The 144,179-nt window shown below is 39.4% G+C and overlaps 2 protein-coding genes across 5 annotated transcripts; both read left to right on the top strand.

The window, feature by feature from the left end:
- The first annotated feature begins 45,642 nt into the window (after window positions 1–45,642).
- On the top strand, window positions 45,643–111,275 carry znf618 (zinc finger protein 618). Of its 2 annotated transcripts, XM_088615509.1 has the most exons (13): window positions 45,643–46,443; window positions 80,630–80,882; window positions 82,026–82,103; window positions 83,540–83,596; window positions 84,928–85,017; window positions 88,580–88,660; window positions 90,010–90,099; window positions 93,934–94,026; window positions 94,987–95,064; window positions 97,794–97,838; window positions 99,453–99,530; window positions 100,128–100,235; window positions 101,135–111,275. In XM_088615509.1, the coding sequence occupies exons 2-13, from the start codon at window positions 80,651–80,653 to the stop codon at window positions 102,631–102,633; spliced, it is 2,529 nt and encodes an 842-aa protein (XP_088471635.1). In that variant the 5' UTR covers window positions 45,643–46,443; window positions 80,630–80,650; the 3' UTR covers window positions 102,634–111,275. The 2 variants fall into 2 exon arrangements, with proteins under 2 accessions (XP_088471635.1, XP_088471636.1); XM_088615510.1 differs by lacking the exon at window positions 93,934–94,026 and having other exon boundaries at window positions 45,644–46,443.
- A 1,512-nt stretch (window positions 111,276–112,787) lies between these two features.
- Window positions 112,788–132,501, top strand: LOC148644056 (uncharacterized). Of its 3 annotated transcripts, none has more exons than XM_088615195.1 (10): window positions 112,788–112,902; window positions 115,010–115,191; window positions 115,429–115,479; window positions 116,178–116,261; window positions 118,866–118,937; window positions 126,540–126,689; window positions 127,242–127,355; window positions 127,996–128,064; window positions 128,717–128,779; window positions 131,367–132,501. In XM_088615195.1, the coding sequence occupies exons 2-9, from the start codon at window positions 115,179–115,181 to the stop codon at window positions 128,776–128,778; spliced, it is 615 nt and encodes a 204-aa protein (XP_088471321.1). In that variant the 5' UTR covers window positions 112,788–112,902; window positions 115,010–115,178; the 3' UTR covers window position 128,779; window positions 131,367–132,501. The 3 variants fall into 3 exon arrangements, with proteins under 3 accessions (XP_088471321.1, XP_088471320.1, XP_088471322.1); XM_088615194.1 differs by having other exon boundaries at window positions 115,007–115,191; XM_088615196.1 differs by having other exon boundaries at window positions 112,790–112,902; window positions 115,007–115,191; window positions 127,245–127,355.
- The last annotated feature ends 11,678 nt before the right edge of the window (window positions 132,502–144,179 follow it).

Genomic DNA, 144,179 nt, shown 5'->3' with positions numbered 1-144,179 from the left:
CCTCTGCTCCTTCTTTCTTTTTAATTTTCAGCTTAGAATATAAACTTCTCCTGTTCCCAGTGACTGCTATGTACAGTAGCTTTACAGGAGTAGACAGCATGTAGCAGAGGCTCAAGAGAGGACAAAACAGCAATCAAAGCATAGCCTAGACATGGCTTCACTGAGCCGATGAGCCCTGTAAGGATTTGTTCTGGAACTGCTGAATGTGTTGACTGCCTGTTTACTCAAACCTCTCTCCCACATTTCCATTAGTTTGGACACATCTCACCCTTGCCCATTCTCACATCTTACCCATTCTCACCTGCTCTGCCCTTTATTTGCCTTGGAAGAATACCTGTAAGATGACCTACTAAAATAATAAAGGAGACATGGGGAAAACTAACTGCGAATAGCTGAAGACAGAGGGCTGGGAAACAAACAAAAAAACTGCTGCTGCTGATAAGGGTACAAGCATACACATATTTTATACAGGATAACTTTAAAATTAACATAGAAAATTGATTTTGATATTCACCTGTCTGAAATACATTTTTTAATTTGTTTCCCTTGGTTTATAGGGATAGGCTTGAAAGGAAAACTATTGCCCTTGGCAATGTAAAGTAATTATCCAATAATTTTGTGTTTTTCTGCCCGATCTGCTGTGCAGTGGGGCTGATGGTGCAGACCGACTGCCGGGCACGCTTTATCTTCAGTTTAGACACTGAGCGAAGAGTTAGAGAAATGTCAAAACGAGACTCTGGGAATTGCCACTTTACTACTGTATGGACAGAAAATGAAGAAATGCTCTAATTCAGGCCAGAAAGAAAATGAGAACATTAATAATCAGAAGCTTAGCTAAACAGGAGTGCCTGAAAGGACCACAGAGCTTTTTATGGAAGCATAAGGTACAAACAGGACTTCACCCAGGACAGGATGACAGTCTGTTGCTGGACATACACACAAGAGACACCACTTAATCCAGCCCAGCCCACAGAGCACACAGAGAAAATCTATGCAGACATAAGGAGAGCATGCAAATGCCTTACAAAAGGCTACCCATGCCCGACCTGCAGCAGAATCAACACGCCATGCCACCACACAGTACCACATGTGTCCTAACACAGAAACTGAATAATCACCATATTTAAGATGGGATGCTTTTTTGTTTTTCCATTTAATTTTAATTTTCTGTACATAAAGTATACAGCTCTGGACCCAGGGAAGTAAATGCAGTGCCTGTACTAAGGAACAAGTAAAGGTTTATTCCATGGTAAAAAAAAAAGAGAAGGAGACAGGCGTTTGTATTGTTTGACACTGTGATTTGTTTTAGCACTTCACTTTAAGGTATTAGATAGTACTGGATGACAGTCGTCGTCTGCACATATTTTCACAGGCCTTGCTTTGTGTGCAGCCGAATTTAATCATGACATCACCACAAATGTTTTCAAGTGCATCATTTCCCTTGAGGATTGGAAGAACGTTGATCAGACTGAACAACTATGGAACTTCCAAGGATGAAAACTCCTCCAGCATGCAATAAAATAATAAATCATTTTTTAAGTAGCACTAGTTCACATGCAAATATATTTTTTTCTGCTTAACAAATAGGCCAAGAGTCCCTTTAAAGAACTCATAATGTCTGTTTCCAATTTTTTTTTATCTAAAAGCACATACTGTAAAAAGAGAAACCTTTTGGCTCTGGTCGTATTTCCATGTTTGCATTTTGTATCCACATACATTTACAAGAATGCACATCTTTTTTAAGATCATGAATAAATACCTTTACTGCAGTGCATGTGTTAAAATAGTTCTGGCACAGACAGAATAATAGATAAATATAACTCACTTCTGCAACATATTACAGATGGTACATATGGCATAGCAAGAGCATCGTACTGAATCACTGAATTTCACAGGAAACCATTGAAGCGCTGAGTTATGCTGAACTCTTTGTTGCCCCTGCTAAAGGTAAAACTGGAAAGGAGAAGGACGATAAAAGACAGTGGGATTTAGGCAGTAAATGTTGCACAAGGCGTCTATGCTACAGCATTGTTTAACATGTTACCTATGCCAAAGACAGCAAACCTGAAGCAGACAAAACTATCGGTTTCAAGAATGCAGGAAATTATGTGCAAACAGGAAATGAGCTGCTTTTGTTCAGCTCTGTATTTTCAAGTGTAGCCTTTATGACACCCTTATTTGGAAATATCTGGTTACACATGTACAGGAGTCATTGTTCCTGGCCAAATATTCTGCAAGTAAAGAAGAGGTGTAGTTTGCGGTAGTATTTATTTTCTCTTCTGATCTGTATAATGCCAGGGGATGAACTGAAAAAACACCACTGCCAGCCTGGAACATGTATTATCGAAATTAGAGATTCTTTGGAATCTCTTTTTTTCCCACCGTGCCCACGGATTTCTGTATTTCCTTCACAAACGTTAAAGCGCTGAAGCAGAGACCCCTGCTGAGAAACAAGATTCCTAAAGAATTGCTCCCAGAAAGATGGGGAAAACTGTTTGAACTGGCAGGCTTTCAGGTGGTGAAATTCCTGAAAACTCTTTTCGTGACCTATGCCCAAACGAACCTTATAGTTCGTTTGAGTTGCCAGCAGATATGAGGAATGTTAGCTCAACAAAATCAGGCAATGAGCTCCTAAGGAATGATCATAGTACCGTACTAATTTTAAACATGGAGGAAAGAGCATTTTTTTTAATTTTTGAAGAACTCCTACAAATTATTTCTAAGTTAAATCTCCTCTTTTCATATAGAAAGTTTTCTTCCTATATGTTCCTAAAGATTAAGGGACTTGCCTAAAAAAACCTTAACACATTAAAATCAATATCCCTTTTAAGGGAAAGAACTACTTAAGGGATGCTTATTCAACAAGGACTTGGGTATTAACATGTTTGTTTGTTTTTTAAAAACCCACCATATCTGTTCTGTTTAGATCTCATGTTACGTATGTTTAAAAAATACTTGATTTCCTCCTGCATGCTTTTCAAGACCAATGCAGTCTTGTTTGTTCTGTAAGTCCACAGAAAATAGTCCCACCCCATCATTATAGATAACAGTTTTATCGGTACATAATAAATAACTTCCGTATTACAGAAATAAAACTCTCCTTGAACCTTCAGTTTCTGTTTTCGCACAGCATCTGCTTTGTTGGTCCTCAGAAAGAGCAGAAGAAATACTGGAAAGCAATGAGGGATGCCATTTGCCTCAGATTTCAGCTTGAGCTTATGAAACATTTGCTCAGCTTTTTAAAAAAAAAACTTGGCCCTCTGGGAAATAATGCCTCTGTTTGTGGGAAATGTTTAAGTGAATGGCTGTTACATAAACAGATACATTGATCTGAAGGAACAAGCAGGAGAACAAAAAAAACTCTATTACCAGCGCATGCTTTTACTACTGCAGGAAGCAAGCTGATAAGAAAATTGGTTGGCTTGTTTTCATTCCATTAAGAGCACATCAAAGAAAGTTTTACCTGTCTTCCTTTTCTTTCTCTTCTTTCATTCAAGTAATTCAGTCTGTCACAATGCTTTGACGTGGCTGGGCCAATTAATTATTCTGTCCTGGGTGATAAATCATGGAGCGAAAAAAGAAATGAGAAAAAAAGATTGTGTTGTAACATTTTCTGGATGACAAATGTCCTGATACAATGATAAATCCATTTCTCCTGTTGGTTTTCTGCTTTGAGATTGGCTCCACTCAGAGAGACCTGCACCCCATGTGCTTTTCAGTCTCTTCGCTTGTTGCTCTGTTTTGAGGATTTATAATTGCATTAAGTGTGAGTTTAAAACTCCTTTTAATATCTTAGTATTTTGTAGACTCGTCTTGCAGTGCACCCAGGGCATCCAGAGAAAGAAAATCTTGGAAGCCAATAACTGACAGGGGAATGGTCCTGTATTATTAAAGTGGGAGATCGTATCTGTTAGTTACTGTATCTGAGTAATGGTCACCATCCAAGAATTCACATCTACGTATGATCTGGGTTTCCTATTTGCCTAGTATGCAGCAACCCAAAATATGTGAATGGATCATTTGCTTTTTTTAGGCAAATCTAAGCACAGGGTAGGTTCACTGTAAGCCCAAAATATCATTTATCTGCCCGGGTTCAAGTAGATGCCATGTTATATGAATTTACTCTCCACAACTTGGATTTTAATTCCATATATGTTTTTCATTTATGCTCTCTAGCAAAAATATTAGAAGCCCCCTTCCAATGTGCTGGGCCTTCCAAATGACTTGCAGCCCAGTCATATCCATTCTCTTCCCAAGATCACCTTCGGTTCAGGTTGTGATGCAAGTCGTGGGCGAAATTGAAATGCTCAACCCCCCCCGGTTTGGAACAGGTTTCAGATCTGAAGGTTGTTCTAGCCAGGGAAGGTGAAAGCAGCGCATTTCAGGTTCCTTTTTCCAACTGCACATGGCCTGCCATTGAGATACTGTATTCTCTTAATTTCTGAATATTCCCAACATTCTGACTAGTGAGAGTGGAATCTAGATAATAATCTATTATTGATACCTCTGAAAAGGATTAATAGAGTTCATCCAATGTACAACTTTAGGATCGGCAGTGAAAAATGGACCTAGGCACACAAATGAAATGAAAATGGTATGCTGTGCTTGTTTAGGATTGAGAACAGCAGGCATTTGTTTGTACAAAAGGTGGTGGGTGTCTGGAACAAGGTGTCCCGCCATCTTGTTGAAGATGATTGTAAATGTTTCATGAGATCATCAGTTTCCCGTCATTTGAAACCGCTCTGGTATCATTACGTCCATATTTCATTTTGTTAGATTGTGCCGCAAGTTCTCCTTGCTGAATTATCATCTGCAGAAAGAGGATGATTTGAATTAAACTAGAGATAAGGGGCACACTTTCACCCCTTATGGAAGGGCAGGGGTTAATGAACAGACATTAAGGACTTGGCAGCTAGAAATACAAAAACAATTCCTTTCAGCTCTGTGTTTCTCAAACTGCAGAAATAGCTCGAACACCAGATGTTTTATATTACTTTCAATCGCAGAAGTAGTGATCAAATATTTTCTTCCTTACCTTTTATCGCTCACTGCTGAGTAAAGTCCATATTTTCCAAGCACATTCTCGTAAAATAACTCATCGGGTAAGACTTCATTTATAGACCCTTTGCAAATCTATTACTGAAACAAAATTATTCACTGGTAACTATAAAATGGCAAAGCGCTTGTTAATCATTAATCAGAAGCTACTTGTAAAACTAAAAAAAGTTTAAAAACTACTTGAAACTTTAAACTACAACTGTGCCTTGTATAGACCGTTGCCTTCCTCTTTTTGTCTGTATGCATAATTTAAAAGTTATTTTTGACAACATAATGTATATTTTCGTAATGTCCATTCATATTATTTTAATAGTGTTTTTTTACTTAAAATGAAAATGTTGAGTACGCTCATTAGTCTTTTATGGTGAAATACAGTATGGAGTGTCAGATTCATCTCCCTCCTGCAACATTCATTACACCACCTTAATGTATAGTACAAATAATTCGGGAAGAAAGAAATTTCTCATTTGAATTCAAAGAGTAAAACCCATCGGAACTTGTGTGATCTCCGAATCTGGTTTGATTCATTGCACATTTAACTTTCAGAAGAAAATACTATAAATAAAAAATGAGTACTTGAAGAACTAAAATGCTTTGAACGTCTGTAAACCAGCTTGGATGCAGATATAACACTACAGTATATGGAGTGTGATTAAATTAGAGACAGAAAGCAGACAGCAGAAAGTGAGGGCGGTGTGATTTTTAAATGTATCGTACAGAGTTTATTTCTCTGCTGCAATCTCAAGCCCAGCCAAAGTGCAAGACGTTTTTCAAGAGATCATCAATGCAGTCTGGCACCAAAGGGTGGCTTGTTTTGATTTTGAGGGTGTTTTATGAATTAGGCACCTATCTTTATGCTTGGATTAAGTCAAGGAAACAAAAATAAAAAATAAAAACAGGAGTAAAGTCCTTCACAGTCAAAATATCACCCAATGAATTGGAAAAGGGATAAAAGGGTGTTATCATCTGATGGTTGATAAAGCCAGCAAGAAATTAAACTTTGCATTCAATGTTATTGGTACGTCACAGTCAGGTTTTTCAGTCAAAACCTAATCTCATAATAAAAGCTGACTCAGAAATACAAGTTAGGGGGTACTATTTCAATTAATGAATCTTCTGCAATGTGTCATCATTACTAATACTTTAATTGCAGTGGTACGAAGAAAAACACATGAAAATGTAAAGCCACAGACTTCTTAAGTCTTTAATCGGCCTGACAGCCATTAAAAGCTTGCAGCAAATTCATTCAAGCGAAAACGGATTTTGGTCCTTAAAAACGCTAAGCATGAAACATTTTTAAAATACAATAAATACCATAGAGCAATTTCGATGTGCATTTTAAGGCACAATTGAGCGACTCATTTTCTCTGCTCTTTGCACTGTTTACTGATTTTTAGTTGGGTTTTTTTGTGCTCTTTTCTGATGTTAATTTCTGAAGTACCAAGAGAAAGTGCTGGCTACAGAATTGAATTGAATAATGAATAAAAATTCTAACTTTCTTTTCCATGTCGTCGTATTAGTATTATGATTTTAAAGAAAAATAATGTAACAGGTCTTCATATCATCTAGTTTGGTACAGTTTGGTACATGCTGAGAAACTGGATTCCTCACCAAACAAAACCAAAGAGGAAGCCTATTTGGTGTTTAGTAGCTAAATTTCAGCCAAGCTAAATTTCTTGAAAGAAGCAAGGGTATGAGCTTTAGCAACAAGGCTAGATACTGTAGCTTGTTCTATATTTCCACATCCCATTGTGTAAAAATAGTGTTCTCTAATTTAAATGCACTTCTGCATAGTTAACTCTTGTGTTCCCTAAACACCAGAATTAAATGATGTACAAACTGTAGCCCATACCCTCAAAACAGGAACAGTGAGGTCAATAAAATAATCGCATACTAATTTATGTAATCTTTTTTATGTTTTCAAAAGTTATAGTCTGTCTGTGGCTTGCTCCTGTCTGTTCTTTGTTGAGACAAAGGTTGATAAGGAAAAAACTGGAATCATATTGGCTGTTTTCTGTCAGATTATTTGAAGAAAAGTGCAGCTCCACAAATGGGTAATCTATTTGTTTAATACACGAACTGATTTGATTTTAAGTAAGTTTAAGCAGTTTTACATAATGGCATTACTGTTTAACACATACCATATTTAAGTCCCACAAATAAATATTTATTCCATGTTTTAATTCCAGTCCTGCAGACACAATAGACAAAGGAATAACTGGAACAACTGTTAATCAAATCTGCCATTTCCTTCTCCCCTGTTTGTCTTATTTTTTTCTCAGGACATGTGTTACAAGATACTACAGAATATTTTCTTCTTGCTGCTACCAGATATCCACTGGCTCCCACTACATACACTTATTTGCAAAGAACTCATTTTTATATAGTGAAGGGTCAAGAAAGGTTATTGTAATCCAAAGGTAAATTGAGCATTAGTCCTGCCCAATTAGATCACAATGTAGCTGCCGAAGAGATTGCCTTGTCTGTGTCTGGCAAGCGCTAATAATAATGGAATTATAGTCAGATGGGCCACAAAAACATGTTAGCTTTAGTTCATCCACAGGCTTGTTCTAGCATGATATTAACTTAAACAGTTGGTTCCACTTTCAACATTACTAAACTTTTGGAAGCTCTGTTCAACTGCATTTGTGAAATGCTTTAAGGTGCTAAAAACGTTGCAATGCAAAGGCACAAACGTAAATAGTTGGGGTTTTTTTTCCAAAAAATTGGAGTCATGTTTTTTTATTCAAATAATTGAATAGAATTTTTTTCATGGTGTAATAGATTCTGCCATTTCAGGTATGACAGACTGCAGGCTTTTGTATTTAGGTCAGCACTGGGTATGCTGTGCGTATTACCTTATTAAATTTGCAGATACTAAGATGAGAAAAAAACTACAGTGTGCACGTATGTATTTTCTTTCTGCTTCATCAGCACAATCATGCACAATTATGCACTGGGGATATTATTTAATTCCCTATTTTTTGTATAAAATTCCATCACTGCAATACTGCTTTAGAGTAGCTCTTTACAGAAATCACTAGACATCCTTTCATGGAATCAGATATGACAGTGAGTCCAAACTGTCAGCCTCTGAAAAGGCTCCTTCTATTAAAATATTTTGATATAATCAGTTCCTACTTAAGATTCAATGTTATATGATGTGTGTTGTAAAAGTTCTTTATTTGATACTGTATATACTGTATCTGCATTTTTTTTCTGAGACTTTTGGCTGTTTATATTGTATATTGTAATGATCAGTCATTATATTCCGAAAATGAGTCAGATCAAAAGAAAAAGGGTTCTACCAGGGAAAAACTTTTCCTTTTGTAATTTCATATATAACTACATAAATAAGTGGGGTCAATAGTTGATAGTTCTTGTAACCCACACTCTAAACTGGCCAGAAATGTCAGGAACAGTTCTTTCCGGGCCCTATGCGGACGACACGATCTGGAAGGTGAAGAAACAATAGGGAAAAATATCATGCAGGAGTGGGTCAGGAGACAGGGGGGCGTGTCCGAGGTGAGCAGGTGTCCAGGGGAAGTGAGTCCGGGGCAAACAATCCAAGCATAAATGCAAAAGGGAAATCCAAAATGGGAGGCAGAGTCCAAGACCAGGGAATCCATTCAAAGTAATTAAAAACCAGAACCGGGTTGGGATCGGCGGGACAAGGAATCAGGAACAGGAAACTAAAACCATAACGGAGCCGGACGCGGCAGGACCCCGGGCTCTCACGAATTGGGATTCAATGAGAAGCGCCGGGCAAACGCCTGCGTCTGGCTTTAAAGGTGGAACTAAAGAAGGGCTGGAATAAGAAACAGGTGTGGGGAATGGGACAGAACGAGGAAGGGCTGGAGCACCCTTAAGAGGAGGAGTAACGATCGTGACAGAAATGGACACTTATTTCAATACCATTTTTACATTTTTTACAAATCTGGTGATTTTACAAATCTGGTGATTGGAGGTCTTCAGAGACAAAATGCAGGATGGCTTTTTTGAATCATCAGCTAGGGTTAGGGTTAGCATTCCCACACTACTTAGACATTTTTCACGCTCAGTGCTGGATTTGTGGTCCCAAGGGAATTTTAGGATAAGTGATAATCTGTTCCTATCTGCAACTTTTTTCTGAGACTTTTGGCTGCTTATATTGTATGTACAATATTGTATATTTTAGCCTTCAGTCATTGTATTCCCAATCTGAGTCAGATCAAAAGTTGCAAGAAAACCTGTTCTACTGGGGAGTCTCTCATATTTTTGGCATAGGAAAGGTCCACTGTGCAGAGTGGGGAGTGAATCAGGGAACTGCCAAGATAAACATGGGATGGAGGAAGGATGCAGAAGACGAACTCTAAAGAGAAAAGGCTTCTGTATGGTATTTACATTTTTTTAAAAGAAATAACGTCAGGAATGATTGTGATTTGGGACAGCTGAGGGGAATTTAAATTGGCTGCTGTCATCCCTCCCTAACTTTTATTAGAAACTCCATGAAAACGGGCAGATGTTTTGCTGTGCTGGAAATGGACATTTACAGGGTCGTTTACAAGGTCATTTCATTGAAAACACAGTTTGTAACATTTTGTAATATTGACCACACCATACAGTAGTTTTGCAGCCGCTGAGTGGTTTTGAGAAGAAATTCAGACTGTGGCCTTCACAAGCTACATATTAAAGCTACATTTAAACTCTGTTCACAATGAAAATGTTGTTTTTTCCATTCCTTCTGTTGGGATCGAGGTATACTGTATACTGAATGTTTGTATTTTGCCATGGTAGGTTTCCAGCCTTTGTTAGTTGTGCTAAAGGACAAGTTCAGCTAATATGTCACTATTTTAGTGGTGCTTCTAATCAAATCAGAATGGGAATGTCCATTAAAAAATCTTATAGAATTTTGCATTCATTTTCCTTTTTTCAGAAAACAGCAACCATAAAAACAAAGTTAGATGTTGGCTCAGCTAACTAAGGTCGAAGGGCTGTGCTTTGAAGATGTGTTGAAGTTCCTGGCAGTTTCTCAAAGCCAGTTCATTCTCAAGACAACAGGCTGCCCAGGTGTTGCAGAAATGGAATGTTTTGAAAAAAAAACTGGTTTGTTCAAAGCTAAAAATCGGAGCTTGAAATTAGAGCGCCTCAAAGGGTGTGAATGTTCTAATTAACTGTGTTTGTCTTACCCAACTCATCACTGCCTACTTGTGATCCCCTGATCTGAAAACATACTGTTGCCAAATAACCAAATTACTTTCAATAATTTGCAGCTGCCTATTGTGAACCATGAGCTGCAGCTGTATATGGGTATAGGCTGTCTACATCTTCATACCAAGCTGTTTTCACAATTACATAAAGATTTATTTCAGATGACTGACTGCTCCCCATTTGCAAAGGACTTTAATGCAATAAGGGTCACCTCGCCCACAGGCTTATTACTGCATTAGGTGCATCTTCTCAAATAAGAACCTTTTGTGAATTGATTTTAACCAGAGGGTACAGTTCTTGGCATAAAGGAAACAAGTCTACCAGTGGCTTGAAGGAAGATGTATTGTTTCATTTCCCTGAGTGTTTACGAAAACACTAGACAACATCTATGTCTAAACAAGAGTGCATGTTTGTCTCTGCCAACAATCTGAGTGGGTTTAGAGCTATTGGAGGTATTATAAAATCAAACAGAAAACAAATCATAATGAAGTGTTTATTTATTGCTGCACATACAGTAACAGCCCAAATGCAGACTTGCATCACATTGACGTATACTGAAAGAAACGGTTTCTGCTGCTTAGTTTTTATGCACTGAAGAAATACTGAGAAGCCATAGATTAAAGTAGCTACTATTCAGATGTACAGTGGAGGAATCTGGGGCTCTGGGTTCAATTCCTGGGGAATTCACAGAGGAAGAAAATGGGTGGATGGATGTCATATCTGTTAAAACCACCGGTCCTCTGAGTATTTTTATTTTAATTGGCTTCAGCGGACAGCTATTAACAACAATCACCATCGCAAGAGTTAACTATCAGCCACTGCGGTTCCTCATCAACTCCTATCCAGTACACGCCATACTTAAACCCTCAGTATGCATTGCTCAATGCTCGGTATTAGTTTCTTGTCTAGAGCTTCTGTCTTGCGTTTTCTACTGGCTTCACTGATCGTCTCTTTTGGACTTTTTTGGACCACCCACTGCTCGTTCCTTGACCACGACTTTGCTTTACGATCTGGATTGGATTTCTCTGAAGACTCCTTCAGATCCTGAACCCGTTTCTCGTTTCTGGACCTCGACCCTGTCTTACGATTCGGCTTTGGATACCTATTTGGCTATTGTCTTGACCCTCTCTATCACTCCGCATAGGATCATAAGTTATTTGGCCTTGGTTGCCATAACAATATCAAATGGAAACAATAGAAACAAGCTGGCTGGAAAACCAAAGCAGTCTGACTTCGTACACTAAAAAAGGTACACAAATAGTCTACCAGGGCCTCCCAGCTGTTTCATTCTTAATTTATTCTTTGTTAACCTCATTCTCTGCCTGTAAAACAGCTCCAGGACCTGCCCAGAGGCACCTGAGAGGCAATCTGAGTAAACAGGAACATCTGGCACAGCTGGAACTTGATGAATTTATAAACATTATGGTTTCTGGTCTATAATGGGATGGGGAAGATGTATTATCAATTAATCTTATTGCCAAAGGTTACATCTTCAAAAATAAATACTTTGAAGGGCAGGCTTGAGCAGACGACATCCGAGCCTGAACTCCCAAGTGTTAATGATACTTTAGGAGGACAGTACTGTAGGAGTGATTCTGAGTTTGTGTCCATTTTGTCAGACATTAACATCAATCTCTTCTTTCTTGTTTTAAGATATGAAATACAACCTCCAGAAAAATTGTTGACTTTTTTCATTTCCTTTTATTTTTTCCAATAAAAATATAAATTGCAGTTTGACTGTGTTTTATGTTTCTAACCAGCTTTTCCTGACATCATAAGAAATGCTGCAAAAGACATGAAGCCAAACTGAAGTTTCACCCAGCCACTTTTCGAAGGAGCCAACAATCTGGGTCTCAACCAGCTGGTGGGGAATCCTATTTCAGATTCCCACATCTCTTTGTGAAAATAAGTGTTTCCTATTCTCCAACCTAAATAAATTCTCTTTCCATTTCTCATTGTGACCCCATGTCATCGTTTCACTGAGTAGGATCCAGTATTCAACTCTCCTCTCAATCTCCTTTGTTCAGAGTGAAGAGATGTAGTTTAGTCTGCATTTTACTGACAAAAACTGAACTCACTTTCTTTCCACATACTTCCGGATTATACCGTCTGCATAGGGTCCTGAACTACGCATTGTAACAACCTCAATGCACTATACCCAATCATTCCGTTTGTGTTTGTATAGCTTCCTCTCATAAGAACATAAAGAAATCCAAGCACAGCTTTCTGCAGCAGATACAGTAATTATCCTTCAGAAATGTGTGTCTGAAGATCTTGCACCTGGCAGTGCATTTTGCAAATTCATATTTGCAAGAATATATCCAAAATCCATTAATTTATCAAAACCTTTTTGTAATTCCCTTGGTGCTGTTTCTGTTTACTTTAACTGGTTTGCTTAGTATATCAGATTATAATTGGAAATATATATCAGGGAGAGCAAAGGACCTAAAACTGATTTCTGTAGTACACCACTACTTGCATATTATCTATTAGATGTTATGTCTTTTAAGATGACTCTGTTTCATTCTGTATTCTGCATTGAAAATCAAGACATTACAATGTCAATGCTTGTCGTAGATACAGGAAACAGAGTATGACCGAAAGAAAAAAGTGAGAGAAAAATGTTTTTCATTTGTTTAAACACGAAGGTATTTTTACTAAATAATCCAAGCAATACAACTGTAACATGACCCTCCTTTCTTTGTTACAACTGTCATTTTAAATCATGGCATAACCTCTAAAACTTGGGAAAAGTCCATTGTTAGAGGTTCTTGGATTTATGAACGTTGTTTTATTTAGAAACGAAAATGGTGCTTATTTTCCCTCTAGTCACGTGTAGCCAAATTTCTCCTCTTACTCATTTGCTGTAGAGTCAGCACTTTGCTCGTTCACATTGAAACTGAGGCACATATATTCAGACTTACAGTACTCCTATTGTTTCTAATGTGAGCCTTTTGAGGACGGGTTGAGGGAATTGTGGGAGAAAATTGGATGTAACTATGGTGGCGCAGAAGTTAGCATTACTCCCTTGCATCGCTGGAGCCCTGTGTTCAATTCTAGTCCTGGGGTGCTATCTGAGTGGAATTTTATATGTTCTCCCTGTGTTCACATGGGTTCCCTCCCACAGTCCAAAGACACGCTGGTAGGTTAATTAACGTCTTCAAAAATTGGATCTGATATGAGTGTATGTCTGTTTGTGCCCTGCAATGGACTGGCGTCCCATCCAGGGTGTATCCTGCTTTGTGTCCGTTGCCTGCTGGGATAGGCTCCAGCTCCCCCACGACGCTGTATTGGATAAAGCAGTTAGAAAATGGATAGATGGAAGTATCTTTTGCAAAGTATTGCCTAATCTGGCCTCTTAAATTTTCTGCACTCTGGATCGAAAAGAGTCAGTTGAGGTGGTTGGATTACCTTCCAAGCTTCTCCCACTGGCCTGTGACCACTCTGTTCCTCATTGAGAGGAAGCAGTTAGATAAGGATGGAAGGATATTTGCTTCCTTAGTCACAAGTATGAGTTGGGGAAAATGTGAGAATATAATTGATATGATGGATGCACAAACTGTTGAGAAAGAACAACAGACCCACTGGGCACATCTTCAAAACAGGAAAAAGAATGGTATTTGCCCATTTTGAGCCATTGAAAAAGCATACAAGTACAAAAATGTCCCTTGCAAAGCTTTTATTTTTCCTAACCCCTGACCTTTTCAAAGCTGGCAGTGTCTTCGTGTCAAATATTCTGTGAATTCACAAGAGGAAACTACATGGAAGTACTGCACATTCAAAGGTTAGAACATGAGGGACTTCTTTATTTCTTTACCCAAGAAGCTGGAATGTGGGACACGCTTCTCAACTGTGATGTTGAAGCCAATACCCTGCCTTTTTTTGTAGCTGGATGAGATCCTCGGATTAATTACTACTAACTCTACTAACTAAGTCTAATTCTACTAACTACCAAACAGATTACAACATACGTGTCACGAATTGCACGCAGGCATGCAAGCGCTCCTACATTTCCATGAGCGCTACTCTCCCTAAACGCCCAAGCACCAATTTACGCAGCACTACTTAAACCCTCACTTGTCTTCTTTTCCTCGCTCACGATTGAGGTCTCCTCCCTGAGCTCCGTATTTTTACGTTCCCAGCCCTTCTTTGATGATTACTACTCTCCCAGTATATCGACCCATCGCTCTTCTTCGACTACGACTTCGCCTTCTGATTTGGTACCTTCAAGCTCTGGAACCTTCCGGGCTTGTGACCCAAGCACCCGTCCTCGACTACGACTTTGCCTCCCGTCTTGTGCGTATTGCTCTTGGAACCTTCCAGGCTTTTGACCTCCTAGCTTTTGTCCACGACCGCGTCTTCGCCTCCCCTTTCGGCACTGAACCAACGATACTTGAGGTGCTTCGCATTGGGTCCAACCTCAATACGGGCCAAATTGCCTCCTCTTGTGTTTTTACAGGAAGTTCAGAATGAAGCATGAACCCTTCGCAATACAGTAAATGTTCTCGGAACACTTTGTTCTAGAAGCTGTTGAGGGTCAGTACTTAAACCTTCTGTTTACATGGAGTTTATTTGATGTTTAATTACAAGCTCATCAGGCAGTAGTTGAATCAGCCATGTTCCAGACATTTTTCTTCTTTGATCCCTTATCGGTTTTAGGCATAAGGCTCATTCTGTGAATTCTTTAGTATTATCTTTATAGGCAGAGGAAGTTATGTGGCTCAGTGGTTAAGGTGAAGCACTTGTTACCAGCTGGTTTCTAATGCAACACCTGGCTTTTCCGCTTACAGTACTCATTATTCTGAGTGTTGCTTAGCTTCTTTGTGCTCCATTGTTCAAATGAGACCTTAAAACAAGGTTACATTACAAGAGACTGTGTGGCAGTATTCCCTAAACTTTTAATTTGCTTGGGAAAAAAGGGCTTGCTAGATATTATTATTATTAGTAGTAGGATACATAGGATAAAATAGCTAACAGCAATTCAAGGTCCTCAGACTCGCTCTAAATCAGTGGTTCTTAACCCAGGTAACACTGAGTATGCTGGAATTTCATTCCAACTAGGATTTTAGCCCTTAATCTCCAGTGTTCATTCATGCATTAAAATGATCTATTGTTCTTGCTAGTCCATATTTAAAAATATACTCAACTGTATTTGCTTCAGCTTTTGTAAACAGAATTCTTCTCAATATTATCTAGTTTTGCTAATTAGGGATTCGTTCCAATCTGTCTGACTAAATAAAACCAAGCGATCAATTCATGATGAACAGATTCAGATGAGAGTGATAATGTACCTAAAACTAGTGTTTACTCCTTTTGCTCAAGTCTAATTGGTGAAATTCCCCTGGAATGAGGCCATGTCTAAAATTTGGGAACTGGCACATAATAGCAATTTTAATTCCCATGAAGAGTTTAAAGAGCTCTAGAGAAAAATTAAAAACACACCTAAAATCTCCATCTAAAAATCGCCATCCTTCAGATGAGATGTTAAACTGATGTCCTGACTCTGTGGGCGTTTCTCAAAAAGAGTAGGGGTGTAACCCTGGCATCCTGGCCAAATTTCCCATTGGCCTTTACCAATCATGGCCTCCTAATAAGCCCCATCTATGAACTGGCTTCATCACTCTGCTCTCCTCCCCACTGATAGCTGGTGTGTGGGGAGAGTACTGGTACAGTATGGCTGCTGTCACATAATCCAGGTGGGACTGAACATACAGTAGGTGGTGGTGGAGGAGAGTCCAGAAAAGCTCTATATAAATGTTAGGATTATTATTATTAGCAGCAGTAGTAGTTGTAGCAGTAGCCGTAGTCGTAGTATAACCTAAAATCACTGTGCCTGCAAGAGAAGGGCAAGTTAATAAAGGCAGAGGTTCACCAACTAGGACTGAGAATCATTGTTCTAAATTGACAGAATGGAAACACCGAGTGTTAACAAGATTTTTAACAGGTCTTTTTCAAGAAATGGTGGATGCAGCTTTCTATAAGCTAATACTGGTAGCAACCAAACAATCACATAGTTTATGCTCATTGCAACCAGATGAGCAGAATGATTTTATATCATTTGTAACCCTGTTTATGGAATGTACTACTTTAGATTTCTGAAAACAGAGAAAGAGTTGCAAGCACAGCTCATTTTTGAAAATGTTTCTCAATGTACTTATTACCTGCAAGACTGGACAGTTACCACCAGTTAATGCTATGGTCGGTTCAAGTTATAACTTTTATAAATGACAAGTAAGTATTTTCACAATATTGTTTTGGGAAAAACACTGATTTTAAAGGACATTATCCTGAGTTCCAATTAAAAAACCTTAAATGTAATTTTCCTATGTGTGTTTATTTTGAAAACATTACTTTGCTTTCAGTTAAGCTATTAAACAGAAAGTTATTCTGTAAATTACCAGTGGAATACAGAAGAATCCCAGCTTCCAACTGGAACAAAAATGAAGATAGAAAAATCAAAGCAAACCTTCCATTTAAGATCTTTGACAGCTTCGAGCATCTCATCCTTAATGCTTTTAAAAGGATCAGAACAGTGTACAGGTTGGTTGTGAAGGAGGCTTAGATGCTTCAGGAAGCCTGTGCACCATGAATCAATAAAATCTTTATCTCCTTGAAATCTCCTTGATATGGAGACACGGGGAGTGTTTTTTCTGCTGTCTTATTTGTACCGTATGTGTACCAGAATTCACAGACCTATGGAGATTTCTACAGTTGCTCGAAAATGCCAGCTAACTTTACAAGCAACCTGTAAGCTCACCTTTGCTGTTATATACTGGCAGGTACTGTTACTAATATTTTAGGACAAAATATGCAAGTAAACTGAAGCAAGAATAAATCAATATAAAAACAGATTACAGTAAACCTATAGAATGATGTTCTTATACTTTGTTATTTATATATATTATGCCTTGATAATGGCAGGGTTTTGGTTCTGTAGAAAGAGTAATTAAGCAGTCCTGCCATAATTAAAATGGAATTAGTATTTAACACGATTATCAAGACAAAAGGAACAGTACTTATGTATCTCCCTGCATTTTTTTGTAAAGAATACTTTCAATGGTGTCAAAATCTTTCTGAGCTTCATGTAGCATTTTACCTCCTAAGAGGTTCTGACCTTAGCCACTGTACCATAGGGAGGGTACTGGAGTACTGGAGGCTTTTGAGAAAGTTAAAAACCGTGGAAGCAAGTTCTAACCCAGACAGGTATATTACAAAAACAAACGAGGCAGGATGAAAATAGACAGTCAAGATCCCCAAATATCAGCCAAACTAGCAGTCGGGGGAAATTTTACATCATTGTTTCCCAGCAGTTGTTTATGTTATGGCCTACTACTGTCTGTGCTACATAAAACATTGAGCAGCCTCTTTCTGTACTAGAAAAGCTATCGACACCATATACTGTACAGCCACCAGGCTTACATAATCTCCCTGTTTATGCTATGTTATGCTCTGAATGACAGGCCTGGTTTGCCTCACAATTAATCCTGTGAGAGGTGTCCTGTTTGTGCCATTTTGTTTAAATGACCCATTTCCATGAAGAGAAAAAATAAAACTGCCTTTCATAATTCCAGGTATCACAGAAAAAGGCCCCAAATAGCACTTGAGTAGGAAAACAAGTGTGAACGAATTCCTGTGTGTTCAAATTGCATGTGTCAAAAAATAAGCTTTTTATCAAGAACTATATTTTCAGTGCTTACTGTCCATACTGTCCATGCATTTTGTTGGTGCAAATTTAACATCACACAGCATGACTTCTGAGATGAAATAGGCATTTCTTTCAATTCGGGTGTTAGATTGTAGTGCAAGACCTCAGGAACTGAAATTATGTAAATCCAGACTGAATTACACACACCGAGACAGCAAGAGATAAGCTTCAGAATGTAAATGAACTGCTTGATGCACCCGAACATACTTATGTGAAATTAATTAAAGCTGAATTCAAAGTTATGTTTATCTTAGAGGATCAATCCAGGTTCATCCACTGTTCATAAACAAAGAATTCTTTATTCATGGAATTGAATCGCAAACAGTACCGCATTGCGCAACATCCCGCATTAAGGCATTAAAAACAGCTGCACTTAACCCCTCTTGTTGTGCTGACGCACTTTGCTGCTTCGTTTCTTATCTCTTGGCTGTGAGAAACAGTTTCTGATGCTGTTGTTTGTGCAGAACAGTCAGTGTAGCTAATAGGACCAAAGAAACCACAACAGGGAGCCACAGAGTACAAATAGGAGGGAAAAAATCAAAAAGCATGAATAAAATTGCATTTTGTGTTCATACAATGGTTCAGGTAATTTAATTACAGTAGATATACAGTACTAATTAGACTCTTAGTTAGAGTTCTTAACTGATATTTATAACTTGCAGCAAGCTTGTTTAATTGCTTGAGACCAGAGAACATACAGCATCTGAATTTTTAACGGTTAAACACAATAGGAGGACAGTGACTCCTTCAGACTCATTTGGCTTTTTAGTACCTATTCAATCTTACAGATGTATCTATTTCTTGAAAGAGGCCCAGGCATTCACCTTGACAATATGACTGACTAGTTTGTTCACCACTCCCCCAATCCTCTGTGTAAACGTCACAGCAGTGACGATTAGCAGGCACTGTGTCACGCCCTCTGCAGCCAGAGGGCGCTCCTTCTCTGTCCTGTCCCTAGTTTCCGGTCTGCTGTCCTTCCTGTCCCTCTCTTTCCCTTGGACTATATATTTCCGGGTCTTGCTCTCTGTCCTCGCTCAGCATTGACGTTCGGATGTCCTGAGACCCGCCTAGCACCAGGGCGCCCCACGTCCGCTCCCTGAGGGCATAGGTTTCTATACGGCATTCCTGAACTCTTTGCACTATGAGCCCGGGGCTTTTTCCCGTCTCGCCGCTACGCATATGGGTCTTTTTCCGCTCTCCTGCTCCCCACGGTTAGTCCCTTTGGACGTCCGTGACACACTGGAGCTGACTGTGTCAGCAAGGAGGGGCCCCTCTCCCCAGACTGGCTCTCAAATCCCTCAGAGTCTCGTGATCCCACAGACCAGCACAAGACAGGTAGATTGTAATTGAAATGGTCATAATGGTCATAGGCATAACTCAAATAACACTAGCCTCCAAGTTGCTACCTTTCTGTCAGTCCAGACAAGAAATGTGTCTCTTGTTCCCAATTTGAATGCACCTGTCCTTAGTTATGTCCTGTGGTTCATGTTTCACTGTTCATTTTCAGTTCGTTTATTAATTTATTTATGTATTAGGTTGTCAATGGCTTGGTGGATTCTGAAGACTCAGGTTTGGTTCTTTCAGAATATGCAGGCTTACCAGGTGAAACAGAGGAATTCAGAACAGAGAGTTACCATTCAAAGGAAAAGCTGTTCTCATTGTCATTATCAGATAATAAGATGACAAAGACAGGAAATATCAACACTAGCAGGCCTATTCATGTCCACTAAGAGACACTGGCAGTAGGCTGCAAAATGTGTTATTATCCACTTCAAAGGAGGAAGTCTTAAAGTGATACAAGCAGGTGACAACACCATTACACACACGTGTAAATACATCTGTCTCTGTCCATCCAGTATATCTGCTTCTGCACAAATATGTGGAATACAAATGACTGAAACAAGATCATTCTTACTTCAGTATTGCATATGGTGTTCAGAAGGCATATCGTGAGTTAGACATCAGAGTTGTGTTTTACGTGTTTTAAATAACATGGGACAGCTAGATAACCTCTCAAATGCAAAGTAATAATTCTAAAGTTTAAAAAGGTGCCTGCAGCTCTACTACAACTCTGCAGCTCCTTGCTTGGGAAGAAATTAAAACTCTCCCCTTCTTTTCTCACAAGAATACCATGGATAAAGAACCATGCTCATTTCATGGGATTTTTTATCCAAAAGTTGCTTTGCATGGTTTCAACTGTTGTTTTGGTCGCCAAGCTCAGGATTTTCATTTAGCAAAGAGTCTATTTTGGGTTTTATTCCTGGGCACTCAGCCTTCACTTCTTATTGTCCTCCTGAAATGCTGGCCAAGTTGGCTCAAGAGAGCCTCTGTAATCATGCGTGCACAATCCAACGTTCCACTTTGGCTACTGAAGTATTATGACAAGCATTTTTGTTTCCTAAGAATAGGATTTTAAAACAGACGTTTTTTCCATCGGTTTCTCTCAGTTTTGTGCATAACAAAAATTCAGACCTTTGTATGTAAAATGAAGTTTCTTGTTTAATTAACTCCCACCTTGTCAGGAATGAATGATGTTTTGCATGAACCACACATCTGCTTGCTTGGCCATTTCTTGTTGGCTGAAGTTGAACCTAAATAATTTGGTGTAATGCTCTTGTTTCCAAAGAAGGCACACTGGCCTGGTGTTTAGCACTGCTGTCTCAGTTTGTGTGTTTTATGTTTGATTGCAGAATGGGGGCACTTTCTGTGTGGAGTTTGCATGTTCTGGCAAACTGTGACCTATCCCCAACGTTTAGAGCACAAGGCAGTATGACACAGGAACACTGCAGAGACACAAATTAATCTTGCTATTAACATCAGTGGGACAAAACTGTAGCAAAACGATTCCAAGACTGAAAAACATGATCATTATCTTTTTCACTCCTTTTGGTGTTTGTTGCTAATTTTGTGCCTGAAAATAACCCTGGCAGTTGAGAAAAAGCAAACAATCTGCTGCAGTCTGTCTTTCAGATAAAGATAGCACACCACCATCAATCAATATTCAAATACATGATGCATGGGAAATGCCTGGTTTTCAAATGTAGGAACATAACATATTGAATATCTACTTTATCATATGATCCAAAGATGCTTTTACCACAGTAAAGAGAAGTTTCATGCCTTATGTTTTGCCCACCTGCTCTGCATTTCCCTGGAAACATTTTGGAGTGAGTGATATTTCAGAATTGTTATCTGTAGCTCTGATGCCTTCAGCAAGGCCGACTTGACATTGGCACAGCTGAGGCACTGGAGATTAAAAGCTTATTTTCAAGGAGAAATAAAGGTTTCAGTATGCTATTTTGAGCTCAGTAGTTGTACTTCATAAGAACTCCAAGGAAGTTTGAAAAGTCTGTATACACATGCCTCTATATAATAAATTAACACAATACGAAGAATCCAGAGAAACATTGAGAGTTAGCTGTCCAGAACATTTCAGAGTGTTTTTACTGGGTAACTGAGTTGTGAAAAAAAAAAAGTTTCATGACGTGTTGGTTTCATAAAAACAGTCCATGATTCTGGACTATCTGTGTCCCGTCAAGCTATAAACGTAAACCCTTGTGAATAAATGAGGTGGAAAAAGTTCATCTGTACATTTTATTGTGCCATCTTCACACACCAGGTGGTGTCACAGATGCCTGTAACGAGGCGTTGGTCAGCAGCCTGTGCAGACGGTATATTCCGGAAGTAAGTGGAAATGGACACGGGGAGGAGACGACGAGGAACAGGGCAGGTTGACAAACAGGGGGGCGTGACGAGCGTGCAGTCGTGCTCGGGGGGGGGGCTTGGCCAGGGTGAACTAGTCCAAGAGAATCTGAAGGGAAAATCCAGGGCAACGTCCAAGAGTCCAGAGCCGGGTGATCCATCCAAGACAAAGACAAGACAAGGTTTAAAAACCGGAGTGGGATCCGGTGCAGGGATGGGGAATAAAAACGGGTTAACGAGGCCAGGCGCTCTGAGCCCCGGTCTCAGATGGTCAGGACGCCGTGATAAAGCCTATGCCGTCGGGTCTCTCCTGGACCCGCTGGTAGGTGGGCTTCCAGGGCGTCCATCTTCCAATACTGAGCCCAGAATAGTAAGAGCGTCTGGCTTAAGTAAAGAGGAGCTGGATAGGAGGCAGGTGCACATAATGAACTACAAAGTGAAAGAGCCGGAGCGCCCATAAGAGGAGGGTTTACGATCATGACAATGCCTTTATATTTGGGATTCAGGTAGGTTAATAAAAATCTGTTCCCTTACAAAATGTACAGAATTTGCATTATAATGCTCACCTTACAGTCTTTACTTTTGTTCCTGTGATTTGTTAGTTATACTATACACCTATTGCACAGCTTAAAAGTATCACATTTTTACCTGCTGTTGTTTAAATTGGCTAACTGGCATTATCCATATCTTCCCATCCGTCCTTACCACTTTATCAAGTACAGGGTCACGGGGGAGCTGGCACCTATCCCAACAAGCAACAGGTGCAAGGCAGAATACACCCTGGATGTCCATAGCAGGGCACACACAGACACAAACACACACACACACTCACACCAGGTCCCATTTTCCCAGCAGCCAATTAACCTGCCAGCTTATCTTTAGACTGTGCGAGGAAAGCAGAGCACCCAGAGGAAATCGACATGAGCATGGGGTCACATACCGTACAACCTCCAAGTTGATATCGGGGATGAGGCCTATGCCCTCAGGACATGGACGTGGGGTGACCTGGTGCTAGGCGGGCCTCGTGACATCCGTATCCTAATGCTGAGCCAGGAACACTAGAGACACAGGGACTAAATAGGAAAAGAAAACGAGCCACACTGGAAGGACATGAATAATCACATGGAACTAGGAACAGGAATGAAGTGGAGGACCCTCTAGGGGTAGGATGTCGACGAAGAGAGTACCACACGTAGAATAAGCTGCACGGCACAGGGGGGAGGAAAAACCGTATTTAACTTTCAGGAAACCTCCGGGAGTCCACGACTGAGAGCTACCCCCTCCTCTGGGGAAATACAATAAACTTTATTAACATGTGGTAGAGGGAGCCAGAAGTCTCTCGTGGACCGTGACAAATAGTTCATGGCCTGCTTTATAACAAAGACCTTCAAACATAGAACCGCCAGCCAGGCTTTTTGTAACAAGATCCCTAGAGGGATTTAAAGGAATGGTTTATGACTTATGCAATTTCCTTTCGCTCTTCTTGCATTATTTTTGTTTGTGCTTAGACTGAGATGTTATTGCTTATTTTCCGTCCCATCAAAAGACATCTCAAATGGCTAAATGAGATCAGAAACAATGCAATAGTGGATCAGCAATGCAAAGTACACTGTACAACTGTTCAACCCAGTGTCAAAATTTCACTGCTTGACAGTGACCTTTTTCGGTTTCCGAAATCACCTATGCCATTCACCTCTTCTCTTTATGCAAACATGAGCCTACAGTCTCTGCCAGCCATATCAGGAACACAAGGAATCAATATCACCAACATGTTTTGGCAACATACTCCCACAACCCTTTGTGTAAGAGAATGCACCATAGTTATAGTTCTAAATACACTTCCTTTTAATTCTTGTTTGCTTTGTCCTATTCTGAGATAAACTAGATGATGTCTATTAAGTCTGAGATAGTCAACTGGATTGACTTTCCTTAACCTTCAGGATTTTGAACATGCATACCAGATTTTAACCTTCTCAATTTAACTCTAAAGAGGTTTAGTCCTGAAGGACAGGGAAGGACTCTTTTGACTCTTCTCTGAAATTGTCCCAGGCTCCTCCTTGGTATAAATGTGATCAAAAGCAAACACAGAATTCCAAATGAGATCGTATTAATCAACCATCTAATTTGAAAATTATATTAATTTCATTTCTATGCACTTAATTATATAATCCTGGGTTACTAGGGTTTTGTGCATGAAATAAAAATAAATAAGAAGGACCTTTCTGGGTGCAGACCTTAGAGGACAGAATGTGGGAGGTGAACTTTGAATTTGCTGTGATTTATTGGCTGAGGCAAACATTCACGCCACAGTCCTCATTAATCAATAATTGTATTTTAATTAACCTAGACGTTTTTTTTTCTGTGCTGCCATCAAGGGCAAGTTCTCATTAATCAATTTCAGTGAAGCATTTTTGAATTGGGCTCCCAATAAAAACGTGCTTAGCTAACATTACTAATCGACACAATTGCTGCAATGTTACGTTCCCCCTGATGAGAAATTGATATCTGGTTAACACTTGTTCAGTCAATGCAACTGCCTGGATATTAACTAGTGAGTGTCCAATAATGTGCTTTCTCGGCTGAACGAATGCTGGTACAAGCAAAAACATTCAAATCAAAGAACGGTCTTGGGATACAGACTGTTCTGGTTCTAAGTTTTTGTTTGTTTGTTTTTTCATCTCAATGAAATTACATTCTTTGCAGACCTACAGTGAAGCTGATGAATGACTCTTGAAGAACCTGGTGCACAATTCCTTCTTAGCTTTCTGTGTTATAAGATTACTGCCAGTAAATAACATTAATCACTGTAGACACTGGATCACACCAAACGCGGACAGTTCAATAATTCTCTATCACCACCAGGATACATATGTGGAGACCTACTGGAAGTGAATGCTAGATTGCAATTAGACCTCCTGTTGAAATTAAATTACACTATAATTCTCATTCATATTAGAACTCTGTTTGTTTAGGACTAATGTGTTCTGGCTTGTTGTCAATTTAAATTCAAATGTCATGTAAAGCAGATGTTGCTTGTTTTGACAGCGATTAACGTTTTATACAAGTCTCTTGCTAAATCGCAGTGCTAAATTTCAAACAGTACAGTATATCGAGAGGAACTACAATGATGAGCATGGCAATTTAATAAAAGACAAAGCTGACTGGGAAATTGCATATGCTTATATAGAATAAGATCCTTCTATAGAATGTAAAGGTTAAGCACATACTGTAGATCCTTGTTAAAAACAGCAAGAATGTGCAGACCAAATATGAGTTTGTAAAAATGCACTGGATGCATCTTAAAGCATGTTATTACAGTCCCACCAAATGAATTGTGGTGGTGCATTAGTAATGTGTGCACAGAAATCTGAATAAGAGCTAAATTCCCTGTGTGGAACTGGGACAAGGTCAAGCACACTGTAGCCGTTTTTCTTTATTTGTTTTCCGATTGCCTTTTAGAAGGATACAGGGTGTGAGGAGCTTGCTTTTACTTTCCCCCATTAGATTTTGGCAGAATAACATTCACCTAAAGCAGCTCCAAAAATTCATCTTGCATTAGAAATGCATTATCTTGCATTTACAATGATAACATTAAAAAAATCACCTGTTCATAATTTTGAAAGTTTGCAGTAGAAGTCTAATTTTTGTGGACTCAAATGTCCTTTGTAAATTAAGTGTTTCTCAGCGCCTTTGTTTGTGTTCATTGCAATATACAGTACTGTTCCCTACAAGAGCACATTCTTTTAGAAGCATACAAAGCAGCAACAGACAATGATTAATCCAGAAAGGAATAACCATAGTAAGAAGCCTATAGGGGTTTCTAAAAGTGAATTTGAAACACGGTTTAAAGATATTCTTTGATGTTGCTGTTTGTTTTCCTTTTCTAATGGCCCTTTATACTTTGAACAATATGCAGGCAAATGAAAAAAATGTCAGAAGGAATAAACATTATGAGGGACAAGATAGTACTTCAAAGATGAAGGCCAGTTAATGGGACAGCAGAGTGTGAACCGTTGTTCTGTGCATTTCCATCCACTTCTCACAGTCTGAGAAAAAAAAAGCACATTCAAAGATTAAACAAGCTTCATTTGTTGAAGAAACAGGCAGCCTGGACTATATGACCTTGAGCATTTTTATTTGAATGGAAAATACATGACATGAGCAGTAAATAGGTAAATGATGAATAACTCTGAGCTGGATCTTGGCAGCTGTAAAGGTATTGCTTCAATCAATATGTTTATTTCTAGAAATAAGTTTGAATAAGCTTTCACCAAATCACTGACCCCTATTTGGGTAATACTGCAATAGATATTTATGCCTTAAAGACCCATATATCCATTTTCTAAATGCTTTTTCCTATACGGTGTTGTGGAGGAGCTAGGGCCTATCTCAGAAAGCAATGGGTGCAAGGCAGGGTACACCTTGGATGGGATGCTAGTCCAGCACAGGGCACACCGAGACTCAAGCATCCACACACTCACGCCAATGTCCATTTTCCCAGAAGCCCCTACCACTATGTCTTTAGACTGTGGGAGGAAAGCAGGGCACCTGAAGGAAACCCACCCGAACACAGGGAGAATATGCAAACTCCATGCAGATAGCACCCCAGGAATTGAACCCAGAGCTCCAGTGCTGCAAGGCTACTATGCTAACCAGTGCATCACCACTGCACCATCATGAATATGTGGTGTTTCATGGCCCCATAATCCTTCTGCGTATGACTGTAGCACTTGGCTGTGACAATTGGCAAGGATGAAACCAACTGAAAGGTCTAATTAGCAGATTTGTACTTGAATTAGGAATCCAATTAAGTCATTAACAGTTCAGCTCGAGTGAAAACCAGAAGATATTGTGGTTACAAGGATGTGGGTGAGGAAGATTGCTCTTATGCTGTTCCTTTGGTTGAAGCAGAAGTATGACCTTCATGTGGGCCTGTGATCTGGAATCAGTCACTTGAACCCTAAGTAATGCTTGAATCAGTATATACCACATGAGTCTGGTGTCTCAGTTACGTCACTGTAAGATATTTTGACTGCAGCCCTTTGGAATTGAATCCTAAAAGAGCTAAGTACATTCTGAACTCTGACTGCTTTTGGGAATAAGAGCACTGAAACCTGATTTCTTCCTAAACACTTCCCAAACCCCAGGTGACATGCTGCAAGGGCTTCTATTACACACAGAACAGCGAGTTGCAGTTCTGCAGAGGAAGGCTGAAGATGAAAACAAGAGAGTCTGCAGCTGTAGATAGATTAGCTCATTTCTGTTCCCATCAACACACTTCATATTTTAAAACACAGAGTGAACTCGGTGTTTTCCACACATCTGCACACGCAGCTCTGTAACAAATTCTGGAGTCACAGCAGCAGAGCTGTTTTCAAGTTCCACAACCTGTGTATGCTCCTTAATTTGGTACAGGCATGTGACTATAGAAATCTGGTTGAATAAAAATGGAACTGAGATGTTCTTTCATAATACATATTGCATGACTGTAGATTAAGGGTGCACACCTCAGGAGTATTTATTTAATAGCTGTTGTCAAATATCTGTTATTTGTATAATATTTGATTCACTCAGATTTCTCAGTCTTTGCAGTACTTTATACTGAATATTACCACAACTGTAAATGAAACCCTTTTTTAGAAGAGCTCTGTCAGGGTCTCCAAAAAAGTGTTCATCAGCTAAAAGAAAGAAGAATGAATCATTCAAATTGAAGATTGCTCTGTTTTCTTTCTGGGCACTGCCATTTGACTTCTGTAACAGAGGAATTCCCAGTGGAAATGCATAAAACTGGCTGAGTGCTGCTGGAATTTAGTGGGGTTGAGCTAATGGGGTTATTCTCAAATTTCATTGGTGAAGTGGATACTACCAGTGGGGGTGGTATCCATCTTGGCCCTAGATCTCTGTTGTCTGTGTTCTTGAATTGCAAGGTAAAAAAAACAGCAGAGTCTGGCCTTTGCACACCTGTCTCATTCAGTCACGTGTAATTTATTGCTTGCATTTTTTTTTGGAACACCTTTCATCCACATGGATCCCAGATAGGTTAAAAAATGTAGGAGACACACTTCATCCATCACAGCACAGCAGATTAAGTGGAGAAGTGGGAAATGAACTGAGGGGAAGTTTTAGATGCCCCGAGGAAGTATAATGTTCCCAAGACAAAAGGTTAGAACTTCTGCTCTCACAAATAGCCCTATGGGATCCTTAAAGAAGTAATCAGGACCTTTGTTTCACTCAGATGATGGCATTTCCTACTGTACAGCATCGTCTTTCACTACCCTACTCCACAGAGCAAGGATTCTCCTTAGAGGTCTTTCCAGGATTCACCATGGCAGAGCCTTGCTTACCTTCTGAGATCCATCTTCAAAGTTGTGTAGCTCTCTGTTATCTTTATCTATCTCAGGCTGTTGCGTGGTCAAAGGACAAGCTGTACTAATAACATTTGGAGATTCCAAACTGGGGTTTTATTAGGGTCAATGTTATCTTAACATTATATATCTTAACATTTCAATCACACATTTGGAAAAATAAATAGTACATAATTATAGCTAAATGAATGATTCAAGGTGTATGCAATAAATTATAGATGTTATCTACAGCTTTAGAATGTCTTCTCTTCACTATAATGATTTAAGTTTGTAAACCACTGTAAAAAATACTTCTGTTTCCTTCTGCATACCTGAAAAACAATTGTTTCCATATGTGTCAGTATCTACTGGGTATATTTACTGGAATACCAGAGCATTAGGACAGCAAACCTATTGCAAAACAGGCCACATACTGTACAGTATGTCAGACGTAGGGACTCCACAAAAATGATGATTTATAGTTCCACCAATATTATTGTTATATTCTTCAGCAGAAACACAAAAATTGATCACGTCACAACTAAAGTAAAGCACAAAGCCAAATGATACAAGCTAGATGGTCTGCAAAACCTCTTCTCCATCCATCCAGTTTCTAACCACGTCTTCCTCTTCTGGTTCACAGCAGAGCCAGTGCCTATCCCAGCAAGCAACAGGCACAAGTTCACAGGACACCACTGCATCATGGGGAACACAAAGACCAGAGCCAATTTTCCCAGAAACCAATTAACCTATCAGTATGATTTGAGACTGTGGCAGGAAACCAAAACACCTGAAGGAATTGGCGTTCATGGAACAATAAAGAACAGTGCAAATAGTATTTGAAAACAATAAATACCATTAAACACCATTTCTTACTCAATTCTACCGAGAACATATCTATGAAATTTAGGAAATGTCTGTAATAGGTAAAGAATATTATTGTAGTGTAGTGTAAGACTGACATCTGCTGGATGTCAAGCACCAAGAAAATATTTTTTATTGTATTATCTGTATTTGATCAGAAGATATTTTTGACAGGATTACATTCTTTCTTGCCTGGGGATTATCCCTTACATGACGTAAGAAATTCTTTTGTTTATCTGAATGTCAGACTCTCTTTAAAATGGAATCAGTCCACATGAGTTATTTTATGTGACGCTGCAGTGTTACTATGGGAAGATTTAAGGAGCATTTTGGTGTTCTTAATGGAGTAGAGGTCAAAACGCTGCTTATGAGAGCTCTGAGATATTGGCACTGGCGACAAATGGCAATCACAAAACATTGTCCTTCTAGTCATGAGCCTGATGCCTCACTATGAAGTAAGCCACTATGAATTTTCACTAAGCCAACAGAACATTTATCATTGCTAGGTGAGAGATAATAGTACCAACAGTCACATATCACTGAATACTCTAAAGCTCTTTCAGCTATCCACCTCAAAAACAGCTTTTTCAATACTTCATCGTGAGCCACCATATTGCTTGTGTGCTTTGTCTGGCCTAACAAATCTCTTCCTCTTCATGACACATAGGACAGAACTTGTGAAGTGCACAGAAACTGGGTTATTGTGCTTACTCCCTCTCATTACAGCAAGTGAGAACATAGGAAAGGTAGACTCTTGTATATGCTAACTCTAAATATTAGTTAGATCCTCATTAAAGTCTTCATAAAGCATTCAGATAAGGTCGTGCAAGGGAAAACTGATTGTTCAAAAATGAAAAGCAATACTCATACTACATACAGATCAAAATAAAAGAATAGACAGTGCACATTTAATTATGTATTATAACAGAAGCCCATTATTCCAATATACTGTAATACAATCATGAATGATATAATTCTACAAATGCATCTGTATATGTTTGCAACTGTGTCAATGTTACAATAGGGTCTGCAGAAATTATAATGTGTTACTGATGTCACGGAAACATAGTCTTTTGCTCAAGGTTTAAGTATGTCTGATACACATACTGCTGGAGATAAATATATCCCTTTATTCAGAACAGGGGCAGGAACAGAGAAACACACTACCTACACAAAAATACAAAACATAGTATGGTTTATTTTCTCTTATCACTAAATAGAAGTCATGTGGCGCTCAGTAATAAGCAGTCCTGAAAGGTACAGCACTTATCATAAACAGTAAATCTTAGTATTATAATGGAGAGGGGTTTATTTGAAAGCTTGAATCACTTCTGATTTTGTTCTAGACATTAAGTTCAATGACTTGAAACAGATGTCTACACAAGAATATAAAAAACAGTTACGAACAAAAAGAAGACTAATTACCTCCCTAACCGATTTGGAAGTTGGTAGTAAATTGATACAAGAACATGTTTCTTGAAAGAAACCAGGGTATTTGCTTCACCATTACAGGTTACTTTGTTCTAAACTACCACAACCATATTATAAATTTATATTATACTGTACAAACCCCCTCCTGTGTACCCTTTGTTTTCTATTAACTAAATTATTCTCAATCCAAACACTTGGGTTTCCCTAAATGCCTTCTGCCTGCAATTTGAGGATTAATCTTTTGTGGAGAATTTTATCACAAGACTAAGGAACCCTATCATATGTGTGCCTTTTGCTGTTGTTGCTTTATCAAAGAACTATAAAATGTTAGTCAGGCAAGACCTAACATTTCTAAATACTTACAGATGAGTTCCGAGAATATAATTTCTGTACGCAGAAGGTGACTATCTAGTTTAGTTCTTAAAATTGTTTCCATTTCCGTTCATGTCATAAACGTCAGACATATTTATACAATTCTTTGGTTCAGGTTTTTCACCCTTTTATGGATGGGCACTACATTAACTTCAGAACTGTGGAATTTAAACAATATGGAGTGATACTGCACTCAAATAACATGTAATATTTGTTACTACATAACACAAATTAATAATAAAAAACAAATCTTCTTGGTATCATGCAGAATCATTCAAATCAAGTTAAAGATTCATTTTTATGTTAAACATCATATAAATAACAGCATTTATTTAAACGATTTTGTATCTATATAAGAAATTAAAGTATCATAAACATTCTAGGAAAACAATGCAGAACAAGACAAGTCAGCAATGTTTTAATAATTGTAATTATGCAATGACTGCAAACTTAAAACTCAGCACCATAATGAAGAACTGTTTCTCCACAACTGTTTCTCCATGTCCTGCACCTGTGATCTGAAAGCAGAGGTAAATTTGACAGCTCTTGGATTGCAGAATGGAATTCTACTGTCATTTCAGAATTGCACCACAAGAGGGATTTTTAAAAAATCCACAGCACACAACCATGTGTGAATCCATTTCATTTTAAAGCATTAAATATACAAAACAAGACTAGCAAGAACATTGCTAAAACTGCATTCTTCATTGCACAGATAGAATACTAATTTTATTTTATTTTTTTAAATGCAACCTTACCACAGTAAGCAATAACCAGAATTTGGTGAGAAAATTGTTTTTTTTATTAATTTTGCTGCAGTGTTTGTGATTGTGATTAGTTTAACAGATATACTGCGCATATTTAAATCGAGAATAGAAATAATCACAGTTCTATTATGTATAATATAACAATTCTGAATATAAATATTCACAAAGTAACATACAGAAGTTATACTGTATAATGTATTGTGGTTTAGAGAAGCCAATTTATACCTATGTGTAATTTCAGTATCAGTACAGTGTTTAGAAGTAACACAAGCACAAGCAAAAGAAAACATAGTTGAACAAAAGATATTATAATACACTCTATTTAGTGAGTAAACACATTTTAGATACAGGATGTCAGAATTCACATCAGTTGTTAAGAAAATATTGCAATATTGAAGGAAGCAGCACAGAAATGGCAAGATTTAAACATGTGATAGTGAGCATACAGTAGAACAAAGAGCTTAATAAAAGATATTTTGTGAACGTCTGTAGTGAGACGTGTCAAACAGAGCAATGCTGGCTGTAGTTTATAAGTTTTGTAGGTCAGAGAGATACTTCATCCAGTAGAGTATCTATACAGCTATACAGTACTGCATGTGCAGTCTGCAAAAGTGAGTTTGGAGTTGGTGCCTGAAAGTAATTAAATTTAGTCCGGAGTAGGAGAAGGCAAAACTGGGCATCTTGACCACAAGTGACTGAAGTCAAGCAAGTGCAGGACAGTTTAAACCAAAAAAACAAGAGTAACTTGCATGATAACTTCCATGTTCCTCTTTGTGTAAAGACGTGTTTCCTATGATCCATCCTAATCAACAGCCAGGGTTTAATAGCCTCTGGGTTGATCCTATCCATCCAATATTTTAGGATTTTATACTTTTGGATCAAATCGGTCCTCAATCACTTTACTTATTTTAACATATCCATGACAACACCATGGTACATGAATCTTTTTTTCTCTTCTTTAAACTGTAGCTAAGGTAGTAATATTTTTTTTGCAGTAAGGTTGCCAAGAGGGAACATACACATGACTTTCAAAACACACGCAGAGCCATCAGGTTGGCCAGCTGTCTAGTGAGGAGCAATTCTGCAAATAGTTAAATACACTACAACACCTGTACTTCACTGTGTAATTTCCATTACAGAAGGCTGCATAAGAAAAACTTTAATTTAGTTTATTTTTCTCACTTGTTTTCTCCAAACCTCTGGATCTGTATCTTCACAATTGGAGCCACTTCTCAATCAGTGTAATGACAATGGATAATTTTCATGAAACAGTCTATTAGCAGTGCAAGACAAATGCATGAATTTAAGAATATTGTGTTTTATTCCTAACTGTAAGAACAATAAGGGATTTATACTCCATATTGTATGTGTTTTACACTTTTAGAATAAAATATATATATATACATTTTTATATTTACATTTTAATAAAATATCTTCTCCCTCTCTTGCCTTCTGTCCTCAGCCTTTTCATTTGATTATGTTTGCATTTAGTGTATACTGTATACAAACTGTACACACTGTGTACAAACTGTATTCATATTTAAGCAAAACAATATTATTATTCCTCTTGGTTCCTCTTGGTTATAAACTGCTATGCTTCCGGACACTAACTGGCAAATATCAGTGGAAAACAAAACACAGTAAAAACTCAATAAAAATCCACGGTAAGTCTGTAAACACTACATTGCCAAGCCCAGGCACGTGATTAAATCTATCATCAAACTGCAGAGTGACCTCAATATCCTGGGTGAGTTCAAGACACCCAGCAGTAGCTTTGCTGTGCTGGGACATACACAGAGAGAGGAAATTATATTTTGGATTATATGTGATCATAGTACAGATTTCTAAACAAGGGTAATAATAACTTGTATTTTATAAAGGTTTATAAAGTAACTACAGTGATTGATATTTATCTTTATATCAGTCTGAATTACTATGATTTTCACATCTGTATCACTATGTTTTCAGTGTTTCCAGAGTTCCATTTCAGATATTGTGAGCAAATATGCTCTTTTTCTGTTAGGCACTCTTCAGACCACGTAAAGCAGAGTTCAAAGTCTTGCCTGGTGTATATATACAGTATATTATATATGTATATATTATATATGTTATTATAATACATATCTATATCTGGTATATATTACATTATCAAGTAGGTAGCTGTGTCAGCATGCATGGGCTGCAAAGGAACAAGTAAAGGATGATTCCATGCTGAAAAGAGTAAAAAAGAAACACGTTTCGGCTGTGGAACCTTCTTCAGGTGTTTATTTTCCTCTATTTTCAGCACGGAATTAACCTTTACTTGTTCCTATATTATATTATTACATAGTATATATTTGTATATTTCGCATGTTTGCATTGATTTTCTCTGAGTGCTGAAGTGTCCTCCCATCTATATTTACATCCCAAATATATGACTACTGTATATTAATTAGTGTTTAAAAACAAAAACCCGTGTGCTTGCGTGTGTATGGCGTCCTGTGTCAGACTTGCATCCTGTCCAGTGTGGACTGCTTCCAGGATACTGCATTTTGTCACAACCTTTACTGGGAACGGATGATACCAATACTCTAATAATAATAATTCCTTGCATGTATATTGCATTTTTCATCCCAAAGGGATTGTTATCCAGGATAGATGAAACTCCCAGCTACTTTAATGTTCAGTCATGCCTTTGTTTCCAGTATGTACAACAGATACAACTGGATTTTGAAAAACTAAGTTACCACAGAAAGTCAGATTAAATTACTATGATTTTAATATTCCATGACTCTCACAATGACAAGGGATTGAAAAGGGATATATGGGATTTCCATAAATAAATATTCAATTTCAGAGGTTATTTGAAGTAAGTGGTCGCCAAACTGTAGCTACACACATTCTAATTCAGATGCACTTAGTCGGGTAAGGAGGAGTAAATCTCTTCAGCCTAGAACAATGGAGACTGAGGGAGATTTGATTCAAGTGAAGATTGTAAGGTTTATGGATAAGGTTCACCTTAGAACTTTATGGGAGTATTTCACACTCACTAGCAAAACAAAGACAAAAACATGAATTTAGGATGGAGAGTAGGACCCCCCCCCCACAACACTTTAAAGATGTATTTCAAGCAGACTTCATAGGCAGGTAGTTGAGACCCAAATTCTGGTCACCTTTAGGAAACAGCTGGAATAATTTTTGTTTCAGTTAGCTGCTAAACTACCAAAAAGGCAAGGTGGACTGAAAAGCCATCTGTTCTTTGCAACCTTCCTTATGTTCTAGATGTTTACTGTGGTCTACCATGGTAAAAAAGACTAAAGATACTCAATAAAGCAAAGGAAAGTCATGATAGAAGCATGTTGAAGCACTGGGTATGAAAAAGAATGGTACAAAGCACAGGAACAGCACAGTATAAGTAAAAATCCATTGTACATTAACCATGGTAAAATTCTGTAAATGGAACACAACGTTGTTTCCTGTCTTCTCTTTTCAGCGGGGAATAAACCTTTTCTTGTCTCTATGCAGCCTACGCAGGCTGGCGCAGCTACAGTACCTCTTGAATTCCATAAATGTCAGTTCCATTACTTTTTCTGCTTACAGTATTTTAGTTTGCCTAAACAAAACTGTGCTGGGGAAAAAGGCTGCAAGTACAACAGTGCAAGAGCTTGAATTTAAGGAACCACAAGGTGTCACTGCTCTGTCTAGGTATCAAAATGGAAACTAGGGAACACTCACAATTTGGAAGGTGGAAAATAGTTACCCTCCCATCATTAACTTGCAATGACTTGTGGGACACTTTCAAAAGGATCCTATTCAGAAAGAGATAACTCTAGTCCCTAAAGTCTACCTCTGATGCTGATTGAGATAACTTTGTGATTAAGAAGTCTGGTCTCCCGTATTTTATCACATCTTAATCAGTGATTAATCTGGATTTCCCCTTCCTGTGCTACTGCCACAGCAAATTGAAATGTTTAGAAATATAATCATGTTTCACAATAAATATTGATAATATGAATATAATTTTGCCATTCCTTGTTATCTATGGGAAAAATCAATTATTATTGACTCTGTTTTCCTGATGAGTGACTAACATTACATAGGCAGAAGAAATTGCAAGGAACAGTCAAATTTCAATACAAGGCAATATATATGATGTGGACGGAGCGATAATACACTTTAAATACTACAATTAAAATAGCAAAAGCTGTGACCAATTACCACTATGGTGCCGATGTACAGTAAATTAGAAGCTATAAATGTGGCTTAGTCAGGCATGAGAGAAAACAGGCTTGAGCAGCTACAGTATAGACAATCACAGCAAGACCAGAAAAGCTAGGAAGTCACAGGTAATGTCTGAGCAGCTGTGCCGAAATATAATTAGGACAGGAGCAGTCCTGATTTCCAACTTCATATTAATAATAATAATAATAATAATAATAATAATAATTACTTACACTTATTTAAGCATAACACTTATAAAGCGTAAGCCTTCTCACACCTGAAGAAGGCTCCACGGCCGAAACGTTGTGTTTTCTTTTTTTCCAGCATGGAATAAACCTATTACTTGTTCCTTTGCAGCCTACGCTTGCTGACGCAGCTCCCCACCTGAACTACTTATTTCTATTTAACTGCACTGAATTACGGTGTAGGTATAGGCCACAACTTAGCCGAAACAATTTGTCAAATGAAAAGCTACCAGGTACAACCCTGGGCTTGAAGAATGCTTAAAATATTTAGCTTAAAACATTCTTTAGTGTTAAACAGAGAACACTGTCAAGGAACTTGGTTCATCTGTTTAAAATCCACAAGGGACATTTATCTTAACCAAGTCCACTCATTTGAACAGTAAAAGACAACCAGAGGACACAACCGGAACGTTAAGGAAAATGCAGGAATTGTAGCATTTTGAATTTGAGACCAACATACTTTTCATGCAAAGGGTGGCAGGAATTTGTAATGTTCTTCTGCATAAGTACAATCATGAAATGCATGAAACACTTCATGAGCATCATGACATTTATGAGGTTGAAGAGAATTATACTGTTTAGCCCAAGGAGGATTAAAATGTCTTCCTGCTATAGACATAACTACTAAGCCAAGAGTTTAACTTTACTCCACCTATCTCTTATAGAATATCTCTTATAGAATATCAACTCTGTGCTTATGCATGTGATGCTCTTCAACAGTTATGTATGTTCAGAGAACAAATCTTAAAACCATAAAATTGTAATTACAACAACAACTACAATATTACTAATAATAATGATAACTGGGTTATATTGGTGTGTTATACAATGCTATCCCTGCTTCCCTTGATCAGTATTTAACACTTCATTATCATGTATTTTGCTCATCCCATGTGAAATAGGGCACAAATCAGTTTGTATCATCTCTGAGCTTAGTTTAAAAGTATACCACCCGTTTTGCATTTGATATATTTATATTAAAAATGTAAATCAAGGGGAACTGGAATACTATTTTTATATATCAGGGCTAGAAAGACTCAAGATTGATGAACGCATGTCTAACCACAATTTAGGTAAATTGTACATTGCAACTTGTAAAACCTCCAATACACTGTACATCACAGAATTGACAAAATGTTTTCCAACTATGCACAGTGCCATATTGCCCTCAATGCCTGCGATTTGGAACAAGGCAACAGAACTTCCAGTGACTTGAAGTGACTCTACTGCATTATAAAGACTTGTGAATACATCTTTTTTAATCCAATGGATATAGACTCTCAACTTTAAGACAGTTTTGCCGATAAATGGAACTTACTTGTTAACTGTGCATGCATTCATAATAGTGACTAGTGAGCAGGAAGGGCTGCATCACGTCACAAACCATAATATCACAATAGTCATTACAGTGACTAGTGAGCAGGAAGGGTCGCATCATGTCACAATTTGCGAGAACTCTTACCCACTCTGAGGCCAGGGGTTTTGGACAACAAAACTACGTACAGTACATTCACAAGGTTAACGATTTTGTACTTAATTTGACATTTGTACGCATTTTCTATATTGTTGGTGAATTTATTTTGTTATTGAGATTTAATAAATTGGGTCTGTAGTTCCCCTTTAATTCAGTGAGTATTGAATTGATTTTTTTTAAGACTCCTGCTCTCTGCAGCTGTCCAGCTGCTAAACCCAGGGTGTAGGACTAGTCTTCAGATCTTTCTATAGTAACGGCAGTCAGACTAAGCCTTAATTTAAACCTTCTCACAATGTAAAATTGCAAATGTTTCTTTTCGTAACATTTTTTGTTTGGATATTATTTAAGTAACTAAAAGTAAGTGCTACCTCCCAGTTGTACCAGAATGTCATTTGTTGGTTGGTCATTTACTGTATTGCAATCTATTAAGACGTCATTTAAAAAATAAATCCTTCAATGAGAGGGAAAGACAATTACACAATGTTATTTTTTCTTTCCCTTAAAACCGCATCAAGAAAAGGAGTCCGCGCTATGATGGACAGAATCTCAGAGGGAAATTTCCAGCTCTGGTCTCCCAAGATCACAAGAGGCCCTCCCGCTGCATTCGCAGCTTTGCAACAAATTAAATGCAACTCAAACTCTCAGATAATACTAACTGCGTTTAAATTGATAATTTGTTTTAATTGCTCCCAGAAGTGCTTTCAGCTATTCTAACAGATGAGGGGTGATTTAAGCGGACCCGCAGCAAATTGAAACAAATTTCATTGATTGGAGAGCAGACCGCCCCAGCTGCGCTGCACTGAACTAAAGACGAAATCTTTGCACACTCGTCTTCAAACTCGTTCTGCAGCAGCAAAAGAGAAGGTGGGTGAGGGGGGATAGGTTATTCCCTAACGCACATGGTGAGAGACACCTATTTCTCCCACGCATCCGAAATTGAACCAGAATTTCTCGTCTTTCAATTTCAATTTTTCATTTTTAACGTCGCGAGAAGTTTTAAAATTTACAAACTAGAATTTGTTGGCCAACCATAAAGTTGCACGGCTAATCTTTTCCTCTAGAGAGGTAAATATGTTGGAGGAAATCGTTGCTCCGGTGGCATTGCATTACTCTTCTGTGAACTGCAGGAAGGTTCTGTTACCGCTCTTATCTGAACTGGTAACTAATGACGTGGGTAGTCAATAAGATTACGAATAATTAATACTTCCTCATTTACCAACACGATGCACTGGGGCGCAGCGAGGAATCTTTAGAAATCGAAATGACAGTTTAAAACGCGCGTTTGAAGAACCTCAAAATTAGTTCTGAAACATTTTCTTTTTCATTTTTAGCTCTTCTTGCGTTCTGTTACTTCTAGTTTCTTTCTGAAAATAGTTGTATTTTTTTTCTGTCTGTGCAAACGGATGTTGTACAGTACATTATACTAGGATGCTGACCAACTAACCTCAACGAGCCTCTGATGTGTGACCCAAGTGAAGACAGTGCAGTACTAACTGCATAAAATCTGAAGCGGTTTTGTTGTAACGGGCGTAAGGGACATCTCCCATGGTGCATACCAATTCAATCATTACAGGAAAAAAAATACAGTAATTATTAAAGTCACAATAAAGTAGCTTTGCCGAATTCGGGTCATCATACTGTACGTCTTTATGGTAATACTTGTTGCACCTTAGGAGCAATCGAGACATTTACTCTCCAGTTTCATTACAGGAATGAAATGTATTTATTAACAGTTACAGTTATAGTCCCTGGTAATATAAGTTAACTAATTACAAATAAATATGCACTGTTTCAGCCTCACGGGGCTACAATTAAGGAAATGTGTTTTTTACTGCTTTTAGACTACTTATTTTAAAATGTATTTTAATTTGATTAGATTTTAAGAATCAAAGAATTGTTTTCGCTTGTTGTACTGTAATACAAGTTATGTTTTAAAAGTACTTGAAGGAAATATACAATTAAAATACTAAAATGTTTTAGACTAACTTGCAAGCACTTGGGCTGTTTTTGGTCTTGAAATGGATCACCTCTGCCTCAGTTTTTGGCAGAGGTGAATGACATAACTGACGGGATGGGTTTAACTTGGTGCTTCTAAAGAATGTCCTTGGTTTTTTTCTCTTTTCATTAACTACAGCTTCCTTGGATTACAAGGTCTGAATGGCTAGTCAGCAATTTTGACTTCTGATAGAGTCGGCGTGAATGAGAGAGTTGGGCATCAAGAATCGACAAAAACAACTCGTATTATGTAATTGCAGAATACGATGCTGTCTGCAAGTGGTCAGACACACTCTGCATTCTTTAATTATCTCTGATTTTGACCAATGAAAATCTCGAATACCCTCATCTATGACATTAAAGTTGGATTTTCAAGATCGTAGACATTTCTAAATGTTTATATGATGCCTTCAATAACAAAAGCATAAATGGAGAGAGCCAGTGCTTTTGGTTTGGCTTCTGCGGTCTTGGAGGTCTGCAAACGATAAATGTTAACACCTTTGCCCCTGCTCTGTGGAGAATTTCACTGTGAGGTATTTTAAGATAGCTCTGATATTTTTTGTGATCGTCAGCTGATGTTTTACTGAGTTGATCAATAATTTTACCTGTGTTTTTCCTTTTTCAGCTTATGCCAAAAACTTTATTGGTTATGCCCAGCTTCTGTGCACGGTTTTTGAATGCGTTTTATCATTCTTCTTCCAACTTGCAAATTGCAAGCGTTTCTCCAATGTAAGGCTCTTTTGCTTCTGGTCAATGTGAGGACAAGGTGGGTTGTCTCAGTTCTTTCAAAGTAGAGGTTCGAGGATATTAATTTGTTTGATTGATTGACCGAAAAGGGTACAAATGAACCGAGGTAATTAAATATAACTGAACAGCAGGAGTCGTCGCCGGCAGATCTGGATTTCAGTTGTTCGGGGTGAGTGTTGTCAGTGATGGTAAAATCTGGGCCATCTGCAAAAGTATAAAACATAATTAGGTGGATGATTTATTTTCAGGCCCCAACTGAGGCTGCTGTCCTGGATGACACAGAGGCTTGTCCTTCCTCAGTTTCTAGTACAGGGTGGGAGGCCCACTCAGCTCCAGGTGCTACTTTCCATTTGAGCTTCCATTCAAAACTGAACCCTTGACTGAATGGCCGCTTTCTTGGTTGGAATGTTTACATTTTATTTGAGTGATGAAACGCAATGCTTTAAAAGGCCACATCCAATGTTTAAGAGCCGAAAATGATCAAAATGATCCTATTATCAACTCAATTAAGGGATTCAATTTTTGCAGCTGTGTACGCCTTCAGGACCAAGCCACATTCTGCAGATGTCTATTACTGTATGTTCTGCAAAGTGAGGCACCAAGAGGCTGGTCGTCCTGTCAGTTTAAATCTAGATTTGCCAGTGATGAGCCCTGCTGTTTAGTTCATGGCGAGAGAGAGCTCGTTTCAGATGTCCAGGTTGTGTTGGCGTTTTATGGGCTGTGGCAGGTTGAGTCGATGGAAGATTCGGTAGGGGCAACACAAGGATTACAACAAAACACCAAGGGGCACTGCACTTAAATACCACTGTGGTCTTTCGTGAGAGAATTTGTCCTTGGATGACAAATGGCTGTGGGATTAGCCGCAGGTAACCAAGCAAAAGGTATCGTATGATTAAAGGAAAGAGATGAAATGGCTCCACGCCACAGAATACAAAGCACAGATTAGAGATGGCTGGTGTCCATACCCTGGATCGAATGATGGAGGGTAACCTTGTCTATGAAAAAAGATTGTCCAGATGCTAGACCTGGATGGTGAAGAGAGGTGTAGTGAAAGAAAGGAGCTGCTAGGGTTGTTCCGAAAGGGTGTGGAACCCAGGGCCTGGGACAAAGGAACTTGTGTGGGACCCCCTTAAAAATGAAGACCGGTGATGAACTTCAAGGGTAGCATTGTAGTGAGGCCAGCAGGGGGCGCTCACCTTGCAGTCTATGTGGGTCCTAATGCCCCAGTATAGTGACGGGAACACTATACTGTAAAAAGGCGCCGTCCTTCAGATGAGATGGGAAAAACGGTCCTGACTCTCTGTGGTCATTAAAAATCCCAGGGCATTTCTCAAAAAGGGTAAGGGTGTCACCCTGGTGTCCTGGCCAAATTTCCTATTGGCCCTTACCAATCATGGCCTCCTTACAATCCCCATCTATGAATTGGCTTCATCACTCTGTTTTTCTCCCCATTAATAGCTGATGTGTGCTGAACACTCTGGCGCACTATGGCTGCTGTCGCATCATCCAGGTAGGGCTGCATGTTGGTGGTGGTGGAGGGGAGTCCCCATTACCTGTAAAGCACTGTGAGTGAAGTGTCCAGAAAAAGCTCTATACAGCTATTCTTATTATTAAAGCTCTTATGTTCAACTTTACATCTACTGTATGGTTGTATGCCCCTTCCTATACTAGATTATATACTACAAGACACAACACCACCATCTGTACAAATTACAGTATAATATACAGTAGCTAAAACCAACTTGCCATTTATGGTATCTGTCTGCCTCATCACCACAAACTCTGCTCAGGGTTCGGGTAACTCGGGGTCCAAGTGATATTGTTCTCGAAGGACAGGGTGGCTGCACAGGTTTGTGGTGTACTACTGGTTGTTTCTGAAGTGATGAGTTCTCAGAAGAGTCTAAACTCAGCTCGATCCATGTCATGAGCTCATCGGTGCATTATCCAAATCTAAGTAATGTCCTTTAATGTAATTTTCATTAAATTCACAAGGTTTTGTCTTATTGAAGAGAAAGTTCATGTAGTATGTCTAATATTTGCTGAGTTATACTTCGCTAGGTATTGCACAGCTGCTAGAACTCTGTCAAAACTGAATGCCAGTGCTGCTGCTTATTTCCCAAAGTGTGCATTCATATTGTGTTCATTGCAGAGAAAAGTTGTTATATATTTATTCGTCCATTCAGTTGAGTTTAAGGTGTGCTCATTGGAAACTTCATGAGACTGCAGTCATTCAAATCAATGCTTCTACAGTAAGTCGTTTCAGCCTTTTTTTTTTACTAATTCGATTGTTGCTTTTGAGCTGTGCAGCAGAAACAAAATCGCCATCGTGGATAAAGTCACAAACCACTTTCAACCCTTTCTTCGTTAGTTATTTTGCTACTCTGAATGGTATTGGTTGTTATGGTTCATTGAAATAGAGTGTAGTCGCAGACATATTTTTGTAGCTTTTTGTTCCACTAAAATATGTATTGTCATTATTGGCGGGATGGGAGATATGTCTTTTTCTGTCTCCTCTCTGCTCTTGAACTGTACTTCACTATTTGCTATTCAACTCTGATCCAACGGAGTATGTCCTGCAATTAGTCCGCCCATAGGAATGAGTAAGGTGTGTCCAGATCTGGTACTATTGGAAGGACACATGAGCTAGGATGGAGAGACCCTTTCCTTCTGGTTCTGAACGTGACAAGTACGTTGAGGATGATAGGCCAAGACACACAGACTCCCAGTATAAAGAAGGTATGATTAACCAGGACATGCAATCTCCAAGTATAATGGTGTGATAGGGCCATTGAAGTAATTCAACGACGCACAACAAACAAACAACACAGACATTTCAGGACATGCCAGGAACCAGGTCGAAAGCAGTGTCTTGCCCGTGCATTGACAAGCTGTGACCTTGCTATGATGCATATAGAATCAGGGTCTTCTGGACCTCAAGCCAGCCACTTAAAGTCATATGTTAGCTTTCTGTGCAGAAACTCTAAATAACCTGCTTCATGGTATTGGGTTGGGCGACTGGACAGCACATGGTTGAGTCCATCTTTGTCATTCTATAGACTTTAAAGTAAAATCAACTCTGCCGCGTTTGTGCTGTTGTGACACGATAATGTGCAACAATTTTAGGATTTGGCAGTGTTACGAAGATAGTTATGGCTTTCCCTGGACTCGCGTAACGAGCATTCAAATAAAGATTTAGATTAAATACAGTAGACACAATTGTGAAGTACTTGGCTATTTTTTCTTCAATTCGGAAATTTACATGCGAATAGGGAGAATGGCAGAGAAATTAGTCTCTTGTATAATGTGTCCTATGGCATTCTTCAGTGCCTTATCTGCAGGTGCAGTTATTGATCTGGAAAGAGCCGATTTTCCAATGGCCCAGTCAAATCTTTATTCTCTGAGATGTATTCCTGCTGGAACAAACTCTTTTTCTTCTCAACTAATAATACCGGGGAACAAAACAGTCCTAATATTTTGTATGACTGATTTGGATCATCTAGAAAGGCTCAATGAAGTCCATCCATCTGTTTTCTAACTGCTTGTTCCAGTTCAGGGGTGCTGGGGAGCCAGAGCCTATCCTGGCAAGCAACAGGTGTACACCCTGGAAGCGATATTAATCCCATTTCACAGGGCGCACACACACACACACACTAGTGCCAATTATCCCAGAAGTCGATTAACCTACCAGTATGTCTTTGGACTGGAAACTGGAGTACCCAAAGAGAAACCCTTGTGAACATGCCATTAGCCATTAGCTTTTGTACTTGCAGTGCTCTGTGGACAGCCATTGTACGGAACATTTCAGTTCTCAGTGGCTGCTCCTTAAATAAGCTGAACTCCGGGCTCTGAGGTTGCTCCTGGGGTTGTGGCAGGACAGGGTTATTCAAATGTCGAGCATAATCTATCTCCTGTAAAAAATGCTCGTCAGTAATGCTAATGCTAAATTTTGTCCACATCTAAAACCTGGGTTAAATAATAACGTTGAGCTGGTTAAAATTGATGGATATGGATTAGTAAAAGATTTTTTCATATTTCTTAAAAAAAGAGACACTATAGAAACCTATATATATATAGCTTTATAAATCGTAACTGCAACACACTGAAGTTGCTGACCAGATACACAAAGGCAATGTTACCTGATTAAGTGGTACTTGATGGGCAAAGATGTAGTTAACTGAGGCTTTAACCTGTCCCTCAAAGTCAGTACCTTGGCGATACATACTGTATTTGTGGGATATATATCCACCTAGTAACATTAACTAAAAGTTAGGACCTTGGTTTTACATCACATCCATCACTATACTGGGGCATTAAGACCCACACAGTCCTATTATTATTATTTTATATATTAACATTTATTTATTTAAAAATATGCATTAACATATTATGAACAACAACAAAAAATACAGTGAGAGGAGAAATCAGATTGGGGGGTATGGAATAAAATAGGAAAGTAAAGAGGAAAGCAATTAAATAAAAGCCCTTCTAAAAAAGGTTTGGAGTCCAGATTTCAAAGAGCAGCTCCTGCTGCCTCCTTTCTGTTGGCCTGTTATCCCTCTCGTACAGCTGGAATCGGAGACCTACAGTCTGGAATCGGTGCCACCAGCAACTGGGAGACTGACCACCTCCCACTGCTTCGTGAAAGACACAGCAGCTCAGACTCGAGCAGTTGGAAACCCTGTGTTCCTGTCATCCCTGTCATTTCTGTATTAAATTGCACTGCTGTTGGTTGGCCTAAGCTGCACTTTTCAATTCATCACGGTGTTGCGACGATCTCAGCACCTCACCTTGTTCCACCTGTTGCAGTATTGAATTGGCTGCATTTGTTTCTACGACTCTGAGCTGCACGCTGGTTCTCTGCATTTTCTATGGCTCTGTGGTCTTGAATACAGGTGGTCTTGAACAGAGGCAGTGGCTTAAGGTGTAGTAATAGATGGGAAAAAAGGGTTAAAACGTCTCATTCCTCTGCGTGGCCACTCGCCAGGCATGAACCCCAGAGAGCAGGATATCGGCTGCTCACAACTGAACCCACTTTCTTTGACTCCTCAGTACTGATTTTATAGCAGGAAATAAGAGACATATGTTGGATTTCTGGGGTTTAAAAATCCTTTTGAAGTTTGAAAATAAAGTTTACTCCATAAAATAGTATTAATGGCTTTAGATTTAACTTACTGCAACCATGCTTGACAGCAGCACAATTCTTGTAGAGGATAATGGGAAGAAAACAGAATGTCAGTTTTGCAGGTAATGTAGGTAAGGGGGACTGTATCTGGAGACTCCTCCAAAACAATACATGCTATTCAAAACAATTCGCAAACATAGCGTCATAGTTATAATCAAAGCTGTTTTCTCACATGGCGTGATTAAGCAAGTTTACTTGTTTTAAGTGAAGGCGTTTCCTTGAAGAGGTGTTCTGGTAAGTATGCGGTTTCTTTGCCACTAAAAAATGCCATCGCGAAGGGTTAAGCCCCCCGGCTCTTCACGGAACAGGTGTTTAGTCGACTGTGTTGCGAAGAGGCGCAACAGATACATTTTATCCTTAACTACAGAGGGAGTTCAAGACGCTTAATTTTAACACGCGTGTAATTCAGGAACTGTTGTGAGGGAGGTCGGGAGGAGAGAAAGGGGCGCTTATTCTTAACTCCTCGACACTCCCACTCGGCTATACAGGTGAGACGACGCCGACCCCCCTCGGGAAACCTGTCTTTATAACGTTTGACGCGATATGAGCAGTTTTATTTTTATTTTATTTTTTCCCCCCCAAAAAAATAAACTGTCCGGTTTTATCCGTCAAGTCCATCGCGGTCTTCACCTCCGCTGTCGAACTCCTCGACCGAATAGAAACACAGCCTCCCCGCCGGTTAACGCCACACGAAAGTAACCCGCTTTCAGCGTTGGGATGCATGAGTAGGCGATACTTCCCCGGCTCCTTCCTTCCCCCCTCCTCCTCCTCCTCCCTCTCCCAGCTCCTGTGCAACGTTATGGTCGTTCAGCCTTTTGTCTGGCTCGCCTTGTGCTATTTGATCTGAATAGTGGTGGAGCTGTGCGAGTTGCCCTTGTGTGATGGCGGACTACTGTCTGCACAGGACCCTCCGCAACACGCCGCCGCCCGCCCGCACGCCGCCGCGCAGCGCCCAGCCCGGGGCGCCCAGCCCAGCCGCCCTCCGCCAGCGCGCCCGGATACAGCCGGCACCCTCCCGCACCCTCGCCTGGGCACCAGGACAGCCAGCGGGCATCACCCCCCGGTCCGGGTGTCCTTAGCAAGCGCTCTTCTTCGCTGGTTCCCGTCGGCGAGATTGATCGCGATCCAAAACAACAGTAGCCGCATGCAACTGCATCCTTTGGGGAGGTAACTAGCTCAGCGCATCTAATGTACTTCCATGTTTTTTTTTTGGGGGGGGTTGAAATTTAAGAATTGGGGAAAATGAATTTGCAAGGGCCTCGTTGCTAAATTTGTATCCGTGCGTTTGTAGCTTGTGCGGTTTTTTTTAAATAGTCGATCTTTTATTTGACTTTTTTTTTAATTCCCGTTTTTTAAATTTTTTTTTCCCGAGCGTGCAATCAACTTTTGAACGAGACACCGGTCTGCCGGCATTATTTAAATTCTGTTTTTTTTTTTAATTTAAAAAATAAATAAATTTTGTTTTGCAACTTGTCAAAGATGTTAGAAGATGCGGGAAAAACAACAACAAATATTGTGTGCAGAATGTGAAGGGCACACAGCAGCCCGAGAAAACAAAACAGCTACGCAGCCATATTCAGATTTTGTTTCATTTTTTTTCCCAAAGCAATTATTATTTCTTTAAAATAACTAACAACTATTTGATGGCGACAAACGTTATATTTAGTTTGGACTTATTACTTCATATTGGTTTTAATGCACTAAAAACTTACGGGTTTTCTTTTTAAACAAATTATGAGGATAGTGAGGTTTGTTTTTATTTCGTAAAAAAGGTAATTTCTTTTATTAAATTGGCGCCACCTGTCGGTAGATATTCGATAAAATAAGAAATTGGAAATAATTTCATGAATTGTTTTTTCACTCACACAATTTGAAAACAGTAATGCAAAAAATAGTTAAGCTTTTTGACAAGTTTTCTAATTTTGCTTTTTCAGACGGTGGACGAACGGCAAGTGTCTTAAACGGCCTTAATTGGGGTTTGATTTGAAAAACAAAATCGAATTCATTTTTAACAGTAATTTTCAAATTTAAACAAATATTAATTTTGTAGGGATGAACACTTCGGGCCAAAAATGTAGCTTTCTGCATTGCTCTGATTCTTTTACTTTTTTTAAATTTAATGAGAACATTTCAAATTTCAAAGAGGCAATAGTGAGGTTATGTTTTATATTTAATTCAGTATTAATACATTAACCCTTTCGGTGCGGAAAACGACTGCAATTACGCTTTTGCGTTTATGTGATTTAGGCTTATGTATTTATTAATTTGCATTGTAAAAAAAAAACATTTTTAAGCCAAACTTGCGATTGAGAATGGATAATGTTCAATAACTCAAGAACACAAATCTGTAAACTAGTATAAATCTGCACTGAGCTATGATTTATAGCATTAAAAACAAAACAATTCAAAACATTGTAAAAACTCTGAACAGGTAGTTTATGACGTGAAGAAGATCTTTGCATACAGAACTTAACGTTGTACATTTCTGTTAAAATTTAGTTTTCGTTTTTTTTGGGTAATAACCTTTAAAACAGTAATGAAAGATTAAAAATACTATAAGTATGTAAAACATCACATATTTTTGTGTAAAAATGTATTTTTAAATATTTAGAATATTCAAAACCCGTACCATCTAGCTTTTTTAACCAGATGGAGGGCTGTAAGAATAATGTAACAGTTTCTTGAAAGAACATGCCCTAATTGATGGGCTTAATTTTGAATTCTACCAATAAAGAAGAACATTGTTTTTCTCAAACTGACCACTAATTGCATCGCTAGTAATTAGCTGGGCACCTAGCTTTGTTGCAGTACTGTTAGAAAGTCTGTACTGTTAAATCTGAAAATATTCTACTGTTTTATGCATTTATTATTTCAGTTTGGAGAAAGCCTTTTGAATTAATGCTGTTAAAGAGGCGTGCAGTGAAGTCATTGCAGTTTTTATCCCCTCGGCCAGTCCAAATGAGAAAACCAGCAGTTCACGGCACAATTTTGTTCTGTTGACTGAAGTTTTCTTGAGAGTAGAAAACTTGAGAGCTGGTTTGTAGTTTTGATACGGTTTTGCAGACTCTTAACTAGCTAGGTAGGTTGCTGTTTTGGGGATCCGTCGGGTATTTTTTGGGGATTGCTTGTCCTGTTCAAAGACGATAAAAAATGTGACTAATTACAGAAGAAAATTTCCTTCTGTGGTTGCTGTACCTGGGTTGCTATGTGGGTCTGCCCTTGTTACCATGGTTTTCCTCTGGGTGCTCTGGTTTTGTCCCACGATTCAAAGGCATGTTGGTAGGCTAATTGGCTTCTGGGAAAACTGGCCCAGTGAGTGTCGGTGTGTGCCCTGTCTGTGACAGACTGGTGTCCCACCCGGGGTGTACCCTGCCTTGTACCCATTGCTTGCTGGGATAGGTTCCGGCTCCCCTGCGACCCTGAATTGGTAGGAGCCGTTAGAAAATGAGTGGATGGACTTTTTCATCTGCACCGCAGTTTGAAAGCCACAGATATTGACTCTTGAGTAGCCGCGATAGTTGTTTATGTTTCTTTAGTTCTGAACTTTCAACGTTGGCAGTGTTTTAGTAGGAGGTGCAAAAATTAATCTCACACAGCTGCACAGATGACCCAGGTTCGAGTGCGATGAGCCTTGGAACAGAATGTAGCCTCCCCGCCCACCCCCCACGAAGAGTGGCGATTTAAATGTATTTGAAATGGTGTCCGTTTTGGTTCACGGGGTTAATTAATGGGACATTTGTGGTTGTTTCCCTAATGTCTGTACAATTTAGTGAGAGACACTTGGTGTGCTTAAAGGACTGGTTGACAACTTTTAAAGAGTACACATCAGATTGCAGCCATTGCTAGAATTTGTCATGGCGGTGAAAGATTTATTTTCTTCAACTTCCCCTGTTACAAAAAAGAAGAAGGAAAGACAAATTGATCAGCAGTAGTTCGTTCCTCAGGGCTTCGATAATGAACCGCAAAGGTCTGTTTATTAAAGGAACAGGTCTGACCCAGGCTCTCCCCTCTAGGTGGATCAGTGTTTTTAAGGCAGCCCACTCATATTGCCTTATGTCGAGGAAAGCTTAAAGTCAGTGTTCTTTTTCACCTCTTCATCCGCGTTCATTGCTTGCATCATGTGTACTGTATCTCTTGAGTTTCGTTAAATGGGGCTAAAGTGTTCGATATTGCAGGAATATGTTCAGATTTTTACTTTGTTTTTAATCGAGTGTGGCCCGTGTGTGTATCGAGTCCTGAGTTTTCAATGGCTGTGACTTCTGACAGTGTGTGCGGTCCATCTCTGCATTCCAGAGCTTCTTCGGATGTTTTTGAGCTAATTTCAAGATGCTGGGGAATGAGCTCACGAGATTGGAGGATATAACTGGAGGGAATGCACTGTTCCACTGCTATTCTATTGTTAATGTCTAGGTTTAATGTGCATGTGATTAGCTGCACACAATTAGCTGAGGTGTGGGGAGCGTTCTGGCGCACTATGGCTGCCGTCGCATCATCCAGGTGGGTGCTGCACATTGGTGGTGGTGGAGGGGAGTCCCCATTACCTGTAAAGCGCTTTGAGTGGAGTGTCTAGAAAAGCACTATATAAGTGTAAGCAATTATTATTATTATTATTATTATTATTATTATTATTATTATTATTATTATTATGTGAGCTTTTCAGGTAAAGAAAGGTGACAGACTTTTATGTAAAGTGGTTATGTCTGGCCTCCCTCCCGACAAAGGGTGGAAGCCTCAAATGGGGATGATGATTTCCTTTGTGTTTAGATTTGAAATGACTCTGTTCTGTGTCTTCAGCACTTTAAACTGCTGTCAGTAGAGAGGCTCAGTGTATTTGGCCAGAATAATACCCTCAGCGCTCAAGGCCATGTAGAGAGCTACATGCTTTGAAACTTGAGGTGCATCAGATTTTTGGTTGTTGGCAAAGAAGGGTCCCCTTATCAAGGGGTTCTTGTAGATTATTATTTAGGCTAACTTAAGATTGCGCACATATGACTGCATTTGCTTAAAAATGAAAGACTGTTAGGCTGCCACCTAAAGCATGTTAAAATGTATTTTTAAGGCTTCTGTAGGCAGTTGGGTGTGTTTTGTTGGAACTGGACTGGGCAAAGTTTTGTTAACGACAGTAAAAAAGCTTTCAAATTTCTCCTGTAACATAAAATTAAAAACAAAATACAGCCTCAGGACGTAAAATGTCTCACATACACGGCAGCAATAATGCTTCCTCACCTGACAGCAGTCTTCCATTGCCCTAGTCGAATATCTAGGACAGCACATAGAGAAGAAATTTCCAAACCTTTGCATCATTTTTAGCCATTATCGGTTTTATCCGTTAGAGAAACCGTCTGGCTCGGAGGGGAATTACAAATTTTGTAGAAATCTGCTTGCTAATGGGGAAAAAATCTTGAGGTGTAACACAACCTTCCCACCCATACACTTGGAATTAATCATCCAGAGACGTGAGAAATTTAACAATAAAGGCTTTGTCCATTGTATTTATTTTACTGGGTGGCGATACTCTGGTCAAGCAGGAAAGCCCTGTTATTGGAAAGTAAAAAGCAAAGCTTGAAATATTTTTTAGTACTATTGAGTTTCAATCTTCTTTGGTTTGGAACTCTTACTGTTTTTCATAGGGGTATTTAACCTTTGAGATTAAACATTCAATATTCATTTAACCAGTCGGGAGACTGGTCATGTCAGTGTTTGCCTACAGTGTAAAGGAGGAACACACCAGTATGTAAAGAAATGTAATATAAACTTTCATTATGGCATCTGTTTCATGGATATGACAACTAACGATCGGCAAAGATCGTTTTTTTAAATGCTTATAAATTCAAACCGCATGGTCCCGGTATTGTTTGGAATGATTTTCATGTAGTACACAGGCAGGAACCCTCAAGATGGAAAAATGAGATCTGTAATTGTAAATTTAGTATTCAACTCCCTTAGTCAGTATTGGTGAAACAATTACTGCTGGGAATCTTTCTGATGGGTCTGTACTAGCGTTGCACACTTGGTTCAGTGTTTGCCCATTTTTCCTGACAGAAATGATCTCAAGTTAGTTCGGGATTGAAGACAGACATTAATCTTTAAATTTTCTGTATTTTTTCTTTTAACGGGGGAATGAGGTCAGCACTTTGACTGGCCCACTAGAGGACATTTACACCCACACCCACTTGTTGGACCACTCCAGTGTTGCTTTGGCCTCATGCTTCAACTTCCTGTCCTGTTGAAATGTCAATTTTTTGCCCAGTTTGAGATTTTTGACTGACTCACGCAAGTTTTCCTCTACTATGAGACAACAAGACATTTTGCCACTGCTCCATGGTACCATGTACATGTACAAACCCTTAATAAGATTTAAATGGACTGTTTTTCAGTATTGGCTCCTTTCTTGCCACTGTCCAGTATAGGTCAGCTTTGTACCGGGAGTTGTATATTGTCAGTGTATGACTGACACCCATCTTGGGCGCAAATGTTTTCCAATGTTTTGTTGGCTTTAGAGTGGAATTTCTGATCCTTCTTGCTTTTCTGCTCAGTGTAGAAAAAAAAAGAAAGCGAACCCAAATATCGCAGAGGTCCTGTACAGAGAAAAAGCAGTAGAAATGTATATAAACACTGTACACTCCAAAATATTATTTACTTAACAACTGTCAGTGTTTTGGCACAAAAGCCTTTGTAACGACAGTTGTTAAGATGTATTTTTGAGGAAAAAATGTGGAATGATAACCTGTTTAAGGTAATGTCTGTGTGGTATGACACGTAGTCCTTTCCTTAGTGGGATAATGAGCAACTGAGAAATTTATCAGGTTTCTTTACCACTTTATCCCCAAATTGTTTTGAAAGCTTCTTGGTCTTCATGGTTGGTTTGTTGTATCACTATGCAGGTTGTGGCTTGGAATTCAATATCTAACTGAGGGAACTTGAAGAGACAGATGGTTTTGCACTGAAGTCAGGTTCATTCACTCTGACTAGACCCAAACGGGCCAGACTGGAGCAATCGGAAGTTGTATGCGTTTTTTGAACACTTTAATTGCGTACTCTCTGTAACTCAGTTTCCTTTATATCATGTATGTGTAGAATTATGAAGTCATATTTGAATGTCTGATGGGATGAAGGTGGTCAAGATATCCTGCAATAAATGCTATAGATGACAAAATCTTTAGAGGTTGTACAGATCACCAGAACATTATTGTTGTATCTTTAAGTTTAAATAGGGAATTAGCATTGGGTAATAATAAATAAATAATCCCTAACACTAATATAGCGGTGTTCTGGACACTCCAGTCAAAGCGCTTTACAGGTCATGGGGATCCCCTCCCCCACCACCAGTGTGCAGCCCCACCTGGATGATGCGACAGCAGCCATAGTGCGCCAGTACGCTCCCCAGACACTACATTCAGAGATGGGGATTATTAGGAGGCCATGATTGGTAAGGGCCAATGGGAAATTTGGCCAAGATGCCGGGGTAACACCCCTACTCTTTTCGAGAAACACCCTGCGATTTCTAATGATCACAGAGAGTCAGGACCTCGGTTTTACGTCTCATCTGAAAGATGGTGCTTTTTTACAGTATAGTGTCCCCGTCACTATACTGGGGCATTAGGACCCACACAGACCACAGGGTGAGCGCTCCCTAGTGGCCCCACGAACACCTTTTCCAGCAGCAGGCTTAGATTTTCCCATCCAGGTACTGACCAGGCTCACACCTCTTTAGCTTCAGTGGGGTGCCAATTGTGAGTTGCAGGGTGATAAGGAAGTTCCCTTGAAATTTAAGGTGTGCATTGAGAAAATAGGATTTTGGATTATGGGTGTGAATATGAACTACCTCTTGTCCATTCACAAAAACACAGAATAAAGTCATTAAACAGTTCTGCTTCCTGTAGCACTGTGATCGGACATCTATAAATTCTTTTTTGCGATATTCCCTTCCCATACATTGGAAAATTAGAACTGATTTTTGTTTAAAGTCCCGATCTTTGGTTTTTATTGTTTTGAACTAAGAAAGGGCCTTTGAAAAGGAGACTGGACAGTGGAATTCCACAATAATTTATCTGAGATCAATAATAAATCAAACACAGGAACTGAAATGGGATGGAATTCCAGATAATAAAATCTGCGGAAAACATCAGATCGTAGCCTTTAGTGTAATACGCTAATGCTAAATACAGATATGATTCTTAGAAATTAGTCCATGTGGATCTCGCATTTCTGTTTCGTTCCCCAGCATGCATAATTTAACAGTGATTTTCAGCTCAAGATTTAAAATGAAATGGCTGATTCAGTCAGGCTGACATGACATGGTGTGAGGTAAATGTACTGTAGTTTAACAGTGCCCTGGGATTTAACCTGTTTTCTAATCTTGCAGTTTTAGAAAGAAGCACAGAAGCAGGGTAACAAAGCAGAGAGGGTTTTCTGGTCCACGTTGTTCATCATGTTCCAGTAATGCAAATTGACAAATGGGGCTGAGAGCTTGTTTGCATTTTCGTCGCAGTTATTTTTAGCAGTTGATTTGACGGTTTTGTTGTATGCGTAAGTATTCAGCTACCTTTTGTTCTCTTATTTTTTTGGTGTTGAGTGTGGTGGGGGGGAGAAATGATGGCCTGCCATTACTGGTATTTTACTCATGCGAGAAAATAAAATAGTCTACATTACAGTATGAGGGAAAAAGGGATTGGTTTGAAGTTGGTGGCATGAATTTATCTTTGGGAAATATTGTGTGCCGCAGAAGGGCAAACAGTTTCCATGCCAAGTAAGTTCAGAGGCAAGCAACTAAGACTTTGAGGAAATCATCTTTTGTTTTGCGCAATATCTGTTCCCTCCAGTTGTAACAACTTAACTATGTTTTTCTATAATTACCGTTTCGGTTTTCTGGCATCGGCTGAAGGTAAAAAAGCTTGATTTTTAGAAATCCCAAATAATGCTGAATTTAATTCATTTTTGCTAATATGAGAATGTGCAACTGGGATTTTCCTTTTTCGACAGAGACTTCAAAATCCATTGGTCTCCTATGATATACTATATATTTGGTTTTTGTGCAGTCCGTCTCTGATATCTGAGGCTGTATACAGAACTCTGGACATTGTTAGTCACATTTAAGGGTTTGTGACAAGGCTCAGATTTGTTTGACTGGGTTGTTCTAAAACATATATAAAAATGTCAAAGCCAGACGGTATTACAATATTGGAAACTGTATACGCCAGTGGTAATTGGACAGTAACTATTTTGTTATTTATTATTTATGCAAGTCTTGCATAAAGAGTTTAAACCAGAAAAACTTGAAAGGGGCTTGAGAAAATCTGGTGTTTTTCTTTCATTAAAAAATTCTCTCAGTAAACGGGTTTCAGAAACCCTATAAACACCCCGTAGCGATCTTCAGGCTTCATGTTCTGAGCCCACTGTCAACACAGAATTTACTGGAGATTAAAAAACTATAACAACACTCTTAGTCAGCAATGTCTGGGAAGGCAACTGTCATTTCAGAAATGTTGTTGTTTAGATTAATTTCCGAGCCCAGAAAACAATTTCCCCTTCTAAACAGTTGAAAACTTTGAGAATTTTTTTAAAACTGAGTCAGACTTGGAGGCATTCCAGCGTTTTTTCTTCAGTTTCATTTTGACATTTACATCTTGGCTGAATTTTAATAGGCAGTAAATTCCTTGCCTAGACATTTGAATGTTTGTGATGGCAGGGGAATCATAATACAGTGACCTTTGCTTTAGATCTGAGATCTGAAAAACGTAAGAATGTGCTTTTTATTGTGGATGATGGCATCACATCAACAAACGGTTTTACATATCAAGTTTTCAGGGTGTGCTGTAAACGTTTTTCGAAGATGTGGATGGTGAGAGCTTAATTTGCCATTCCAGCTGGTGTGACTCTCCAGTTTGCTACCAGTGCTGTTTCAGGCATGTATAGGCTATACTGCCAGAGGTAGGCTGCGCTGTTCATGCCTCAGGTATAGCCCATATAGTTTTTTTCTTGTCCAAATACCCAAGGTACATTTCACAAGGATCTTAATAAGAAATCAAGTAGAAATTGCACAGTTCAGTTTTCTGCGCTGCAAGGCCATATTTACTTGAATGGCAATGTTTAGCTATTAAGATGTGGATGTCGGCAGTGATTACTAATTGTGTTTGAAAGCTGTTAACCAATTTGCAAGATAACCTGCCATAGTTGCCTGTAAAGGAGATTGCCGGCTAGAATTTTGTCCTAGATTTTACAGCAGGAAGAAAATTGCGCTACAGAGTGCTGGAGACTTGAAGTTGGATCCCTTCAGCCAGATCCATTGTAAGACTTCAGCACGTTCAACACCTCAATTGATTCATTGATCAGGATGATGATCAATGTATTAAGAGCCGGGGCACTAGATTTAGCTGCTTGCACAATGACCAGACGTAGCTAAACCAGTGAAATCAAAAATGGCCTGGTAGGTCTTATTATTAAAATCAATAGGAAAGTTCATGTGAGTGATGTGTAATAAATCCATATATAATCTAACTTGCATCTCTCAGAGAAATTGCTTCTCTTTAAGCCCCTTCCACACTAGCAATTTGACTAGGGTCACGACCTGCATGTTGGCCACCAAGGTCATTGATTTTGCCGGTGTGTATGTAGGTGCAGCTGTCCCACCCCAGGAGGGTGGTTGGCTCATGGCGACTGAGGCAAAACACTGCTCTTACTAGCATTTGGTAAGATGTATACACAGAGGTAGGTGACCATCATACAGCTCCCAACAACCAAAAAAAAAAACTTTCCTAAGAAAGCAAGTAAAATAATGTTTTGAATACCATTGAGCCACACATTTTTAGAATTATGTTTGGAAAGTACCTGTATTTTCATAGACTGCATTGTACTTTCTTTACTGAAGCAAATTCGTTTTTTTTTTTTGTTCCATTGCTTAAATTTGAGTTGACCCACCAGGCTTCTTTGCTGACTTTAATTTTTTTTTTTTTAAGCGCTGAAAAGCTTGGGGGTGCGCACGTTTTACAATTTTTGAGAGGTTTAGTTTGTTTTTTTTTTCCTTTTCTTTCTCTCACAACAGCTGTTTCAAAAGTGAGTGGGGAGGGAGGTAGCTGGTATCCGACAAAAATGAAGCTGCTGTTTAAAATAGGATTTTATGTGCCCACACTTTCTGAATTGCATTGTGTTCTTCCTTCTCTGGTCCTGACTCGGCCCTGTTTATTAAACTACATTATAATACTGCTCGACAACCTCTCTTGACAGTGTGACACTTGACCTGGTGGAAGAACTAATGATAAAGCAGTGTTAGAGGTTGCCAGACAGCATTTTCATAATAGCGTGTCCCAGAGCTAAGGTATTATTTTCTGACGAAAGTCTTCAGTTGGAGAAGGCCAGTGGAGAAACTTGGCTAAAATTTGAAGGGAAGAAACTTTCGAGGTGGTGTAGCAAACAGTACATTCTCATTTCAGTTTCATTTAAAACATGTCAGCACAGACCTCTTGGCAAATCTGAACATGTTGATGTACGTCTTGTGCAGAAAGGGGCTTCTTAACGTTTAGAAAGATCTCTGCAAGAGAAGATGTAGCATTTGATTGGCCCTTCCAATCAATAGATTTAAACCCAAGAGAAATCTTATGCAAAGAGTGTTGAAAGAAAGTTTTCTGCAAAGTCGCCAGCATAAGATTGACTGAAACAAGTAATTCTTGGAAATGAATATTCGTATGTGATTGTGAGAGAACACACTGAGTTCATATCAGCATGGCTTTGAGAAGCCGTAAAAAATTAAGGAAGCTTAATGTGCTAGCATGGACTAATAGCAAGATGAATGCACCATTGAAGTTTTTTAATCTGTTTATTTTTTTTCTCCTAAATGAAAATATTTATCACAAACTTTTAAACCAGCAGAAATTGTATGATAAGCCAGTTTCAGACAGTAATTGTATTGCTTTTAAAAAGTAAATTTTCTTCTGTGTCTCAAGGGAATTTCCCATAACATTGATAAAAGTGTATGCACAAATATGTTTTTATGTACATAGTTAAAAAAAGGATTTTTAGAACGTGCAAGGAGAGAAAATCATTCACCAGTTCTCCTTGTCTGGATTGCTTATATGCCCTCTGTTGTCTTCTGTACCTTACTCAAATTGACAATTTCTTTAACTGAATTTAAATAAAATGCCAATTTGAGTCAAACAGAATCTGTATTTTTTTTTAAATGGGAAGAAAGGAGAATTTTTTTTAATTGATTCAATGTGTTACGTGTTGGGTTAAAATGTTCAGAAGGATCTGTCAGCACAATTTGATAGCAGCCATCCCAGATAAAAGCTCCTTCATTGGGTTCAGGTGCACATATGAACTGCCTGTCATGTGAAATATCGGTAGCTGGTATTCCAATCACACAAAAGTGACACTGTGAAGAAAGAATTAAAATAAAAGACAGGCTCAGTTAAGAGGCCTTAATTTGGTTCCAATTTAATATGGAATAAAAAAGATTAAATTCAGCATTAAAAGAATAGTATTAAAAGAAGTATTAGTATTAAAATATATCCAGATGGACTTTGGAATCTCATTGGCCAGGTATGAGAATGTCTTGAGGACACTGAAACACTGTCCTTTTTCCTCACATTTCATCTGGTAGTGTCTTTTCAGAATTGATTTTTTGGTGGCACAGTAAAATTCCATTTTTACAAAATGGGTTGTGGCCAGTTTTGTTCTGTAAAGAAGGATTTTCCTTAAGACTTGTGTTGTGTAGTTCACCTTTAGAATTATAATAATAATATATCAATAAAATTGGAAAATAGAACATATAGGTGTTTTCTTTCATTAACAAATATCTAGCCTTCTGTATATGATTCCTGGGAGGGAACACAAAGTCATACAAAGCTCAAGTTAAGCTTTGATCTAAATGGTTACTAGGTTTTATGCAAATTGAAAGTGAAATTCATTGGCAGTGATGACGACGGAAAATATAAAGAACATTTTTTGCGAGATGTGGGATATAGATGTGTTGAGTATTTAAAAAAAGAACTGCAGTCCCAACTTCTCAGACCGGTTCTTACATTTCGGTAACAAAATAAATTAATTGACGGTATCGCAAAATTGTAGAAGTTCCAAATCAAGCATAAGATCGTGAATTTTGTTGACCTGTATAATCTCCATTTGATCGCAAACCCCTGGACTAATGCAACGTAATGTACAAGCAAGTAAGTAAAGGCAGACTAATGTTCCAATGTGATCTAATGGTGCGGCACATAGCTAGGAATTTCAGATATTGTTTGTGTAAGTGGAGGTTTTACACGTTACTGTGAATATTTTACTTTCTTAATAGAATAAATAGTACCGTGTAAATTTGTGATTTTACTGTAGTTCCTACAACTCGACTTACAATGTAAAAATAAATGAACTGCACTGTTCCTTGGTGATTACAATGTGAGGACCCAACTGTTTTTGCAGAGGACTCCCCGTTAACTACATCCTGCTTCTTTACATTTAAAAATGCAACATGTTATTTCTGCCGTTTCGGTCCTATTCTCGGTTATTATTTTTAAAATAATAATCTGGACACTACCAGGATGAATGTTAAGAACAGCACAAAGGAGTTGAAGCAGGAAACCGCCACATGAAAAGCGCGATATTGTGATGAGAAATGAAATGGCAGCAGGGTGCTCGTGATATGAACTGCCCCTTTAACATGCAGTGTGGACCTGGAAATTCCAGTGGAAAGTTTGCAGTTGAGGCAGAGCTGGAACAAAAACTTGACTGAATGTATTGGATCCAGCATTGGTAATTACGGTGTTGGGAAGTGGTCAGGAAATGTCCTCAAGTCCCGAATGCTGTGCTGGTATCTGTATGAAATCAGGCACAGTGTACCATCCTACTGTACTTCATCTAGAACTCATCTGCTCTGAGGCTGAACTCAGCTGAAAGTATTAGAACAAATCCATCTGTGTATTGACTACTTATTGTTAATTTTACATAAGAGATTTACATCTAAAACAAGTAGTAAGAGGGCATTTCATGGTTCAGTGAAAAGTATGTTAAGCTATATGCGAATCATACATCCGCATTATGATAAGAATTTTGTTTTTAAATCCTGGGAATCGTAGATCTGCCTTTTGTGTGGTTTTGTAAGTACTCTGTGGAAGGGTGTTTGTAGATTTTGCAAATACTGTTCATTGGCACGGAAGTGTTATTAGCAGCACTGCCAGAGGTTTTGCAGAAATGTCTGAACAGGACTACTGGGGAAAAAAATAGAGAAATGGCAGTGCTTACAGGAAGACCTAAATTGTGAATTTCAGAATTTCGTACCGGGCTGGAGCAACACAGAACAAGAAGCCTGAACATCTTCATTATCAATAAGTCTTTTGTGCTGCGCATCACACTGCCTGCAAAATATTGAATACGAATTTTAGCATTTTGCAATGTTGCAACTTGAAATTGTAAGTTTAAAATTCATTACAGACTGCCTTTTTATTTGGCAGAAGACTTCGCCTGGATAAATGTGGCATTCAGATTTCGAGTGCTGTGAAAATAATTCCAGTAGACGATATTCATAACAAGAGTTTAGAAGGGGCTTCAATGTGGTTAGATTTTAGCTATTTTTTTCCTGCTTTGGAGCAGAGAAAAATCTATTCAGTGGTGGTATGAATTATGTATAGATTAAAAAAAATGATTTCACAAGTAAAAGCAGCAGCTTATATAAAAAATTCTATTTATTCAGCGTGGATTTTTTTTCTTCAAAATTCTTGATTTGTAGTTTCACTGAGAAGCTTGGCTGCATTTCTAAAAATAAGAATTTGAAATGGGAGTTAAATTTATGAGAGCTTTTGCTGTGAAAGAAAGGCTTTCCCTTAGTTTAATGAAACCATAAATCACAGTGTGGCCGATTTACTGCCTCTTCTTCACAGTGCAGTGCAATTTTGATTTCATCAAAAATTTAATCTTGCACCATACAGCTTAGCTGCAGACTGCGTGCTGCCATGAATTTCTAATTTTAGTCCGTTCTTGCAGGATTTATTTCGTATAATTCAAGCCCGCTTTTCAATATCCGTAGTTATTAAATTTTAATTTGGAGCATTAACATATAAATTGAAAAGGTTTTATGGAATTCGGAGCTTGGCAGATAAAAAAAAAAATCGGAGTTGAGTCAGTGCTGTTTTGTACAAGTTCAATTAGTTAATAAAAAAGGATATTTTACTTTTAACCATTTTCTTGTCTTATTTTTTAAGAACAGTTCCGATGAATTTAAGCCTCCTGTATTGGGATGCAGGAATTGTGGAATGTTTGTTCCTCCATAAGTCATACGGTTATCTGGATGACTCAACCAGTCTAGGTAACGGAATTTAGATAACATTTAGAGAAAAATCAATTTTATAGTTGGAGTTTTTCATTCAAATCCAAAATGAGTTCTGGACTAATTTGTAGACACCTGAAGAAGGCCCCACGGCCGAAACGTTGTGTTTTCTTTTTTTCCGCATGGAATAAACCTATTACTTGTTAATTTCTAGGGAAACTTGTGTTAAATCATGGGCAGATGGTATGCCACCACCTTGATCTGTAAAGGTTTGTAGGTCCTATAGATTTTCAGGTAGACACTTCATACTTTATATCTCAACTGTATTTTGTACAGAGTATTGCCCATCTCAATGGCCATATCGCCTTGCAACTCCTAACTGGTAAACCCACTGAAGCTCAGCAGGTGTGAGCCTGGTCAGTACCTGGATGGAAAAAACTAAGGTTGCTGCTGGAAGAGGTGTTAGTGGGACCAGTAGGGGGCGCTCACCCTTCGGTCTGTGTGGGTCCTAATGCCCCAGTATAGTGATGGGGGCACTATACTGTAAAAAGGCACCGTCCTTCGGATGAGAATTAATACCGAGGTCCTGACTCTCTGTGGTCATTAAACATCCCAGGACGTTTCTCAAAAAGAGTAGGGGTGTCACTCCGGCGTCCTGGCCAAATTTCCCATTGGCCCTTACCAATCATGGCCTCCTAATAATCCCCATCAATGAATTGGCTTCATTACTCTGTTCTCCCTACTAATAGCTGATGTGTGGTGAGTGTTCGGGTGCACTATGGCTGCCATCGCATAATCAAGGTGGGGCTGCACATTGGTGGTGGTGGAGGGGAGTCCACATTACCTGTAAAGCGCTTTGAGTGGAGTGTCCAGAAGAGCGCTGTACAAGTGTAAGCAATTTTATTAATTATTATAATCTTAATCAAATGCATTAATGGTTTCACAGATAAAGGACATGTATTCCAGTTTTAACCATATACAGTAGGTAAATGATTGTAATGATTCTAATTTAGGAAAAATCCTGGGATTGTTGAAGTGATAGATGGTCATTGAATATTCGTGAAACGCATGACTAAAGCAAGGCTTTGTAACTGTTCTGTGAGACCCGTTTATTGTATCTCTTCAAAACTCAAAGCAATGTGTTTTTTTATTGAATTTATCCTATAACATAGTAAAAATTGTATCAAAGTAAGGGATCTCACAAATGCGACACTTTGAAGCCTTGTAGTACAAATTCATGCAATTCTATTCCCACATCATTCATCCTGTCTTATATAGCTTCTCTCTGTCTTTATGCCTAACTGTGGATTTAATCTCCAGATAAGTATCCAGTAGTGTAAATAGCAGTACCTTGCAAAACATTTTCAGACCATTGCAGTTTTCATGGAATAAAATGTAATTTCATAAGTATTCAAACCCTTTGCTGTGACAAACCTAAATAAATTTAGAAGCACAGAATTGCCTTAGTGAGCCTCACAGTTAGTCATCTCTGTCTGTGTGTAGTAATGGTGGTTCTTTTGAATTCAGAATAAAAAACCCTCGTCTTTGTGAGGTTTCTGGGTCAGGCACTGAATTTTAAGAAAATCACGGATAAGGTTATTGAAATGCATGGATGAGGAGAAGGGTACAAATAATATCAGTGTCTCTGAATATCCCTGTGAGTGGAGTCATGTTAAATAATAGTACCACCCAGACAGTGCTGGACAGTGAGGCCAATAACTTTGAAACAGCTGTAGAGTTCAATGGCATACTCTATCAGTATACTCTATCAGTATGCCTCTCACCCCACAAAGCTGGCTGAATGAAAAAGCTCTTATCCTATATGGAGTTTGCAGTAGAGTACCTAAATGATCCCTGTAAAAATGAGGTAAAATGTTTTCTGCTCAGATGAGACCAAATTAGAAATTTGGTTAATTACTAAAATTTAATCTAACAATAGGAAAGGTAAGAATGGCAGCGTAGCATAGTTAGAATTCTAACTGGGAATTCTAGCAGGGACTGGGAAGCTTGTCAAGACTGATGGGAAGATAGATGGATCAGACTTGAAGTTAGGACATAAATTCACATTCAGCAGGAAAATGGCCTAAAGCACATGAACCTAAAACCACACTGGAGTGAGTTAAAAATATGAAAAAAGAATGTCCTTGCGTGACCCATTCGAAGTCCTGACTAGGATCCTGTTGAAAATCTGTGGAGAGACTTGGAAATTGTTATTTATAAGGGATCTCCAAGCATCTTGAGAGAGCTTGAGCAAATCGGCCGAGCACAAATTGCACCAAATCAGTGCGCAAAGGTGGACTTCCCCCAACGATTACCTTCTGTAATTGCTGCCAAAGTGTTCATGACTTCTTTAAAAAAAAAATATATTTTAGAGGACAAAACAAAACCATTTTACATATGAACAACCATTATTCAGCCTTACATCACAGGCACAAATTCCTGTTTGTTCCCCTATTTTTTACAATTATATAACTTTTTAACAAAACTATATACATTCAAAAGAATGATGATATATACATTTATGAATATGAAAAGGGAGGAGACTATATAAATGTATCTTATTAATTTTTTGTTATTTTGTGTCTATAACAAAATCTGACCTTAAAGGTTAAATGTACTGAACCTATCTAGACCAATATTTGACAAATTGTTTCATTTGTAATTTTAGTGAAAATGTGATTTTTTCCATTATATCTATTTCTTTTATTAATTCAATCCAATCATTCGTTGTTGGTAGATCTGTGAGAAGGCACTTTCTTGTTATAGCTTTCTTCCCTGCTGATATAAGGATTCCAAACAAATGTGTTCATGACTTCAATGCAGTCAGCATTCTTCAGATTTTTCTCTTTCGTTTTTGCTGATACATAATTATATCTTATCCCACCCTTAGATGTCTTGAGTTTGAGCATTCAGGTTTTGAACAAAATATTAATTTATCAAAATGGTGTATCCATCATTTTGTATTTTTACATACTATGACACCATAGAAAGGGCCTTAATACTTTTGCAGAGTCTTGTTAGACAAATCAAATGACTCAGCTGCAAATCTGTTTTAACCCAGGTTCCACTTATCTGAATGGTAAAATAGTAATAATAACTGGAAGTTGTCTGGTTTCTGATTGACTTTAATGGTTCTGCATTTTGGAGTACATTTAAAACCAATCCTAGAATTTTTCAGGATTTGTCTTTTTAATGCAAAAGTGGGTTGGAATGTTTGGTTCACAAACAGAACTAAATACTTAGAGTGCTAGAAACCAGTTACTTCAGTTGCAGGCAGTTATATTGTAGTGGGAATCACAAAAAATGGCTAACCAAAAACAATGCAATGTTGCAATTGTCTGTAATGTTTATGTTCTATCTATTATGGAGAGAAAGGCACTATAGGAGGGAGGAAAGTATTACGTATCATCCAGACTCTGAATCTAAAGCTATAATAATCAATATTTTGGGGGTTAGGCTCATTAAAATACATACAGGGCATAGTGCTAGGACTGTGCTGTAGACCACTAAATACAGCTGTTGATTATAATTCATCACTGGAAAAGGAGTAGTAGTTTGTATGGGAGACTTCAACTTTTCCCCTGTAGACTGGGAAAAACCTATAGGAATGACAGCAACAGAAACTGAAATGATAGACCATTTATGATGGATTAGACATCATAAAAACTTCATAACCTGAGGCAGCAGAACGACCAAGTTTGGTATTAAATAGTATTAATGTAGAAGATGCAGGAAATGTTTTGCGTATTAGAAGCATAATCACCAGGGCCTGATAGTTTATCAGTTTAAGGAAACTGTTTTTGTAGTCCCCTTTCAAATGGGTGAGCAAATTATAGACCATAATATAGAATAGTGATATATTTCTATTACATGTAATCTTATTGGAAACAAATATTAGGACTAAATTAGAGGATCAGCTATTCGGAAATCAGATACTAGGGATTACTCAGCATGTATTTAGACATCTTGCATAACCCATGTGTTATTTGTTCTCTGAGCAAGCAACATCAGAAATGGGTACATCCAGAGCACACTTTTTTCAGATTTTTCCAAAGGCTTTTGATAAAGTTCAACATAAAGCATTCTTAAATTACAGACTACAGCCTTCAAGTAAACACGTGACTCTAGATTGAGGTAAGTTAATAAAAAAACAGAGTGCAGATAAGGAGTAAATGCTCAAATTGTAGTGAATTAATGATGTATCATGGTAAGACAATTACTCTTACTAATTTAAACTGTATCAATGACCTGCATTTTGATATAGTTAATAATCAAGCGCAGAAGCAGCAAACAAAACTCTGAAAGACTTGTATAGAATTCAAGGCTCGGAAACGCTGGCAGATGATTTTTAATATAGATAACAGCAGGGTTGCATGCAGGTAGCAAAAACAAAAACTATAATTACAAAATGGGATACATTGTGCTAGAAGAAGCTACTGATGAGAAAGACTTTGGTATTTATGTTGACTCGTGTACTTCATTTAGATCTAGACAATGTGGGGAGTGTTAGGTTAAAAGGTTATAAGCTTAAAATATAAATCAAGGAATGTTGTGTTAATTGTGTAAGACACTAGTGTGTACGGTTTTGGTCACCATATTATAGAAAAGTAATTGCTGGTACATCCTGGTGTATTTCTAATATTGCATTTACTTGAGCATGGTGTCAGTAATTGGGATGCTGTAGCATCCACACAAAACAATGCTAATTTTTGGTAAAAAAGAGAACCGGGCTGTCCAGTGCATCAGGGGATTCATTAACAATTTAGCCAGACTCCACATCTTCGTAAAGTTTTCAACTCATTTTAAATGGGAAGGTTTGTGACATGTTCTTTGACTCTTTTCAGTACAGGAACAGGCTTCAAGGCCGTAGCTTGCCGTAGCTCTCCCGGCAGGATGCATCCTCTTTGCCCTTATGTCGACTCTTTTTGAAAAATTCTGAACATTTTCATGGATATACAGTGGGGTTCCGGCATCTGCCAATTTAAAATTCCCAAATCCGCTTAGTCGTCCTTCTGCCTGATGGAATCTTAGATGGAAAGAGCCCTGAGTGGGATGAAACCGAGCTGAAGGATATTCTGTGCAAGTTTCAGATGAACTACACCACAGACTGGGATTGGGAGATGAATCTAGTGACCCCCCTCCCCCCTCCCCCCGACTGCTTGCCAGGACCCATAACCAGCATCTGCATATCCGCGCGGTCTTGTTTTCGTACTGTAACGAGCGCTTCTGGTTCTGTGTCAGTGGTGTGGGGAATGGCAGGCTGAAGACTGGCAGTGCTGGGACTGTCCGGCTCACCGCCCAGTTTTATTTCCCTTTTCATCAGATTGGACCATACTGTTTACAGAGGCAGAGAAAGAAAGGGCAGGCATCCACTGGATGCAGAAGAGGGATTCATGTTGTTTATTTTAGCTGATTACTGGAATTGTGGTTACTGTTGTTTGTTTTAGTTGATCAATGTTATTTTCATTAAGGTAAAGACAATGCCTTCATATTTTAATTATCAAGGAAGGTTCTTCTGTCTTTTGTTGATACTTCTGTCTTTTAACCATATGTACTATAGACTGTATGTGATGGTTTGGGGCAGACTTGAAAATATGTGAATTAGCCATTTTTTCTGTACTGAACTCTCGTCAATGACCAGACCCTACTGTATTCAGATTTGCACTCCCTTCCCATCTTTTACTGTTCCTCCCAGTATGCTTTTATTCAGATCCACTTTAAGTAGCATCACTTAGTTTTTCCTTATGTGAGCTACTATGATGCCATTTTAACACAATTTAATCTGGCTGGTTCCTAATTGTCTGGAGGGAATTTGGTTTCGAGAACTCCATGCGATTCAGTGCTGGGATGCAACAGCTTATATCTGGATGGCCTTTCTTAAAATCAAATATCTGGGAAAATTTAAATGAAAAACTGTTTTGAATTGGCAAAATAAAATCAGGTAATTGATCTGGTCATTAAGAAGTACTCCCCTAACCATCAAGATCAGTTACACCTATCGAATCAACAGATGCATCTAAGAAAAAACTACAAAAAATGGTTGTCTGTATTGATTAATATAATTTAATGATCATAGCCTGTTATATATCTTTGTGCCAGTACTGAAAAGTGATAGTTGACCAACATTCAACATGTGGAAAAATTGAAAAAACAAGTCTCAGATTTACAGCTGTGACAAACTCAAAAAAGAGGGTCTAGCAGTCTGCTATTATGGTGTCTTTTAATATTGCACAGGAAACACTATACAATATAAATTCCTTAATAAGCACGTACTGAATTGGGGGAGGGGGACTATCCTATCTGCAAGCCACCTGAGACAGGAATATTTCCATGAAACTGCTGATCTGCGCAAGCAGAACTTGTAAGAGCTGATAATGCACTTCAGTTTTGCCCATAGACTGTAAAGATCAATATGTTTTGCACATTTTACTTGCTTTATGGGGCTATCAAGTGAAGAAATATCTGAACACAAACTTGCATTGTTAATTACTCAACAGCTGTTCAAGGAGTTGTAAAATGTGTCATTGCATTTGAGCCGTTTCAACGATATCGCCGAATTTGTGACCAGTGATGTCCTTTATGTGATAGTGGAACCTATTTGTGTCCAGAAAGGTTTGTTAACCAATCCTGTTTGACTTGCAATGTCCACATGTTGATGTGATTACCAGTTATGGTTGAAAGGAGCATTTGTGTATATGGGTAAATTTACCGTGCAGTGTCAATTTGTAACTCTTGTACAAATAATAAACGAAATATTTTTTTACAATGGTTGATTTGGTTGTTGATGTAATCCCATGTATTTTAATAGAACAACTTGGGTTAAGGGCCTCACTCATGGGCACAATAGCAACGTCTCACTTGGGATTTGAACCCACAACCTTCCCTGAAATTAGTAGTTCAAGGGTATTCCTTAATTCAGTAAATGTGAAGCTGAATTCTTAAATTCAGGCTGTGAAAAAAGCAAAGCCCATATTCATTAACCAGTTCTACGGAATGTGATGGTGTTCTTGCTTATTGGGAATTGGCTTAGTCTGTGCAGTGAACTGTTTAATGCTGGTGTCAGGGCAGCCCACTAGTTTAAAGGGAAGGTGTTAGATTTTCAGCAAGTGAAAAACAGGTGTGGTGTGTTGTTCCAGGGTTTAGAATCCTGAGGAGTTCCTGGTTTGTAATCTATCTGGGCTCTCAATTTATTTCCCAAGAAGCTACGATTGCTTAGTCCAAAGGAGTCCACTGCCTGGCCTTTAGGTTTAATGCAGGCCAAGATTAAAAGTTCAGAGTAGCCATGCTATCACAATGATGAAGAAGAAGGGTGTAATTAGTCACACCATAAGATAGGCCCTTGAGATAAAAGTGCTCTAGTAGCTGATCACTTGATAGCCATAGATTTTTAGGGCAACATTACCTGTATATTCTCATACCCCAAGAAGCTAGAGATAACATTTCTTATTTCAGACATCTCTAGGTGAGATGGGCCTTGCCTGTATCACTTTTGTTTCTCCTTGACGTGTTCAAACAGGTACTGTAATTTGACTTGTGTCACCTGGCCTTCAGTAACATCAGAGTGAAAACTGCAGCTGTAAACCCATAAACCATCATTGAATGGAATTTATTGCTTGAGTTTGCTTCAGCACTGCAGTGTTCATCTACTGTTCTATGTATGACATTGAGAACTATCCTTTTAAAAGCATTATTGGAACAGCAAGTGGCTAGACCCAAGTAATACTTCTAACTTACTCTTCGTTTTGGGCGGTAGCGCTACAGAGTGGGAATTTCTATTGTACTGGGTTCCGTAAGACCGATATTTCCATTACATTAGTATTCAGTATGAAAAATTGTCTTCGTTCTGTTTCTGGACTATGTATACAGTAGGCTGGAAATGACATATAAATGTACTGTAGGTCTAAGCATTTTTATATGTATTTAAATGTTTGCATCAAATACTGCAATCATTTTCCACTGGTCACGCAGTCTGCTTATATCCTTGTGACATTTCTGGTGAATATGAAATATTAATTCGTTCTATGGTCCCCTGTTTGTCGGTTGCCATGGAAAGGAAGAGAAAAAACTGTCTCTTGATTCTCGAGGGAACGTATATTCATTATTTTGTGTTGTATTGCTAAATCAGAATTTCTGTTGCCATGAGCAACAGTGCACAATTTACATGATTTTTTTGTTTGATATGTATTAATGTCTTGGCACTAAATGGCTTTATTTTTTTTTCTACTTGTTTGGGCCTAAATTATTCCAACAGCTAATATTCAACAAAATCTGCAGTTAGGCTCAACATTAAAATTATGAAGTGCCACTTGTTTTCTGCCACACAATAATAGTCAAATTTGGAAAAATTAAGGCATGTATTCTCTTCAGAAATTAAAGTAAATAATTATAATGTCATTGGCAAACACTGAATTGTAGTTGTAGCACATTAGCACTTCCAGTAAGTAGCAGCTTTAGTGAAAACACATTAAACATAAGGGATGTGTCTATAGCAGACATGATGTACAACTCGTGTGTGTCCAGGGGTCTCTGCCAGAGTGATTTTTGTCGCTATGTCTTTATTGGCCACTCTTGTGTGATCAGTGTCCTGTTCTCTCTGTTCCTGTAAATTAATATCATCCATCAATCCACTTTCAGTCTGTTTCTCCTGCCACTGAGCTTCATGACACGAGTGCAGTCTTGCTTCGTTTTTTTTTTCAGCACCTTCTGATGGTTTTCGTCAGTATTTTGAGCGGTTCAGTAGTTTGCAGAATAAAAATTACCGTATTCGACAGGTGTTTAGCAGGGAATTGTAGCAGCCGGGACGTTTTGTAGCAGTTAAAAAAAACAACAACCTTTGAATTAATGTCTTAAACAGGTTTTATTTTGGCCAAAAGGTGAAACTTCTAATCTCCATGAACATCCCAAAAGTGCTTCAGTCCCAGAATATCTGCACAGGTAAAGTGGGATTAATTTGAAAAAAATCAGAACAAGTTTTTAAAATTGAGTCTTTTTCCTTCGGAGTCCTGTATATGTGGTTAATCTGTATTTCCATTCCAAAGATACTTTGCCACCACCATCATGCTATCAGGCCAGCACTCACAGAGAGCAGTATGTTAGGAATAGTGCCTTTGCAGAGTTTATTTTTAACAAATAGTAATTCACTAGGACTATTTTGTTTTATCATTGGTTATTGAGTAGGATGCCACATTGCATTTTAATACAAAATGTTGTAATCCACTTTCTTTTAGCCTTTACAGTTTTTCCTCTGTGCTTTCACCAAGATAAAAGCTTGACTTTTTTTCCCTAAAGTTAAGAATCCTTATCTGGGGTATTTGTTTTCTTATATAGTCACATAGTGTCGTTTGTTTTTCACAGGCAAAGCAGTGCAGTTAAAGTAAATAAGTACTATGGGGGCTTGTAGTATCACATGAATCACTTTGGTGGTGTAAAGGGAGGTTTCTGAACAGTCTTATGCGTAACTGCACTGCAGTTCATTTATTACACACATAAATTTGCCCCCCTCACCAAGGATAACTTTAAAATGCCATGGAGGAAACCTGCTTTAGGGAGAACATTCCTCCGTGTACAAATTCAGACCTACTTTAATGCTTAATTTTAAACAGTGCCAGTAAATTAGCATTTAAGTAGCCATGATGGACTGGAAATACATCTATGCCACAGTTATTATTAAGATGCGAATAAAATAAAGTATTGCATTTATGAGATTGGAGTGGGGAATTGCATCGGTATGCTCACTGCAAAGGAGGTTAATTTTACACTGAAAAGTAGAGAGGAAGTTGTCTGTTCAATCTTCAGGTGAGAGGGAGAGAGAGAACAATGTGCAGGGATATAAGACAAGAGCAGGTGACGATGAGCACCGCAGGTGATAAAGAGTGTCCAAGCCAAAACGAGGTTTGGGAGACAAGTGTGAAGAGATGAAATCTGTTAATGGAGAGGTACTAATACGACATTAGTCCATCGTTAAGCGAAAGGGGGAAGTGTGATGCAAGCTTCAGCATAATCTTCGTGGAACAGGACAGGACAGATGTTGTTGGAGGAGCTTTTGGTTGGTTGGTTGGGGCACAAGGAGAATGATATTACATTTATAGGGGTGTGCTTAAAGGTTTGTTTAGAGAGAGATTGATGCAAATGTCTGCTCACAGGTGAAGTGGATATATTTGTATATATGGGAGCAGCAGAGCACACAACACAGAGGGGCCTGCATAGAGACGAGTCGCTGGTTACGTCAATCTCTGGTTAGTTGATAGAAGCTGATAGAGTCTGTTGATCGAAGGTGACCAGCTGTGAGGGTAGGTAGGTTTGGTTAGGTCACGCGGTTGAAGGGAGAAGCATGGTTCTTCCAAGGGAAATACCCAGCTAGAGAGCCTTGGAAAGACCAGCCCACAGGCATATGTGGAGAAGGGTTAGCTCTTCCCTTATGGTTAAGTTCCAGTCTTGCCCTATAGATAATACAGAGGTGTAGCTCTCATGTGAGAGCTGTATCCAACTGTGTTGGGTGATACAGTTTCCTGCTAGTAACAGGACCTGATTGCTGCTGTGTCACAGGCACAGGTCTGGGTTCAAATGAGTGTCACTGGCCAAACAGGATCAGTGGGGAAAGATTAGGCTCCTGCAGCTTAGGGTTATGTTAAGGTTAAGGTTATTAGTGGTTAAAGGTTAGGAGGTTATAGTTATCGGTTACAAATCCTGGAGGGCGTTTGTGTTGTGGGGGCAGATGTTTTCTCCTTTTGATTTCCACATAGGATTTTATGTTTTGCCTTTAAACAAGCAGTGGGCCAAACAGGGCCAAACATGCTCTCTTTGAATGCGGCTGGCAGACAATTCTTCCTGGGACCTGTTTTCTAGCTGATGGTTTAGGCAGACTGAGCTGGAACAGTCAAACCAGGTTACGTTTCCAAAAGCTTGTAGATGTATAACCCAACTCGGCAACCAGCTGATCCTCTAGTTTGTTTTACGAAATTATTTTAAGAATAAGATTAGAGAAGTACTTTGAGACATTCAAAGTTCTTGCAAGTTGCAATGGTAAACTTGAGAAGTATTATAGTAGAAACAGATTTGCAATGATGTGGAAATTAATAAACAATGGTGAAACTTAATGGGTGCACATTTTAGGGCTTTTAGTTAGCCTACCTACTATCTTCTGCTATTAGGCTCATTTATACTGCCATTTGTAATCAGGATTAAAGGCATCGATGGCATTTAATCCTATTCAAAAATAGTAGTATAAACACTACTGGATTGGATCAAGTGTTGCTCCTTGAGAGGTGGTACTAATTGGGATCAAATGGTACTGATGCATGTGATCCCAGCACTGAAATCACTCCCAGGATCACCTAGAGCTGTCAATTTGATGTTTTGGTCAGCAGCAGCAAAAAAAATAAATATTTCAGACTGCAGCATCAGAGGACCAGGTAAGTGTTTTAAATGCACATGTACTGTACGTATTTGGCTAGTTTGCTGAAAAAAATAGCATTCCTCTTTCATGTAGTTTTCAGTCGTAAGTATTCCCCTGAGATTTTGACTCACTGGCTGTGCGTGCTCTTGGGGCATCTGTTTCAAGTGGCCTGTCAATGCAACAGGATCGAGTATTCTGGAGGGTTTGATCCTGATTGGGGAAAGAGGTGTAAATGTGCCTACGGTACATGTATAGTCATTTCTTTCAAGAGCAGCATGCAAGAGGACTGCTTTTACATAATGAGGAAAAGATCACTGTACAAAAAGTATTGTTGTATGTTTTGGGGCCTAGATCTTTTTATCTGATCTCATCTTCCTAATGCACTCTTAGAATATATCCAAGTGTTCCGTGTGAAAGCACAATTATGTTTCATAATAGAACCGAAGGATTCGATTTTAATCTCTGATCTTGTCTGCAGTGCTGGGCAACATGAGATTAAATAAAATAGACGCATTCCATTTCGGTACAGTAGGTGTGTATACCTGTCTTATAATAAATAAAATGCGCACTTAAAAAGTGCAAATAACGAGTTGAGGTTTTAAAAATTCAAGTGTTCCATAAAACACTCTTATTTTAATACAATCTACATACTTTAGCCATTTGCTAGATTTAACCCGTGTTTATGAATACATAGGTTTTACCCTCCAATCCTAGGGAGAATTCATCATGATGTTCTGTAATTATTTAGTTCAGGACTGATATAATCCATTTTAATCAAGTGCAACAAATTAAAAGCGATTCCTTTCAGCAAATTTTAATTGCAGTTGTGTTGATCAAAAAATCTAATTATAGCCTTTTTGCTCTGTGAATAGACCACCCTGTAAGATTAACTCTGATAGTGTGGTTAGAAACTGACTTCTGTTCCAAGACCGGTTGAGCTGTTGTGAAATCCACCCCTGAAAACTGAGCATTGCCTACACTTGACTTCTTCGATAAAATTAATTTCAAAAACAGATTTTTCTTCCTGCCTAGGTGTACGCTGTTATCCCTGCTATGTAATAGCATATTTGAAACTATTGCACTTATTATGAGTGATGTTTTGTAGATTTTTTTTAAAATGACAGTTTCCCTTTGATGCAGTTCTTACAGTATATTCTGGAATATGTCCTCCTGTCTCCTAATGGTTATTTTTCTTCTAACATGAATTTATTGTAATTTAAAATTTAAATGCGTCTGTGTGGTGTGGGTGCCTTTAAATGCGTATTTTAATGATCACAGAAGAACACAGGAAATAATTGATTATTTTTGCATGAATCTCCTAAATACTCATTTTGAATAAATACGAACCAGGCCTTCACTCTGGTAAAGTCAGGGAAATCAGCTTGATTTTTCTGGATATTTGGATCAGCATCGGAAAATGAGGGTGCCTGTTGAACTGTTCGTCTTCCTTTGTGTTTTGTCGAGGAATTTAAGACAGTGTGGTGTGAAAGATAAACGGAACAAGACTGCATTGCAACACGCATGACTTGTAGCACATTATTTCTAACCTTAAGGTTTTGCAGTACTAAAAGACAATATAAAAAATGGTGCAACTAAAAGTAATAAATGTTGCAATTTTAGAGTCCATCAGTAAAAAAAAAATAATCTAATTTCCCTTTGTATGTTTTGAACTGGAATTGTTATTCTTTGTGGAGAGGACAACAGAAAGGCGGAGAAGATAAAATGAAAGATGTTTAGTACTGAGCTTATGTTTAACAAAGAATGCATTTGTTTGTGTTTAATTTTTTTCCTGAGTTCTTTAGTCCTGCTGTAACATAAACAACTCTTTTATAAATAGGCTGTATGGTTTTGAAAAGTTGTGATGGATTATTGTAGAATTTGTAGCTATCTTCTTTGGAAGTGCTGACAGGTTATGCATTGTGTTGATATTAAAAGGGCTCAAATAAGCTCCATGAACTTGTATAAAATATTAACTACTGAGCTGGATGTATTAATATCGTAATGATACCCCTGTTGTGTTTCCTGCAGAGAACTTGTTTTATTTCAGTGTAGGCAAGTATGATGATGATGTTTTACATAGAGATTTTTTAGAATAATTCCTCATTAACAACTGCACTACAGGGTTTTTAACCAAAATTAGGGATTTTTAGACGAGTGAAGATCCTTATTGGTAAGCAACAATGTTTTCTGTATAACATCATGGTGCTTAATTGGCTGTCCTTTGCGGATGATTGTCTTTCATGAATCTGGAGGTTAAGGTTGAGACTAGTTTCTGGATCTCTGGCTGAAAAACTGGCCTTATGAACCATATTAAAGTTTTTAAAATTGTGTTTCCATCTAATGAGGTTTAAGGTATCTAGCATTATTTCTTTGGACATTAGATATGTGTATCAATAAATAGATCTAGATTTGAACCAGGTCATTTACTGGAGTGCGATGGTACTGAAATCAACATGTTTCAGAGTCACTTGGACAATGACATATGCTCTCTGCAGCTTGATGACACAATATTTAAGGTACAGTACTAAAAGTAATTTGATTGCTTAGTATTGTTTTTTGCCTTTGTAGTTTGAGTCCCTAAACATTGACAGAAACACTAGGCCTCTTTACCTTGCTACAAACTGGAAATTGAACTAACACTAAAGATAAATATTTCCATATGTTTAAATATTTACACATAATTTAAATACTACACCTCAAAATCTGTTTTTGGCAAATGTTGAAGTGAATTAATAAAATGTGGAGTCTTTTTTGCTCTTGTCAAAACCGGAAGTCCGAAGGAGATGTGTGAAATACGCGCTGTGCAGTGCTCTCACACGCCGCACTGATACTTCTAAGCAGGACGTTTACAGACAAAAAAGGTGTTTGCTCCAGTGCCAAATCTTAAATAAATATAATAAATTCCAGGATTCAACAGCCAAGAAAATGAATTGTCCAGCAGCATTTCAAAAGGCAGTTTTCTTTTTGAGCCATATTTTTAAGTAATGCATAGATAGATTTTGACATTGAGTCAAAAGTATTTATAAATGTGCTTCTGAATTTTTGAGTACCTAGAATAATAATTGCTCACACTTATATAGCGCTTTTCTGGACACTCCTCTCAAAGCGCTTTACAGGTAATGGGGAATCCCCTCCACCACTCCGATGTGCAGCCCCACCTGGATGATGACCTATATAATGTCTGATGATCAAATGGTGTATGTGGCCTACTTCTTCAGTTCCATTTTTTTCTTCTCTTGAAGGAATTTGATCAGGTGGTGAATTGTCGGCCAGTGTTGTGTACTGTCACGCAGGGATTTGTTGCACATAACCAAAATGAGCGGTTGTTGATAGAAGCTATTTCTCAGTCATTCCCCATGGAGAAGATTTATACTTTCAATTTTTAAAAGCTTCATGTTTTTCCCAATGGCTGTAATATTCCTGTGCGTTGCTCTAGGCCTCTTTCTCCGTTGGGGAATCTGGCTTTGGTGAAACAGAAGATCGACGGGCCCGGGAGCAGTCCTGCAGGTGTGACCCGCGTGATGTTTGGTGGGATTGTGGCTGCAACCGGGAAGTTGCAAGTCTGGGTTGACCCCAGCTATAGCTCAGACAAAGCCGATAGAGGAGGCACCTAGCTGTGGGTTAATTTGGAGAATGCGAAGGGTTTCCTTCTGAAATGAAGCGAACACGTGCATTGAGTATGATAAAATGTGTATGCCCGCAAATCCTTCGGCGAATTAGCTGTTGAACAATTTCAGTGTAATAGGTGGCAGAGAATTCTGGAAGTTGAAATTAGGATGTCTTATTAACAAGGTGATGGAAAATGCATAAGATGTGTAGTGGCAGCAAAATCTAAATTCATTAACTTCAATATCATGCAAAATAGAGTGTTTTACTAAAGGATCAGTGCTCACTTGGCAGCTGCCCGGCTATTCTGGAGGCTGGTGGCCCCTCTTGAGAGACAGAGGCATCGGAAAGAAGTTGCCAGTTTCTGCGAAGGATAGCGTCTGCTGTGCTTGTGTGGCAGCCTCACTGCCAAGTCCAGAGCCGGTTCCTTAGAATTCGGGGTTCAGGGAGGAGTGCAAGCCGTTCACCACGTAGGCTGGATGAAAAGGAGGAGCTGTCTGGCTGAAGGAGCGAAAAGAAAATCCCTGCTCTCTGAGGCAAGGAGATGTGTGAACTGCCCTAATAATTACCGAGTAAATCTCCATAACTAAGCTGCATAACGCCATTGTTTGACCTTACAAGTTAACCATAATTGCATGATTATGTGCTGTTCTGCTGATGGGTAGGAAGAGGTTTTTTTTTGTGTGTGTGTGTGTCTTGGCTTGCGCAGTGACAAAAGGAAGCACTTCTAGCTAATTAGAAGACTTTATAACCCACCTTAATTGAAAATCCTACTCGGCGGCCTTTTCTGATTTTTACTGCAGCCGTTTCTTTCCCTCTGGGACATGAAACTACAGCGCGCCTGTCTGAATCCGGGGGGAAATTTCAGTTCTTGAAATCATTTGGTACTTTTTGTACTTTTTGTTTTCCAAAGCAAAGAATCTATTAGTGATTTGGTTTATAAGTTGTGAAATGATCAAATGCAGCAACTTGTGCCTGGAATAGTGCAGCACTACTTAAAAATATAGTGTCGCCTCATGGATAGACTCACAATGTGAGTGGTGGTCTCAAAACAAGATGGCACCTCTAGAACTTGATTCACTCTGAACCTACTGTCAAGTAGATTTATAAGAATGGCAGTATGTCATTATGGAGACATATCGGTACATATGGTTTTCATGTAGTGACCTAATACAGTTTTGTGTAGATTTATTTTTGTTTTTTATTTTGAACAGTCAAATGTTCAATCTGTTTTTCATTTGCTCAAAGGTAAAAGCCCATGGAACTTAATGAGCACCAACTTTGTGTACAAATGGAACAGGGCCTATGAAGAAAGATAAGACATGTCTCTCTATACTGAGGTCATTGGCAAATGAGGTTTAACTTTAAATATTATTTCATACAAGAAAATTGGTGTTAAATTATGGTTACCACAACAAAATATGATCTCCCACTGGGCAGACTGTAGACAAGGGTAACCAGTTGCAAGAATTATTACAATAACAATTCAATTCTAAACAATACTTTTTTCAAAAGAAATAATCTTAATAAGGTACTTTCTGGCACTGTAATTTCTATGCTTCTAAAAAGTAAAGGTAAAAAGAACACCCCCCACTATATCCCTCTGAAGGAGATTCTGATGTTTGTCAGGAAGAATTTGCAGGGATAGGGAATAGGATTCTTAAAATATCTGCTTATTTTCCATAGCTAAACTTTCCAGCTGTTGTCAAGTTAACACAGCTGCTGGTGTTAACTTTCCAGTTCTATTATGTCAGTTGAGCCCGATCCAAGCTCCATCTTTAACATGACTATTTATCATAAAGCCTGTTAATAGTGTGTCACTCTCTCTGCTCCCCTTGTACTCTGAAGGTGAAATTGTGAAATAAAATTACTTGACAGCATTGTATGATTATTACAGACTCCACACCTTCTGTGGTTTAAGTGGAGCATTGCGATCTTGTCCTTGAGGGATATCCATCAAGTTTGAGTTGTTTTTTTTTCCATTTTTAAAGGGGGTAAGAGCCTAGATTGCAGCTTGATGACAGCTGAGAGATAACATTACAGCATCCTGATTTTGTTCTGCTCAAACATGCAAAACCCACAAATGTACAAAAATTATGCCGACTTAGCAAACGCACATTTTACGCTAATGGTGATAAATACATTTTATTATTTTTGTGTGCAGTGCTAAGGATCTGCACCTGTGGCTAGAAGGTTGCCGGTTCAAATCCCGCAGCCGGCAGAGGAATCCTACTCCGTTGGGCCCCTGAGCAAGGCCCTTAACCCCAACTGCTCCAGGGGTGCCGTACCATGGCAGACCCTGCGCTCTGACCCCAGGCTTCTCTCCCTGTCTGTGTGTCTCGTGGAGAGCAAGCTGGGGTATGCGAAAAGATAATTCCTAATGCAAGAAATTGTAAAGGGTTAATAAAGTGATGTTATTAATTACACAGTTGTACATATTGAAATGAACATAGGTGAAAATGTGTACTGCATGTTGACAGTTGCATTTAACATGTTGTGTAAGACCAGGACCTGTTTAAACATACATTTTCTGTCATTAAATCTGGATTTCTGACGAGGATATATTTGTTTTCGTATTAATTGCTCAGAAACTTAGATTGACAGTCTGAAAATGGCATTGTATTCCATGCAATCGGTTCCCAACCTTATTCGGAATTAGGCTGGGTCTGAAAAACGTGTGCAGTCTTGTGTTTTAGGTCACAGTTAACTATATTTGAGTTTATTTTTTTAAATTGAACTTTCAGAATTTGTTTTCATGTGAAGCGGTAGTTTCCCACGCAACTGTAGAAATTAATCTGGAAAACCATCTTTTTTTTTTGTGAAACGGTCTGTGTAGTTCTTTGTAGTGTGTTCCTATTATTAGTACACACGCACAGCAACATTCTGACGCCCATCCTGCACTGAGGCATGAAAAGTTCCCTCTTCAATTTTGTCTGGTTTTGCATTGGCTCTTACTTTCTATGGACAGAGTGCAACAAGCCGCTTTTAATAATTTAACAACTGGCTCCTTATGCTGTATTCGCTTCTAATGGTATTCCTTTTCAATAAAACAACAGCTGTTCACTTTCTCCATTATTTACATTGTCATGTGTTTTAATATTTATTCAGTTACTGTACACCCTCAGCAAAAAAAACAACAACCAACAAACAGGCTTTGTAACATATAGCTAGGAAGATTCCCACACTTTTTTGCTGAACCTTATCACTCTTTGTTGCTTTTAAAGTGGTTTTCAGGTTTTTTCACTTTTATTTTTCCTGGTGGCTTGGGGCTACAAGCCTTTCTAATTAGAAGATCACAAGTCTGATATGAAATGCAGTCTTTCATTTATTTTAATGTATGTTTCTGTCGGCGTTCTGTGTGGCATTACTGCATATTAGTGCTGCAGTCGTTACTTACACCACTTATGTAATCAATTAAAATTTGACTTTTAAAAAATTCTGGCAGAAAGATAACTCTAATATGGGCAACCGAATTATACCTGTACAATTAGCATTACATCCGTCACTTACCAAATCAAGAATACATATGAAAAATTGGGGGTTTCATGTACAGTATATTATATAAAATGCTTGACTTAAAAGTCCAGAACCCAAAAGTCTCAAAAGATAATTACTGTGTTTTTTTCAGTTTTCTTCATTCAATATATAAATACAATTTAATTCTCAGCAATCGTACCTGTAATGTTAGTGTGATTATTTCTTCATGATCAGATTTGTTTGTTAAATTGGGGGATAGCCAATTTTATTGCATTTGTCCCCCACACTGAGAAGGAATCCAATGTCTAGCTTTTCAAGTTTAGCTGAACTAGGTTACTTTACCTAATGGGATTGTGTACTGATTAAGGTTTGTATAACCCAAATCATTAGCTGAAATTCAACCGTAGCACACTTTTCAAAATTTCTGCGAGCTCAGGGAGCATTTCTCATTCTGTAATCTTGTGCACCAGTGACATAAAATGGGGATTCCTTATTCTGGTTCAGTCCTAAGGGAATAGAGGTAGTGAACAGACAAGTATACTATAATAAGTCTGGCCGTCCTGGTAATCCTTAATGAGCTGATTGGACTCATTAGACATGCTGTAATTTTTTTTTCTAACTTAAAGACATTTAGTTTTTGTAGCTCTTTGTCGTATACTAACCCCTTACTGAGGAAGCACTGAGGTGCAGTCGTTACCGTAATTGAAGGTATTACAAATAAAAGAATTTGGCTTGATCACTTTGTTTTTTTTTCTATTTTCTTTTTTCTTTTTTTCCTCTACACCTAATGAAGCCTGAGGCACTGACAGCTGAGAACATACAAATGACGTGTTTTGGGTTTTTTTTTTCCCCAGTGATTTTTAATTGCAGACTTCTCCGAATGATTAGGATTGTAAGGGTGGCAGATCGAAGTGTTAGTGCTGTACAGCATATAAATATAAATCAAAACCTTTACAGTATATTTGAATAAAATATAGAATAATAGTATATTATTATTTAAAAATGCATTTGAACATGTGATAGGTTTTTCTGCTTGATATTATAAAAAAAACATTTAAGTTGTGATCCATAATGCATTAAAATAATTACTGCAAATAAAAAATAAGGTTATATCCTAATCTTGCAGACGTGCGAACTTATGTATCTACAGTAAGTACTAGTGGCTATCAAAAGTATTCACCCCCCTCCTTCAACTTTTTTACATTTATTTCTGTTACAGTAAGGAATAAAAATGTATCTAATGGGCATGTTTTGCCATTGATCAAGCCAAAACACTGTATAATGAGAAAGCATTGATAGGAAAGCCTCGCTGGTCTCCCCACCGTCTTCTAGTTGCTGATCTGGTTTCATCGGGCTCCTAAGACTTGTCATCTGGGATAGGCTGGGTTTTGGGAATAGCTAGCAAGGGGGGTTGGTCTCAGGGGGGGGGCAGGCATGAAGGTTTTAGTTTTCTTTTTGTTGTTGGCTGAAAGTTCATTGTTTTTTGCTCGCTGTTCAAATAATGCCCATTCACCGAATAAAATACAGCAAACGGGGTCTAAGGCCATAGAAACGCTTAAACAATGGCGGTGCAAGAGCCGAAGGTTTTGTGTCCAGTGATGAAACACTCCTGTGTGCTCCCACAGGCCGAGGGCAGAGCTGTGCGAATGAGTAGCCAGGAGGCCCAGAAGGCGGGGGAGGCTGCCCCTCCAGTCTCCAAGGCCGCCATGTCCTCACCCCAGCCTGTCAAGCCGGAGCGGGGTCAGGACTCCGACCCGCAAGAGGTTCCCTGGCCAGACGATACCAAAGAGACCCAGAACAACGGCAAGGACAGCGACGGCCACCTCCCTGCTGAGATCTGCGTCGTCATTGGCGGTTCCCGAAACTCCCAGACTCTTGGTAAGAGAGCTCTAACTAGCCACCCCATCCATTTTCTAAACGCTTCTTCCAGGTCAGGCTTGCAGGGAAGCTGGAGGCTGTCCCAGCGAGAAATGGGCACAAGGCGGGGTAAACCCTGGAGAGGACGCCAGTTCATCCAAGAGCACACTCGGACGCACGCTCTCACCCCAGGACCAGTTTTCTCAGAAGCCTGTTAATCTACAGTGTTTTGGACTCTGGCAGGAAACTGGAGCACCTGGAGGAGACCCACAGACACAAGGAGAACATACAAACGCCATGCAGACAGCACCCCAGCAATGCCAACCACTGCGCCACCATGCCACCCCAGAGTTCAATATCATAACGCTAAACTAAGGAGAAATCTAATAAAGCTGATTTTAATTTTACTGAGTGTAACTTTGGCCAAAATGCTGAAGTCCACAGAAAGCTGTTTCATTTTACGGAAGAGATTCGCGTGAGATTTTTGTTTTAATCTTCAATTTTTATAATGCTTGGCAGCCTCAGTCCAGATCTTTAATTTACCTTCAAATAATATAACTGGCAGCATGAGCAGGTTATTCCTGGGGAGAGCTGCAGTTAAAAAGTGCGATGCGACACAAAGAAACAGAAAGCGATGGTGCGAGAGGCTCAAAGATCAGAACTACAAGAAAGAAGCAGATTCAAAGCCATGAATATCTATGCAGCATATGTGGTTGCTGCTGTAATTCTGTGCTGGATGTAGCAGGGCAGTCACCCAAATGTTCAACTGTACAGGTTACATCAGCGCAGGTTTTACAGTAGCGTACCTGATATATTGTGATGAAATCTTGTTAGTTGATTATCAAAACGTAACTCTTTAATTCCCAAGAGGCTTTGGCATGACGTTGCTTATTGTTCTGAGAAACAAAGGGTAAAAATCCAAACGCCATTCTTCTTCTTGACCCTTTTATATCACGAGGTAAGCTGTGCTGGGGTCGTTGAACGTTTTACTTCGAGTTTTCAATTGTGTATGTAGCTGTGGTGTTGATTTTTCTTTTCACTTTTGTCCTCCCAACATTTGTGACAGGCCCTCAAATGTTTTACCTGAGCTCTGTGATTTGGAGGAATTCAATTGATAGTTGCGGCATAATTCCTGTGGTCTAAAGCGTTATCCTCTCCTCACAGGGTCCTATGTGTGTGGAATATGTGGAAAAAAATACAAGTATTACAACTGCTTTCAGACACATGTTCGGGCTCACCGAGGTAAGCACTGCCCAGCTTCTCTATTAGAACTTAGTAAAGGCCACAGTGTGCAGCTTTCTACCTGAGTAGGGTGGGTTTAAAACTGGCCAGATCTACTTCTTCCACGTCCTGCACAGGAGAGTCTCTGGTGGCCCTGCTTGGTATCACCTTGTCGTGAGCAGTGGTTCTCAGTCTTGGCCCTAAGGGGTCACTGGATTTTGCTCCAGCAAAAGTTTGTTATTACAGCCTAATTTCTATAACTTTTCTATATGGGGCCTATTTTTGAATGTGCATTAAGCACTTCAAAAGTTGAATGGGATTTGTAACTGATGTCATACCTTGTACCAGTCAGTGAGTTTTAGAACCGTCCTCATTCAGATACGGTGAAATTTTAGAGCAGCTTTAAACAATTGACACCCCCAGATGAAAGTGCACATACTGGGGCCCCATCATCTAGTCTGAAACCCATCCTCTTAGTACAGACATCAAGAAGATCAATGGCATGAATGAAGGTTCTTAGAAGTAGACACCACATTTTCTTTATTGAAATGTTTTAAATTGTTTGACCACCTGAAACAGACACACAGCAAGCCCAAATTCTTACTGGGATAACTGATTTTGTGCAAGGCATCTTCTCCAAAATAAAGCACATGTACCTGAAAAGGTGGCATTCAATTTTGTAGTGCTTAAAATGTGTGTAGTACATTCCACAGTAGTATCAAGCAATTAGTATCGCTTATCAAGTAATAGAAAATGTATGTATAGCAGTATTCTAATTTTATCCAGTAGTTCTTTCTAAAATTCTTTCAGCACTTTAATTTTAAAGACACTTTAAAGACACTTTAAAGTCTTCTGACAGCTACCTGTTCTCTAAGTTCCTTTCCTGAGTGCTTTTAGGTGAGGCTATACAGCTGTTTGCTCCAGAGTTCAGTAGCATTTGTATTTTATAAAGATGAAAAGTGTTGGGAGTTGGGACAGAAAATAATGCTCCTCTTTTATGAAGCTGTAGTTGCATTATGAATTGTAATTGTAATGATCTTTTAAAGCAATAAATACAAATAAATGGCAAAGGTAAATGCAATAGTGTAAGTATGAACTGAATATGCTGTAATAAACTATGTATTGTAATATGTTATGACTATCTTGTAATGAGATATGCATGTGTAATAGGTGTGATGTTTAATGTTTGGCGATGCATTTAGATGTGCAGAAGCTTTGTGTGTATGTGAAAATGTTGCCTTAAGGGCACAATAAAAGTTAATCTTATTGGCAAAAGATCATGGGCACAGACAGTCAGAATGTTCTTTCCTTCATTCTGTATTTTCTTATGTGCTTTTCATTTCATCATTTCATGTTGTCCACGCACATACTGTATACCGGTACCCGGTGGAGTCTCAAACACGACGTTTTCAAAATATCCTTATCGAGTCTTTTCTCTTTCTTTTCCTGATCCTCAGCTCTTTCGGCAGAGACGGAAACAGGATCTGGGGAGGGAGGTTCGCAGGGTCTGAACAGTAAGATTGTGACTTTAAATCTCCCTCAAAAGTACTCATATATCCATTGCTATTCCATCAATAATTATATTGTACCATGTGTTGTCTAACTTTCCTACCAGTATTTAATCTGATTTACTTATTGTTAAACTTCCACTGTATTAATCTGTACACCTAAAGGCAGATATGCAGTCCTTAACACCCAGGGACAGAGGACAGACTGAAACAAAATAAGGTATATTGCCACCTACTGACTTGTCTCTCCTTAGAGTGCAGAAGGACATCACCCTAATGGCATATCAGTACTATGGCCCAATATTTTCTGAGAAGCAGTTTGTCATGTCATTTACCAAACCACTTTATACTTTATACTGGTGTCGCGGGAAGCTGGAGCCTATCCAGCAAGGAATGAGCACAACGCAGGGTACACCCTGGACAGGACGCCAGTCCATCGCAGGGCCAGTGCAAGCCAATCATACATGGGGACAATTTGGAGGCCACAATAAAGGCAGAGGAGGGAAATTTGGCACGGGCACCGGGGTAACTCCCTACTCTTATCGAGAAATGTCCGGGGATCTTTAATGACCACTGAGAGTCAGGACCTCGGTTTAACGTCTCATCCGAAAGACGGAGATGCAGTTTGTCTTCACATTAAATTCACCCTTTAAGTTAAATTTTCACCCTTTGAGTTGAAGGATGCTGCTCATAGCATCTAGACACATTGAAAAGGAATCCTCAGTAAGTGCCTGAGGTGGTTTATCCAATTGAACGCTAACATTGAGGATTAAGAGCATCGCTGAAGCTTAGAAGTCTTGCCTTGTGTGTGTTAACAGCCTTTTCTTGTTGAGTGAAACTTAAGTTCTCTAAAGCCTGAAAAGTCATCTACTTCCCCCTGTCACAGTCTTTTTTTTGTTGCTGTTAATGCTTTAATCGCTCATTCATAAGATGTGTGAAATACTAATTAGAATGCAACACAGTAAAACATGGCAAGACTGAACAAGTTTTGGGATTTTCTTTTAGCATGTGTGACTTTCTGTACAAAATAATAATTACTGGTTTTGAAGGGCTCAAAACTACAGGGCCTATATTGAATGTAACACACTTTCTTTTGTGGCTTCCCTAAAATGATTTGTGTTCTGCAAATTGAACTTCTGGAACAAGAACCATATTTCTTCCATTTGTAGTTTGCTTTGCTTGGGTTTATAAGTGATAATTGTGTCTTAGCAACCCTAAGCAGACTTTCCTTTTGGGAGAAGCGGAGAAAAGTGTAGTAAACCTGAGAGACGCTAAATTCGAAACCGAAAGTAAAAGATAGAAATACGCTTGACTGTGCTGTTCTTTCGTCTTTCCAGGTAATTTCCGGTATGCCTGTGACATCTGTGGAAAGAAGTATAAATACTACAGCTGCTTTCAGGAGCATCGGGACCTGCATGCTGTGGATGGTAACATTTTATCTCCCCTCAGTAATTATATAGCTTTGTCTTTTGCTGTAAAGGAACAGGTAAAGGTATATTCCATGCTGAAAGGAAAAGAAAAGAATCACAACATTTTGGCTGTGGAGCCCCCCAGAGGTGTCACCTGAAGGAGGCTCCACAACCGAAACGTTGTGTCGCCTTTCTTTCCCTTTCAACATGGAATAAACCTTTACCCGTTCCTTTGCAGCCTATGCATGCTGACAGCTCCCAACTTGAACTTTATCTTTTGCTCTGTGGGATTCGTAGGAAGAGAACGTTTTGCGAGACATTCTATGCAACTTGGTCCAGGTTTTTTCGATTCATTTGCAAGTGCAGGGTGCATTTTAAAAGAAAGGACACAATTTAATGTGAAAGTGAAATAAATTCCATTGGTTTGAAATTTTAAAGATGTTAAATATTGGTAAGCAGTAGAATTATTTCACAGTATGGTTTAGATGTTCATGTTGTTTTCTTTCTCTTTGGTGTTGATATGCTTGCTTCACAGTGTATAATTCATACTGTCCCTTGTTTGGTACTAACAGGATAAGCTTACAGTGTGCAGAATCCTCTGCGGGAGACAAATCCTTTTTTGATAAAAGGAGATGCCAAAACACTCTTAGGCTGTGACATAAGGTCTTTACAAGATGAGCATCTTGTAAGACGAGAATCGCATCAGTAAATGGAATAGTCTGGTTCCTGCACAGATCACCACTTGACTCAACTGGGGGAAGCGATAGCTCTGTCTGCCTGAGAGTTTTCATCCAGTTGATTACAGAGAAATGAATATAGCACATCTGTTCAGGGAATTGTTTTACCCCGTAAAAGTTATCCCTTCCTTTTATATCTTGGCATCAGCACCTTACCCTTCAGAAACTATTGCAGTCTCTAGAGGTTCTACCAAATCTGCACCTTATCATAAACACAAAACAGTCTGGCTGCCTTTACATTCTAAAGGTCTGCCAGCTTGGGGTTTACTGAAATGAAGTTACTGATCCCAGTTCATAGGCCTCAACAGTTCAGTCATTAAGGATTCTCTACGATGGCATAAGCTTTTTCAGGTTAAAGGCTGGAGAAAACAAGCCAAAAGAGTAATTATATAGATTGCGTTCAATCACATTACTTAAGGCAGTAAAACAGAAAAGAGGGTGTCCTGAAGTTTGGTGTTCAAAGATTTATAGCTTTTTAATTTAATAAATTGTTGTTACTTGAAAGCTGTAATACCTCATCAGCGATAGATTTCTTGACTTTCCCATACCCGGACGTTTAAGAATAATACGTCTGCCAACAAAAACACTTCATGTGAAAAATCAAATGTTTATCCACCCAAATGTAACTTGCACCATTTATTCAAAGAAAATTGAGAAATAAAGAATGTGATTTTACAACTGTGAAAACATTTCAAATTGAAAAAATCTGTAAATCTCTGTAAGCTTTTGAATATTTCTTCACATAATTACAGAAACAAAAGCAGACTAAACCAAGTGTTTAACCACATTTTGTTGCATAATGATTCATATAATGAAAATTTGACATAACGGAACAGTCAATCATGGGTTTTATTTTTAAATGTGGAATCCTCAATTTGTTTTTATTTCACCAGCTCAAATTGGATTTGTCAAGTGTTAATCAGCTTAAACAGTTAATCAGCTCACTGCCCTCTTGCTTTTACAAGGGCTCACTGTTAAGATGCGTGTAAAAGCAAGAGGCCAATGAAGACCACGCACGCTGTCTCTGAAATGTGTGTGATGGAGCTGGGTAAATGCTGAGCTCCATGGTCCCAGTGTTTTAGGAGTCCCACATGAGCCTGCGCTCTCCATGAGTGTGATTTCATCATGTCACTGGGGCATTGTTGCAAGCTGAGAATACCATGGTAAAGTCTTGCCCCCCTGTCTCTGGTGGCATGCATCATAAGAACGTTAAAAAGGAACTGCAAGTCCAGATTTCTCTGACTGGTAATTAAATTTTGGTAACAGTACAGTTCTTTGACAGTACAGAAAAAATGACAACATTCAAATTAAGCACAAAATCCTGAACTTTGTGAAAGTACTGAACATCGCCATAAAGTCGCAAAGCCCTGGTCTCGCCATGGGAGAAAGCACGAGTTTGCGAGAATTGTGACGTGATGCGGCCCTTCCTGCTCACTAGTCACTGTAATGACTGATGTCGTGCGATGCACGAGCGAATAAGTACAGGTTGTGCAGCAGATATTTCACTGCAAAAAGTTTCTAATGTGATCTGCAAGCAGTTCACAAGTTCCATTTGTCAACAAAACTATCTTGGCGGTCGAGAGCAATATTACTGTGGCGTTGAAAGTGATGTGTTCACAAGCCTGTTTGTTTACAACGTCAAAAGGGCTGCATCACGTGACTGGAAGTTTTGTTACCTCATTCTGAATCATAGAATATGGCATTGCACATAGTTGAAGATTTCATCAATTGCTTGTAAATTGGAGGTTTTACAAGTTACTGTGCACATTTTAGATTTTTTGTCGTTTGAAATGCAACTGTCTATACCCGCACTGTAGAACATGCGTAGCTGGACTGAGATGAAGTATACCTTTGCCAAGCAGAAAATACACTCTGTAAAAGACCTTTACATGTACTGTAAGAAGCATCTTGGCTGATTTGATCAGTTCCCTATCTCTTTCATCTTGGGTTACACTAAAACATGCATATAAGAAGAAAAATTGATTTTGGATGCTTTCACGTACGCTAGGTAGAAATTTCCAGAAAGTCTAACATGTCCTGGCATGTAGTTCAAACCTTTACATGTCTAATGCAAAAATGTTTATACCTGAAGTGTGAATAATAATAGGAAGAAATTAATACGCAGCAGCCATTAAAGATCATCTTATGTGTGAGACAGAAGTGGTAACACCATTTTGTCAGAGTGCCAGAACATACAGTCTTGTCTGCCGGGCATGTGGGAAAGCATCAATAACAGTTTTTTATGAAGCGTGTCCTGTCTGTTTTTTATACAAACGGCGCATGTTGGATATTTTGTGAAATTTACAGTGGCTGATTTGTGCTAAGCTCCTCGCAGCACAACCGCATGGCCACAGGTGCTCACCAGCAGCAATCGGACAATTGACTGCACAAAACATTTTAAAGAAGATGGATAACCATGAATACGAGTACCAGCATTCAAGCCGCGTACTGTACAGTGTTTACGGACATCGCAGGGCTCAAGTGACACATGCACACTGGCCTGTTTCGAGAGAGAGCCTGACACAGTTATGCCAAATACCCAGCCCCTGTTCCTGTTCCACAGTAAGGACATGAGAGGAACTCATTGAAGAACTTTGAGCTTTTTAACTTGCCTTTTGAGATACAAAAATTCTCGAGTGAATATCCAAAGACATCAAACAACCGCCATTAACAATGGTTAATGCTCTAGACATGTTTAGTGGTGTCATTTATAAACTTTGAACCTCTAGAAGAAATGGTTTTTTGAGTTTTCACATTGCATAGTGTCTCGACGGGGTGTGTGACTGCCATTTCGATTTGCGATCTGCCATGTGTTGTGACCTGTCACTGCCCTGTCTCTGCAGATCCCTATGACCAGAACGTTATCCCAGTGGACGACCTAAAAGAGGAGGAGCAGGCGGAACCTTTCCAAAAAATAGGACCAAGTAAGAGCCCTCTGCTGTCTGCTATTCAGTGCAGTATTGAAGAGGTGGTTACTGGGTGAGGAGCACTGTAGAACATCTGAAGCAAATAGTTTAACTGTGACACTAATCTGATTTTATCAAAAGATCTAGTTAGATTTGATCAATTCTAGAACGTTTAAAAGGGTAAAAAGGAGCAAAGATCATTTAGCCCATTTGATTGCTTTTGTCACTTATTGAATCAAGGATCTCATCCAGCTATTTACATGATCAAGGCTGTATGACAATTCAGTCGTTTCATACAATGAGTGATTTGTGTTTCGGATTATGTAGTGCAGCCGGAGGAGAAATAACTAATTGGCAATTTCACAGTACAGGCAATGGGGAAGCTGCAACGTTCCCTACAGTTATAGAGTGAGATCAAGGCCTTAGCCGTGTGTATTTTCAGTTTTCTTCCTCTTCATGTCCGTACATGTTTTTGTACTTCTGCAAGAAGCAGGGGATATGACAAAGGATCTCTGTCAGCACGACTGCAGCTTAAGAAAGCACAAAGTTATTGGCACTGGAGACGAATGCTCTGATTGTCGTCTATCTTCTGGAGGGGTTAGAACATGAGTGGTCATGACTTGAGGCTCTGTACAGGCTATCTGTGGAGAAGGGTCTGCACACGTGACCCAGTCTAAAAGTAGAGCACTCTTGAGGTGATCTGCTTGTTCTGTACACAGACCTGGTCTGTACTAAGGACGCTTCACAATAGCGAGTCTTGTGAAGAGAAACATGCAAAGCGCCTTTTGCATTGCAGCTTGATCCATTTTAGGTTTTTTTCTGCTTTTATCCAGAGCCTGGTGCCAGCTCGGATATTTCAGAATTGTTTCCTTGAATAACCGAGAAGGGAAAGAAGACTTTTAAGTCAAATACAATGTGTGTGTTTTAGTTTCTTCTGTATAAATTGTACAAGAGCTTGCAACCCCTAAATGCCAGAGTGGATGGGCTCAGGAATCTCCATCTGTTTTTTTAATACAGTCCCTCAATCAGTTGAAAATATAGTATGAAGTGCTGTATGGTCTCAGGAGCACTGAGGACAGCTTAATTATATCTGTTACTGCAGAATGAGCTCTATCCGCATGGAATAATTATCATAGTAGGCAACACATCTCGTCTCTCAGTTAGCCATCTATTTTGGGTTCTCAGTTAAATTTCAGCTTGTTCTATAAGACATTTAAGTTTGTGCTTTAACATTTTAGCTGCAAACATGATTGTGCCAAACAAGTGGGAAGTGTTAACATTCTCAGATCGTTCTCCTGTAGTTTTTCGTATACAGTTTATGTAGTCATAATACTAAGAGTTCGTTTTTGTTTTCCTTCTCTTCACAGAAACGGGGAATTACGTTTGCGAATTCTGTGGAAAACAGTACAAGTACTTCAATCCTTACCAGGAACATGTAGCTCTGCACGCACCTATCAGTAGGTGGCTTTCACTGAAGTCTAACAAAACATTTGCTTTCAAGATCCGCACGTGGAATTCAGTTCCAGAAGAGCACAATAAAAATACAAGTGATTTAAGTTACATACTGTAGAACTTAATTCACCAGTATTAAAGCTCACACGAACCTTAATAAACAATTAAATAAATCATTACAAACCATTTTTAAATTCAACCAGTTGGAAGAGGTGTATGAGTTCCCATGAACCTAAAAATAAAATCAGATTACAGTTACTGGTAAGAGAAGACATCAGCACTGACCAGACCTTTAAGGGGAACACACATCACAGTGGTTGAGGGAAATAAAAATTGTCAAGACCAGAGAGCAGAGATGTCTTTTTGTTTCATTAAAAATAATGTGTTTCTGGCAGCAATATTGCAGAGACTTCAACCAAGTGTTACACGTCAAAAGACATCCGTCAGTTGTAATTCTTTTGGAACGCAGGAGTTACTTGCAGGCCAGAGTCAGCAAAGCTGACTTGCTACATATAGACCAATTCCCAGCAGGGTCTGGAAGGTGATTAGAAATCTGATGGGTAGCCAGGTGAGCGGAATGTTTTCATACCAGATGGCCAGTGTTCCTTGAACTTGTGGTGATGGATCACTTAACATCCCAAAAAGGGATATTAAATACAAGTGTGTAGAGGAGGAGTTTATGAATTGCAGATGATGTGATATCAAAATGAACTTTTCTGTTTCTTGTGTGATGTAAGAGGGACCAGGTAAGTAGGGCTGTGGAATGCAGAGGTTCAGCACACAGCTGTGGTTGACTCAGATCACAGCATGATATACTGTAGGTGAGGGGCTAGTTTTCAACCATTTTAATCAGATTGATGCAGAAAATAACTGGATCCTAAATGTTGTGATGCAGGACAGTACAGTCATGACCAGCAGCGTGACTGATTAAGAGTGGTAGACAAAGGATTTTAGCAATTAGCACTTATCAGAAAACACCTTAGAATTGAGGTGCTTCACAGCAATTCTCAGGCATGTGGAGTCAAATCCTTCAGTAACCTAAGCCATTAAACACCCTCCGAAGGGAAGACAGAAACCAACCTTTAAAACATCTAATTAACAATGCCTAACGAGTGAAACAACACTAGCATATATAATAATAAGAAATGCAAAATACATTAATATTTTTTCTTGACTTTACTTCTGATAAAGCCTTCATTATCTTGGATGCTGTTTTGTGCAGAGCTGACATTTCACAGAACAAGTGATACCCCCTGGTGGCAAAGCCTGGAAGTTTGAACATTTCAGCTGGAGTAACCCTGTGTGTATGCACACTTGTGTTTGTTACACAGCTTGTTACAATGTTACACTTGAGGAATTAGGATCAACAGGTTGTAGCAGGTAACCACAGTGTAAACCCTGTGTGCTGTTGTAAATAAAATGGTTTATAGGATGGCTGAAATCTTACAGTGGTGATTTTTTTTATATAGTTCATCTGACCATTTTGAGTGTTTAGAAGTGTAGCAATATGTATTAAGTTATGTGCGTAGTGTTTGTTTATGTAGCTGGAAAGGCACTGAAAAATCATGTCTTTAAGGGCTGTCGTCCTGGAAAGCCAACACAACAGCTGTTATGCAAAATTGTGCCATGCTCTGTAAATGAAATGTGTTAACTGGGGTAAAAATGATCATCAGAGTATAAATTGCATGTAGAAATGCTACATATAGTCTAAATTTCACATGGCTTCAGGTGATGATGGAAGTGTGCTCAATCAGTGGAAAAGTCTATGCTGGCTACCGATCAGAACCCAGTCCTGAGAAAGTGGGACAAGCTCTAAATCCATCACCATGAATCCATGTGGATGTGTATCTGAAAGATCTTGTAGACAGTGTTTATTTACACATAGCTGAAGACTGAAAATCACCCTGTCTTTTTAGTTTCCTCTGAGTTCCAGTCTGACTGTGTCCTTACAGAATGCAACTGACCTAGTGAAGGAGATACTGAACAGGTTTTGAAAAGGGGCATGGATTTTCCATTTTCTGAGAAGAATTTGCAAGCTATCTTTGTTAATTTAACTATTCATAATGTTTAGATAAATACAACCTTTTTTTTTACCCATATTTATTATGAATACATTGATATAATGGTCATTTTCTTTTAAAAAACCCAATGGTAGACATTTTTTTAGCTGCGTGTAAAGAATCCACAAACGGAAAAAAAGGAATCTTTCACAGCTTCATTTAATGCAAATGATTCAACAAATTTAAAGCGGCCCTGTACATACTTTTTGAATTCAATTGTGTACGCGGGCTTTCAACAAGTTTCAAAAGTCCACTTGACTTTTGATTGATTTACTCAATCTCTGACTCGGTGAGACCCACAATCCTTTGGAATGTTCATGGATTTAATAGCTGTTATTGAAAGGCCTTCTTATTCTATAACTGGTAATGCAGTCCTGCATAAAAAAGATTTAGTAGTCAGAATTAAATTGCATTCAATTCGAAGGTGATGTTAAAGAGATGCTTCATTTCACATTTCCCTGCATAGACAATGTGCCATCACATGTGGGCGTTGGATAGAAGGCAGGAATGTGGTCATTAGCTTCAAGTACTTTTGCAATATCTGCCTTGATTGCCTCCTTTCAGAGTTGCAGGGAAAGGAATCTTAGAATTTATTTTCTTTGGATTTTGTGTTCTTGAGGTGATAAAGCAGATTGTAGATTTCACAGACAAAGAGATTAAAGGGGGGCCTAGTTTAGAAAACCGTGGTCCGCTTGAAAGCCTACCCCTGTGTTGGGGTGATCATTTTGTCACCTGTATTTTGGGGTTTAAACAGTGACTGCTGGATTCTACCCTCAAGGACTGGACTCTTATTTCCCTTTTATTATGTAACAGAAGTCCATAGTTGGCTCCTATATAACAAACATGGGTCAACAAAGACATATCCGATTAATCAAAGCTGTTCGTCTATTGAATGTGTTTGGGCTTTGTTTTCAGATTGTGGTAGACGCCTTTTCCAAATATCAGTCACTGATACTGCAAACAACATGTAGATTGAAAATAGAGGTAAAGACAAGGATTAACATCATAATAATAGATTCTCCTTCCTTTGAGGCGATTTGACGGTTTAAGGGGGGGATCGACTGAAAAAAAGGTTCTGTCGGTCCTTCCTCTTGCTCTGCTGCTGGGTGATGAGGTGACACAGTAATGACACAGGGTGCTTGTTTACTGCAGTAAACAGCAGTTCAGCAGGGAAATGGCACTTTCTTTCTTCGCCAGCACCCTGCAACTGACATCCCACTGAGGCTCAGCAGGTGTGAGCCTTGTCAGTACCTGGATGGGAGACCTCCTGGGAAAAACTAAGGTTGCTGCTGGAAGAGGTATTAGAGGGACCAGTAGGGGGCGCTAACCCTGTGGTCTGTGTGGGTCCTTATGCCCCAGTATAGTGACAAGGACACTGTCACAGAAAATGGTGTCGTCCTTCGGATGAGACATAAAACCGAGGTCCTGACTCTCTGTGGTCATGAAAAATTCCAGGGTGTTTCTCATAAAGTGTAGGGGTGTAACCCTGGCTTCCTGGCCAGATCTCCCACTGGCTTTTACCAATCATGGCCTCCTAATGATCCGGATCTCTGAACTGGCTTTATCCTTCTGTTCTCCTCCCCACTGATAGCTGATGTGTGGTGAGCTCACTGGCGCACTCTGGCTGCCGTCACATCATAAAGCTGGGGCTGCACATTGGTGGGAGGAGTGGGATTTCCCCATTACCCATAAAGCACTTTTTTGGTGGAGTGTCCAGAAAAGCGCTATATAAGTGTAAGGAATTATTATTATTCTTTATTGACAAAGTTATTTATGCAGGTTGGTCCCTTGAGATGCGAGCACCTCGTTCACAACAACATCCAGCAGGCAGCATCAAGCTTGGCACACCAAAAACAGAGCACAACCAAATAGGTAAAGAACAACGGGGTCTGGTTCATGGCCCACAGAAGCACAGCCCTGTGAGGCTGACTCGAGTGGGTGGTGCCAAGAAATAGCTTTCAAGGCGACCTTTTCGCCACAACTGCAAACACACTGCTCCTGTGGCCCGAGGGTTAATAATAAACATGTTAATGAGTAGGGGCATTTGCAGATCTAGAAGTAAATAACAGGGTTTTAAATCGGGCTCTCTCCCGTGTTTAAAATGTCTTTTCCTGCTTTTGTAGCATTAGTCTATGCTTTCCGTCTGAGTGTTACTCATGGCAGTTGCTGTTAGACACAGATGGCATAGTGTCCCTCTACATACTGAACTGCACTTGCACAGTGTTATGTTCTTATTATTTTTTCCCCCCTTTGCCCAGTTGTGTGTTCTTCCTCTTCAACGCAGGACGCCCGGTGGGCTTTGGTCTGCAACAGTGCTGATTTCACCGTGACTCCTCAAGTTGCCGTGGTGCTGTAATTGAGAGCACTGGGCCAGCGCTCTGAAGTCCTTTCTCCGTTCACACACTCTCCCTCCACTGCTTTGTGCCACCAACTGCCATGCAGTTCTATTTTAAGTCTGGCACCGTTTAATTAGGTCACCATCACTATGGAATGAAAGTTTCACCAAGAAGAATGTATTTTACTGGGGATGAGAACTACTGCGTGATTATATGTACCCATTGTTACCATTAGTCTTTGACCAAAGCTGTAATGTGTCACTTAGCACTGTTCCTACTGGTCCTACAACAGTGGTCTCCTGGAGAGGAACCCTGGTCCTGGAGAGCTGCAGTCACTCTGGATTTGTCGGTTATTATTCTTCCAGTAATTAAAATATTAGGATTTAAGTGAGGTCCAGGCTGAAATGAAAACCAGCAGAGTGTGTACAGTAGCTCTCCGGATCCCGCAGAGCTCCTGTTGGGATTCTAAATCGTGTCTTTCCGTCCTGTTTTGCAGAAAGTGCTTTTTGCCGAAAAATGGAAGGCAAAGTGCAAAACAACGTGGAGGAGACCAACAGCTCACACAATTCAAGTGGTGAGTGACTTCATGTGCGGCCCACTGCTCTCCTGCCTGGGTGGTCCGGCCTTGTCTTATTACAATGGCTACTCGGGGAATGTTCAATGATGTGATGGAGGGCGGTGTTGCAAACAGGAGTTTGCACCACAACAAAGGCCCAAAACGCATAAATGACTGACAGACATGGAGTTTCCACCTCGGCTCTCCTCGCAGTGTTGCTTTTATTTATTCGTAAAACAAATAGAAACTCACTCTCTGTGGAAAAAAATAAATGCGAAACTTGTGCGGGAGGAGAATGTTTTGGTAACTGATGAATAGTTGAAAAGGCAAGTGGCAGCCACACGTCTAGTATCGCTGTTTTTTTTAATTGTTTCGTTTGAAAATATAGGCTTCCTAGGAATTCTGTTCCTTCATTGACCAGGCTTTCGGGGAAAAGGCTTAGCGGTAGGTAATGCGCGCAGTTTCTGTTTCCACAAATTTTTCCAAATCTTGAAAATAAAATGTTTTTTATACACAAAAGGTCATTTTCAGGATGTGGAATTTAAAACGGCCAGTTTTGCAGTTCTACATTGTTGTAAACAACAGCTCTCCATTAATGCCTATTGTGGTACTGGACATTTTGTTGCTCTTAGACAATGCTTTTTTCCCCCAAAGTAGAGTTTTACCAGGGGAATTGGGGAGGGATGTACCTTGCTGAGATATATTTTGAGATCTAGTATGTATATTCTACAGACCACTGCTAAATTCCATTTTAGAGCTTCAATAGTCAACTTTATATCTCCGCAACAAACAAGGGATACAGATCAAGAAATTGGACGACTATAAACAACTGTGACCAAAGGGTGCCGTGTAACAGATTGAAATTACTCAAGTCTCCCAACTATAATATTTACTTTTCCAATTGGTACCAACTCCATACCTGTGAGAATGGCTTTGTGAAAGTAATCGATAAAATGATGTTGCCTTTTCCTGAAGACAGAGGCCAGAGGCCCTAGAGCAGGGGGCTTGAGACCCCAAGGAGTGGCTATTTCTGAGGTTGAACTGAGCCTCAGCTCGGCAGTATCCCAGTAATGAAGTTAACCAGGCGATGAAGCAGAACTAACAAGAACAGGGATTTAATATTCATCCTCCTAGTCTCTGGTCTGGCAAGGGTTGTGGCAGTGTGTTGCTTTGCTATCAGGAGAGAAATCAAATCCAGAATTACAGGGAAAAAAATGCAATGTCAGGATAAATGCAGAACCACAAGACTCAGAATGTGAGGGGTTTACAGTACAGTTGTTTCTAAAGTCAATTTCGTATTGAATTTGCTGTACTTGTCTTTTGTTTCAGGGGAGAAATCCAAAACATCTGTGGTCTATAGTGTTTGTAGGGGGTTGTTTTTCGTTAAGCATGTCTGGATGTTTAAATTCCAACCAATTTTGACATTTTCCAAGACACATCAGTTTGGAACTGAAATCTCAGCCCATGACTTCCAATTATTTTGTTTTACCTCCCAAATTGGGGGACAAAAGATAAACTCTTAATCTTGGCAGAAATGGGATGTCTTACTCAAGTTACTGTTCAGTCTCTCTCATTTCATATTTGACAGCTTCATTACAATAGGATTTCTTTGCTGTCACTTGTATTATTTCTAATATAAACACACTCTTGTATAAACATGCAGAATTCATTACCTTTATGGAATTAAATCTGACTTTTTCTCCACATATCCGAGTTATCCTGGACAGGTTTCTCAGAATAGAACAGTAGAGAAAATTGTTTAGATGGCTTACATTGTGTTTTTAATTTGATTTTCATGTGACGTTTCTATACTCTCAGCACAAGCAAAACAAAACTCCATTTTCCTGTCATGAAATAAAATGGGATTGAAAATGCAGAGAATCACAGATATGACAGTTATGGATTCAACTATTCTAGACACCTGTCTCGATGTGCAGTTGTTTCCATGTCTTTTGGAATTTAATAGCGGGAATGGAGGAAAATATGCTAATGTGTGTTTGTGTTTATTAGTTTTAAACAAGTACTATTTTGCCATTAATTTTGTGTTATTCATAAGATATTAAAAGTGTCTCTAATTAGGGACTGAATTAACTTGAAAAGCAGACCACATAAGACATTGGGGACATTTCCAGTTGAGCTCCAGATAGTGTTATAGTCTATGCTTTAAGTAAGTAGGGTAGTTAAAATTTGGTGTTGGAAATGTGCTCAGTAGGTTGTGATTCGTAACTATTCTGGGACATATTAAATATTACTTAGCTTAAATATTACAAGAGCTATACCCACGTTTGTCATTCATGTCCCAAGAATAGTGATATTTCTAAAAGGCAGAAGAAGGAAAAAGAAGACAGGACTCCATTTGCATTCAGGCCCTTGTTTGTTTCTGTTGAGAAGGTCAAAATGTTATAATGTTTAAACCTCTTTGAAAATTTGTACAAACCCCTGCAACGATGCTTAAAATAATGAGCCGGCGATCTGTGTAGAATAAGAATCCTCAGTTCTGAGTGTTTTGCAGTCCTCTGAGGAAGATTCTTCCCTGCTACTAACACTGCTTGCACACAACACTGCTTTTGTACTCTGCAAAGGAATGGTCTAGCTGTCAGGTGGAACGGTAACATTTATGGAGACTAAACAAGGAGTTTTCTAACCAGCTCTTGTAATGACTGAACAGATTTCCATTTGTTTAGTATATGGGAATCCTCATTCGGCCTGCCATTTCCTATACGGTAAATGAATCTTATCTCCCACAGGTCGGACAAGTCCTGTGGTCTCCAGCCCTTTTCCACTCCTACAAAGTAAGTAGGTTACTTAATAAAAAAATAACTTGTTTCTGTTCTTGTCTTCCATGGTGACCAGTCTCTGAACAAAGTGTGCTGTTTATTCTTCATGAGAGAAAGGGGATCTCAAAGGTCAGTGTGCATTTGCTGGCCAGGACACTGACAGATCACCAAGGTGCAGACTTCTGCAAAAACGTTGTGATCTGTGGGGACAGTTAAAGAACTTTATGTTCAGTTCAGAGATGCCCGTTTTCTTTATCTCGGAGATCTCTGACTGGTCAAATCTTCAAGGTAGCTTTCCCTACTACCTTATTGCTTGCACATATCGATGCCAAGTACCTGCCAGGTCTTCTGATAGTCTTTCACTATATGTTATTGTAGTATCCTTGAGTTTTGCGATCTGCCGGGGTACGCTTGAAATGTTTGCATTGTGAAACCAGTATGGCTGCAGTTTGTAGGTCTCTATGACTCTGAAAGTTGACAGAAGGATTGAAAATATTGCTGAGCTTGTTAAAATTGAGAGATGCAATTTTCGGTAGACAGTCACCATATTTCTAACAACAGGAATCCTTTAATGGCAAGAGGCAGTTCTCAGAATTTTTTTTTTTTATAAAGAGAGGTTTTTGGATAACAACAGTGATGCAGTCTTAATATTTGCTTCCTGTGATTAAACTGCACATGGGTCTACAGTTTGTACGCAACAATTGCAGAACATGTAGCAGCCTTCACAACATGGCAGATTAGGGAGCTTCTGAGTGTCTCACCCTTTTAAGGAGTTAGCCCATTTGGAGTATGTGCTGAGCTCTTGGATTATCTTTAATGGGGTTCACTGAGCTTGTGACCCCTAAGAGTTGTCTGTGAAATCATTAATTGCCCCTTCTCCCTCAGTCAATGCATACTCTTCTGTTGACTTTGTGGGGCTCGCAGCCTGTAAAATGGTATAAAATGTGCCACCCTAATTCTGTTTTCAGTCGTAGAGGTGTTCTCATAATGAGCTGAGTTCATGCGCACACCTGGGTAGCGTGGGAAACAATTGGGGATTCAGAAATAAGAGCAGGAAAGGCTGGATCAGCCTTCTGCGATCTGTGCCCCAGAACGCAGTTTTGTATTGAGGTTCTTTACAGGGCGAAACCATCAGTCTGCTATTCCTACCAGGGCGAAAAAGATGCAATGCAAAAACAAAACAAAGTGTCAGCTCTTGAAGCATATAAAATCTAAAGCAGTACAAATAATAGCTACTAATTTTATGCAAGATTTCTAAGTATTATGCGTTCACTGTAATAACTTTTTTGACTCTGTATGAACAAAAGCTTGCACTTTGTTTATTACAATTTGTGTACAAATTTCGTTTATAGTCACTTCTTTGAATTAATCTCCCATCATGCCTTCCTTGTTCTTTGGTTTTGTAATGATGGCTGCTGAAATAGCTCTGTCCCCTGGTATTAACCAAAACAGAACCAGCTCTACTTCTGTCTGTGCGTCAGATTGGCGTTGCCCGTGCCGGGGGTGCTGATCTATAGTACGGCTTCACTTTGTCACATCCTGCCTGTGACCACTCATTGCGTCAAGTCCAGTGTGGACAGAGCTTGGCTTTCTGCCTTAGACTGAGCGGATCTCTGTGCTGTGTTTCAGAACCGTACACGTGCGGAGCCTGTGGCATTCAGTTTCAGTTTTACAACAACCTGCTGGAGCACATGCAGTCCCATGCAGGTGAGTGCTGTGGAGTAAAACGAATAATGATCAGCACGAGGTGATAAGAAATTCTGGATTGATCATAAGAATGACCTCGCCACTTTCCCGGGCTGTGGAACGGTGGTGGGCTGTGATTGGCTCTACGGTGGCTGGGAAGCGCTCGGGGCAAATGGGTATTTTAGTCCGTATGGAACAAGATACCCAGCCATGTTGTTGAAGCCAAAACCTTGGATTCTTTCAAGAAATGGCTGGAGGAGATCCTTTGATCCATTAACTTCTAAATACCAGTCAGGCTAGGTGGGCCTCCACCATAGTAAGACAAGTACGTGTAATAATAGGTAACAAAGTTAGATGAAGCTTAGTCTATTTGAAAGCGTGAGAATATCAGACTTGCCAATAGTGTGAAAAGAGGTTTGGTTTCTAGTTGTACAGTGCTGGTGCACAAGAATGTCAGGGAAGACTAGCATCTCAGCTGAACAGTGTTATTTTGAGGCTGTGCGGTACTGTTTCTCTGTTAAAGCAGCTACACAGTTGAACACATTGTGTGGAGGGCATCCAGTCTATCATGGCTCATTCACCACATTTCCGTGCTTTGCTCTTGTTTTATGATGGCAGCGGACAATGAAAATCGCATCAAAGTGGAACAGCCCAAATCCTCTCCTGCCCCAGCAGCTCAGGAAAAGCTTTGGAAACCCCCAGCTCAGAGAAATCACACCACGAATTGTAAGTACCACGTATTTGGCCTTGGGAGCGGAGTTCGTAATGTACCTCTCTTTAAGGTTCTGTAAAACAGCGATCCGAGGGTTGTAAATGAACTCGGGCAGCAAGGTGAGCGAAAAAACAAGCAGTCCAGGATCATGGTCTTAGTAGGCAAGGGTCCAAAGTCTACGCAAAAAAGCACAGAACAGAAATCCACAAGCCAAGGTCGGGACAAAGCACAAAAGTTCCTAGCACAGGTGATATATAAAAGTGTGTAGGACAGGAAGATCCAAGAGGTGATGGTCAAAAGCACTGCAGGGTAGAGAAACCACCCAAAGAGCAAGCAAGGAGTCGGGGAAACGAAACTCGGAACTTGCAAGGCTCAGTAGTAACATCTGATCAAGGAAAAAGGAGCACTGCTCAGTCAGACCTTAAATGGCCTGCTTCCCCAGAACACACGGGAGGAAGTGATTATCCTCATGTGTAGCACGCTTCCTGTCCGAATCCGTTTTCTGCAGGAACCAGCCTGACTGACAGGTGGGACAAGTGTGGCTGGGTGCCGTGGTAGGACTAGCCTACTCCACAGCACACCAGCAAGGACAGGTACAGTAGAGTGAAGATGCTGGGAATACTACTCTTTCCAAATCTCCAACCATAAAAAGCCCACCGCTACACTTGGAAGGGGGGCAGCTTGCTCTTCTTGAACACATACACTGAATGCTTTTTTTTCATTTAAACTTAGATCACTCCCTTTTCAGTGCCGCCTTCTCATTTTTAAGAAATCTTATGTTCTTCTTAAAAGTAAAAAACATTGTTGGGCACCAAGGTCTCTTGAATTACACTTTTTGTCTCGGGGTCTACCCTCCTTCAGCGTCAGTTCTTCTTGCCGCCACTCATTCCCTTCTCTTTTCTCTCCGGCACAGCCAACAGCGTCTTACCTGAGAAGGAGAGGCAGCAGGTTGCAGAGAGACTCCTGAAAGTGATGTACGCCGACCTCGGGGCGCTCAGCATCCTGAACGGGAAGGACTTCATGAAGCTGGCGCAGACCCTGGTGGACACGGGGGCGCGGCACGGGGCCTTCTCCGTGCGCGACGTCCTGGGAGACATGAACACCCTGGCCCTGAAGCAGCTGCCCCGCATGTACAACCAGGTGAAGGTGAAGGTGACCTGCGCCCTCGGCTCCAACTCCTGCCTGGGCATCGGAGTGACGTGCCACTCTCAGAGCGTGGGGGCCGACTCCTGTTACGTGCTGACGGCCTACCAGGTGGAGGGCACCCGCATGAGGCGCTACGTGCTGGGCGTCAAGGAGGTAGACTTGAGGGAAGGCGGGGATCAGGTCCACCACTGGGTGCAGAACGTCCTGTCGGAGTTCGTCATGTCGGAGATTCGGACCATCTATGTGACGGACTCTAGAGTGGCCTCCACGCCGTTCTCCAAGGCCGGCATGTGCCTGCGTTGCGTGGCCTGCTCCCTGAACGCGGTGGTCCAGAGCGTGCTCAATAAGAGGAGCCTGCAGGCCCGGGGACTGCACGAAGTTGCCGATCTGTTGATCACCTGCAAGGACATGGCGGGTTCTGCCGGCTTCTCCCGAGAGACCTTTGGCTCTCTGCAGGAGGTGCTGTTGCCTCCCTGCTGGGACTCCCTCACTGAGTCGCTGCTGCTGGTGAACGAGCGCTACGAGCAGATCTGCGAGTTCTACAGCAGGGCCAGAAAGACGGCCCCCCTCCAGAGCTTGAACAAGCACCTGCTGAGCAACCTGACGGCCATCCTGACTCCCATCAAACAGGCAGTCGTGGAGCTGAGCTGCGAGAAGAAGCCCACTCTGCAGCTGGTGCTGCCCACCTACGTGCGCCTGGAGAAGCTCTTCACCACCAAGGCCAACGACGTCAGCGCTGTGAGCAAGCTCTGCCACTTCTTCCTGGAAGCCCTCAAGGAGAACTTCAAAGTGGAGCGGGCCCACAAGGTGGCCATGATCCTGGACCCGCAGCTGAAACTGAGGCCCGTTCCCTCGTACCAGCACGAGGAGATCATCGGCAAAGTGTGCGAGATCATGGCGGAGATCCGGGACGCAGCGGGGGAAGAAGGCGACTCCGAGGCACCAGTGGGGAAGAAAGCCCGGCTTGTGAGCAATAATGTCAAAGCTCAGGGAGGCGACGAACAGCAGGTGAAGAATGAAGTCTACCAGTATCTGGCTGAGCCCCTGTTCCATGCCACTCCGGATCTCTTCCAGTACTGGTCCTCCGTCACTGAGAAGTATCCCAAACTGGCCAGGCTGGCTCTGTGGCTCCTCTCGGTGCCTGCAGTGGGAGCCAGGAGTGAATCCATTAGCATGTGTGAGCAAACGCTTTCTCTGAAGAAGAGAAGACAGGTGACCCCAGAAGAAATGAATAAACTTCTCTTTTTAAAGTCTAACATGCCTTGAAATGGAGATGCATTGCAGAGATCCAAAATCCTTTTTTTTTTTTAATACAAAGCAAGGTGCTAAACCGATAGGAGGCCAGGGACACAGAAAACCCCACAATAAAGGAACAAGGGCCCCACACCTGGAAGTTCAACTTGTTCAACTTGTTTATTTTTATTTGGATGTCGCATAATTAAATGCAGTCTCACTCGGTAAAGTCCAAGCTGCTGTCTGGTAATGTACCAGAATTCTTGTTCTGATCATATTGTAAGTTGCAAAGTTGTGTATGGCTGGACCTGATTTGTTTCAGTGCAGTACAAGTCAATTTTATGGTTGCCTTCTTTTTCCTTTTCTTCAAGCCGATTGAGGAGACTAGAATTGTTTTTACGCTTTAAAATGTTAATTTAGTATTAAGACCAAAACTTAAAACACTAGGAAACACTTCACTGCTCATCTCCAGAATGTCTTTAATGTTATTTTTTTTTAGTTTCTGTTATTGATTTACGGTCAAATGGCTTTGAAATTCCCTGATATCATTCTGCATTTCCAGTCACTTCCAGTGAATTCATCTTTGTCGTGGGTTTGTCTTTTGGCCAACAGTGTATAATTCACCTCATCAACAATAGAGGGGCTCTTTTGCTCTTATTCCAAACTATTAGCTCTTCAGATATCTAGAGCATTTTATGAGCTTTTTGTTTTTAAGAAGAAACTTAATGGGAATAGTTTCTACTTGGAAATACACTTTTCTGTAAATGCTGACTCTTGTTATAGAGTTGATTGTTCTTCCTTTATACAGCTCTCCTGATGTACCTGCATTTCTAACATTTTCTGTCAGGAGAATGCCCAAATGAAAATTACAAGCAGGCAATATATGGAAAGTACTGTAGGAGACACCTGCTCCTCAAATGTGACTACACTCCATGCCCTAAAACCTGCCCAGTGCTCAGAAGCCCAATATGAGAATACCTTGTTACAGAATCTCATGTCCTATAATTGTTTGCTATAGAGCCAAAACATGTGTGGTTTCTCTATGGGCCCTGACAGCACCTGTCCTCAAAAGGGGGTCTGTTTTCAGGAGAATGTTTTATCCTTTTCGTCTTCTCAAGATGGGGTCGTATACTTGTGTGCCATTGTGCTTTCTTTCTGTTTACATAGCTCTTTTTTTGTCGGACTCATCCATGAACAAGCCCTTTTGACAAGTTGGGATTTTAGAGTTCCAAATCTTTATTTTTAAAATGACTGCATTTTCAAACTGTGTATCCCACTTCTAAATTTAGGACAGGCTACTTTTACTTATGAGGGAACAAGTAATGGGTGTATTCCATGCTGAATGGAGAAAAAAGAAATCAACGTTTCGGCTGTGGAGCCTGTGTGAAAACATTGTTTTCTTTCTTCTCTTTTCAGCATGGAATACACCTTTGCAGCCTACGCATGCTGACGCAGCTACCCACCTGAACTGCTTTTACTTATTTTGTACTTCTAAAGATTTAAAGTCTTCCTCGATTGAGCAGTTCCCCTGACATTAGTTGAAAGAATTGGGAAAAACAGAATGTCATCCTTTGTATCTCTTCAGTTGTGATTAGACATAATAATAATAATCATAATAATAATATAATAATTAATTCATAATTCATTTTAGCTAAGACTTTTGAACTGTTTAGCTCACTGTGTAAGTGAACAAGACAATATTTATGTTGCGTCTCTTTTCTGTAAATGTTGACTTTTGCTAGATTTGCACCTTGAAGCTTTTTCACTGACGTCCTCTGGAGTGGATTTTACTGAAGCAGAAATGAAGTCACCCTGCAGATATACTGTATATTTAACGTTGAACAAGAAATATACATTGCTAGAGAAAGCATGTTGATTTCCTTTAGAGCAAGGGTTAGAGCAAGCAAGTTTTAACTGAGTTCCTAGTATTCCTTGTTTCATGTAGTTTTGTTTTATTGTGCTAAACTTTTTTTCAGTTATCCCAACTTTTCCCGTGTTTCTCCCCTTTTCCACATTGACTCCAGAGCCACTATTTTATTCTTCCACAATTTTAAGAGGTCTCTCCCCTCTTCCCTGTTGCTTCAGTACTCATATCCAAGCCTGCTGCTAAGGAGAGATTTCTGTGTTTGACCTTAAGACTGTTGGTATATTTAACACAGTAATTTTCTTTTTTTTTAAATTGGATATGAAGAAATGACGCTGTACAGATTTTTTTTTAGCTCCCAAGTAATTAATTGCAAAATACATTACAATACAACGTAAAAAAAAACCTTTTCTTGTTAGTCTTAATTAACACACATACTGTACAGCAAGTACAGTAGCCACCAGACATGTTTGTTATTTTATAGCTGTTATTAAAAAATTGTACAATAAACAAAGTGCTTATTTTTATAGTAGGAGGCAAATACTTTCAGAATAATTTCAGCATGACCTCAGTTACACTGCCTAGTACATTCTAACCTCGTTAACTGGCGAAACAGACATGACAGAGCTGTGAATATACTGTAGCTCCTGCTCAATGTCAGGAGTAGTGACAGCTTTAAGATTCTAGGTTGAAGGCAAAAAAAAAACCACTCTACAGCCGAAATCTATGAGGAACCATCTGGACCTTCATTGAACATAAGATGGCCATCACCATGATGTACAGATACTGCAGTTGACAAAAAATGGAAACACCTAGATAAATGAAGAAAACTAAGTATATTGAAAACAAGGGCAGCCAGTAGGTGTGACCCATGTGTTACTTAAGCAAATAACAGCCCAGTATGCAAAGGGTCATGTATAAAAATACTGGACTAACCTGGTTGTCAATAATTGTGGTTGCAAGAGGACATCTCAGTAAAGAGGCTGATAGTTGGGGTATATTTGGTAGGAGATTTTAGGATCCAGGAAATCTCGGATTGCTGATGTTTCATGAACAATAGTGTCTGAGGTGATGTCGGCATGGATCTCCAAGGGAAAGGCGTCATCAGCAAAGGGCAACTTTGGAAGGAAGCACACTGTCCAGGACTGTGACATCTGTGCATTAGTTCTAAATGCAATGCAAAACGGATGAGCAGCTGCTTAACTGGGTGCAAACTTCAGGCCGGGGATGCAGCAGGCGGCAAGCTTCAACAACAATGTCCATCTGACAACTCCACAAAGGGATACCACAGTTCCGTGGCACAAAATGCCTATCACACCAGCGGGGCACATTTGTGAGTCCCAATGGTACAAAGAACACAGGCCGTGGACTACTGAGTAGTGAAGAAGTGTTCTGATAAATCCCCCTTCATCATGTTCTTGACAAACGGACAACAAACTTTGTCCCTCTGTGCTCGGCTCCGATGGTGAAGGGTTCTGGTGGTTCTGTAATGGTGTGGGTTGCATTGTCCTGGCATTGTTTGGGTGCACTCATTCCTTCAGAAGGCAAAGTCAATGTGAATCACTACTTACTGGTACCGAGTTCACCCTGTGTTGCCTCATTTCTTGCCTTCCCGAAGTGTATCCTCCAGGATGGCAATGTCAACATCCACAGGAAACATGTGGTCACCAAGAGGTTTGACTGGCGTAATCCACATACCAAGACCTTTCCGGTCACCAGACCTGACCCCAGTCAAGCATTAATAGGATATTCTGGAACATCTCTTGAGGCAGTGTTGATGTGCCGCGATCCTGGAATTCTGTAGAATTCCAGACACTGGTAGAATCGTTGCCACACTGTCTGCATGTGGTGGCCAAACCCCTTATTAACTGACTTTACAATTGGTGTTTCCATTTTTTGTGCAGATATCTTTAATCTTACATTCTATACTCACTGGAGTTTTTTTCACCAATTTGTCAGATTGCTGAAAGGAAGGCCCATTCTATGTGGGTATGTTTCTTCATGCCTTTGTGTGGGATCATGTGCACATCTCTGTTATTTGCTTCTTCTGTAGAACAAGTTTGGTTGATACCAAATGATAGTTTCATTTTGCAGAGCAGACTTCCTAGAAAATGAAGAGGGTGTATCCTTTAACTGCACTTAGATGCTTGGATAATTAAATGGTAAATGGATAGAGAATTCTGTACTGCTGATGATTCGGTCTGTGCTGCTGTAGCTCCTCAAACTGTTTTGTTCCAAAAGAGGTGGTGATAAACTTATTAAAAGGGGATTCTTAAAGGGTAAGTGTAGCCTTTGTTGTAGCATTCACTCGTCGTGTATACACAGTTGACAAGCATCCACCTTAATTTATTTTATTTTAAACTAATAATTTATTTAAGGTCGTAGCCAGAGACCTGTTATCATTTTGCATGTTTTCAACTACAGATTGAGCAAAAAGAGAGTTTATACTCAAGGATATCTTTTTGGTTGTGATTGTTTTTGAGTAGCAGATACAGAATATAACTGAATTTACACTGACCGAGCTAGATGTGTGGTTTGAGCCATGTGGTTCTTTCTTTAAAGCACCGAGTTTCTCTGGAAGCAGGAATAGACATTTTCCTAAGAATGGTAATATGAGGAAATATCTGTAAGACTAAACTTCACTTCACTATTTTTTTAGCAGTTAAAAGTTAAAGAACACTGCTACTTCTGCACAAATATGTGATTGTGATTTGCATTACTATGTTCAATACTGCTTACAGCTTCAGAAATCTGGAGTTTCCAAGTGACTCCTGCTTCACTGGAACACTTTGAGACTGGATGAGTGTTTTTTAATTGCCTAAAGTATAATTACTTTTCAATTAAGCATTACACCTTTGCCATATTCTCTACTGCAGAAAAATATGAAAAACTTTCATAAATACTATATACTGATGTTTATGATAATATGAGAAACGTTACACAGGTGAAGTGTTCCTTTGACCAATCAAACCCATTTGATATTGCTAATTGATCCAAGGTTCCATTCAGCTGTTTCTGGAAAGAAGCCAGGATATTGGCTTCAGCAGCATGTTTAGATAGCACGTTCCACACTTTTATAACCATTTGTATAAAGAAGTGCCTGCTTTCTGTTTTAAATGCACTTCCATTTAGTCTCCACTTATGTCCTAGGGTTTGTGTTTCACAGTTTGTCTTGAAGTATGCTGTGTTCATTTTGTCAGTGCCCTTGAGCATTTTGAATAAGTTTCTTAAAACCTTGCAATGTTCCGTGCTCAGTGTAGGACATTCCCTTAAACCTCAGAATGGATCTGGTTTCTCTTCTCTGGATTGATCCTGAGGAGACTTATATATTCTGCAACATAATGACCAAAATTGTACACAATGTTCTACATGAGGCCTTGTTAGGGCATTATCCTACTTTAACATAACAACCCTTTAAATCATAGGACCTTAACTATGTGTTCTAACATTATCTTTTAATTCTTTCCAAATTGCCATGAAGATGCAAATGATGTTTCAGCATAAACACCTAAGCTTTTATCATAAGTAGCCTCTCCAGCTTCCCATTTTGTGTTTACAATTTGTTTGTTCTACTTGTATGTAAAACCCTGCAGTTAACATCAACAACCAGCTGTTTGCCCAGTCCTTAATTGGATCTAAATATTTCTGAATCTCATCTAATTTTTCAAATCCTGCTACTGTGGTGTCATCTACCAGCTTGCAGAACAATCCAGATCGTTGGTATGAGTTTTGAAGAGGAGTGGTCCTTAAACCGATCCTTGTGGTACCCCACTGATTCCGTCACCCAGATATGAGCATTTACTCCTTTTCTGTACTTTCTGTCATTCAATCTGAACACACGGAAATCATCTGTTATGGTGAACTATGAACAAAAGCATTCGAAAAACTAAATATACCAGATCAGATGCTCTATGTAGTGTATATCTATTACTCTAGTTCCTTGTTCAAGGATCTCAAACACGATGGTTATGCAAGACCTTTTCTAAATTCATGCTGACTATGCTTGAGTATCTGATTTCCGAATAAGTGATTGTCTGATTTAGTTCTAATAATTACCATGACTCTTTATGTCATAAAAATCTATAATTGGCCTGTATTATGGGTGTATAATTACTTGGTTTAGTTCTGTCACCCTTCTAATGAATGGGTAGTACATGAGCAATTCTTCAGTCCTTGGATCCTACCCTGTTTTAGCAGGTTGTTTCCAGACTTCTGTTAATGACTTCTTGTTAACATTTCGATTCCTTGAGTGCAATTGATATTGTACCATTGAGCCCTGATGATTTATTAATCTTGGGTGCCTCTAGTAACCAAAACACCTTTGCCTTTTCTGCACTGACACTGTTTAATTCACAGCTTTGTCCTTCCACTGCCTGAGACATGTTTCCATCTAAGTGAAATAGTAGTTTAGTACTTAACCATTTCCTGAAGATTATTTTGCATTGTTGTCCCAGTCACATTCTAAATATATTGCAATTTAGTATTTTGAACATTATAATAACATACTTAGATTTTTGTTAAGAACTGTATAAAAATGAATTTGCAAGGACTGCCCTGATCAAATCCCATTTGTCCTTGTGAACAAAAACACCTCTCAGCTGTTCGGTCTGATTGATGGCAGGGATTGTGCTGAATTTAAATTTAATTTAATGGACGTTAATATTAGTCTTGGAAACAGTGTAATGCTGGTTTTAAAAATTCATTTCTTTTAATTTAAGGGCAATTTTAAGATCCTGAAGTGTCTCAAAGTACACTGGTGAACCTAGTACATTCTGGTCATGTTAGTCATGTGGTCCTGCTTCCAAGTGCAAACTATTATTGCTTTTCACTTAGGTCTCAGACAAGTTTTGGCTTTTGGCAAGTTCTGACAAGTTTTGTATTAGAAACCAAACTACATTCCCAACTGGCATAGCACAAAGCGTGTGTTTATACACAGGACAGGATTGATATGAATTAGGAAAGAATGGCTATTGATTGTGGTGACAGAACACTTCTTTGGGCTGAACATTGTGCACAATAAACCTCAATGAACTTGTGCAGGCTATTGTTGTGCAATCCCTGCAGACTATCCTGATTAACCTAGTACTCTGGAGTCTTCCTCATTCCTGTGGTCCAAAAAATTCCTCATGCTGGTCTTTTCCAGTATTTGAATACTGCTCTGCATTAACCTCACCTATATTTTGCCAGGGTAGGGCAGATTTCTCAGAATGGAAAGGTGTTCTTCCCAGTCTTGACCCATGTGTGTTCTTTAATGTGCATTTGCCACACCATTTTGGAAAGACTATGTATTTGTGTCAGTATCAACTTTTATTTAGGCCTTCAGAAACTATTATATTCTGTTTGTCCTGTATTTGTTTCACACTTAGTCTTTGGTTCTCCACAGTTTCTTATCACTTTTCTACAGTGACTGTCGGTGGTGCTTTTACACCTCAATAACCAATACCATCTGGAAGCTGATGTGCTGCTTTAGAAGCATGATACTGGTGTGCAGAAGGATGTTTTTATCACACAAGTGCATAAATATTTAAGCAATGATCTGTTTTGTACAGGATTCACTTGAAATCAATTTCAAACTCAATATACCTTGTTATTTTTAATTTATTGGCCTATCTGTGTTGGTGTACTCTCCTTTAAGGTATGGGTGTTTATTCGAACCGAAGGCTGTGCCATTTTACTGTAAGAGCTCAGGATCTCATTGAAGCCAAGTACAATTAATCATTCCCTCTACCTGCTGTGTTCATTCTTCAGATGTAGCCTTGGCAGCTGTGAAGAAAGATGCTGATAACAATAACCACTTTGAAGCATAGTCCAGGCAAAGCTTTTGGAGCTGCTATTTTCAGTCTGGTAGCAGACATTTAAAATTGCTAGTGCTTGTATAAAGATGCATGCAGTTTATCTTACAATTGAAGCTGAACATTAAGACTACACTGTTAGGATCTTTTTTTTTTCCTTGGATGGGTATGTATGGAAGAAGGCTGTGGCATGTACATAGAAACTAAACTGCTGTTTTACTCCACCAGAGGGAGCTACTGTTGTCGAAATCAGGAAGACTTGATTTCTCTGAGCAGTCTTGTTCTGTACTGTACCTCTTTTTAAAATGATTTTAAAAGTTTAGATTTAAAAATAAGTGCAAGGTAGACACTGTTATAGAGCATCATATATGAAATGGAAATAAAAGTTTTAAATTTTCTGTGGCTTTAAGTTCTTTGTAGAAGACACAATTTAATATAGCTAAAAACAAGCCAAATAGTTATTTTGTTGGTTTTATTTTTTTGTTTTTGTTTGGGTGTGTGTCAGGGGAGGTCTGTGTGTTAAACAATGTAATACTTTGTATATATGTAGTGAATCAAGATCTTAATCTCCTGTTGCCATCTCAGTTACAGTTTTCATAAGTCTTTCCTATTTGGAAAAAGTGTATATTCCCGTTTGCATCCATTTTATTTATGACTTACTAATATTGCTCCATGTTTCTTTTGCCTCCTTTTGTGTTAGACTTAGACAATACAAAGCAATCTCTGAATACCTTTAGAAAGTCTTCATCTAGCAACAAACTATACACTTTCTAGGGCCGTATTTTCTACTGGTCCTGACAGATATTTTTCTTATTCCTCATAAGTTTTATGTATTTAATATTTCTTAATGATTAGTAGTTTTAATTTATACTTTTTTAGCGACACTATTTTTATAAATTGCTGACGATAGCATTCGATTCATGTTTCTGAATGTTTGGAGTTCACAGCGCTGTACGACGTATTAAAGAAATATTATCTAATGTAGTATGTGCTGTGTTAATAAACTAGCTGAACAATGACTGCTTTGTCTTTATGCTTTGTGTTTTGTCCTTTACCTTGTGTCAAGGAAGTAACGATGCCCCATGTTTTTTCTCATTGCTTTCTGTTTTGTAGACAAGTATGTATATAATATGGAAGGTCCTGTCCATCAAAGCACACTTACAGTCCCCTTGCACAGAGTAGATTCACTGGAGTGTGATAATCCCAAGAACACCCCTACACCTGCCATACATGGCTGTAGATATTCAGCACTAGTCTTCAATGCCCATTCTGACACCAGTCCATCGCAGGGCACACACAGACATGTGCATAGATACAGGGGGCTATTTTCCCTGAAATGAACCTACCAGTATATCTTAGGACTGTGGGACGCTTCTCGGCCATTTGGCTAAGATCAAGTGTAGTATCTTTGGACTGTGGAAGAATTCTGGAGCAGCCGGAGGAAACCCACACAAACATGGAGAGAACACACTCCACACAGACAGCACCCCAGAAACTGAACCCAGGGCCCCAATGATATGAGGCAGCAACGCCAACCACTTTAACACCTAAAAATAAAAAAATAAGGTCAAGCCTTGTTCTTTATCTCCTACAGTATATAAGAGACACCTTGTGTGGAATGAAAAACAATCCCTTACATATCGAACTCCTTCATGATGGTAATTCTTGGTACGTCTGTGTTTCCACTTGTTGCAGATGTGAAAACCCACATGTCGAACTTTATTGCCATATGTAACCAGTACTGGTACAATGGAATTCTTAATTACAGAAAGTCTCTCAATTGTAAAACAAGTGTAAAAAACTAAACAAAATGCAAACAGTGCATCAAGACAATATACAAACAAACAATAGACAATGTGTAAGTAAACATGTAGACAGTTTGAATGTAAACAATACTGATGTGTAAACATTGACTGGAGATGTGCAATAGATAAGTAATCATAAAGAGGTAGATGGTGATGGTGTAGGTGTGGTCCGAGGGGGATGGCTAAATGTGTTCGCCAGTCTCACTGCTTGTGGACAGTAGCTATTGAAGAATCTAGTGGTAAGTGTCCGTATGCTCTTATATCTCTTGCCTGAGGGCAGTGGGGTGAAGAGGTCATGCCCGGGGTGGTGACTGTCCTCTGTGATGGCCAGAATTCTACCACGGCAGCGGTCCTCATAGAGCTGTTTAATCTCGTTGAGACCGCACCTGATGATCTTCTGGGCCATATTGACCATTCTCTGCAGTGCCTTTCTTTCTCGCGAAGAGGTGTTGCCATACCACACGGTGATCCCGTTGGTGAGGATGCTCTTGATGGTTCAGCAGTAGAAGTTCACCAACACATGTATTGGCATCCCCCATCGCTAGAAATAAAGGAACTACCGTTAAGAAACCTTTAATGCTTTTATTTCAAGAGGCCAATGAGCAAGTTTCATTCACAGGGCAGGGAAACTACTGAAACCATTGTCTCAGTTCTTCAGGAAAAAAGTGTAACGAAATATTCCCGGTGGACGATTTTTCATTTCCAAAGCTCAGGCCGTCCTGCAGGTGGGTGCCATTCGGTCCACTGCGCCTGCGCTCTTTCGCGCAGAGCTGTGCTGACGCGTAGTGACCGTGAGCGGCCGGTGCGACTTTTCGGAGTTGCAGGTTCGCGGCCGTAACGGGTAAGATTGTATTCATCCCCGGTTGTTTTTGTTTTATGTAATATCGTTGTACTATGTTATACCTTTTGTATAAATAATCAGCTTACCTGCGTCGGACAGCATGTTTACGTTGCACGCCATACAGCGCTCATGAAGGTATGCTCATTTGTTTGACGCGTGTGTTTTGAGGGCAAGCCTGGACCCGGCTAGTGCATAGCGTTTCAAACATATTTAATAAAGATAATTTCATCTCTCCGGGCAGCGATAGCAAATACTATGATAATATTGCATGCTCACCTCACAGACGTAATGTCCGTTTTTCAGTGAAATGCGAGTGCAACAGCGGTAAGAGTTCGCGTATTAAAAGTTCGCATATGACTTTACGTGCTTCAGGGTTTTGGACCATAATATAATTCAAGTACATGAATGTTCTCTTAGGTTCAGCATTATGCGTGATTTACTGTATGGTTAAAAAGTTTGTTTTAACGAGATAACAGCTTTGCTGCTGTGAAGACGATTGCATCTTAAGGAGATAACGTATCACTGCCGATGGGACTCTTCATCAATGGGTCGCTGTTGCCTCTGGCTGAAGGTTCTAGAAACGCGAAGTTGCTCAAGTCTCCCGTCTCTTGTCTCCAGAAGACACAAACTGCTCTGTCTAAACCAAAGCTTGAAAGTACGTCTTGGGGAAGCCTTAAGGTGCCATCTATCAGATTTTGAAAAAAAAAACCCCGACAAAAAAACGTTCTGCAACTCCTTTAAATACTTGAGTATGCCTGGGTCAGAAGCGTTTAAAAGCGCAGCTAAACGCCAAGCTGGAAAAGCCACTACAAGACCTGATGACTTCTTACTTCTGCGGGCAGCTGGGTTAGGTGACAGATATTGTTTTAGACCCGACCCCAACGGTTTCGTGAAAAACGACAAAATACCTTAGATAGCATAACGATTCTAAGTTATTTTGTAACGTGAAGCTGCAGCAGCAGTCTACAGTTTAAGTTAATGATAACTCGAGCAGTCAGATGTATCCCTAGAAAAGTATAATCTGAAAGGAGGAGAAACCGTTACTTTGCACGCATTTGCATTGTAGTAGTACAATAGTCACAACTGTGTCGTTTCGGAATCGTTGTGAAAATTCACCCCTGCTGCTATAAAGGAGTTGCCTACTCATTCATTGTGTAAGTGGTGTTTTTTCATTGTGAAGCAGTTAAGGTAGACACGTCGAGCAGTGATAGATTCGGCTTGTTTTTCGTGGTGCGTTTGAGAAAAGCAATCGTCTTTAAGCTACAATGCAGTGATATCTCTTTAAAACACGATATTTTTTTTTTCCTCCAAGGCGCTTTACACGGCAATTGTAGTTTTCAACAGGATTATTCCCTAATAATCCCTAAAACGACACGAAAAAAGTGAACTCTAAAGGTTGGAACCATGGCTCTACATTCTCAGCTGTTTTCACAGTTAATGCAACGTTGAACATCTAAGCAATTAGAAACACCTGTCAGCCATTTGTCCCAAATGAAGGATGGAGCACGACGAATGACATTGTGGCTAAATATGGATGGAAAATAAAACTCGAAAACAAAAGTTCTAATGCTTTTGCCTCTTCATCTTTTGATCTGAAATACAGATTTAATCAGTACACAGCAAAAATGACAAATTTCCCTTTAGCCTCCTAATATTTATGCTCTTCACTGGATGTGTAAAGGACAGCAATGTACAGTAGCTCAGTGGTTAGAGTTCAGTATTTGTGACTATAGGGTTGTAGGTTGAAATCCCAGCTAAAGAGACTGTCGTAAACTTGAGAAAGATACTTCAACCCCCCCCAAAAATGAGTTTCAATTCAATTCAACTTTATTGTCATTAAACTTACACAGGTGCATAGTATAATGAAAAGTGTTTCTCATTAGTCACTCAGGTGCAGTATATAAATAGGACAGAAGATAAGACAATAGACAGTTACACAATAGCAATAACAGTAACATGTAATAACATAACATGAATAACATGTAATCAAGTAAGTGAGTTGAAATGCAAGTCACTTTGGATAAAAGCACCAGACAGATAACTAAATGTAAAATGTAGTGATCTTTTCTCAAGAATCCTGCATATATTACATTGTGTTCTGCAGCAGGTGGGCGAATCAGGTCCAGTCTGGATGGGAGCTCACCAGATTCTCTCGCACCCAAGGAAGTGAACCCCCTCCCTAGACGTGTGCTGCTCAGGCCTGCAACACTACTCTCCACCTGACCATACTGCCCTTCTTGTTGTGGGAGGACGGACTGTGTCTCGGGAGGCGGAGAATGGACCCCATAGGTAATGCGGATTCTCAAACAGAGGCTTTACAGGTTAACGATACGTCTCGTTCTTCCCACTCTTGATCGGGAAAAGGGAGAAATGCCACACTAAAGGTTTTATGAGGAAGTCACACGTGAAAGCAGTAAGCGGTTTGAGTGCAGAGGCGCTGAACTTGCGAGATGACAAAACCGTTTGTAAGTTTTACTGGTTCCGCGGTTCCCGAAATTAATTCCTGTTCTGTCTTGTGTTTTTCAGAAGAGCCAGGCACTGTGAGTGAAACACCTAAGAAAGGGTCGAAAAGCAAAGGTATGTCCATTTTTTACTTTTTTACAATGTAATTCATTTTTTTTTAACTTCAAAGAGAATTCTAAGGGCTCAGTGATGTACAGTAGAAACAGGAATTTGAATGCATGCTTATGGTTCTGCCATCAAATGCTACAGTATACCGTATAACTGGTGTTTCTGAAAAAAATTCATATATGATTGTTTTTTTTCCTAATTGTAGGTTGGCAAGTTAATGTGGTGACACTTTTGTGCTATGAAATTTAACTACAACCATAAAAGATTATACAAATCCTGTTTAAGGTGTTGTTAATTGATAGTGTTTGGGGACTTTTAAGATATTTTGCATAAGTAAATCAATTAATGAAGCAAAACTGATCACTGAGAGTGCTTTCATACACAATTGTTTCTGGGAGACTAGGAGAGGCAGTGGTGTGAAGTAGTGTATAGGGCTTTTGTCTGTAGACCAGAGGGAAATGGGCCCAAATTCTGAATGTTGTGCTTTTATTCTACCGTTGAGAAAGGTATCTCAATCCATTTGCTCCAGAAAACATTCTGGTTATATGAATACTGTAGGTCTCCATGGTTGAGGAAAAAAAGGATTTGTAATGAAATAATATAAATGAAGAGAATCTGGCAACTGATATATCTGCTTAAATCAAACGTTTAAAAATATAAGTCATGGTAGCTGTTCAAACAAACTGCTTTATTGTCTGTTTCAGCTACGTTCACCTGTGACATCTGTGGAAAATCTTACAAGTATCTCAGAAGTTACGTGAAGCACCAAGAAGAGCATAAAATAAGAGGTTCTGTTTTTTCCCACTTTCACTTTTTTATGTGGTCTGAATTCCGTCAAAACGTGAGACACCTGTATATAAATCCAATATTTGCTGGTTGCATTGTCATTGCATTGTAACAAACAGGAAGTCATTATTGAAGTGGCATTGCTGGTATTTGTCATAGTCTGTGGACCCAGTTTTCGGTTTAATCCAAGTTTACGTTCTACTTTTCTATTCACAAAATAACACGTTTATTGTTTGCGATGATGAAGAAAGAAAAGAATTAAGTAGTCAATTATATGTTGTTTGATTAATTGTGCCGCTTTCTGCTTTATGTTTGCTCATTCTAATTGCGGAGAGATTAGAGAGAGCAAAGCTGTCCTTTCTCATCCATTTGCACCAGTGAAGACAAAAGCAGCTTCACGCCTACATCAAAGTTTGCCTTTGTTCTTTGTCTCTGCAAATGTGCTGTAAGCAGACTCAGTCCAAAGCATGTTGATTGTCCCATACTAAGACAGTCTTCCCTTTTAAATTAGGTCAGACCTTTTCCTTCTCAGGTTTTGTTCAAGTGGGATAGGATCACACTTGAAGCAGTAAAATACATTGAATAAACACTATGTGCCCTGCTCTGCACTTGTTGCTTGCTGGTATAGGCTCTGTCTCCCTCGCATTGCTGAATTGGATGAAGTGGTTTGAAAATGGATGGGAGATTAATACAGGAGAGTGGCAAAATACTGTATGCCTTCACGCATATATTCTTCAAATTGATCTTGGTGCTTGTGATTGCCGGCCCTCTAAAAAAGGATTGTTTTAATGTTTGTTTTTTTTACAGGACCTGAAAGGGTTAGATTTTGATCTTCGAGCTTGGAACAAGCTTTGAACCTTTCGTATTTGCATGGTGTTCTGGTAACATTGTAAGAACTACTTGATATATTTTAGAAGCAGAGTATTGTGCAGAAAACAGACGTCACAGTTCTTTCAGGTAATTCTGCCACTAAACATCCCCAGCACTGCTCTGGATAGTCCCATGAGCACAGCAGGCTTGGTGCCCAGCCAGTGTACTTTTGTACGGAAACTTCCATGAGAGCAATACAAAGATACTTTCATTTACATGTATATCTTTCAGAACATCTGAATGTACATACTGTACACTTGCACAGACGCACTAAGCCACATCTGTTTCCACATCGGAGTCCTGTTTCGAATCAAAGGTTTAATAAAAAGCTTTTTTCTGTTCCGGTGTTTTTTCCGAAATGAAGCATTGATGTGTATGGTGTGTATTAAAACGGTATGGGCGCAGAGGAAGCCCAGCACTATGTGATGACCGGATTGTGCCGCAAATAAGCTAATTGTTTAAAATGCTGTTTTTTTAATAGCATGTTTGAATGACAGAGGAGGACATTGAACTTTTATTCTGAATGAAATGCCAAAGCTTTAATTACTGGGCAGTGTTTGAGCTTAATTTTGTACAAAATGTACAGTCATTGTTGTAAGTAGACTCCTGTATATGCAGTGCTACAGTAGCATCTATGCAGTGTTTGTGCCTGGGGTGCTAATGTGTATTGCATTGCAGTATATATACTTATCACATTACATTGAAATTTCCATTTGCCCTTTGGTGTTTTATCTGGGAATTGAATTTTCTTGCTTTTCTGAGTTATGTATCATGTTCCGTCCTCATAGTGAAGATTTCGTTTGGACTACAGTGCCACCTATTGGCAGGTAGTGCCTATAGGAGGAAAACAATCTCTTTCTGGCCTTACCTCAGGCCTATTGTACAGCAATTATTATTGTAAATATTCTAATAATAACCCAGATTGCATGCCAACTCTTCCCCCCAGTGGTAACATCTGAACTGTGTCCACCAAAACCGTTTACAACCACAACCTGGTTTTCCCTGGAGATCTCCGATCCATGTATTGACCAGATCTGTCCAATGCAGTGTGATAACACTACTGTAAATATAACAAATATTACTCAGTGTATTACAAATCATGTTTAGTACAGCAATGGGATGGGTGTCGTGTGAAGCACATTTGATGTTTACAGTGTGAAAACACCTTTTTGCTGTTTGTGTCTATATGTGGTACTTAATAAAGGTTGCTCTAGTCTCAAGGCCTAGAGACTAGGAGTCTACTGCTAATCACGTTATGTTCATTGTGTGCTTAAACATTAATATTTATTTTTTTTTAATAATCTGGAATCTATTGTGGTACCTAGAGGGTTTTCAAAGCAGGCACTAAGGTATAGAATTCCTACCATGCTGAAGTTCTAGAACACAACTTGAGAAAACCAAATATTAAATAGATCTTCACCCACCAGCACCCATGTAAACCTTAAAGATCCAAAGGTAAATTATTCAAAGGGATTATTTTTTTCACGGCATTTGAATTTCTTTTAAGGGTTGGTGTATTTAGTGGTGGACTTAGAGAAGTCTTCATGGGTTTAAACAGGTTGTTAATATTGTTCCCGATTCAATGTCTTCCCAACCCATTCTGCTCTAAGTACTTGAGGCTGCTGTTGAGAGCTTGGTGGCACAGATGAGAACAGCATGGAAATGTATATTTGAAACATTTTTCTGTATCCCACATTCTTATTCATGCTGTAGACAATTAACGTGTTTGTCTTTAGGAAGCGCATCAGACAAGCCAGGAGCACAGTCAACACCCGCCAGAATTCCAGTGGTGAAAAGTGGAAAGCGAGGTGAGACTTTTTCTCTGTTTATAAATAAAGGTCCTTAGGATATTTTTTCACCTAATCTAAACCAGAAGAATGCAGTGGTGTTCTAAAGGCAGTAAATTCACACCTGCAAACATAACAGTATCACAAACCCAAAGTATGGTGAGGCTTTGTCTCAGTGACACTAACCGGTAACTAGGTCATAATATGGATAAACTAGGGCAGAAGTCAAATTTTATAGAATCGGGTCACGTTTTATGCAATTCCACTTTTGTAGCTCAAAGTAGAAAAAAAATCCTCCATCGAGTTTTGTGGCTGCCACATCTTGATGTAATCTTTCATAATTATGAAATTATATTGTTGCTGCAGCATGAAATGAAAAAAATGTGGTTCCTTTACAAGCCAATATATAATTCAGGTTGTGAAAGTTTTTTCTTTTGGTCTTATTGGCCCCGAACAAATTGAACACAAGCCTAGAAAAAAACAAAACATTAGGTCTTGTTTGGCAACAGACTCCACATACTGTACAGTTGTCAAAATTTATATTTTGCACACAGAAGATATATTCCCCCATTCCTCATCATCCCCTCTCTGTGGTACTGCTCTCCAGTTTCTTACCTCTGGTTACCTAAAATAAAAATAATAATTCCTTACACTTATATAGCGATATTTTCTGGACACTCCACTCAAAGCGCTTCACAGGTAATGGGGATCCCCTCCCCCACCACCAGTGTGCAGCCCCACCTGGATGATGCGACGGCAGCCATAGTGCGCCAGAACTCTCACCACACATCAGATCTCAGTGGGGAGGAGAACAGAGTGATGAAGCAAAATTCAGGGGGAAATTTGACCGGGATACTGGGGTAACACCACTTCTTTTTTCAAAAAATGTTCTGGGATTTTTAATGACCACAGAGAGTCAGGACCCCGGTTTTATGTCTCATCTGAAGGTAGCGCCTTTTTACAGCATAGTGTCCCCGTCACTATACTGGGGCATTAGGACCCACACAGACCGCATGGTGAGCGCTCCCTGCTGGCCCCACTAACACCTCTTCCAGCAGCAACCTTAGTTTTTCCCAGGAGGTCTCCCATCCAGGTACTGACCAGGCTCACACCTGTGTAGCTTCGGTGGGCTGCCAGTTGTGAGTTACCGGGTGATATGGCTGCTAGTACTGTCAAATACAACGGAGCTGCCTCCAACAAGGCACTGACGTCAGCAGCACTACAGGCCTCTGACTGTCCTCCTTGCTGGCACCATGGATTCTAGCAGTCAAAGGTTCCATCTGCTTGCTATCGGAACAGGTCAGGACCCAGTGAAGCCAGAATTTCCAGCCTTGAAACCAAGTAACACCATCTTTAGCTACAATGAGACCTGCCAGCCAGACCTGTTTCTGCCCCTGTTAGAGGCCCTTGTGAGTCATTTTCTGGCAAGAGTACTAAACGTGAATATTGTCAAACTGTTTCCATAACCTCTGGACACACTCAAAAAGAGTAACTATGTGCCCACAGTGCCCCTTGGAGAGAGTTCAAACAGGGGGCATGAAAGTGTCTTCATAATATTACGTCTAAAAGGGGTCAGATTCACTGTCGAGGAAATGTTTTTCTTTTTTGAGGCCGAATTTGTATTATCCTAAACATTATTCCAGGAAATGGCCTCACCCAACTTTCATATCCCTGTTCCAAACAGTAATGGCCTGTAACAAGCCTGTAACTGAAATCCATAAATAGTAGAGGACTGTTGCTTGGAGAGGAAATGGGGAATAGGCCTAGTTTATTACTTTCTGTTGACATCCTAGACCCCACAGAAAAGGAAAACTCGCCAATAAAGAGCAGGGGGGAGGCAAAAAATTAAAGGGGGTCTGTGGCATGAGCTTCAGTATCAGGCAGAGATGTTAAATCCCTGATTGTGTATATCCTCACCAGAATAGATATCCCAAAAGGCACACACATGAAACTTAAAAGCTATAAATATTTCATCCAGGGCAGTTTTGCTCTTGGTGTTATTTTTTTTTCTTAATGATTGAATTTTGTTGTCATCTTCATTCCTGCATGTGTAGTTTCTTTAACCTTGTCAAGTTCAATAACTGAAACCTGTGTACTTCTGAACAGGCCTGTTGTTAGTTCATAATGACATAAACAGAATTTTGAAGATTTCACAGTCAGTTCTCCTCCAAATACGCTGAATAGCGCTGAAGACAGTTTCATGCAGATATCAGTTGTTTCTCCGTCAAAAATTAAAATTATGAGCCTGTACTCTTTTTAGGAGTGACAGATTTTATCTCGCTTTCATATAAGTCCAAAACTGCTCCGGCCATTTTCCCAATACAGAATTGTGCTGCTTTTGCTGAGAGACCAGTGAAAGGATGTCTAGCTACTGTGTCTCAGATTGTGCTCCACATCCAGCCAGTTTCTCTCATTGAGAAAGTGTGTATGTTGTTGGAGAGGGCAGTAGGAACCTCAGAGCTGTCAGTGAGCAAAGGACAAGATTAGATCACTTTATTGGCCATATACAATTTCTTGTATTAGGAATTTGTCTTTTGGCAGACCCCAACTTGCTCTCCGTGAGACACACAGACAGGGAGAGAAGCTTGGGGTCAGAGCGCAGGGTCAGCCATTTATACGGCGCCCCTGGAGCAGTTGGGGTTAAGGGCCCAGGGCCCCAACAGAGTAGGATGTCTCTGCTGGCCGTGGGATTCAAACCGGCAACCTTTTAACCGCAGTCCTTAGCCACAGAGCCACCGCACTGCCCACAGTCCGTTAGTCTCTTTTCTTACTGAAATTCAGTGGCCCATTATTCTCTTTTGATGCATGTACTGATCTGATCGGTGAGGGCCTGGTTTGCAGATGGATTACTAATTTATTTGTAGCCCCTGCTTAGTGCTGGCAAATATTTTCCCAATTTGTCATGAAGGCCTTGTAGGTGCACTTTGAAAACTTCACAATTTGATACCTGTCTGTCTCTTATTTGACCAAAAGAGTTATAAAACTCGAGTTCTCCAAGATCAAGGTACACCATAGTTTAGTGTTGTACTTTGTTCTGTTTCATTCTCGTTTTTTGGTTGTTGTTATAGTTTTGAATTAGATAATTGTTTTGTGCTTTAATTTAACTAAACATTTTTTTGCTATGCTTATGTCTGTAATTAAGAAAGCAGTGAACTGAACTTCAGCTTCAATGTAAGAAACGTGTTCAATTATTCACCTTGTAATTCAAAAATAGCTTTATTTGTATTGTCACCTCTGTTTTGTACCTTGCCAGCTTTTAGATTGTATATCTTGCTCCACAGTACCAGATTTCAGCCAATGAGCCATATTAGCTTCTGCTTGTTGTTTTCCTCTAAAGAGGTTCAAACTAGAATATCCTGGGAGGTGTTAGTCAGTTTCAAAAATGTGAAATTAAAAATGAAAAAAGAATGTATCAGTCGAGGAGGTATGCAGGAAACGGGGAACAGATCTGGGTGTTCACAGTCAACTACAGGGTATTTCAAAGGGAGTGCTCCCTCAACTGGTTAATTGAGCAGATAGAAATCATGTCCACATCATATCCAGTCTGCCCTTCCATTATGTTTCTATATTGCCAGTAACCGTAACACGTTATTGAAGGCTGAAATATACATGCATTAACTGGTCCCCATTATGCATGCAGTATGCTTTGCAGAAAAGTGTACAGCATGTTAATGTAATAGTGAAATGACACATAAATAGGAGGTTCTTCCCACAGACATAACATTAACTTAAACCAAGGAGAGTGGTTCTTGATTAGCGTCAGGAATGAGCAGACACGCCTAAAGACCCCTCTCCATCCGTATTAAACGACCTCAGTAGAGAAAGAAATTTAGAACACTTATGCTCAATTTCAAAACCCAGACTTACAGTACAAAACCATCACACTGTTCAAAATTAACTGCTATTTTATAATGATGCAGTCCCACTCACTATAAAAGCTGAGTACCTTAAATGTTTTTTTTTACCCCAGTGCAGGAAACATTAACATTGTTTTTAAATAAAACAATGTTTTATTCTTTACTAGAACAAAGTGGAGCCTCTCCATTGTGCCTGCTGTTAGAAAATTATGTGAAAGGGCAGGACTTACTTGGCATATACCTGAATTGTTCCCACATAAGTTAGAAATATAACGTCTGGTGTGTTAGAGGTACAGTTTGTAAACGTGGAAATGACCTTCAGAATGCGGCTAACTGTTTGAGAATGAAAAAAAGTTATTTGGTGGGACAGCATAGTGGCACAGTGGTTAATTGGGCCCTGGGTTCAATTCCAAACCTAGGGTGCAAACTGCCTGTATTTTCTCCCCATGTGTGTGTGGGTTTCCTCCAGGTGCTACGATTTTCTTGCTTAGTCTGAAGACGTACAGGGTAGTTTAATTGGCTTATGTCAAAATTAGTCCTGATGTAAGTGTCTGTGTTTGTCTACCCTGCAATGGACTGGCGTCCCATCCAGGGTGTATCCTCCCTTGCACCTGCAGCTTGCTAAGATCAGACTCTAGTTCCCCCTTGACCCTGGATGGGATGAAGCAGTCAGAAAATGGATAGAAGACATTCTTCAGTTGTTGAATGGAGCATATTGTTGGTGTGTGCTCTCACTCATAAAGGCCCAGCTGAGGGGTTTTGAGTGTATGTTTAACTCTCTAGAAGCCATGTGAACCACACTGCACTCACCTACAGCACGTTTACTAACTGGCTTTGCTCTAACAGTGCACCAGCTGAGCTGGAATGGCTTAATCCAGATGGTAAAAACAAAGTCTTATTTGAAACTTTAACCAGGGTTATACATTTACTTGATTTCTACCTTAACTCATTTTTGCATTAAATAGTGAAAGTAAAATACTATTCATGTGTGAAACAAAAGGTATAAACTGTTTTTTTTTCTGTTCCAACTTTCATTCTGTGCATCAGCCCACAGACTACATGGAGAACCGTCATGACCGCTGGTCTTGAGAGCGCAACAGATATGGACATTGCACTTGAAGGACCTTGCTCACACACACTCTTTTCCAGTTCTGTTCTCATGGATCATATTCTTACAGTTCAACAGATTTCTCCCATCAGGAAGTTACAGATTGTTTTGGGTTAGGGAGAGATTTCTCAAGTGCTTGTTGATTTTTGTTTTCTGGCAAAAACGTTCAGATATCCTGTTAAACATCACATTTTGCAGGTGCGCACGTCTTTCCACTGCTTTCATTAAGAAACATGTTTAGGGCATCCCTTTCTGAAGCCATTGTGATGCAGGGTAAGACGATGTGAGGGGTCATGGCGATGGAGTTTGTGTTTTGTTAAATATTTCTTGGACAAATTGTTTTTGTTTTTTGTCAGGCCGTAACCAGCTGGCTTATCGATGCTCTTACCCATCATATTGAAGGTAATATGCATCAGAAATCAGCTATAGGCATTTGTTTAGAACTATTTGTTGGCAACAGGTACAGTAGTTTAAGGCTTTGGGTAGTATGGAATGGTAGTATGAAAAATTCCATTATTATTTGACCAGCAGCCATATCACCCTGTAACTCACAACTGACAACCCACTGAAGCTCACCAGGTATGAGCCTGGTCAATACCTGGATGGGAGACCGCCTGGGAAAAACTAAGAATGCTGCTGGAAGAGGTGTTAGTGGGGCCAGTAGGTGGAGCTCACCTTGTGGTCTCTGCGGGTCCTCATGTCCCAGTATAGTGACGGGGACCTACACTGTAAACAGGCGCCGTCCTTCGGATGAGATAAAACTGAGGTCCTGACTCTCTGTGGTCATTAAAAATCCTTGTGTGTTTTTCGAAAAGAATAGGGGTGTAAAATCCTGAATCCCAGGACGTTTCTCAAAAAGAGTAGGGGTGTCACTCCGGCATCCTAGCCAAATTTCCCATTGGCCTTTACCAATCATGGCCTCCTAATAATCCCCATCTATGAACTGGCTTCATCACTCTGTTCTCCTCCCCACTGAGAGCTGGTGTGTGGGGAGTGTGCTTTCGCACTATGGCTGCCGTCGCATCTTGCCATGGTGGTGGAGGGGAGTCCCCATTACCTGTAAAGTGCTTAGATTGGAGTGTCCAGCAATTCTTCTTCTTCTGCTTCTTCTGCTTCTTCTTCTTCTGCTTCATCTTCCTACTGGTTCTCATTGTGATGCAAACAGTATGCATTGCATGGATGGTACATTTAAGATTTGTTTTTGAGGGGGCATCAGCAGAGTGTGCCTGAATCATAAGAAAAGTGGGCTTATTCCAAATCAAGCCCTAAACACCGACAACATTAGTGAATAATCAAGCTAAGAAAGATTTGGACTTCAGGGTGTTTGTACCAAATTGCCATTAAATTCTGTAGTTTTCTTTACCTACTGTATGAGGGAGGCTTCCATGTTATAAGCTGCGTCTTGCAAACCTGAAACTGAGAGAAGTGTCAGGAAATGTACACACTCTTTGAGTCACAGAACACGTAAGAAGAAATTTAAATTGCTTGATGCAGCTGTTTTTGCTGCCTTTTATGGGTTTATGTTTACCCTCACGTAGAACTATTTAGCAGGTGGGGTGCCGACCTGGGTTAAATAAACCCAGCTGGTTCCTTTGAGCCCCAGCTGTTTTTTATAACGGGTGGAGGCAACAAAGCTGCTGGAGACTGTGATATTGACATACAGTGTGGTGAGGAGGCAAGGTTAGGCTGGATGCTAAGTCATGTAGACAATTTAGACATGTAATACAGGAAGGACAGCAGTCTGCTCCGTGGTTTTGACTTCTGGCATGCGAGGTAGGTGCATTACCTCACCTCTGGAGTCTGGAGCTTTTTCTCGACTAGGTGACCTTTGGGGCACCTAAGCTGTAGTTCAGTCATTATCCACTAGGTGTCCCTGTATCCACTCTTAAGCTCTGGAATCAGTGGAGTCGACACTGGAGCTGTGATAAATTTGGAAAATGAGAATATGGCGATGTTAAAAGAGCTGAAAACATCACTGAAGGATCTACAAGTTTAAGAAATTAGGCTCTCTCTCATCAGCACCTGAGAACGGTCTTTAACTATAATAGTGAGTTGAGAGTCATGAAGTAAGTCTATGAAATTAATGACACATTTGAGGAATTAAATGCCTACCAAGCCTTGGCATGGCAGATACGCAGCACAACGGACTGTCTTTGTTAAAGCCTTCAATGAAAAAAGAAATAATTTCAGTCAACCATGCAGAGTACACATGCAGTTTGGAGCTGGAGAACCTCTTGTTAGATTCTAGAAACTTCATCTATTTGCTGTGTTGTGTTGTCTATTACTGTATATCGCAGATATTGTCCAGACTGCAGGTTTCAACCCTCTCTCCAAGCAAGCACCATAACTGATTGAGCTGCTCGTGAGCCCCATGAATGTTTCCGTTTGTTTGTTTTTTCTCATTCCGGTAGATTTTAATAAAGAATAGTAGTGCCCACAATATCAAACAAGCCTGCATGGAGGATACAAGAAATCGAAAGACTATCACAATTTCATTTTTGCTTTAATTAGTATACCCTGCAGAAAAAAGACTGCCTTAAGGTCAAAACACTAGACCTGTGGATGCTACCTCGCGTGTCTCCTCATGACCTCATCTCCTCCTTTTTGTTGCTTTAATTTTACTAGAAATATCCCTTTTCTGTTTATTTCCTGTCCAAGGTCTCAAGAGCCAGCCATGTGCTAAGCAGTCCAGAGAAAGCAAGAAAGAATATAGAAACACCGTCAAGCCCAGCAAGATTAATTATCACGAACGTGCCAGTGGATCATCTGAAATGCCCACATCTGGCCTTGCCATCACACATCACACAGGTGGGTGTTGCTCTAAAATAAAAGCCCACCCTGAATGGAAAGCACTTTGGGATCTCTGGGGTAAAAAGTACATTTTCATCAACATCGTTTTCATTATTGAATCTATTGTACTGGCTGTTTGGAAGTCTAGTGTGATAATGTAATAAACAATTTGTTCAGGAGAGATTCTCATATTCCATGTTATACAAGCAGTTACTCTAAAAACGTTTCGCTTGCAGTTTGTACTTGGTAACAAAGGTTCCCAATCGAAGGTACATCCGTTTTTGAATTCCTGTTTTCCTTTTGACTCCTAATTCAAAGTAAGCTGTGCTTAGCCCTGTATTGGCCGCTCCTGCAATTTATTGCACTAGGGATAGTTACTTGGCAAAGAGGGGTTTGAAAAGTCTTACAGGGACCTGTTACCTTTAACCTTTGATCCATCCAATGTAAAAAAAATATCTTATAATATTATAAAATGTGTTGTAAGGTCTTTCAAGGGGTACTTGTTAAATTGCTCACACTGTTAAAAATTGCATACAGAATGCTGCATCACTAACATTAAAACATCCTCAGCAGAAAATGTACAGATGAAAGAGGTGGAGATTGAAGCAGCTGCAAGTTGTAGCAACAGCCTAGTTAATACCTCTTACACTGATGGCGATGAGAACGCTGAGCCCATCGAGTCTGGTGAGTGAGAACTGCATTTCCAAATTTTGGAAGACTCTTGAGTGGCTTTTTTTTTTCCTTTTCCTTTTGCACTTTCCTTTCTTACTGAGCTTTTGTAAGCTTTTCCTCATTCCAAACCTCAACATTTTGTTCAAGATTCACAAGTCAACAGAAAAGTTTGCCGTATCCTAGCAGAGTAGTTTTTAACCTTTTGTATCCAAAGCATCATTTCAAACCACAAATAACTTGCATACAAGTGTTGGGGTGGGTTCCTTATGTCGTTGCAAATGGGTTTAATCCGTCATTAACCATTTTGAAAGATTATGCTGTCTACATTATTTAAATTGATGATTAAATGAGAAGTTGTGACAGCTTTTGGTAGAAGGGGAATATGGCTGTGGAAAAGAGAGAGTTGTTTGGTATGGATGGGAAAAACATAATTTCAAAACTAGAGCCGTTTACCATTGTGCACAGACCTGTATAAGCACGGTATCCACAACACAGGGTGAAAACCACTGTCCTAGAACATACTTTGTACTGGGGCATTGCTTGGATACACACTCACATTTTCCATGTGAGTGTGTATTTTATTTCTTTCTAAATCCCTTAACCTATCTGTATTAACAGTCTACCTAAATAGTGACAGGTTGTCTCTTTTCAGATGGCATGATTAAGATAACGAAAGTATGGTCTCTAGCCATATCCCAGGCGGAGTTCTTGCGGATGTTAGGTATGTAAAGAATATTTCACCAATGAATACCCAAAAATCCCTGCCCTATCAAATACAAATATGCAGTGTTAATGAAAAATGGAGACCAAATTATACATAGAAAGTTAGCCAGAGGTCTGTTACAAAGTAATCTAAGCCAGAACACTACAGTATATAACGAGCAATGTATGAGTGTATTTATATTTTGCACTGCTGTGGTTTATGGCAATAAAACTCCTTCAAGTAGAGTATATCTAAGATTAGTTATTAGCATTATTGCTGAGAGCTGTAGAAGCTCCTGATGTTTATAATGTATGCGGCACAATCTTTATAACTCTCAACTCTATTTTCAGCTGAATTGCTGAAGGCTAAAAAGCACATTCTGCAGTCAATGTAACTGCTGCAATATTGTGAGTGTTGGAAGTGTAATTTAGAAACAGTAGTGACAAGTTAATGACAGGGAGTCACACTCACAGTAGTTTTGAGAATCCTTTCGAAGCCCCATACACATAGTAATGGCTTCACTTATGTTCTTAGTTGTAGTTTTAACATGTCTCAGTGCTCCTAGCATTGCTGGGGTGGGAGAACAACAGCTGCGGTGAAAATGTGGGCATTGTTGGGGTCTATTCTTTTAAACCCCATCTGAAATGTTTGTTCTCTTCCTATATTACAGAAGCAGAAGAGAAAGAGCTGGCAGATCTGTGTTCTGAAAGCACAGGAGACAATGAGCTCTAAGGTATTGCATCTGCTGGCTGAAAAGCCATTAGACAAAATACATTGTGTAATGTATATTGGCCAATGAAATTAGTGGATCTGTACTTAAGGTGGCTTCCACATCTCAAATTAAATAAGAACACAGCAATAGAGATTGGATAATGCCTTGCTTAAAGGTTTCTTAAGATGTTCCACAGTAATTGCCATAGTATTGCACAGAGACAAGTTGTATTTGTCATAATGGCATTTACAGAAAACACAAGGGCCACATTTGTTCACACCTCTGTCCATTCCTTTAAACAATATCCATCAAAAACTAATCTACAACAACAGTCCGCTCCTTGGAAGTGTAGACAAAGTCTGTTAATGTTAATGTGGTACTCTTTAAAATAAAGAAACAGACTAACCACAGTAGTGTCACAGGTTCAGCAGATAGCTAATAACAGACAATTAATTTCATGTTTTATATACGCTTATGTGTTCTGAGGTATGCCATTTATAACTATGTACTGTTCAGTATAATGAAATTGCCATGCAGTCAGAACAGGACAGAGAACAATTTGGGGGGGGGGTAGACTGTTGATAGTGATTCTTTGCAGAGTCGATGTTGGTGGTAACTTAGTGTCTTCTGCACCTATCTAGCAAATGGAGGTCTTCTGGTCATCAGATGTCTTAATAAGTGAAGACCTTAGAAAGCAGACTTAAGTTACTAATACGCGCTCATCTTCCAGAGTAAGAACAAGCAGGGTAAATACTGACACCTGCTTTTTTTTGCGAGCAAAGTTCATGCCATAGACTCAAAGCTTCTGTCTGTGCTCGCTTTTGTAAGAATCCCTCTTAGATTCCAGCTCTTGATGTAAGATCTGCTGATTTAGGGCCTCTTACTCTTGACGAAGACCATCAAGAGTATTCGGAGCAGATTTTGTTTGTGATTCTGCTGTATGAAGGGTGGCTGGGGGTCATGGGGCTTATTGTATTTCTCCACTTCAACAATAAGCAAGTGTTTCATCTGTGAAATGATTCTTGAAAATACAGTGACTTGACCCATAACCTCATCACCTGGTCACCCACTTCACCGCAGGATGCTGAATGAAAGCACATGTCCAGTCCAGTGGCTGTTAATCTCTCCAGCACCTCTGTCGGCAGTTAGTGAGTCGTTGGAACGTGGCTCATGAAATGGTTTAATATAAAATAATAATTCCTTTCACTTATATAGCGCTTTTCTGGACACTCCACTCAAAGCGCTTCACAGGTAATGGGGACTCCCCTCCACCACCACCAATGTGCAGCTCCACCTGGATGATACAGCAGCAGCCAGAGAGCGCCATTACACTCACCACGAACCAGTTCTCAGAGTGATTAAGCCAGTTCATAGATGGGGATTATTAGGAGGCCATGATTTGTAAAGGCCAATGGGTAACACCCCTACTCTTTTCAAGAAACTTTCTGGGATTTTTAATGACCACAGAGAGCCGGGACCTCAGTTTTATCTCATCCGAAGGACGGCACCTTTTTACAGTGTAGGTCCCCGTCACTATTCTGGGACATTAGGACCCACAGAGACCACAAGGTGAGCTCCACCTACTGGCCCCACTAACACCTCTTCCAGCAGCAGCCTTAGTTTTTCCCAGGAGGTCTCCCATCCAGGTACTGACCAGGCTCATACCTGCTGAGCTTCAGTGGGTTGTCAGTTGTGAGTTACAGGGTGATATTAGCTGCTGGCCAATATCTGCACCGAAGGACGATGTATGCCGATGCTCCACTTCATGCAGAGCCTTCCACATTGCTGTGCTGACACATTACACACACTGCCAGTGCAGATGGCTGCATTGGCTACAGGGGGCATGTGATAGGAGTGGAAGGCACGCGTCGTATACATGCAAAATAGACTTCTTGAACTGAAATGATTCTTGCTCCGATTTTCACAGGGAAAACATATGGGAATCCAGGCTTGACACTTCATTGATTACTTGACCCATGATGAAAAGTTATTTAGCTATAAATAAATATTAATACTTATGTGTTAATATATTTATATAAATAGAACCTCGGGCTGCGATCATGTGAGCTGCATTTATTGTGATGACTTACGGTATGTGAGAATACAGTTTTCGTAATGGGACATCATCATGTTGGGCCATCCGACATATATGATAATATGAACTGTTGTCCGTTATTTGCACAAACGTGGTCTTCCAAGCCTGGATGAAGACCTGAAAAGTAGGTTTCATTAGTTTCACCCCCTCTCCAGACTCTTTTCCTGCCGGCCGTGTCGTGAACCAGAGTGGGTTCTTAGAAGATCTTCCTTAAATCAGAAAGAAGGCAGCATCCCCCCAAAAACAGTAACAATAGGAAGACATTTGAAAATTTGTACTCTTTGATTTGTGCGTTGTATCTTAAGGTGGAACTTTTGAATTAAATTTTGTGAAAAAAAACATTCAGTAGAGCATTTCAGACATAAAAGGAGCAATATTTTTTTTTTGTCGTAGATAAGCATGCAGTGTTCCAGTGATTCAACTGTCCAAAGCAACATGAACCCAGACTGTTAATAACCTTCCTTAAATTATTATTATTATTTTCATGCCTGCTTTGTTTTTCTCCCCCTACAGTATTTTTTTTACCACTAGTCGTCACTTGGGAACGCAAGTCAGTCAGTCAACAATTTGGAGTCAGTCAACAATTTGGACTCCCTCCTCATCTTGATCCATTTTGGCTTTTGCGGAAGCACTTGGCTTTTTAATGTAAAGCACATAGAACGCCCCTTTGCCTTGTGTAATAAATAAGAAATGAAGGCTTCTTTTGCTGGATTTGAACTTTTTAAGATTTTTACTTCAGTTGTGCTTTTTTGTCAACGGCAGAGTGAAGCATGTTGCTTCAGTAATGTTTCAGTGAGGTACCTCGGTGAAATTTAAGAGGTGGTTTGGTTTTAATAGTGACATACAGTACTGTAAATGTGTTTTTGAGAATGATTGCAAATGTAAGCATTTAGGAATTCATGTTTGATTGTTCACAGTCCAGTTTAAATAAAATTTAAAACTGTATAATGAAAATAGTCTTAATCACTGACTTGATATGGTCAGGAAAGACTGAAGTTACATTCCAAAAATAATCCAGTTTTAAATGCATTTTATAATCTCGCTTTTATTGGATTTATGTAATACACCCATCCGTCTTTTTACGAATTTTCTTTTTATGAAACTTCAGTACTACAAAGCATGTGAACTGTTACCCACATTTTGAATAACGAAAGTCAACTTCCAAACTAAGTGATGTGAAGAAAAAAGTCAAAACCTCCTCCAAATGCAGAGTGAAGAGGAAGACGACATCCGTTTGATTTTGAGTGTGCACATCACATTTCCACCTAGCGAGAGCTAGGACAGAGCCTATGGAGTGGCATGAGAGACGTGTGTGGTAAAGTTCACTGTGTTTTGTTTCGTGCATTAGTCATGTAAATGGAAGAAAATTTCCAGTTTGTAAGAAATATTTCAAGGATCACAGTTGTCATGTTCCGCAGGTTAGATAAATGTTGCCTTTTCTTTTCTTTTGAGGTTGTCTATATAGTATGTTTTCGGAACATTGCCTTTTGATACAAATCATATCATTTTAAGGACATAATGGACACAATATATTGGACTACTTGGTAATTGAGTAGAAAATTTATTTTTGTTGGTCGCAGCATAGTTTTAGTAAGGTACAGTAAGTGTTGGGGCTTGTATTCAATTAAAGTTTCATTGCCTAATCATCTATTTGTATTTGATATTTACTGAATTCACTTTTTTTTTTTACTCATTCACAATAAAAAAAAAAACTTCTCATATGGAGTTACAGTATCTGGAAGGTAGCAGACTTTTTCACTACTTCAGTACTTGGTAGTAGTTGCTGTACATTCTGCTTTAATGGAGTTTGTAGTTTCTTTTCTGTTTTCTTGTAGCATTTTTGAAAGCTCCCACTTATTGTTGGGTTCTGGGACCATACTATAGGATTCCTCTGGTTTATTTCCCTGGACTAAGAAAATACTAGCATACAGTATAAAGCCTCCCTGAAGCAGTCTCGGTAGTGGGACTGTAGAGAGAGATCACTTTATTGGCTATTTACCATTTCTTGTATTAGGAATTTGTGTTTTTGCCTACCCTAGCTTGCTCTCCATGAGACACACAGGGAGAGAAGCTTGGGGTCAGAGCGCAGGGTCAGCCATTTATACGGTGCCCCTGGAGCAGTTGGGGTTAAGGGCCTTGCTCAGGAGCCCAACGGAGTTGGATTCCTCTGCAAGCCGCGGGATACGAACCACCAACCTTCCAGCCACAGGCGCAGATCCTTAGCCGCAGAGACACTCGCTATTTTGAGTTGTGTTCTCATTATACAGTGGACTGTGCACTTTTGAAAGGCTGTAGAACGGGGTGTTAGGAGGCACTGGCAAGGTCAGACAGGGTGGTACATGAAGCATGACCTAAATCCTAAGTGTAATAGCATTATTTAAGAGTGTAGTGTTCAGGTGCCATGATCATTTTCTAGAGCCCCTGAAAGTGCAATAATAGAGTTCAGTCAGACTTGCATAACAAACTGCTTTGGTAACTGGGCATAATGCATTGCGAAACTAGTCTGTGTTGCACAACCCCACTGCCGTGCCACACACACAAGTGTTTTGTTATAAAATGATGTAAGAGACTTATAAAATAGTATGTTTTTCATGAAGTACTACCAAAATATTCCTGAAAAGGGGATTATATTCACTATCTTTAGGGGAGTTTGGTAAACCACATTAGTAATATGGTCTTGTGGGATAAAATAAAACCTTTTCATAATGTATATGATTGCAAAAGGCACATTTTCTGTTGGTCCTTTTATCTAGAGCCACAATAGCATACTAGGCTTGAGATATTCATACAGCTCTTTTTCAAATAATTTCTTTAAAATTAAGCCCGTCTGCCTTCTTTATCCTTATTTTCAGATCCCACTCAAGAGTGGAACCTTTTAAAAGTTGCAACGTTTCCCATTGGATGCTGAAAAATGTTCATATTTTAACTTGACCCTCTTCAGGTCCATTTTCCAAGTGGCTTGGGAAGACATCACTACAGTGTTGAGTTTCTGTGACCGGTAAAACAAAGAAAAACAGTCTTACTGTAGCTATTTGTGCACGACTCCTGCTCAGTCAACGTAGTACTCATCGATGAGTTCCCTGCAGTTTCTTAATTGCCATGCAAACTATGACATGGATAGATCTCAGTAGTCATAGTTTAAAATGTGCATATATACGATTATACCACAGGAAGTATTAAAATATATTTTGACTTAATAGTCTCATCTTTCAGAAGCCTCAGAATGGCCTAGTGAACCTAAAGATAAAATGGATGTAAAACAATTAATTGCATTGAATAGCTTTTTTGCCAGAGAAGAAGGACCTGTCTAAAGGAGTTCAATTTTGTTCCCTAACGGCTTCCAGAAAATACCCAGCGCTGAAGGCATGCAAGGTATGACTAAGGCAACAGGGTGAGAAATATGAAAGGGAAAATGCAAAAAAGCGCAATAGTTCATTGGAGTGTCCCCAAAGCAAGAGGGCAGATGAAAAATTGAATGATACAGATCCTTTGAAAAAGAAAGCTTACTGTACTTGAGCTCTTTGAATAGTTTTATACCTTAGGGGCTTAGTCTGCTTGGTGTGGCAAACTGCGATCTTCACTTACTATGGGATATACTGTACAGTTTGACCGCAGCAGGAAAAAAAAAAAAAGCCCTGAACCTCTTGTTACAATACTATCATAGGTGGGCAAAATGAATGCCAAATGTAAATTGGTGGCTTGTGAATTTTATAAGAATATGCACGGCTGGCCAAAATTGTAAACATTTGGGTGGTCGCAATCACTATGGCATTCCAGTTCCCCGAATGGTATAGGTCAGCTGCATGAACTCATGAGCTTAATCACAAACAAAGTACCTGAGTGCTTCAAGATGACTGGGGAGAAATAGCGAATATCTGAAGGTCAGATACTGAGATCGGTCAGTCTGTCATTTGTACCTCTTTTTTCTTTTCACTCTTTCTTAGACAAACGGCTTATCCTACTATGTACTTTGTTCATTTGTTCCTTCCTTGATAAAGAATGAATTATATTACTATAACGAAGTAATGTTTGTGTTAATGTCATCGTGACGTTTGTTTGCCTTGTGTTGTAGTGGTGTGGCTTGTTAAAGCTGGGGTTAAACAGTGCACTGGATGTTGTTTTATTGTTGGGTTTTCTAAACTTTTGTGGGGTTTTTTGGACTGAGGTGAAGATGAGCACGAGGTTTAGGAAGCAAGAATTGGATTATCAGCTTCTGTCTTTGTATCTAAAAGCACTGATCGATGAGGGTGCACACCATTCTTAATAAAGAATTAATCGAGAGGTGAATGACTGTCATTTTTTGTTGTTGTAAGGAAGGGTAGTGTTCAAATTTTACGGTATCCTTAAAATCTATTTACAGTGTTGCATGAGCACATATTATTTCTGTACAATGTTTAAATATAAATATAGTGCTGTGTTAAAAACATAAAACTGAATTGATTTTTACGATTTTTACATTTACGTTACGTAAAAACACTGTATACACTGTTTTGGAATACAGTGCAACATTAAATAGTCCCTTGTTTGTGTGTGGCCTCATCAGTCTTACTTTAGTTGGGTGATTTTGTCATTACGTCAGCATAGTGGATAAGTGAAGTATGGTATTAACGATGAACAATAAATAGTATATCAGCAATGAATAAAGAATAAACTGCAGAGTATGGCTGCATGTTGTGCTAAATAATATATATGATTTTACAATTGTACAGGAAACTGGACCCAAAAAGTCACTCCTTGCAAGTGTAAAGAGTTAGTCCACAGAGCACTGTTACATAAAGCTTCTAACTACAGAAATGTGGAGTAGTGTTTAGGGATTTGGTCAGGGAAATGCATTTTGGGGTGAGACACTATGTCTGGATGGCTGACTGCTCATTGAAAGGAGTTGTCCCACTTGAATGGGACCGAGCTTCTCTGAACCAGTAATTAGCACTCAGAGAGTGAAATTCCACAAGATGGGAAGAACTTGGTGTGATATGCTCTGTGTGGAATTGGCCACATTTCTCTTCTAATCGTGGGGCTTATGAGAGTTTCCAGGAGAAATAGGCACCAGCCTGTGTCTAGAGTCCAGCTCGACTGGAGAGGGTGGATGAAAGCTATACTCTGAGGATTGGGGTCACATTTGTAAAGCATTGAGTCAGTAGTGTCAATTGAACTAATGGGAAGGAGGTGTTGGGGTCTGATGGAGCTAGGCAGTGCTCTTCTTGTACAGTACATGAGAGAGAACAGAGGCTATATGACGCAGATTGAGCCTTGATTGTTCTCAATATCAGAAGTTAGACAGGCAGGCTGTCTTTGAATGTGTGATAGGAAGGAAAACCTCAAACTGTTTAACCATGTTCAACACACTAGTGTCTCCTTGAGTTAAAGTGACAATTTTAGTGAATAGTGCAAAGGGCTGCCATGGAGAGATTGGGTTGATCTAAGTGACAGATTATGGAAGAGTAGGAGATGCAGGGCAGCATGGAGTGTATTTAAATAATCTAGTGATAAATGAAGATGCACAGCGAAGAGTTTATGGGAAGCTGTAGAGACTTGCATTACAAGAACCAAGAGAATAAAAACTTTCAAGAATGAAGGGCTCACCATTAGATCTAGGATCCTTTGGGATCAGAAAGACAAGAAAGACAAGGACCAACCTCTCAAATACTAAGAACTAAAGTGACATGCTGGTAATGTTGCAATTATGGTGGGGTGTGTTTGAGTACCAGTGTCATCACACACTGATTTTTGTACCCTTGAATATGATATGTCACTCAGACTGCTTCAATAAAATACCCTGCTGTATAAATGGATACAAATAAAATTTGTTTTACACAGAAAATCAGCCAAATATATTAATTAACGGAAAACATCTCATACAGAATGATTCTCTTGCTATATTTGCATTTATGAACAACCAGTCTTAGTGGAAATCATGTTTAAAAATATCTACATTAGGTTCTTGTTACTGTACATACAGTATTTGTCCTAGAAAACTTTCATTCCTTTTACCTCATTTTCACTTTAACCTTTATTAGAGTAAGGACAACTGCCTTTGCTATTAACCTACCTACACTGGAGCAAGACTTTTTCTCTGTTAATAAAACTACAGTGCCAGAAAGTGAAAGATCAAAGCCTTAGCCTGTCTTGGAAGATTTAATAGCAATAAAGTGAGCTCAAGATCAGAGGCCCTCAAAGAAACAAATGCTAGAGATTTGGGTGTCTTCAAGCACGTTATGATGAATTCCTGGTTTAAAACAGGAAGTAATAGACTTTCTATGTTTTTGTTAGGACATCCTGTCTCTAGGTGACCCCATATTCGGTTTACTTCCTAATAAGTAACCAGGTGCATATGAAAGAAACAGCAAGCAATATATTTTCTTAAGGCTCTTAATCATGAATTTCAAGGCCAGATTTGCTGGATTTTTGCTGCTGAGGAAAAACAGGTGTTAGTGTTATTCAGGGTGGTATTGCAAGTCTGCGTTAAAATTGGGGTCTGTGTGGTTAATATTGTGAGATTTCATTCTGGAGCCCTTTACCACATATTTATTTACCTTGGAGCCAAATGTTTAGTAACTGACCCTATCCATCTTGGACCTAAGTAACTAGAAAAATATCCTCTTCACATGAAACAGTTTGGTCATCATAACACACCTGTTGGTAGCTCTGGAAGCTTTTGAGCACAATAGTTCATCAAAATATGTTCAGACATCAGCCAGCACTGTGAAGGCCACAGTATGAATTTAATTTATTTGAAAGAATGGCCTTTGCTTGGACTGGTCACAAGGTTCTGAATGAAAGAGTCCATACGGTTTTCAATTTTGATTAAATGGTTAATAAGAATTAATAATAATTTCTTACACTTATATAGCGCTTTTCTGGACACTCCACTCAAAGCACTTTACAGGTAATGGGGACTCCCCTCCACCACCACCAATGTGCAGCCCCACCTGGATGATGCAACGGCAGCCATAGTGCGCCAGAACACTCCCCACACACCAGCTGTCAGTGGGGAGCAGAACAGTGATTAAACCAGTTCATCGATGGGGATTTATAGGAGGCCATGATTGGTAAAGGCCAATGGGAATTTTGGCAAGGATGCCCTACTCTTTCCAAGAAACAATCTGGGATTTTTCATGACCGCAGAGAGTCAGGACCTCAGTTTTACGACACGTCCAGAGGACGGCGCCTGTTTACATTATAGTGTCCCCGTCACTATACTGGGGCATTAGGACCCACATGGACCGCAGGGTGAGTGCCCCCTGCTGGCCCCACTAACACCTCTTCCAGCAGCAACCTTAGTTTTTCCCAGGAGGTCTCCCATCCAGGTATTGACTGGGCACACACCTGCTGAGCTTCAGTGGGCTGCCAGTTGTGAGTTGGCTGCTAGTTCCTTTGCTGACCTTTTTCAAAACACTTAACAACACATGTATAAGGTGCATAATTTAGAAACAAAAAATAGAAATGCAGTTAAACATTTATGGGAAAGCAACTATTTTATTTTTAGTTTTATGTTGAGTGTTTATCCCCTGTAAGAAAGTATAAGAGCTTTATTATTGGTTTTACCGAAACATTGAAATAGCACAAGAATAGCTTGCATCCTTCTGATGTGCTGTAAGTTGGTGTTTAACTATAATTCAACTTGAACTGTAAAGGCAGCCTTTCAATCACTCCAGATTTATTTTCACCTACATTTTAAAAATTGTAAACCACACAACAACAGTGGTGGTTCCAAGCCATTTTTTTCAAGCAGCTGTTTCTGGAACTCTCTTGTTAACAGATGATCATTTGTCACAGTTCATACCTCTTTGGTTGAATCCAGAGTAGACGGCTGTTTTAAAGTGCTGACATTCTTGTGATTCATCATATGTTTACAGAGATCCTACAAAAATCTGGTTCTTCAAATACAGTTTCTGAGTCCTTATGCATCACATATACAAAGGAAATGTATCTAACCTGTCCAACAGACTTTAGAATAATTCTCTAGATATATGGATTACTACAGGACTGTATGTACTATCTGTATTTAAAATCTTCAACATTTAAAATGTGCCACCCTTAATGGCATATCATCTCACAGGTGGAAGAATTTCTTTTAAAATTCAGAATGCATTGAGCTATGAGTGGGGCCTTTTGGATGGCACAACTGGTAAAGATAAAGTGAATTATAATTAAAGAAAATATATTAAAGACTGCTTTTGAAAGTCACTCCATTGTACACAATGAGACTAGAACTGTTTGTATGAAAAAATGAATTATTGGTCTTGATTTTACATGTTTATATTGTACATGATTCATAATAATAGATCAAAATAAAACATCAATGTTTTACTTCTGAGTTGTTCTAAATTTTCATATGTGGGCCTTCTAATAACGCTTGCTTTAAACTTTATTTTCATTTTCAGTTTACAGAAATCTTGTGTCAACACAGCTGCAATAATTTAAAATTCTATAGGAAATCTATCCATAAATGCCTCCATTTTATATGATAAATAAATCCCCTTTCATACTAAAATAAGACCCGATCAAAATGAGTACAAGGCCACACTCATAGGCACTGACATGCCAGTATTTTATGTAAAAATTAGCATATTCTTATTTATGATTCTGAAAAGACAACATAAGTCATAGTATGAACCAAATACTGTACCAGAGGTCTTGAACAGTCCACCTTTTAATAAACAAGTCTTAACTGTATCGAGATGTACACTTAGCTGCAGATTTCTCATTAATAGCTTTTTTCCAGAAGGTGGCACTGAAGTTCACTGAATGATTTTTCTTTCTGTGCCCCATACAACTCTAATTCGTGTCCTGAGAAGTGGAACAACTCCTGGCTGGAGATCAGCAGTATGAAGTAGCCTGCTTTTAAATGTTTTATCGCTAATCTTTAATGGGGGTGAAATTATTGCCCTTTGTTTTAACAAAGTAGCATATGTGAAAATAGGAGGCAGTGCCAGGTTTTTTTTTTCTCTTTGGACAAACAGCCAGAAAGACAGAAAGACATTTGACAACGATATTGGAATCTGACTCACGGGGATTGTTCTGTGTTGTCACAGAGCCACTTCACAAATGCTTTCAAACTAATACAGGATGCACTTATTTACACAAAGGGTGGTAGGAGTATGGAAGAAGTGACACTGCCGTGGTTCCTGGCAGCTTCCCTGAAATGGCTGGATGAGATCGAGATTAGTTAGCTACTACAAGCAAATAAACTGCATGAGTTCAATGGCCTGTTCCCGTTTGGAACTGTTCTTATTTCTATCTGTAACATGTACTGTATCATAAGCTCAGGAATTTTGGATCTTGATCTGAAGATCTGTAGACAACTTATGTATTTGCTGTGCATAACATAACTTAAATCAATACAATCTGTGTTGGATACTGAGGAGAAGCCAACAGTGGCCGGCTTTCGATTTCTCAAGGCTCGGCAGCAAAAACATTGAAACAAAATCATCTGTCCGAGAATATCAGATAGTGCACGCCGATGCCGAAGAGCTAAAATACTTTGTGTGTTTAAACTGGGTTTTCTAAGAGTACTTTCTTGAAAACAGCTCAGAAAATGTTAAGAACTGCTTGTTTAGATAATCGGTAATTCTCAACTTATTTAGAAAGAACTTGCGTAGAAAACTCCTGTGACTCTCAGGACAATGAAAGATTTTTAAGAAAATAAAAATCTCATGTTTACTTCTTGCTTTTGTTTACTTTGTGCTGATGTTTTAAGTTTTAATTGATAAATGCGGCTTAATGTTCTTAGGACAAATCTTTATGTGTGTATATGTACAGGTAGATTTGGCCTTGGCTTGTGTAAAACATACCATTTTAAGAACATATACTTGAATTCTAATTGACCTTTGGTTGTTAAATTGACCTTTTAATTCAATTGTTTAATTGACGTTTCTAAAGAGAACATACTGTACAGATTTAATTGCAACAATGGAAGAGCCACGGGACACATTGTATTGAAACTTCCTCATCACTGAACTCAGACACAGTACTTAATGGAGGGACACCAATCAGTAAAACAAGAAGGTTTTAAAAATTTTCAAGTGCTCAGATATTTCATGATGGCTCAGCTCAAGCCTAGCACTTTAATTGATCTTAGATTTGACTTTAACAGCAGTTACTCCGAAAATACTTGAGAGAATTTGATATCTAGACCTAAATCTATGCCTCAAGCTCCACGACACCTGACTGGATAAGTCTCTGACATTACTGCAAGCTTGCAGATGTTAGCGAGTTGCCAGAGGTGAGTTGCTGAAGTTTAAGGATCTTTGACTGGCTAATCCCATCTGTACCCTTGCTGCGCCTTGCCAATTCTGACTACAGAGTCCTGTTCACTGTCAAGTGATGTGACCCCCAGGAAGTAGCTTTGGATAAACATGCAGTTCATGATTTTCTATGTCATTGATTTCCAGTCCTGGTTTCTGCAGAGCCCCACTCTAAAGAATTTTCCAGGTCACTTTAAAAGACCTGTTTCTTCAGATTGGTTGCACATGTACAGTAAATGTAAAATAAGTGATTGGATTGCTCACTTAAGCAAACAACATTCTTAAGAAGAGTTAGCGCAGGTCTTCCCAATCCTGCTTCAGGACACACATACACCTCCTGGTTTTCATTGTAGCTGAGGTCTTTACTTAAATAAAACCTTAGTTGAAGCAACAAGCTCGGTTTCAATCTTTTTTCTATCATAGGCTGGAGATATAAGTTTCTTCTTACAGTAAATATACTGTAATAGTTAAAAGGTAATCTCTGACATGTTTAGGAACTGATAATCAAAGGTTCAGATTAAACCTACTGTTAGGTCTGTTATTGGCTCAAATTGTTTCATTGACTATGCAGGAGGAACAAACACACCCGCTGTTTAAATGCCCTGGACCAAGGTTGGAAATCTTAGAGCTGACTCAACACTAAAGAAAATACCAGAGTAGTGCTCTCAAGGAGCAGGTTTGTAGTCCTTATAATACCAAGGTCGTCTGACATTTACTCTTCCTGGAAAGTGGAAATTACTTTATTTAACCTTAATAGCTTACTTCAATGAGCTGTTTTCATTTTCTAAAAAGTGACAGCCTTAAGGTCAGTTTAAAGAACCTTTAAAGTAACTTAGATGTTTCAGTGTTGGAATGAATTTGCCATAGTTTTGATTACCAAAAGAGTTGTTCGGTCAAAGGTTTGGTTTAGCAAACGGAGACCTCGGAAAATTTTGCAAACCAAGGCATTTGATTTCATCAAGCTGTTAGAAATGTAACCTCTCCTGTCATCAATCTTCATTTTTTATTCAGTTAATCATGTCCTTCCTCAGGAGATTTTAATTGTTTTATGGCACTGGCTCCGATTATGGAAAATCTTTGCAGCTGACATGTCTCATGGCTAAAGATATCCACTGCTCTTAACCCTTTTAAATGACTGATGGCTCCATTATACTGGGATGCAACAGGTTGTTTGCATTGCATTCGGTTTATAAGACCATGTCAAATGTCTGCCCTATGAAGGAATATATTCTGTACCTGTCCGTTTCAGTCATGTTTTTGTAGCCTGTGTTGTTTTGAATGATTTGTAAATGTGCAAATGCAGTTTTATCAAGTGCTGCAGTCCATTACAGAGAAATCTGTCAAATTATAAGGTGTCTGTTCTGGCCTGACATTCTAGATTCAGAGAGATTGTGTTCTCTTAGTGCCTAAAGTTCTTTGTTACTCAATCTTACTTTTATTGTCTGTGATGGAAAATTTGCGTTCTAGGCAGGTAAAAGACAAAACTCAATACACAATTCATTTCATAAAAAATGAACCCATTAACAAATAAGAGACATGCATGTATGACAAGGAATTAAATATATTAAAAGTCAAATATACAGACAGTTGTCTAAAATAAGCATGTTAATAAACATGGGGAAAAGATACTCCAACTTAGTTCTGTTGCATTTGCATCTAGGCAGTTTACATTGATGCCCAGATGGAAGGAGCTCAGTTTTACTCTGCAAGGGGTGGTCATGACAGTCAGTGATTATATTGGCCTTCCACACTATTTGTTTGACGTAGATGTCTGAAAGCTGTAGCTGTTGTGCACCAATAATTTTGCTGGCTACCTTCACAATCCTGCTCAGTCTGTTTTTATTGCTGGTATTAAGGTTACCAAACCAGGCTACTGCAGTGCATGACAGATTAAATAAAGGTTCTGTGGTATAAAGTCACTATGTTAGTCCACACGTTAAAAAAACAGAGCATTCTTAGGAAGAACAATCACTATTGGCTCTTCTATTGGCATGTGTGTTTTCGTGTAAGGTTAGTTTGTAATCTGCAATAGTGCCAGGATATCCGTAACATTTCTTGCTCCTCGATGACTGTTGGTGTTCCAGCTAGTGGTTGCTTTGTGTAATCAATGATAATGCCTTTGGTTTTTGACAGATTAAGTTGAAGGAAGACGTTCTTACGCCAATCAACAAAATAATCCACTACAGGCCCATGATCTGTGTCTTTGTCTTGGAGGAGCCTGGCCGTGTTAGAGTAGTCAGAAAACTTAATAGTGTGTCTGTCATCAAAAGGGCTTCTACAGCTACCTGTATGAAGAATGTAAGAATTTCCGCTATGGTGAACGTGAGTAATATTTTGTGATTCTAACCTGAGCTGCTTATCTTCACTGACTGTCTTTTCCTGTCATTTGATATAGAAGTACAGTACATCTACATCTAACCGTGGGCTGTAGGGCCAAGGCCTAGCAGGTTTTCTAGGTCTCATTAGGGCATAGACAGCTTCAGACTTGCAGAGATTATTAACGTATTAACTAACCCAAAGTAACCCAAAGGTCAGAACAGTGGCACAGTATTTAGCATTGTTGCTAACTTTTCAAATGCAATAAACCTTTGAAATTCAGTGTAATGTGCAAAAATAAAATTAATTGGAATAAGACGCGGCAACTTGTGTGTGTCTTCAACAACAAATATTTATTTTAACTTAATACTGTTTTTATGATCCACTTTCACATATCCAAGCCGTAGGTTGTGGTAGACAAACTGGCACCATGGTATTACAGTACTGAATTTAGCTTAAAGAGACAAAAAAAGGGATAGTTTGTTTTAACTAGGCAGCTGGCTTTCATGGTTTAGACTTGGCATCGTCCATGAGCAGCAGAGTGTTGTTGTGCTATGTTAATGGAATAATGTGAGCTGGTGAACGAGAAGAGCAGACTCCTGTTTGTTAAATACTGGATAAATATTTGTCACATATCAGCAGGTTGGTGCAGAGGCTGCAGTGACATACAGTAACTATGGGAAGAGCAGCAGTTTTGGTCATTACTGATGTTAGTGATACTGTATTTACTGTAGCACCCAGACAACAGAAGCTATCCTCTGTG

This window comes from Lepisosteus platostomus, chromosome 21, assembly GCF_059453375.1.
Source record: "Lepisosteus platostomus isolate fLepPlt1 chromosome 21, fLepPlt1.hap1, whole genome shotgun sequence".
Classification (NCBI taxonomy): Eukaryota; Metazoa; Chordata; class Actinopteri; order Semionotiformes; family Lepisosteidae; genus Lepisosteus; species Lepisosteus platostomus.
Note: the sequence above shows the minus strand (reverse complement) of the source record. Positions and strands in the feature narration are given on the sequence as shown.

Coding starts and splice junctions, on each gene's coding strand:
- znf618 (XM_088615509.1), top strand. CDS start 80,651: ATGAGTAGCCAGGAGGCCCAGAAGGCGGGGGAGGCTGCCCCTCCAGTC. Junction 82,104..83,539: donor ACATGTTCGGGCTCACCGAG/GTAAGCACTGCC, acceptor CCTGATCCTCAG/CTCTTTCGGCAGAGACGGAA. Junction 88,661..90,009: donor TTTCCAAAAAATAGGACCAA/GTAAGAGCCCTC, acceptor TTCTCTTCACAG/AAACGGGGAATTACGTTTGC.
- LOC148644056 (XM_088615195.1), top strand. Junction 116,262..118,865: donor AGAAGAGCATAAAATAAGAG/GTTCTGTTTTTT, acceptor GTTTGTCTTTAG/GAAGCGCATCAGACAAGCCA. Junction 127,356..127,995: donor CGCTGAGCCCATCGAGTCTG/GTGAGTGAGAAC, acceptor GTCTCTTTTCAG/ATGGCATGATTAAGATAACG.